We start from the raw sequence: 138,581 nt of genomic DNA, 5'->3' as shown, positions 1-138,581 counted from the left end.
GCAGAGCCTCTCAGGAGACAGTCATTTCTTCTTTCAGCAAGCACATTTTGGCATCCACAATAGTGTCTGGGTTTGGTGATTGAATATGGGATGGATCCCTAGGTGGGGCAGTCAGCAGCAATCTTCCTAATAACTTAGTTTGGATATATAAATGGCTTATTGCAATATTTTATTGAATGAAAGGGAGCTATTTTCAAGAGATAAATTTATGGAAAAGAGGATTTTTTCACTAAAATAGCAATACATTCAATTAACTATATTAAATTTAATGTAGGTTAGGTAAAACTGGCATCCTTAAATTCCAACACTAAATATATGGTAAGTGACAGATAATGATAATTAGGAGGTTCCCTAGTTGTGCTTTGTCATGTTAAATATTAGCATGGGCAAGGGTACTTATCATATGAAAATTAGTCCTTAAATTAAAAATCTAGGTATAACTACAACTAATCATTTTAATTAGATGATTGTTTAATCTGACAGGGTGCTTGCTAGAGCCATAATATGGTAGCTTTCAAGAGCAAAATAATTCCTGAACTTTGCAATATTCCCTAATAGATCTATTTAGCAATCAAAGTAAAGGTAACATCGGTATATGTAATTATATTCAAAGACTAGTTCAGAGACTGTAATTGCTCTGAAAAAAAAACCCTGGCTGGCAAAATGGCTGTTAAAGAGAACTAAATAAGATGATTTTGCCTCTCATGTGTAATATTCCATCTCTTCATAGTCGTGATATTAAGTCAGTCAATTGGTCTTCAAGATCTTCAACATAGATGTTGCTTCTTTAGACAGCTTCAGGTCAAAGCTAAATGTCACTGAACACTCATCCCTCCAGCTAGATGTAGAAATAAGCCCATGGAAAGCACACACTATTTTCAAATTATCCTATGAGTGTTTATAGGGACAGTTGTTCAGTAGAGAGCTTCTCAAGGAGACTGAAGCCAAATCTAGGAAAGATCATAGAAAAAGCTGCTCCAAAACGAACAGAAAATCAGATCCACAAAAACAAGTTGTATCCTACAGGAGTCTTCTCCATCTTGTCCCTCACTGGCAATTTCCATGAAAGAAAACAAGGTCTGTATCCATGATTCTCAGGCATGAGTAGCTAGTGTAGAAAGCTGTTTATTATTCTCTCCTTGGATCTGGCATTCAAAGTCCATTATTTTCAGTTTGCATCTGCTTAAGTAAAAGAGGCTGAGGTTGGAGAGATGGCTCCGTTCTTAAGACTGCTCTTTCAGGGGTGCTGAATTAAATTCCATCAAGCACATGGTGGCTCACAACCATCTGTACTGCGATCTGGAACCCTCTTCTGCCATGCAGGTGTACATGCAAATAGAGTACTCATAACATTAAATAAATAAATATTTAAAAATATATAGAAGCTGTGCCTGAATTGAGATAGCCCAGAAGACATTCTACATTTCACAAACATTCATACACCTATTATCATTAGTTGATAGGTATCTTGGGAAATTAACAAAAGACTGTGGTCTTACATGGTCTGGTTCAGAATATGTTACCTAATATAAGCACCTACTAATTGTGTTAAGAAAAGGTCTGTCATAGTTAACACAGAAAATGAAAATAGCATGACAAAAGGTTACTTCTAGGTTGGCATAGTAACTTGTACTTGACGTCACTCAAATGCCTCCAGCTAAAGAGAAAATGAAGAAGGAAACACTGTAAACATCTCTGATCTACTCAACATCTAACCTCTCAATTACAAGGATTAGCAACAACTACAAAGAACAAAATGGTTGAGTAGGCGAAACTGCCTTTTACACAGGTTTTTTAAAAAAATCATCTTAATTGGGTAAGTGCAACTTCTTTTCTCATGTGTTAATATTAACTACCACACCACATTCTGTGGCAGCCATTTCTTAAAGAATAAATACATATACAAGAATAAAATTACAATGATTACATGCATAATACAACTGCAGTAGTAATTATGCTCAATTTATTGGAGAATATGAAAAGCAATTGTGGAAGAAAATATTTTTAAACACTCCAATTCATTTCTGGTGAATAAATAAAATGAATAAAGACATTTAATTGAGCAAAAAAGATGAAGGGACTCCAACTTAGTGGCATTCACTAACAGTCTTTTTTTAACCGACTGAGGGTTTAGATCTTAGGGTTTCACTTAATCTCATCTGTTATTTAAATAGTTACCTGTGCTCACTGCCAGCTTCATGAGATATTCTTCTCAGTTTTTAAAATCCTTTTCAATTTCAAACATGTATAGCAGCCACAGCTACTGGGAGTTTACAAGTACAACGACCATGTTACCAGAAGACAGCATTTCATAGCATTCCTCCACATCGTCTGGCTCTTACATTACTCCTGTCCCTCCTCTCCAGTGTTCCCTGGGCTGTAGAGGAGGGTGATACAGATGTTCTGTTTAGAACTAGGCACCCAAATAGTCACTTATTGTTTTCACTTTGACTGCAGAGACCAGTGGTCTCTATATTAACTGTTACCATCTACAAAGAGAATTTCCCCTGACCAAGGCTAAGAATAGCTCTAATCTGATTCTCTTCTCTATTCCTTCTTAACTGGAATGTCCTCTCTAATGAGAGGTCCCTTTTTTCTCTCTGGATCATCCTTTTCTGATCACAACACTAGTGCTGTGGTGGTGCATAGGCAGTGATTCACAAGTAAATTCTTAAATCCCCTCACACCTTTGAAAATTCCTGTGTTTTCCTCTTATTTCTTCAACATGAATTTATAATTTAGCCAAGACATGTACTTATCAACAAATTAACTGTAATAGAATATGCTTTAAAGGGACAATTATTGCATATATATATATATATATATATATATATATATACATATATAGCGGAGGATGGCCTAGTAGACCATCAATGGGGAGGAGATGCCCTTGGTCTTGCGAAGATTATATGCCCCAATACAGGGGAATGCCAGGGCCAGAAAGTGGGAGTGGGTGAGTTGGGGAGCAGGGTGGGGGTAAGGTATAGGGGACTTTCTGGATAGCATTTGAAATGTAAGTGAAGAAAATATCTAATAAAAATACTACCATAAAAATTCTTTTTAGATTTAAAAAAAAGGACAGTTCAGTAAAAGAGTTAACAAAGATACCTTAATTTACCTTGCAAGTTAACATTGCATACAATTCTAAATGAAATTTTAAAAGGTAATAAAGTATAATGTGTTTGGATAAATTATGAGGCCATAATACTCACCACAAGTTCTAGAAATCTCCCTTTAAGGCTAACATACATTGGATGCTGAAGCAGTTATCCTGTAATTATTAAATGACTTTTAATATTTTAATTATGTATATACTGTCTGTTGCATGTAAGTGCCAGTATTCCTAAGGCCAGAAAAAGTGTTAGATCCTCCTATATCTGGAATTACATGTGGTTTTGAGCTGTCCTATATGGATGGTTAGAATGGAATTTGAGTCCTTTGGAAGAGTAGTATGAGCTACTGTTAAGCCATCTCTCCAGCCCCATTGCTTAGTAATCATATGAAAGCATATATCCTAAGTTAATTTCCAACTTTCTTAACCTACTCCATATAGTACACCTCCTTCCATTGAAGACTATGGACTGTTAAAGATATTCATTCAATGCTTACTGTTAATAGGTTAAAAATTATACTGCTCTACTATAAACATTTATATATAATTATTTTTACTTGGAGATTTAAATACATGACACATAAGAAGTTCGAAGGTCATAACCATACATCTTTAATTGTGTTGTTTCTATAATTTTTCTAAAGTATATTTGACAGAAACGTGTAAATTAGGGTTTCATAGTCAGCGATTTGAAGCTCATGGAGGTTTTAACTTCAGTCAAATTGTCATGGTTATCATTTCTAAAAATTACCTTTAATGACTCAAGCTTCCAAAATTGCTATTTTTAAGTCTCTTGTGAGACTATGCCGGGGCCTAGCAAACACAGAAGTGGATGACCACAGTCAGCTATTGGATGGGTCACACGGCCCCCAATGGAGGAGCTAGAGAAAGTACCCAAGGAGCTAAAGGGAACTGCAACCCTATAGGTGGAACAACAACATGAACTAACCAGTATCCCAGAGCTCTTGTCTCTAGCTGCATATGTATCAAAAGATGGCCTAGTCGGCCATCACTGGAAAGAGAGGCCCATTGGACTTGAAAACTTTATATGCCCCAGTACAGGGGAACGCCAGGGCCAAAAAGGGGGAGTGGGTGGGTAGGGGATTATGGGGGTGGGTATGGGGGACTTTTGGGATAGCATTGGAAATGTAAATGAGGAAAATACCTAATTAAAAAAAAAGAATATATATTCTGGGGCTGGAGAGATGGCTCGGCCCTTAAAGGTGAGGCTCACAACCAAAAATATAAGAATGTGTATATTCCCATATACATATACATATAGACGCAAACACACACACACACACACACACACACACACACACACACACACACACAAGGAACAACCAAATAACAGGGGAGATAAAACCCCAACTAGACATCTATTGCCACCAAATGAAATATTCAGTGTCAAGAATAGGTTATTGAGTTCTTGGCCAAATACATCCTGTAGACACCTCCAAACCACCTAGGTTATTGACAAAGCTATCATTTGCTTTCCACAAACTGATGGAGAAATCCTATTGTTGAATACAAAATCCCACATCACTCACTGAACATAAGAAGTCTAGCTGGTTCCTACCTACAGCCTTTATCCCCACTCACTTGGGTTCATGCTACTAGAAGGTACTCTGCTCACTACTAGAGGAGAATGGTAAATTTTAACCCAGCTACAAACCCTGTGACCTACAATGGTGACTTGCTCTCAAGATATATTAGTGTAATAGTGGCACAATAGTTGTAGAAGCAACCAACCATATGATTGGATTTAATGCCCACTCCATGAGATAGATACTGCTTGGGTGGCCAAGAATTTAAAACTAAATAGACAAGGGACCTAGGGGAAAACTAAATACTACTGTTCTGCTTAAATAGAACAATAGGAATGGAGCAATAAAATGACCTATCAACATTCTGCTACATTCATAGATCAGTACTTTGCTCAGCCGTCATCAGAGAAGCTTCCTCCTGAAACAGACAGGAACAAGTACAGAGACCCATAACTGGACAGTGTGCAAAGAATGAAAGATCTTGGAGCACTCAGTCCTACCAGGAATATCTCTGTCAAATCCCCCTGAGTATGTCTGTGTGTGCTTGTCTGAATGTGTTTCTTGTACTTTTTCTTTGGCTCCCTTTTCCTACTTATTTGTTTGATTTGTCCTGTTCTGTTTCGCTTTTATTTGTTTTTTGGGGGTTGTTTGTTTTTGTTTGTTGTTTGTTGTTGGTGTGTGTGTGTGTGTGTGTGTGTGTGTTAGTTGCTGTTTTGTTTTCTAATGATAGAAAGAAAGGGTATGGATTGGTTTGGGTGGAAGGATCTAGGAGATGGTGATGGAGGGGAAACCTTGATTAGAATATATTATATGAAAAAATCTACTTTCAATTAGAAAAAGGAAAATATTTACATTTTTAAGGCAGATATTGGGGTATATGTGGAAACATTTTAAATTTTTCCTCAAATTCTAAACTTTATGCTACTTAACACTTAAATTTCCAGGGTTTCTTTTCTCACATGTTTTCTTTACAAGTTCATGCAATATTAGGAAAGTAACAGACCACAGTCACTCTTCAGGTAGGATGCAGATTCTACCTATCTGGATCTCATTAACTTGCCACAGTAGTTACCAATACACAATTTTAATTTCATGGAAAAAAGATTAAAAGGTGCATTTAGCATTGGAACTGCAAAAAGAAACCTACAGTAGTAGATTAAAGTTTCATTCTTTATTTTGCAAAGTTATTTACTAACTCTAAAAGGCCAATGATGTGAGTTTTCTAGACCAGAAAGTAGGGATCTAGTTAATCCCTAGAAACATGCATAGGAGAAGCATGAGTCCCTCCTTCTGTGAGACTGCATACCTTAAATGGCCCTCAAATATATATGTCACCGAACAACCAAGAGACCCCAAACCCAAATGCATGCCCAATTTTTTGTTACCAAAATATCAGTCCATTTTCTATATCAAAAGCATCCCTGGCCTTGTCCTTCCCCTACTTGTTCATGGTGAGATTCTAAGCATAGATTTTGGAGCAAGTCTTGAGGTCTGGGCCTTCATCTCATAATTGTGGACCTCTTAGAATGACCATATTCTACCTTAGCTAAATCCACCTGCCACCTAAATTTCCCCCAAATGTTCTGCCAGCATGTTGTATTTGGCAGTTCAAGACCATGGGAGGTTTAAAGCAAACACTGTCTACTAGGTGACATTAGGTAACTATACCATCTCAATTTAAACAGTCCTTCCTGGGGGAGAGAAGGAAGTGCACAAAACTCAAGAAGTGAAGAAAATAAAAAAATACTCTGGGAGCTCCTGAAAGTTCAAAGAATCACAACACCCTTTTCAAAGTTATATAAGCAGTAGCAAGGGTGGAGGTAGTGAGGGAGAGAGAGGGACAGAGGATTTTTCTACAACCCACAGAGCTTCCTGCAAGCCATGAATTCTGGGGGAAGGTTGTTGGTCTGTATTATTCAGCTGTCTTTGAGTCACCACGCTCCTATAAGTAGCCCCTCACTCTAAGCAAGATTTGAATAAATTCTTTGGCCTGCCTATGGCATCATATTTGGAATAAGTAGGTATTTGTTCATGTTAACCTATGGAAAAATCCCAGAATACAAGTGGTTCTCAGACATAGACTGACAGAAAGAAAGATGAGTTCAAGAGGAGTATCTGCATGGTCCTTGAAATGGATACTGAAACATGTAAGTAAGGCTGAAATGTGACTGGGAATGTCCACAGGGGGGGAAAAATCTCAATAGGGTTTCTTTTCACTATGTGGTTTGGGATATTGTGCCTTCTTGCTGTAGTGGTGGTGTCCCCCTTGAAGAGTGATGAGATATGCAAGTAAAACCATCTACACTGGAGAGTTCTTGGGAGGAATCCTTGGTATTAATGGCAGGCCTTTTGATAACCAGGCCTAAGAGAAGGAAAAGGAGGATATGAAGGAAATCATTGACTACTAGGAGGCTTACTTGAAGGAAGTTTCTTTTGTGTGACTACCAATCACCAGCTATTATTTACATCATATTGTCTCAGAAGGTGATTCCAAGAGTTCTCTTCCACTAGGCTTTCTCAACAGTATCCTACCTGCTCACACCCACCCAATGCATCCAGATACATCCAGATATATCCAATGTATGTGGAGTTTTACTGTGAAAACTGTATTCTAGCTGATGCTGAAATCTAGGCAGAGAGCTAGCCTAGGGATGCCTCCATGGAAACAGAAAGTCTTCTACTGGGAAGATAAGTGGATGGCTCACACTGAACAGAAAGAAGAGAAGGTAGCCTCAATAAAGTCTGATTTTTCACTGCAACTAGAGTTGAATACACCTTTGTTCATCTGCCTCTGAGTAACTTTGCATTGATTAAGCACAAATTTCTAAATGAGAATGCCTTTCCAGGAGCTGCCTTATTTCTGAGGCCATTTTGATTGGAACTAATGCAGTTATTTGAGCCCTGTAGTGTTTTCCAAATGCATGGGACCCAGGAACTCAGGTGCTAGAAACTCACTGAGATGGCAGCTCTTGAGTTCATCACTTTATGCTGGTGATAAATAGAGATGTGGACAGGAGTAAGCAAAATACAGGAGTAAGCAAAGCAAAAGCAGGCATTGTTGAAGAGAACTGAAGAGAAAAAAAAGATAGAAAATTAAGGAAAAGCTTAAGAAATTGTTGAGAGTTGAGAGCAGCCCTCAGAGAGGGAAATCATTGAGCTGTTTGAATAGCTACTTTTATAGAATTTGTGGCATGAGCAAAACTAAGGAGTTCCTACTGAAGTTAATGAATTCTCTGAGCATATCACAAGCCAAGCCTAATGGAGCCTGCATGATGATGAAGTGCCAGGCCAGTGTCCAGTTAGCTAGACAGCTTCAACAGAGGATGTCACTGTCCTCAATGACAATGAGAACCATGGCAAAAAGCTCCCATAAATGAACCATAAATTACCACATCCAGCTTCTTGTCAGGAGTATTTCTCCTAAACTGCAGTTCTCACAACCTTTATGATGCCGTTCCTGAAGAGCCAGCATGCTCTCAGTTCCCCTAATTACACCAGCCAACACCAGGCCCCACAGTTAGCCAGTTCATATGCTGTCCAGACTCATGGTTCTCCCAGACAACTGTTCTTACTGAAATTTCTTCTTAGACAAGCTCTCACTAGTCTTCACAAAAAAGACTGTAGGGATGCTAGAAAATCATTCAGTGAAGAAGGAAGATGCTATCCAACCTGGCTCATCCAGTGTCCTTCCTCATAAAAACTGAATATTCTCCTCTAGGCCAAGAATAATGACATTGCACTGAGAGTGGACTTTGCCTGCCTTAGGGATTCTGTATTCTTTTGTGATCCCATCACTCCATTGAATTTGCTAGAAAGAGGCAGGCTTGAATCCACAGCCAACATTCAGTTTGTATCCTCACAGGACTCACAGTTCTTACTACCTTACCATTCTCTCTCTTTTATTATTTTTTTCTCTCTTTTATTATTAAAACAACAACAAAACAAAAAACATAACCAAAAAAAATCAGTATTTTGTTTCATTAAATTCTGTATGTGTCATGAACAACTAAAGTAACTTTAAATAAGACAGTATTAATAATTATTCAATTTAAATATTTTGTTCTTTCAAATATTTCAAAAGTACTAAGATTACTGAATCCAAATAACTCAAGTTGAATGAACAAGTAAAAATTTTATTCCATCTGTACCACCATTTCACTTTCCTCACTGATCCCTAAAAGTTTACTTATCCGTATATCTTATAAGGGTCAGGGTACAGAAGAATTCTTTCCATTTATGATATATGACAGTAATCTGACATGCTAGCTGATACATGCTTCTATCAATGTTAAATTACTATAATGAAAGATTTATTGTTTTGCTAATGAATGCTTTGAAACTAATAGACATGGAACCTTGAAGTTAAAGTACAGATTGATATTTAAAATGTTTTTTCCAGAAATTCACAGATCCCCATAGGCTATAATAAAGCCACTCAAAGAATAAACCAATTATTTGGACCATCACTTAAACTATTATCTGTTATTGAATATGGACGATATATCACAAAGAATCTGCCTGTCCCTATCTAGATCACATGAGCCTGCTCTAATTCCATTGGCCTTCCATGATTCCATATATCTTATAGAGAATTCCTTAGAATGATGTTAATTTTTATTTGTTGTCAAGCATCACTCTCTATCACTTAACACACAGGAAGCTATGATGCCATGAAAAGATACAAAAAATAAAATCTTGGCAGGCTGGGTGCTATGATTTGGATAGAAAATGGACTCTGGAGCTGGAAAGATTATGGAGAGAAGAGTGCATGAGGATGCAAACCATGCCAGGTGGAATTTGGACCACACTGAAAAAGTACCTCACCGAGGACATGTCTATATCCCTCTGTTTCCCATCTGCCAAGAGATGAGCATCTCTGTTCTACTACATACTCCCTGCCATGACATTCTGCCTCACCACGAACAACCCTAGAAGCAACAGAAACCAAGTGACTCTATGTACTGAGCCTCTCAAAGTGCAAGGGGAAAATAAGTCCTTCTTCCCTGCTTTTCACAGCAAAGAAAAGTGACTAACACTTTGTGACTCTTTTCAACATGAAAACTAAGACAGCTCAAGTTGTTCATTCCCATACTTAGAATAAAACATGTTCTTTGTCCTGGTTTGCTCATCTACTTGCTCAGGTTTGTTTCTGGCTGTTACTCTATGAGCAATGCTGTGTTTACATGTCCCAAACCCTGGCCCATTTTATACTTCCTTATAAAAGCTGGGCTATTCTGCAGAAAAAAAGCTGGGCAGAATTCTTAACCTCAGGCGAGTCCCACGTTTCTAGAGTCTAAAATGACTATGTCCAGAGAAACTAATTTTCACCAGTGCCTCACACTTAGAACCATACAGGCCCTGTTAGTGTTGGCATTTCTTCTAAGCTCCACCCCATAGTCACCTGGCAACAGCTAGGTGTGCCTGACTCACTATAACAGAGGCTCTTTGCTCCCTCCTAACTCCCTTCTCTTGCTCTCTTACCTTCTTCCCCCTCTGTCCCCTCTCTCCTCATTTCCCTGTCTCCTCTCTCTGTACATGCTCATGGCTGGTTTCCTCTACTCCTCTACCCTTCCCCCCACCTCCACCTTTCTCTGTCTCCACTACCCCCTCAACTCCCCTCCCCATGCTCTAAATAAACTCTATTCTGTACTATTTATTCCCCTATTCTATACTTTACTATTCACCTCAGGGGGAAGGGAGGCTTCAGCATGGTCCTGCAGAGGTGCCCCCTTTCCCAAGGCCACACTGTGCCTCCACTAAACACATCCCTGGCTTCGTTTTCTTTTTTATACAGCACAACAGCTAGATTCTTGGTTTATGGGTTAATTGACCATAGGGTGTTATGTTTAGCTCTTTCTGTTGGTTAGCCCCTCCAAACTGCTTAGAAATACTGTAACTACCACTGTTTTGGATCCCCTGTTGCCAAGAATGAACTGTCTTTAGGAGAAGTACTAAAAATCCTGATTGTGTTTCAACTTGAGCACAACTATGTCAAGGAATTTTCTTGTGCTTAAAATTATTCCTTACCAAGCTGGGAAGGTGGCTCCGTTGGTAAAGATCTTCTTGTGCAAGCATGAAAACCTGAGTTTGGATCCCCCCTTCATTTACACAAGATGAGCATAGTGGTTCACGTCTGTGATCTTAGTAGCATGACTGCTCTAGGGTAACCAACCACTTTCTGATTGGATTTGATGCTTGTTTCACAGGATGGAATTTATACCTGGTACAGTAAATACTAGACTTGATTTAAAAAAACAAAACAAAACAAAACCCATGGCCAGGGTTACAGGCACTAGATGGAACTCCCTAATGTTATTTTGTTAAATGGTATTGTTAGCATGGACACAGTAAAGAAACAGCCAAGATGGCAAGTCTGTGATTAGGAGAAAGATTTTTATTGTGGCAGAGAGAGAGAGAGACAGGGAGATACACATATACACATACACACACACACACACATGCAGAGAGAGAGAGAGAAAGGGGGAGGGAGGAAGGGGGATCGGGACGGAGGGAGAGAGAGAGAGAAGTTATCAAGCATCCAGAGGCATCTAGAAGAGTTCAGAACCAAGAGAACATGACAAATATCGAGAATGGCCACGGTTAGGAAGTGGGGGCACGGAACGGAACAATCATGCAGATTGTAAGGAGGATGAGTAGCTGAAGGGAGGGAATTCCGCCAGCTAACTGAACCAGCCTGGGAGTTTAAAGTAGAGGAGGAGCAGAGAAGGACCAGAATGCTTTGAGACATATAACAAGCAGGAGCTGAAGGAGCCTGGAGGCCAGCATAGGCTGTAATAGGCTCATAGGTGCCACAGGTGTAGTCAATAGAGTCTTTGTCCCTTCTGCCAGAGGCAAAGAAAAAACAACTTCTTTGGGGGCATGCGAACTTGTTTTACAAGTTCCAAAAGAATGCTGTCTTTGATCTAAATGCCAGAAATTCTTCTACAGTTCAGCTTTAGCTGAGCCTAGATGCAATTTAGGATGAAGTTAGTGGGCCCTTTGAACATGACAGTTATGTTATTAAAGTACTTTCTAAATATTTATGTTTGTACCCACACACTAGTGTTACTCTCAAGTTTGGTCAGAGGTTTCTTTTGCAGCAGGTAATAGTTAAAAGAGAAAATTCTTAACTGTTAAAAGAGCTAAGAATCAACGCATCAGGAGTGCTCTGTCATAGACATCTATATCAAACTCACTCACACACACAGGTACCATTAAGCCTCAGGAAACACTTCAAAAGAGGTGACAGAAAGAATGTAGGAGCTGGAGGATTGGGAGGAATGGTGTGAACGACCTGGACATGGCATACCTATTTACCTATCATGCACAGGAACTCACAGCAGCTGTGACTACTTACCCAAAGCCTACACAAGCTCAAGCAAGTTAAAAATTTCAGCATTACCTGGTGGGGGGTCCAGAGACTCCACCTCTAGTTGAGGAGCTATTAACAACTGACTGGTGCTGGGGAGGGAAGAAGGCTCACTTTTCTCTAGGAATGCAGCCACTAGTAAGTTTCCCATGCCCCAGTGGGTGGCGCTACACCCATATGCATATGGGCAGTTCTAATTGGCTACAGTACGTGTTGGATCTATGCGACAGGATCCATAAAATCATGCCATGCAACAGGTCTCACGTGAGAGGTTTATTGAGGGAGGGGGAGGGGATACAGAGGCTGCCTCTGGTGAAGGTGGAGAAAAAGGGGGAAGGGGAGAGGAGTTTGGGGCCAGTTTGTGGTCACTGATCCCTGGATCAGAGCAAGTTTCAGGACAGGACTACTCAGAGAAACTCTGTCTTGAAAAAAACAAAGTATATATATATATATATGTACATGTGTGTGTGTGTGTGTATTATTCCACTCAGAGTACTATACAAAATGCCATCAACAGTGTAGTTTTAAGCCACAAAAACTTACTTGAGTAGTCATGAGAGCTGGGAAGTTCCAGATCACACCACTGGATCATTCACCATCTGCTAGAGATCTCCTTCCTGCCATGCTGTGGATTAGAGTGAGTGCTGTACCTGCTGCGGATTTGTGTGTTGCTGTTTGTTTGCACTTTTGGTTTTGTTTTTTTGTTTTTGTTTTTGTTTTATGGTGGCAGTAAATTTTATCATTAGTTCTGTCTCCTTGCAAGATGAGAAGTGCAAGGGAATTCTACTGGTCTCTTTTAAGGTCGCTGATCCCATTCATAAAGCTTTTGTAACTTAATCATGGCCCATAACTTTAAGCACTAATATTTCAACATATGATTTCAAGGAATACAAACATATAGACACTAGTATTATATGTGGCAAATACATGCACAATGGAAGAAACTTGTATGTGATCACTTAACACCATGGTGTCACTGCAAGGTAAAGAGAGGAACCACAGTGCCATTAAGAGAGGAACATGGAAACCAGATAGACTCTGCTCAGGAGCTGGCCTTCTCCCTAAAGACATTACTTCCCTTAAATAAAAACAGAAAAAGAGAAAAAGGAGCAAACATTTTTTGTCACACCGTTAGTCAACTTTCTATGACTGCAATAAAATGTCTGACACAATCAATTTAAGAAGAAGGAAGCGTTATCTTGCTCAGAGCTTATGGGGTATAGTCTGTGGCTGCTAGCCTCAGTTACTCTTTGGCTTGTAGAGAAGCAGCAAACCATGTGGAGAGCACAGAGCAGAATAAAGATGTTTATCTTAAGACCAGGAAGAAACAAAAAAAGACATGAAGAACCCAGAGTCTGTTTAGAAGGCATTCTCCGCTCCGAAGAGACTCCAGTAGTCACAACTCTTAAATGCTAATTCCTTTCAGTAATTTTTGAGCTAGGAACCAACCCTTTAGTAAATATCCCATTAAGGGATATTTATTCAAACTGTAGTATACTCTACCAATAAATTAAACTATTTTATGCTATGTGTTTAACATATTTACTAGACTGGTTATCCTAGTTAAATATTTAACATCTGTTAAATTAGGTTCCCTTGTGATGTCGATCATGTAGCCAATGGTGTGAAGATCAGAATTATAGATGGTAAGACTAAAGTCTCCTACAGAAGTCAAATTAAGGAAATAAAATTGGACTAAACAGGAAGAGAAAAGAATGAGAAAAGATTAAAATTAGGATGGACATAACTTGGAACCAACAGGCTAAAGATTATTAGAAGAAAGAAGCACAGCTTTCTATGTTTCTAAATTATATTCTAAATTAACTGAAGGGTTTTTTTTTTTGTCATAGTTAAGATTTTCTATTGCTAATGATAAAACACCATAACCCAAAGTAACTTGGTGAGAAAGGGCTTATTTTATCTTGCACTGCTAGGCAACAGTCAGGGAAGGAACTCAAGCAGGGCAGGAAGCAGTAGGCTTGAAGCAGAGGCCACGGAGGAGCGGAACGTACTGGCTTGCTCCTCATTGCTTGCTCAGGCTGGTTTCTTCAACACCTTAGGGCTACTAAAGAAAATACCCCACCAGCTTGCCCACATGCCAATCTTGTGGAGACATTTTCTCTGCTGAGGTTCCCTCTTCACACATGACTTTGGCTTGCTTCATTTTGACAGAGAGCTAATCAGGAAAATTAACCCCTAGTTAGTTTCACTCACAAATACATTAGTATGAAGCCATAACCTTTTGCTTCTTATTTATCTTTAAGATCTCATATTATTAATACCAGTTTATCAATATAAAACACATTCCAAACTTTAGAATCTTCACAGTCTTTGGAAATTAAAACACGTTAGAAGTTCAGTCTCTTTCAAACATCCAAAGACTCTTTCCAAATTTTAAAGGAAGTCTAAAATATCCAAAGTTTCTCTAAAACATCCAAAGTTTCTTTTAAAATTCACAAATCTATTCTCTCTCTCTCTCTCTCTCTCTCTCTCCAAAATTGCAAAATCTCTTAACTCTTGTAAAATCAAAACTAGGTTAAACAGTTTCTTATTTCAGAAAGGAAGAGCCAAGGCTCAGTTATAATCAGATCAAAGCAGAATCAAAGCCCAACAGTGTGGAAAGCTCGGGGTCTGAGATCTGGAACTGACTATCTTGTGCTCCAAGGAGCCACATTTCTACAGCTCTGCTCTCCACAGCACAAAGCCTGTTTCATCAATTCAAGGGGACTCAAATGCACAGCTGCTCCTCTCCTTGGTGGTTGATCCATAGTGCTGGTACCCCCAACATGCTGGGGTGGCCACTGAAACTGAAGTCGACCCTTGCCAATGTGTCCCTTGAGGCCTTTCTTCAGGGACCCCAGCCCTGCCATACAGTGCCAAGTCTCAGTTGTTCTCCATGACCCCTCCATGCCTTCAAAACCAGTAGTACCTGGGTGACCTTTACACATTCAACTGCCAGCATAAGATGCAGTCTTAGCCCCCTCTAGACCACAGCTTTCTGTGTGCCTAGTCTGAGGAAAGACTCTCAGAATATTTCACCCCAATGATGCTGGTCTCTTAATCATCATTAATATCTCAGCTTCCTAAAACCCGTATCCACTATCCTTTTTTTTTTTTTTTTTGAGAATCATTCTTTTTTTTTTTAAGATTTGTTTATTTATTTATTTATTATATGTAAGTACACTGTAGCTGTCCTCAGACACTCCAGAAGAGGGAGTCAGATCTCGTTATGGATGGTTGTGAGCCACCATGCAGTTGCTGGGATTTGAACTCCTGACCTTCGGAAGAACAGTCGGGTGCTCTTACCCACTGAGCCATCTCACCAGCCCCCGTATCCACTATCCTAATAGAGCAAAGATTTCACTTTAATGGTTCCAGTGTTTTCTTAATGACTGCTGACTCCGTCCCTGTTGACTAGAATCACTGAGTCTTACTACAAAATGGCACATGAGAGAGCCAGATAGAATCTTCATTTCCCTCTGAAACTTCACAAGCCAGACCTACACTGCTTTTTACAATTTTATCTTCAGAGCACCCACCAAACTCTAAGCATCCACTGAGCTCTGAGCACTCAACAGCTTTTCTAGCCCAAAATTCAAATACAATCCTCACATAACAACAAAGCCCTATCTGTCACAGCATATCTTGTAAACCTGGTACAAAGTTATCTTAGGCCTTCTATTGCTGTGATAAAACACCATGACTAAATGCAATACAGGCAGGAAAGAATTTATTTCACATAGACTCATCACTGACGGAAGTCGGGGCAGGAACTTACCCAAGCAGGGCAGGAACCTGAAGGCAGGAACCTGAAGGCAGCAGGAACTAAACCAGGACTTGGAGGAATTCTGCTTACTGGCTTGCTCTTTGTGGCTTCCTCAGCCTGCTTTCTTATATACAGCTCGGGGGTAGCACCACCCGCAGTGGGCTGGGGCCTCCTACATTAATCATTAATCGACGAAATGTCCCACAGGCTTGCTGAGAGGCCAAACTGCGGAGGCATTTTCTTAATTGCAGTGCCCTCTTCACAAATGATTATTGCTGTGACAAGTTGGAAGAAAAAAAAAAGGCAAACTAATTAGGACAACACACAAATTGAAATGGGAAATAAGTGCAAAATGGAGGCTTGCATTAATGTGGGAGCTGGGTACGTGTAAAAGTTAAGGATGATGACTGATTTCTTTTTTAATGTAATCCAAATGAAGATCTAGTACGCCATAGTGTTCTGTGCTACAGTTGTGCATATATACAGAGGTGGGCATTATTTATCAGCATATTTGTGAGAGTTAAGGCTAAAGACTGGAATGAAATGCTAAACTATGAAGGGAAGAGGTTTCTCATACAATTTCCAGAAAAAAGAAAAAGAAAAAAAAGAAGAATCTCTCCGAATGTGGTGACACACGCCTTTAATCCCAGCACTCGGGAGGTAGAAGCAGGCGGATTTCTGAGTTCGAGGCCAGCCTGGTCTACAAAGTGAGTTCCAGGACAGCCAGGGCTATACAGAGAAACCCTGTCTCGAAAAACAAAACAAAAACAAAAAAAGAAGCTCTGCCTGCCAACACCTTTATTTTCACCCAATGAGAACCCATTTCAGACTTCTACCATTCAGAACTGTGACATAAAATTTGTCTTGGAGCCAGGCGTGGTGGTACACACCTTTAATCCCAGCACTTGGGAGGCAGAGGCAGGCAGATTTCTGAGTTCGAGGCCAGCCTGGTCTACAAAGTGAGTTCCAGGACAGCCAGGGCTACACAGAGAAACCCTGTCTCGAAAAACCGAAAAAAACAAATATCTTGGGAGCCGGGGAGATGGCCTGTTGAAAGCATTCTTGTTCTTCCAAGGGATCTGAGTTCAGTTCCTAACACACACATTAGATGATTTAAAACCACCTCTAACTCCAGCTTCAGAGGATCTAGTGCCCTCTTCTGGCCTCTTTGGGAACATGTAGAATACATTCTTAAACACAGAGAGAGAGAGAGAGAGAGAGAGAGAGAGAGAGAGAGAGAGAGAGACAGAGAGAGAGAGACAGAGACAGAGACACAGAGAGACAGAGAGACAGAGAGAGACAGAGAGACAGAGAGAGAGACAGAGAGTCAGAGAGAGAGACAGAGAGACAGACAGAGAGACAGAGGTAAAAAGTAAAGGTAAATATTTTTTAAAATTGTTTAGTGTTAAGCCACCAAGTTAGTGGTTATCTGTTGTACCTTTATCAAGGTTTAAAAACTACACCAAAGAAAAGTCATCCAGAGTCAAGGAAAATGCGACCCAAGGAGATTGGTAAATACTGAAGAGGAGCTAGTGGCCTCAAAGACAGAACAGAGCCTGCACCTATGAAGAGGAAGGAGACACTAGCGCATGCTGAAGATGAGTCAAGGGAAGAGCTGACGCTCTCTGCTGCAGTTAGCAGCTCTCAAAATAGCTCACAGTCACCGTTTTAGAAGGTTTGGTGGCAAATGAAGTAGAATCCAGATATGTAAGAGTTGAGAGATATCTAGAAAGTATATATAGTGAAAATCAAAATTGTCTTTCCAGAAATTTGGCACTGATTGGTATGAGAAAAGTAGTCATTGGATAATAAATATGTAAACAAATGTACATGCACGTGCACACACGTGTGTGCACACACACGCATTTACTGAATACTGCCAAGAATTTAGGTTTTATGAAAAAATGAAGCGCATATAGTTGGAAAAGAAGTATAATCTTTATTTAGAAGATTAATCTTTAAGAAAAATATCAAGATATTAAAAATTAGGATAAGGTACAGAATTAATATTGTTTGGGAAAGAAAACATCACAATATATTGTTTTGCAAACCCCATCCCTCAATCTTAAAAGTAAACATTCAAATTTAAGATATTAAGTAATACCTGACAGCTCTATAATACTTTTCATGTATGTATGCGTGTGTGTGTGTGTGTGTGTGTGTGTGTGTGTGTGTGTGTGTGTGTGGTATATTTGCTGGTTATTTCTTTGGATGATAAAAATGATCTAACTTTCTATAAAACATAACACAAATTAATTCAGTCATTCTTTGAATATGATTGGCCAAATTTTATTTACCATTAATGGCCAGAATTGTGAAGCATTAGACTTCAGTGCATAGAGAGACACTGCGAACATAAGAACTCAGATAAGCTCTAATTTCCCTTATTTTTATTCAGAAGAAACAAACATGAGCTGAATTTATTATTGTTGAGAATGTTCCAGAGCAAGAAGTTCTAAGTTCACTAGACTTCAATGAGAATTGAAATGCTCTACTTAGGATTTTTCTCATTAAAACTGAAACAAATTCCCACATATTGGTTTATAGCTCGAAACTCTTTTAAACATTGTGTTTTCATTTCTACCCTTATGGGACCTTCATGACACAAGGTCCAGTGAGTTTGCCTGATGAGTAATGAGAATGTTCTGGAACCATTCCTACACTGAGCTTGTTAGCTGTAACTTAATAATGTATGAATGCCATTAAACGAAATTAAACAATGTTCCCAATTCAATTAGGATGCCCCAATGTCTGCAAACTCCTAGGCACAAAGGAAACAGGTTCCAAGCACAGAGAAAAGAGACTGTGCTTCCAGAATGAGTGAGAAAATCCTGGGACTTAAATAAGCTTCATTAGCTTCACATCTATCAAGCCCTGGCTGTGGAAGAAATTCTGATAAAGAGAAAGGCATGCAAATAGAGGAAAGAGATGGATCAGTGAAAACTGAGGGCCCCTCTAATAGAGGGAAAGCTTGGGATCAGGACGCAGATGCTGGAAAGGAAATAAAGTGGTTTCAACCAAAGATTCACGGAGCCCCAAAATAGCCCATCTCAAAACAGATAGGAAGGGCAATTATGGCTGTAGTATTGGAGATTATGTCTGACTGTAGCCTTCAACCTGAGGTAAAATGCAATCAGTGAGTGGGAAAGCGGCAAATGTGATGTCAAAGAAAATGCATGCCAGAGGGGGCAGAAGGAACCTTACCAGAAATGAAAGCAGGCTGTGTTCTCCTTTTCAGTCTGTTATAGACACCCAAACACACAAAGAGAATAACCAGCTGAGGAGAGGCCTGACTGGAGACTTTTGCCGTAGACTGGGGTTGATTCAACTCCTCAGAAGCCACTTAGTTGATGGTCTAGGGCTCTATCAGGGAGTGTTCTCATCACAGTGACTTGACATAATTATTTCAGAGGATTGAGTACTGATTACTTGGTCCCAGGCCCTTAGACACAATATCACTGTGGCGGCAGCATGGGAGGAGAGTCACATGGTAGACCAACAAACGAGAGCCTGGAAGAGTCAGGGACAAAATACCTGTACCCCAAGACACCTACTTACTCCTGCTAGATCCCACCTCCTATGGCTTTCAGGACCTCCCAAAATAGTGCACCATCTGGCAACCAAATGTTTATCACATGAACCAGTGGGGCACACTTTATACTAAAACCATAACAAGGTCCAACTACATGAGCCAATGTCTGAGGCAGGGCCAGCTGTTAAGAGGTTGAAATCCTAAGGACCTGTTTGACAATTCAAAGCTTTTTCTTAACTTAATGCCTAACATTTCTTCCTAGCCCTTGAGCCTCAAAGAACTGTGGATCAGAACCCTTACAAATTGCTAAGGAATTTGCTCTGAGTTCTAACCCATGGCCCATGATCCTGAAACTTTATTAACTTAAAAGTAAGAAGAAAGGATGGACTATCCAGAGACTGCCGCACCCGTGGATCCATCCCATAATCAGTCTCCAAACGCAGACACAACTGCATACGCCAGCAAGATTTTGCCGAAAGGACCCTGTTATAGCTGTCTCTTGTGAGGCTATGCCAGTGCCTGGCAAACACAGAAGTGGATGCTCACAGTCAGCTATTGGATGGAACACAGGGCCCCCAATGGAGGAGCTAGAGAAAGTACCCAAAGGAGCTGAGGGGTCTGCAACCCTATAGGAGGAACAACAATATGAACTAACCAGTACCCCCAGAACTCGTGTCTCTAGCTGCATATGTAGCAGAAGATGGCCTAGTCGGCCATCATTGGGAAGAGAGGCCCCTTGGTCTTGCAAACTTCATATGCCTCAGAACAGGGGAATGCCAGGGCCAAGAAATGGGAGTGGGTGGGTAGGGGAGCAGGGGGTTGGGTGGGGGGAGGGTATGGGGGGCTTTGAGGATAGCATTTGAAATGTAAATGAAGAAAATATCTAATAAAAATTTGGAGAAAAAAAGTAAACCTGCTAATACATGAAACTCTCATTCTTCCTAAGACCCATCTGAAACAAGCCATGGACAGCAACAGACAAGAAAGCGCATTTAGGAGACACAACAGGAGTCAGCCAAGGAATTTCTTAGACGTTATGATTCCATAAGGCTTTGTTAAAGCTCTTATTTTTAGTAAGTTAAATGATCTGATAAATATAAGAGAGGCAGAAAGACAGACAGAATAGGATGACAGACAACTTAGGGGCCATTCACTGAGCCCAATCTACTTAAGTAGTTTCTTCTGGTTAGCCACATTTCCTGTGGCTCAAGAAGTCTTTGTGGGAGCTGTTGATTAAAGCATGAATGCTCTATAGGACTGTGGAGAAGTACCGAATCAAGTCTAAGACTTCCTTAGGAAGCCTGCAGCAAGGTAGTGCGGCATAATTTGGATAACGGCAGAAAATACAATAAGAATTTAGAACTAGGCATCTGTTCATGGGAATAAAGTGAGTATATAAATGTAATAATAATTAAGAAATGAATTCATGGGCTGGAGAGATGGCTCAGCAGTTAAAAGCAATGCCTGCTCTCCCAGAGGTCCTCAGCTCAATTCCCAGCAACCACATGGTGGCTCACAACCATCTGTAATGAGTATCCAATGCCTTCTTCTGGTGTGTCTGAAGTCAGAGACAGTGTACTCACATACACGAAAGAAAGAAAGAAAGAAAGAAAGAAAGAAAGAAAGAAAGAAAGAAAGAAAGAAAGAAAGAAAGGAAGGAAGGAAGGAAGGAAGGAAGGAAGGAAGGAAGGAAGGAAGGAAGGAAGGAAGAAAGAAAGAAAGAAAGAAAGAAAGAAAGAAAGAAAGAAAGAAAGAAAGAAAGAAAGAAAGAAAGAAAGAAAGAAATGAAGTCAAAAGGTGAGAAAATATTGTCCATGATTCATCACTAATGCAAGGGCCATGAGACAGGAGCAGTGTTCTTTTACATGGGATGCCTGTTTTCAGTTGATCTATATGATCAGTTCTGTAGGACCCTCCACTCGGACATCATGAATCATAATCTCCACCTAGTGTTCATACATCAGAGGTGATTAGTAATATTTATTCAGATTTGAACAAAGTTGGTTCAGGTTAATAGTTGGCTTCCACATACTAGGGAGAGGCAGGCAGGGTTGTCTACAGTTACCATTCTTTAGGGTCATATTTAGCTCATCTCAGTCCTGTAAGCTCCTAGATAGAATACATAGAAGAGGATGTGGGAAAGGGGGAAGTACAGAGCTAGAAGAAAAGAGAAGGAAAAAAACTAAGCCCCCCCTTCAAAAAAAAAAACTCTAGCAGTCACATTGTGGAGTCATCAGATAAGAGGGTATTGTGAACAGGTGGAGAACAATGTTTAAAAACTTGCTGAGTTCCTTGGCCCTGTAAGTGTAATGTACCCACCAATTGCACTTTCATATGGCAACCCATTTCCTCCACTTATATTGCTTATCTCCAGTCCCAGCAATGAGAGTTTTGCTAGCTTCACAGTTAGCACTCTCTGCATACACAATTGTCTTTGTGAGCTAGAGTAATACATCAAATAGATCATAAATGTATCCAGAAAGCCTTGATGTGTTAGATACCCCAACTCTCTTTACCCTGGAACACAACCTTCTCTAGCATCCAGACTTAAGGACACAGACACACATGAGCCAATACTCAGAACACAGGGCAGGTGGTGACAGAAAATTCCTTGTCAGGTCAGAATGATCTAATAGGGCCTGAAATAATTCCATAATTCCTCCTGGATGCTTAGTTGTTTTGAGTCATCAGCTTATTTGACCACTTTGTCCTCTGTTGCTGACACCGTTTTGAGGATGCTGTTGAACCTTGACAAGGGTCTTAACAAAGGAAGTGTTTTGCTCTGGGAGCTGGGTATTCTTGGTTATTGCCTGGTCCTAGTCCAAGTCCACCTCAACACATCCATTTATTCATGTTCCTGCTGTAGGCCGCTCCAGCTCCATAGCATCCAGACCCCTGTGGTAGCCTGTATCCCCTGAACAGTGAGCCAGCACATCAAAACCTTCCTCCCTGAAGCTGCTTTACCACGTGTTCTGGCACAGTAGGGAGAAAGGAAATCAACACTGCGCCTGGTGAAGGGTTTGGCTGGTCCTGAGGGGAAGTTGGTTGATGTGTTCTACAACTCAGCCAGGATACAATGACTGCCGCTCATATTTTACAGTCTGGAATACTGAGTAAATAATAGTGATTGATGAGTGCGCTGAAGAGACGACTCTGTACCTAAAGTGTTTACTGCATAAGCATGCACATCTGAATCCAGATACCCAACAGTCACATGAAAGTGCTGCATGGAGACATGCCACACAGGAAGGTACAGACCTGACACTCAGTGCTGGGTAAGTGGAAAAGGAGCCATGTGGGTTTTGCTAGCTAGCCAGTCTAGCTGACACTGTGAGCCCCAGGTTCATTGGGAGAAGCAGCCTCAAATTAATAATAATAGTATTAGTAATAATAATAATAATAATAATAATGTGAAAAGTAATAGATAACAACATTGACCTCTGGCCTCTACACAGAATGCACTGACAAGCAAATACACAACATCTATACACTTGAGCAAATAAACACACACACACACACACACACACACACACACACACCAACCTGAAGGACTAGACTGCACATAGAATAGCTCTTCAGAGTTACTAGTACACAGAAAGGAAAGGAAGCCCATTGTCCCAGGTGAAAATTTTCTTCTCTTGAGAAAATGGCCAGAACTTGATCAAACAAACAAACACTAATTTAACCAGGACTCATTTCTTTTTCACAAGGACATCAAAGTAAGAAGGGCCTTGTTAGGAAGAAGGGTTTGATCAGGAAACTGGGACACAAAGCTACAATGTTATTAGTCATCATTTCAGGAAAATACACGTACATGGCCAAATTCTATCCACATAATAAGGATGTTAGTCACAAATGTAACTTCTAGGTATGGTCCATAAAGACCTCCCAGATGTTTTCACCCGCTCTTTCATACACTTTCTGTGTATTAGCACATTGGGATTTGTATGGGGATGGTAGAAAGAGGCTCATCATCCTCTGACCATCTTTTAAATTTGCTACAATGGATATCACTGCTGACATCAGAAGGAAAAAAGACTAGAACATGGCTGAATTAAGTTGAGGAATGAGTATCATAAGCACTCAGGACCAGTATGTGTTCCTGGTTTCAAAAAATATCTGGAGCGATGGGCCAATTGGTAATGTGCTTCCTGCTCAACCATGAAGACTTGAGGTTTGGGACCTCATAAAAGCTAGGCACTAGAGAGAAGACAAGAGATTATTGTCTAGTTAATTGAGTGAGCTCTGGGTTCTTTGAGAAACTATGTCTCAAAAAAATAAGTTAGGGAGCAACTGAGGAAGACAGCTGATGTCAACCTCTGGCCTATAAATGGGTACATGCACACGCGCACGCACACACACACACACACACACACACACACACACACACACACGCATACGCACACACACATTTAGGCAAGCAACTTTTGTTAAACTCATTTAGATAAAAGACAATGATATCAAAGTAAGAAGGGCCTTATTAGGATGAAGGGTTTGAACAGGAAATTAAGAACACGCAGGTAGAGAGACAATTGTAATGATATTATATTAAATGAAAAATAGAGCAGAGCTAACTCTCAGAGAGGCAAGTCCCAACATCTAAGGGAACAGAGGAAGTTATTCAAAAGAGAGGAGTGGGTAAAAAGTTTTAAGTCTGAAGGCCCATAGTAGATTGAGACAATCAGATCAATTGGGCATAGAGACAATCAGATCAATTGGGCAGATAGGGCAGCAAAGATCTCCTCCCTTGGGTGAAAATGGATAGAGTTCAAAAGGCATAAAGAAAACATACAACTCCAGGCAATGTCTACCTTCAAGCAGGTCAGGAAGCAGGAGCTGATGCAGAGCCATGGAGGGATGTTATTTACTGGCTTGCTTGAGTTCCAGTCCTGACTTCCTTTGGTGATGAAGAGCAGTATGGAAATGTAAGCTGAATAAACCCTTCCCCCCCACCCCCAACTTGCTTCTTGGTCATGATGTTTGTGCAGGAATAGAAACCCTGACTAAGACAAATTATTACAAGCATAGTGGGGTATTCCTGTGAAAACCTTACCATGTTTTGGGGAGGACTGTGGAAGGACTTTGGAACTTTGGGCTTGAAGATCCATTCATTGTTAAGAGCTCTGTCAGTTGTTGTGTAGGAGCTTGGAAGATAATGTTGAGAACAGTGCAGAAGATGGAGGTCTGGCTTGTGAAATTTCAGAGGGAAAATTAAAGACTCTTTTCAGGGCCATTGCTATTTTGATTGGGAAGATTCTGTAGTTCTGGTTAGCTGGGACTGAAGAATCAGCTGTGATTAAGAAGATACCAGAACTACTAAAGTGAAACTTTTGCATTACTGGGACCATTGATGCTGGTTAGCTGGAGCTAAGAAATTAGCGGTGATTAAGAAGAGACCAGCATCACTGAGGTGACATCTTCTGGGAAGTGTTTTCTGAGAGCACAGAGGCTGTGTTCCAGAGATAGCCAAGGTTGTACCTTGTGTTGTGGCTGGACTTGGTAATGTGTAAGGTCACCCAGGTAGTACTGGTTTTGAAGGCATGAAGGGGTTATGCCGAGCAGCTGAAGCTCAGCACTGTGAGAGGCCATGGAAGGCCATTGGTGAAGGTACAGCCTCAGTTGCAATTGATGGCCCGGGACTAAAGGGGTCATGCAGTGTTTTAGAGATGCCAGGACCATGAATGATCACCAAGAACAGCAGCAGCAGTGGAGTACAGGCATATGGAGCCTAGAGAAAAAGCTGTGTGCTACAATGGACAGGGCTGGGGAAGTGACCCAAGCCCTTGGAGGAGCCCAGAAGATCATGAGTTAAATCCTAGGCATTGGACAGTTGGAGTTTAATTTTTGCTTTTGATTGTGACTGTGCCCTGATATTTTTCCCTCTTGAAGGAAGAAAGTATTTTAGTGAAGCCCACAGTTAAGAGACTTTGCATTTTAAAAAACTTTGGATTTTAAAAGAGATGGATATTTTAAGAATATGTAAAGACTGTGGGACATTTAAAGTTATTTAGATCTTGGGGATGAATAAGAATGTAAGGTCAAGGCTTACTAGTGATGTGTTTGTGTGTCAAGTTGACAAGGAGTCAAGTGTACTGGCTAGTTTTGTGTCAACTTGACACAGCTGGAGTTATCACAGAGAAAGGAGCTTCAGTTAAGGAAATGCCTCCATGAGATCCTACTGTAAGGCATTTTCTCAATTAGTGATCAAGGGGGAAAGGCCCCTTGTGGGTGGGACCATCTCTGGGCTGGTAGTCTTGGGTTCTATAAAAGAGCAGGCTGAGCAAGCCAGAGGAAGCAAGCCAGTAAGGAACATCCCTCCATGGCCTCTGCATCAGCTCCTGCTTTCTGATCTGCTTGAGTTCCAGTCCTGACTTCCTTGGTGATGAACAGCAGTATGGAATTATAAGCCTAATAAACCCTTTCCTCCCCAATTTTCTTCTTGGTCATGATGTTTGTCAGGAATAGAAACCCCAACTAAGACACATGGCTAAATAGGTAGAAGGCCTTAAACAGGAAACACAAAAATCCTTTAAAGAATTACAGGAAAACACTGCTAAACAGGTAGAAGTCCATAAAAAAGAAGAAACACAAAAATCCCTTAAAGAATTACAGGAAAACACAACCAAACAGGTGGAGGAATTGAACAAAACCATTCATGATCTAAAAATGGAAGTAGAAACAATAATGAAAACCCAAAGGGAGACAACTCTGGAGATAGAAATTCAAGGAAAGAAATCAGGAACCATAGACATAAGCATCAGCAACAGAATACAAGAAATGCAAGAGAAAATCTCAGGTTCAGAAGATTTCATAGAAAACATGGACACAACAATCAAAGAAAATACAAAAGGATCCTAACTCAAAATATCCAGAAACTCCAAGACACAATGAGAAGACCAAACCTAAGGAAAATAAGTATAGATGAGAATGAAGATTTTCAACTTAAAGGGCCAGTAAATATCTTCACCAAAATTATAGAAGAAAACTTCGCTAACCCAAAGAAAGAGATGACCATGAACATAATAAAGCCTACAGAACTCCAAATAGACTGGACCAGAAACGAAATTCCTCCCGACACATAATAATCAGAACAACAAATGCACTAAATAAAGATAGAATATTAAAAGCAGTAAGGGAAAAAGGTCAAGTAACATATAAAGGCAGACTTATTAGAATTACTCCAGACTTCTCACCAGAGACTATGAAAGCCAGAAGACCCTGGACAGATGTTATACAGACCTTAAGAGAACACAAATGCCAGCTGAGGCCATTATAACCAGCCAAACTCTCAATTACCATAGATGGAGAAACCAAAGTATTCCATGTCAAAACTAAATTCACACAATGTCTTTTCATGAATCCAGCCCTTCAAAGGATAATAAAGGGAAAACTCCAAAAAAGGAGGGAAACTACACCCTAGAAATAGCAAGAAAATGATCCTTCAACAAACCTAAAAGAAGATAGCCACAAGAACAGAATCCCAACTCTAACAACAAAAATAAAAGGAAGCAACAATTACTTTTCCTTAACATCTCTTAATATCAATGGACTCAATTTTCCAATAAAAAGAAAAAGACTAACACACTGGCTACATAAATAGGACCCAACATTTTGCTGCATACAGGAAACCCACCTCAGGGAAAAAGACAGACACTACCTCAGAATAAAAGGCTGAAAAACAATTTTCCAAGCAAACAGTCCGAAGAAACAAGCTGGAGTACCCATTCTACTATTGAATAAAATAAACTTCCAACCAAAAGTTATCAAAAAGTTCAAGGAGGGGTACTTCATACTCATCAAAGGTAAAATCTATCAAGATGAACTCTCAAGTCTGAACATCTATGCTCCAAATTCAAGAGCATCTACATTCATTAAAGAAACAATAATAAAGCTTAAAGCACACTTTGCATTGCACACAATAATAGTGGGAGACTTCAACACCGCATTCTCATCATTGGACAGATCCTGGAAACAGAAACTAAACAGAGATACATTGAAACTAACAGAAATTATGAAACAAATGGATTTAACAAATATTTACAGAACATTTTATCCTAAAACAAAAGGATATTCCTTCTTCTCAGAACCTCATGGTACCTTCTCCAAAACTGGCCATATAATTGGTCACAAAACAGGTCTCAACAGATACAAAAATATTGAAATTATCCCATGCATCCTATCAGAACACCATGGATTAAGGCTGACTTTAATAGCAACATAAATAATAGAAAGCCAACGTTGATGTGGAAGCTGAACAAAACTCCACTCAATAATAACTTTGCCAAGCAAGAAATAAAGAAATTAAACACTTTTTAGAGTTTAATGAAAATGAAGCCACAACATATCCAAACTTGGGACACAATGAAAGCAGTCCTAAGAGGAAAACTCATAGCTCTGAGGGCCTCCAAAAAGAAACTAGAGAGAGCATACACTAGCAGCTTGAGAGCAGACCTAAAATCTCTAGAACAAAAGGAAGCAAATTCAACCAAGAGGAATAGACTACAGGAAATAATCAAACTCAGGACTGAAATCAACCAAGTGGAACCAAAAAAAAAAAAAAAAAAAAACTGTACAAAGAATCAACCAAACAAGGAGATGGTCTTTTGAGAAAAATCAACAAGATAGATAAACCCTTAGCCAGAATAACTAGAGGGCACAGGGACAGTATCCTAATTAATAAAATCAGAAATGAAAACGGAGAAATAACAACAGAACCTGAGGAAATTCAAAACATCATCAGATCCTACTATAAAAGGCTATACTCAACAAAACTGGAAAACCTGGATGAAATGGACAATTTTCTAGACAGTTACCAGGTGCCAAAGTTAAATCATGATCAGATTAATGATCTAAACAGTCCCATGTGCCCTAAAGAAATAGAAGCAGTCATTAGTAGTCTCCGAACCAAAAAAAGCCCAGGACCAGATGGGTTTAGTGCAGAGTTCTATCAGACCTTCAAAGAAAACCTAATTCCAATTCTCCTCAAACTATTCCACAAAATAGAAACAGAAGGTACTCTACCCAATCCATTCTATGAAGCCACAATTACTCTGACACCTAAACCACATAAAGACCCAACAATGAAAGAGAACTTCAGACCAATTTCTCTTATGAATATCAATGCAAAAATACTCAATAAAATTCTTGCTAACCGAATCAAAGAACACATCAAAACAATCATCCATCCTGACCAAGTAGGTTTCATCGCAGGAATGCAGGGATGCTTTAATATCCAGAAATCCATCAAAATAATCCACTATATAAACAAAATCAAAGACAAAAAACCAAACAAACAAACAAAAAATCACCACAAGATCATCACCACAGGATGCTGAGAAAGCATTTGACAAAATACGACACCCATTCATAGTAAAAATCTTGGAAAGAACAGAAATTCAAGGCCCATAGCTAAACATAATAAGTGCAATATACAGCAAACCACTAGCCAACATCAAACTAAATGGAGAGAAACTTGAAGCAATCCCACTAATATCAGGGACTAGACAAGGCTGCCCATTTTCTTCCTATGTATTCAGTATAGTACTTGAAGTCCTAGCAAGAGCAATTTGACAACAAAAGGAGATCAAGGGGATACAAATTGGAAAGGAAGAAGTCAAAATATCACTATTTGCAGATGATATAATAATATATTTAAGTGACCCTAAAAATTCTACCAGAGAACTCCTAAACCTGATAAACAGCTTCAGTGCAGTAGCTGGATGTAAAATCAACTCAAACAAATCAGTGGCCTTTTTCTACACAAAGGATAAACAGGCTGAGAAAGAAATTAGGGAAACAACACCCTTCACAATAGTCACAAATAATATAAAATACCTTGGTGTGACTCTAACTAAGGAAGTGAAAGATCTGTATGATAAGAATTTCAAGTCTCTGAAGAGAGAAATCAAAGATCTCAGAAGATGGAAAGATCTCCCATGCTCATGGATTGGCAGGATTAATATAGCAAACATGGCTATCTTGCCCGAAGCAATCTACAGATTCAATGCAATCCCCATCAAATTTCCAACTCAATTCTTCACTGAGTTAGAAAGGGCAATTTGCAAATTCATCTGGAATAACAAAAAACCTAAGATAGCAAAAACTATTCTCAACAATAAAAGAACCTCTGGTGGAATCACCATGCCTGACGTAAAGCTGTACTACAGAGAAATTGTGATAAAAACTGCATGATACTGGTACAGCGACAGAGAGGTAGATCAATGGAATAGAATTGAAGACCCAGAAATGAACCCACATACCTATGGTACTTGATTTTTGACAAGGGAGCTAAAACCATCCAGTGGAAAAAAGACAGCATTTTCAACAAATGGTGCTGGCTCAACTGGAGGTTATCATGTAGAAGAATTCGAATTGATCCATTCTTATCTCCTTGTACAAAGCTCAAGTCTAAGTGGATCAAGGAACTCCATATGAAACCAGAGACATGGAAACTTATAGAAGAGAAAGTGGGAAAATGCCTCAAGATATGGGCACAGGGGAAAAATTCCTGAACAAAACAGCAATGGCTTACGCTGTGCTGTAACATCAAGAATTGTCAAGTGGGACCTCATAAAATCGCAAAGTTTCTGTAAGGCAGAGGACACTGTCAATAAGACAAAAAGTCCACGAACAGATTGGGAAAAATTCTTTACCATTCCTAAACCTGATAGGGAACTAATATCCAATATATACAAAGAAGTCAAGAAGCTGTAATCCAGAAAACCAAATAACCCTATTAAAAAATGGGGTAGAGAGCTAAACAAAGAATTCTCAACTGAGGAATACCAAATGGCTGACAAGCACCTGAAACAATGTTTAACATCCTTAATCATCAGGGAAATGCAAATCAAAACAACCCTGAGATTCTACCTCACACCAGTCAGAATGGCTAAGATAAAAAATTCAGGTGACAGAAGATGCTGGTGAGGATGTGGAGAAAAAGGAACACTCCTCTATTGCTGGTGGGATTACAAGCTGGTACAACCATTCTGGAAATCAGTTTGTTGGTTCCTCAGACAATTGGACATAGTACTTATGGAAGATCCAGCAATACCTCTCTGCGCATATACCCAGAAGATGTTCCAACTTGTAATAAGGACACATGCTCCATTATGTTCATAGCAGTCTTATTCATAATAGCCAGGAGCGGGAAAGAACCTAGATGCCCCTCACCAGAAACATGGATACAGAAAATGTGGTACATTTACACAATGGAGTACTACTCAGCTATTAAAAACAATGAATTTATGAAATTCTTAGGCAAATGGATGAATCTGGAGAATATCATCCTGAGTGAGGTAACCCAAAGCCAAAAGAATACCCAGGATATGTACTTACTGATAAGTGGATATTAGTCCAGAAACTTAAACTACCCAAGATACAATTTGCAAAACACAAAACTCAAGAAGAAGGAAGACCAAAATGTGGATACTTTGTTCCTTCTTAGAATGAGGAACAAATAAGTTACAGACACAAAGTGTGGAGGTGAGACAGAGGGAAGGACCATCCAGAGACTGCCCTACCCAGGGATCCATCATATAAACCACCACCAAACCCAGACACCAATGCAGATGCCAACAAGAAGTTGCTGACAGGACCCTGATATAGCTATCTATTATGAGGCTATGCTAGCACCTGGCAAATACAGAAGTGGATGCTCACAATCATCTATTGGATGGAACACAGGGCTCCCAATGAAGGAGCTAGAGAAAGTACCCAAGGAGCTGAAGGGGTCTGCAACCCTATAGGAGGATCAACCAGTACTCCCAGAGCTCGTGTCTCTAGCTGTATATGTAGCAGAGGATGGCCTAGTCGACCATCAATGGGAGAAGAGCCCTTGGTCTTGGGAAAATTATATGCTCCAATACAGCGGAATGCCAGGGCCAGGAAGTGGGAGTGGGTTGGTTGGGGAGCAGGGCAGGGGGAGGATATAGGGAACTTTTGGAGAGGAAACTAGGAAAGGGGATAGCATTTGAAATGCAAATAAAGAAAATATCTAATTAAAAAAATGAAAGATTCATTATAAAAAAAAAAGGTAGTATAGTATCTGCATCACCTATCAGACCTCAAAATAATGATGGCTGCCTTGATGTGACTTGATGTGGATGTTTTATGTTTTTAAAGTGCAGTAACAGCCTTAGCCAGGAGTTGACAAATCTAACTACTACTTATAACCTTTACTTAGCTTTAGCCAGTACTACTTCTTTATTTAGTATTTAAATCCTTTAGTATTTGCTTATTCATGGAACAGAGACAGAAGTCACCTTGGTCAAACAGACTTTTGAGCTTATTTCAAAAAGTACAGCATGAGCCCTGTGTCCACCCCATGTGTCTTCTCCAACTCTGCTCTTAAGGGACCAGCCACCTTTGTTTTACAGATTGGTTGGGGTGTGTAAGTTCTCTGGACATCTGCAAGACTCAGGTCTGATTTGGCTGTTTTCTTTTCTTTTTCTATGCTTTTTTTTTTAAGAAAAAAACTAAGGCAGCTTATTGTTCTGATGGGATTCGAATGTACCTCTGTGTCTATTCATCCATGTGTCACATCTTGGATTGACTCTTTATTCCCAGTGTCTTCCTGGCAAAGACAATGAGCACAGTGAGCATATTAATAAATGTTACATAATAACAACTATTAAATGTTCCTTTGAAATCTCAAGCAGCTTTTTATCTTTAGCTCCTACTTTGAGATAATTATACACTTCCCTAAAGCTATTAATAGCTCCAATCAGGAAGAACAGCTGAAAAGAAATGTGTAGAGTCCTGCCAAATCTGGGATGCCAGTGATTTCAAATCCACAGAGCTGTGGGAAGTGTTTTAAAAAGTGGTATTTGACATATAGATGTCAAAAAACATCAATAGAAAGCTTTCCCAGGCACATTTTCAAGATACCATAGTTTCCTAGCTGTAGTACACAGTTGCCCATATCGCCAGCATCATTCATTTACAAAGACACTTAGACCACACAGAAGAGTTGCAGCACAGCTTTCAGGCTGGCACACAGTCCCTGGCACACGGTTCCTCAGAATGAGCATCACAAATCATGTACTCCCTCTGTCTTTTGAAAAGTAGAGGTCCTACACATTTAAGCAAGACCACAAGACAAAGTCACAGACTAGCCTTAAAGGAATGTGGCAGATGGATTCCTCCATCTTGTGCACTAGAAATCACAAACACTTATAGACCATTCTTCAGGTTTTTAAGTCCACAAAATAAAGTTACCAACCATCTTTCTTGGGCATACTCATTCCTCATCTTACTTGACACATCAGAGAGAAAAATCAAAATAAAACCAGTGACCAGGATTACTTTCTCCCATTAAGGAAATGATTAGTGGAGTAAGTATGTCATTGGACTGCAAGACTCAAGACCTGGGCCCTGACTCAGCTCTTGTGGCTTACAGTCTATGATTTTGCCAAGACTCTGTTATCAGGTTCATTTTCTGTACTTTTGGGGACACTACTCTGTGTGAGCAGCCATGATAAAAGGCAGAAACAGTGAACAAGCACAGCACTTCTGCCCCCAGGAATGGTAGTTTTCAGGAAGCTGTGAACCTGGGGGAAGGAACGGAGAGAAATGGCTGAGAGGCCACTCCTTTGTTGCTATCACTATACCTCTGAGATGCTCTTCCGTAGTTCATTTTTCTGCCTCCATTTGGTTTTACAGTGTTTTGTTTTGTTTTGTTTTTTGGAAGCCATTTGTCTCTAGATTACATAGAACCGTTTATTGCTCAGCAATAGTAGTCTTCACACAAAGTAACCTAAAATATTGTGGTTTCTTACAATCTAAAATAATCACAGCTTTTGAGACTATAGGTAAAGTTGCACAAGAAAAGTCCGTCTTTCTCTCTGTCATGGAAAAAAATGTTTTCTATATGATTCATAGATGCTATGCTAATAAGAACAGCCCAAGAGATATCAAAGCAGAAAGAAATGTCTGCCAACAACCAACTTCCCAAAGAGGTTTCAATCAAGGGAACAAAGGTAATAGCAATGAATTCCAGAACAGGTGGAGGGTAGCGTCAGCTCCAGGATCTCAGGGCACCCAGGCTCAGATCGTATTGCAAGTCCAACCACTGAAATGTAGCAATTCTCTACCTCACCACATTGGCCTATTGGTTCTCTATAAAATACATCCTTTTTCTTACTGGTTAGGCTTGTGTGATAAAAATATTAAAATCATAAGTAACTAAACATTTCATTACTGTCCACTATACTAACAAAAATGAAATTATTAGGGCTACAGAAATAGGTCAGTTGGTAAAGTTGGTAAAGTCTAAGGACCTGAGTTTGATTCCCAGAACTCACATGGAGGAGGAAGAGGAAGAGGAGGAGGAGGAGGAGGAAGAGGAGGGAAGGAAGGAAGGAAGGAAGGAAGGAAGGAAGGAAGGAAGGAAGGAAGGAAGGAAGGAAGGAAGGGAGGGGAGTATTAGGAGGAGGAGAAAGGAAGGAAGAGAAAGGAGAAGGAGGAATGGGAGGAAGAAGAGGAGGAGGAAGTGAAGGACCCAAGCTTAATGGCACATATTCTTGTCATCCTAGCAATGGGGTGAGGAGCAGGTAGATCGCTTTGAGTTAACTAAAATCTTTAAAAAACAGAGCTAATTTTTCTCCAAAGAAGAAATTCCAGCCATGGACATCTCCCATTTGAATCTGCCTCTCTGTCCATTCATCCATGTGGTTTTGCTAACTGTACAACCATGCTAACTTTTTCAATAAATGTCATAATTTCCTACCAGAGTTCTCTTTCTGGTTACATATGATTTCACACAGCCATGGAAGTTGTTTTCATTCTACAGCAAAGCCAACTGCTTTCATTTTTATGTTTTAAGGTAGATGCTGCTGTGCTCTGGCCCTAATAGAGATGGATCCATTCTTTTCACAGGTATGAGTAGCGTCAAATGCAGCATGGTGTTCTATTTTGCTAAATTGCTCTTACCTTTTGTTTCAGAAGAAAACAATGACTATATATATTCAGTGCAACCTTTCTTTATAAGTTTCAGCTGCACATGAAAGACAGGAAATCAGGTCCTCACATCTAATGGGCACAGAGCCACAACTCTTGTATTCACATAAATACTCCCTGTATTTATCTAAAGGGACTCTGGAATTGGAGTTGCAGCATGAATCCTATCATCTACATAGCAGCAGTCTCTGCCTCACAAATGCTAATAATTTTAAGTGACTCAGCAGTACATTTTCAAAACTCTCCTAGACAGAATTTCCTCACTGTTTCTTAACACCCATCATCTTCTGTCAAATTTCATTTCAGCCAGAGCTACTCCAAGAACTTCTAAAACTAGAACACGGTCACATGCAAACAGATTGGACAGCTAATTTAAAACCAAGAACCCAAATCGAGCAGAACTTGAAATGAAACTCGGATTTCAATTATTTGTAACACAATTTTCTAGGATGAAATGAAGTCTTTAAAAAATACAAAACAATAACAACTCTGCTTTAGAAATAGTAAACATTTATTCATTTTTTTATTGATAGCTCTTTTCTTGGTTGTAATAAGAATATTAACAAATAAACATACTTTCGATATTTAAATTTACAGCCCCAAATTAAGCTTTTCATTCATTTAAGGGCTTGGTGCCATCTTAAAATAAATTAATTTTAATTACAAATGACAAGTACCTATAGATAGCTAAGAAATGTACTAACATTTATTTGCAAGAACAAACATGTGCTTTTGTATTTTTATTATTATAAAAGTTGTATCTTCAATGAAGTTGAAGTTCAGTTCATCAAAATTATGGTTATGGAAATAAATTTGAATCTACTAGTAATTAAAAGTCAAATAAAAATCATGACAGGAGAAAATAGCAAGCATGTGGAAATGTTTGTGGTCTATACCGACACATTCTCATGTAAACAAAGCAAATATCAAAGAAATCAAATCTCTTTGTCACCAACAAGAGTATGAAGACTGAAAGGTTATTTTATTTTATTCCACGCTCCAGATGAACACCCGGTCTGAGCAGAGAACTAGGAGTTAGATGAACCTTTACATTTTCCTCACTCTCTCCAGGAAATTACATATAATGAAGAGATGCCCTACAGAGACATCTGCAGGAAAAAAAAAAATACTATACTAATTAGCCTTGTGGAAGTCATGACTTACAATTAGTGAGTCATTTGTTGACCCCTACTGTGAAACCACATGGTTCATCAGACTTCGCCAGTGCAAAGAAAGGAAAGCTGGTGCTGGCCAAATCTGTGCCAGCACACGTGGCAACCGGACAGGCACACACCGTGTAGACTGCCTTTCGTTGACTATCACCACTGGCTCCCAACACACAACTACTCTAAGATAAAACAGATAGTATTTCAATGAAATTCTTATTTTCTACAGGAGTGTTTCTTGTAATTGTGCTCTGGGGACCATCTGAACCAGAATCAGGCAAAATACTCAACAGAAAGAAAATAAACATTCCTGCATCCAACCTTTGACCCAGAGGCCCAGGAATTTATATTGTTAGCCTTCCTGCGGATATTCAAACCTGTATTAAATTTAAATATCACTACTGCAAACTATTTGAAATGTCTCTTTACTCTTTTTTGTTCTTTAACAACAAATATTTTCTTATTTCTTTCATGCATATTAACTAGGAGGAAATATAAGTAATTTCTGCTTATGTCAGTCAGCAGTGGTTTGTAGTGGTATTTTCCCCATCAAGAAAACATGGAATAATAGGCAACGTGCAATTTTATACCTAAATTCCTTAATGGTGCACCACAGTATTTTTTCCTAAAACTTTCAAAATGTATATATAATTAAAATATCTAAAGTGATCTGTAAACTGTAGTCTGACCAGATTATCCAGTGTAAGAGAGCTACTGTTCTATGTCTGCTTCCCCATGGTTGCTTCTGTTAGCTCTGCAGTCTCCCCAGAGCACTTACCTATAAACCAGAAGAGAGTACCTTCAACTGCACATAAGCAAGAATACAAAATGAGAAACCCAGTTCAAGTATGGTCACAAAAGAAGTCTCAGAAGCTACCAAGCTATCAATATTCACAGTGCTGTCTTTCCCTACAGTTGAACTTTTAACATCTGTATTAATATCTGCCTAAAATCCGGTTTAGATTGGCAATGAAAAACATATTGCTAATATCTACTACTGTCCTATGTGATGTCAATGGACAAGGACATATCTACCTTTGATAAATATAAATTAGAAATTAAAGAGGTAGGTGGCTATCATACGCAGTGACCTCAACATGATGTGGCAAATAAGTGTCCCTAGAGCTATTTAGGCAGACGTGAATTACAACACCATTGCAATTGCCTCAAATCGCCTCAAGAGCAGAATTTCCCAGGTGTTTGGTGTTGTAAAAAATTTCCAACATCCCGATTTCTGATTATGATGCCAGAGATCTTCAGACCCCCATTTTAAGAAAGAGCTAGCAAAGCAGATGTAAAGTAACCCTGGAGACCAGACAATAGTTATACTATTGGCTGGGCTCTTATAACTACACTGGCATATGGGGGCAGTGGAGGGGGCCAACAAAAAGCCCTCAGAGTTGGGTAAAACGTGAGCAATTCTTGCATCTACCTTGGGTTTTTGTAACTGAAGAAATGCAGGCTTGTTTTTCCCAATGGCTCAGAAAGCAGTAAAATTCTGAAAAGGTGCTATACATCTGAGTTAGCCCAGGACACAGCCAGAAGGTCATGCCTTCAGCCCTTTTGGCTTCAGTCTGCAGTTCCACTCTGGCTGGCTGCTCTGTCTGTACCACTGGTAACAAAGAGAAGCTGACCAAGGTTCTGGGTGCACCAGAACAGGCAGACTACTAAAAAAAAAAAAAAAAAAAAAAAAGGAATGAGAAACCCAAAACCCGATCTAAGCTCAGACCAGGGTTTAGCTTCCCTTCTCTGTGGAAGACCTACCTGAGTTTGTTCACAACTTCAGCTCTGCTAAGGCAAGCACTGAGACAAAAGGCCCTACTACGCTAGATTGCTGGAAACTTCCAAAGCTGCCAGGGTAAGACCTGCACACAGGTGAGCTGAGCACTCGGCAACTGTCAGTCACTTGCTTTATAGATTCAAGTTTATATTCATCATCAGATCTTTGAGTTCCGTTTGAAAGGCTGGGTCTGCTGTGTCTTTTAGAGAGTCTAAGTCTTTCCCAGACACATAGCAACTTCAAGGCATACTTGAGCTTCATGCAATGCTGTCTCAGAAAGGAGAAGACAGGAGAGGGGAGGGAGGGAGGGAGGAAGGGAGGGAGGGAGGGAGAGAGGGAGGGAGGGAGGGAGGGAGAGAGAGAGAGAGGGAGGGAGAGAGAGAGAGAAGGAGGGAGAGAGAGAGAGGGGGAGAGAGAGAGAGAGAGAGAGAGAGAGAGAGAATTTGAAGTTCCCCTTGACTATGGCAGGTTTACGATGAGTGAGGAGCCTAGGTGGTACAATGGAAGAGCTGTGTCTGCATCTCAGATGTCTGTCTGGAGCCCAGTTCATCCAAAGTCCCTGGGCAGGATTGTTGTCCCTGTGAAATTTGGCTTTCTTCACCCTTAAAAAGGAAATAAAGCCACGAGGACACAATTGCACAACGTCTTACATACTGCACCACTGCAGAGTGGGACACAGTTGCACAACGCCTTGCATACTGCAACACTGCAGAGTGGGACACAGTTGCACAACGCCTTGCATACTGCACCACTGCAGAGTGGGACACAGTTGCACAACGCCTTGCATACTGCACCACTGCAGAGTGGGACACAGTTGCACAACGCCTTGCATACTGCACCACTGCAGACTGGTTCTTCCTCCACTCTAAATTGGTGACGATTTTTGAATCAGCAGGACGGCCTCAGGCTGGACCAGCCACCCTCTCCTACTCCTCCCTGAAGTTCACAATAGCGCTGGGTCTCCTCAGTGTTTCCCAGGTGCTCTGAAGACTCACCATTGTGCTTAGAAACATCCCTACACGTTTATGTTCCTTTTTGAAATTGTACATGCAGATAAAACATTTTTTAATAAAAGCCGTCTATCTAGACATCATCAGCGCATATCTCCCACGACACAACATGTCATGTATTAAAAACGATTCTAAGAAATACAACTGAATGAATCTGTACATTGTCTCTTAAAGTGCTCCAAAGTAAACTGTAATAACCATTACAACGCCACTAACCTCCCTGGGTTTTGTTTTTAAATAAAACTTAACATCTACCAACTGAGAGGCAGAGGGATTTGACTCTGATAAGATAGCAATGAGCAGCAGTGGCTTGTGGGAGAGGAAAAGGGAACTGATCAACTCAACTAAGCTTACCTCACTCAGCAGCATAAAAACCACCTACAATTCAAGTTAGCTGCAGGTTCAATGAAGCGCAATCCCGATTCATGCTACAAAAATAAAACCAGTCAACTGAACTAGCAAAATCCACTCCCGACACACACTCAAAACATTTCTTAACCTAGAGGTAAACATATGTGACCACTTTCTTACAATATATCCTTGGTTTCAAAGTATTTACCATTCCTTTTACACACCCACCCACCCCCACACACACGTACACACACACTATAAAAACCAATAAAACTTTAGAAGCCATATGAAAAAAAAAAAAACTCAGTCAATCAAAAACCATAATCGCTCGATATGTTTCAAGAGTTCGGGTATTCACAACACCGTCCGATGTTCCCCACACACGTAGACGGCACTAGGGCGAATCCGTCGCCTTGTGTGACCAGGGAGCCGTGGCAAGAACTTGAAAGACTTGGGCATCATATCTAAGCAGGCATCGTGGAACTTCTTAATCCTCCAGTAGTATATCAGTGGGTTCAATGCAGACTTGAGGTAGCAGAGCCAGAGTAGCCAGGTGCTAATCTCAAAGAAGTTGTGCTGATAGTAGAAGTGCTTACTGAAGGTAGCCACAAGGCTGTAGGTGGTGAATGGGGCCCAGCAGACAATGAAAACGGCAAAGAGGATCAGAATGGTGGTAAAGGCACGTGTTTTAAAGCCCATGTCGATGCTCATTTGGAAGGGTCTCTGTAGACTCATGAGACCGAGTTTGCTGGCCTGGCTGAGGCATATCCCTTCGGGGTAGCTATGAATCCTCAAGGCATTATGCCGAAGGGTATTGAGGATGCCCATAAATGAATATAATATGACCAGGAAAGGTATAAAGAAGGAAATGAGTGAAATCAAAATCACATAAGCCTGGTATCCAGAATTGGTTGTGTATCCAAACACGCACTGTGGGGCTCTGGAAGGTATCTGCAGATCAGGGTTTCCCACGGCCAAAGGAAAAGCTACAGAAAAAGCAGTTGCCCAGGAGACTGCAATGAGGACCTTAGCCCTATAGGGATTTAGCTTATCTTGCCTCTGAACTATAATCAGAAACCTATCGATACTAATAATGAGCAGGATGGCTACTCCCTCTATCACAAACAACCAGAAAAACATAGCCGACAACCGGCAGAAGAATTTCCCAAATATCCATCTGGTAGTAAGAATAGTTACCAGAGCAAAGGGCATGTTCAGTACTGCAAGCAGCATGTCTGCAAACGCCAGGCTGGCAAGGAGGATGTTAATTGCAGAACGCATGGCAGCTTTTTGGTACACCATGAGGCAAACAACCAAGTTTCCAAGGAAAGACACAAAGAGAATAAATATCATTATGGCTGAAAGGATAATCTGAACCGCTAAGTTTAGGCTCTTAAAAACTGCTGGTGCTGGAGTCACAGCTGTGCTGTTCACTGCCAAGGAGCTAAATCCAGGGCTAGTCATGGTTTCAAGGCTGTATCTAAGCAGCGGACCAGCGCTAGGATGCTGAAATGGTAGCGGAGCCGTAATATTCACGTGGGAGTTTTCAAAGACTACAAACGTCGTGTTGGATGTTCCAGAATGGGGCGCAGTCAACACTGCCGGAGCAGTCAACACTCCTGAGACAACCATGTTTTTAGGAGGATGGCAGGTTGAGGCAGAAAGGTGGGTCCTCTTCGGGCATTTCCATACAGCGCTGTCAGGTCAGGTTCCACTGATGGGCTCGGATACACATTCTGGAAAATGGACACAGCTCCATCTTCCACAAGAATCCTTTTGCCTGAAAATAAGCGCAGACAAAGACCATGAGATCAGATTAGTAAATATCCTTTACTTTGTTGCATTGCTCATCCAAATACTAGCAAGGGCTGTGCATCCCTATTTAGTTCCTGAGATAAGACAAGACTGTCTTCAGGATAGTGTGGCTGCAGATACATTTGACTCGATCTTTTATCATGTAGGATCATTCTTTTTCTTTCTAATCCTCTAAAACTCTGTTCTGTAACCTAGTCATCACTAAAATAGCACTGTTATAATGTTTTAACTAAACATGACGGATCTTGAAATGCATTAATAAAGCAAGGATAGAAATCAAAACCTTAACGGATGATGCTTTTCAAAAGATTGCAACAGCCCTCTCTAAGGCTCAGACCACTGAGGAAGGAAGAGCAGAAAGACTGTAAGGATTGGAGTTTGGCGAGGGCCTGAGGAAAACTTGTCCTTTTGGAATTGACAAGCCCACTGTACTCATGAACTCATAGCAGCCAAGGTTGGCTGCACAAGAGAAAACCCAGTCAGCATTCTGGTAGGGAGGAGGAGGGGGATCACGGGACCCCATTCCTAACTGAGGTGCCACAGATAACTGGTAGCTTTCACTGGAGGGAGAGGGTTTTCTTTAAAGGTCTAGCTCCTGGTAGACTGATCATTTAATACATGGCCCTACATCCAGAAGTGAATGGACAGCACAAATTGAACTCAATGGGTTATTGAATTAAATAGGAAGACACAAAGTTGGGGTGTGGGGAAGGGTGGTAGATCTTAGAGGACTGAGGAGTAGGAATGAAGAGAATCAAAACAGATTGTATGAAAATCTCCAAGAATTAATAAAAACATTTAAAAAAAACAAACTTCAAAAGTTTCTAGTAACACAGCTTTCCAGCAGTCACTACTGATGCACATTTCACTAATTCTCTTAGGAGAACGAATTTTAATAGTTCTTCTCGACGGGTTCTTGTTCCTTCTTTACATTAGCATAAAGTTGGATGTCAAAAATAACCTAAGCTCAATTTCCAGCTTAACGTGGTGGTACTAACACACTTTAGGTCTGACAGCTCTTAGAGGTAGGAATGGGGATCTTTTCAATTCAGCTCTGAAATTTTCTTGGTCTTTCTTCCTTCTTTTTTCTATTCCTTCTGCCTCTTTCCTATCCCCTCTTCCTCCTACATCCACCTTTCCTCTCTATTTCTTCCTTTCCCCTCCTTAAGATCTTTCCTCATATCCACCCCACTCCCAGAAGGCCATTCAGGGAAAGTAGTCACTTTTTCTAAGCTCTTCCTCTTATTCCCTCTTTTCTTCTAAGCCTGTCCATCATTTTCATCATTTTCTCTGAGCTGCAAACTTCTATTTCTTCTCCCATAGACTGAACTGATACTATTAGCAATATGACAGGAAATGCTACTCAATTAATAAAAGACAAGGGTACTTATGAAGATGGGTAGAAAAGTACCTGAATATCCAGCAAATATTCAGAAACTTACAAAGATATTTGACTATCTTTTCTGAAAGAGTTGCTTACCTTTTATTTAGTGTTAACTCCCAAGCTCTCACCAATTTATAGAGCCTTCACTCTTACATAAGGGAATTCCTTCCTTAATCTATGATCCTATCAACCCACGTTCTGACATGGTTTCCTCTTTCTGTTGGCCTTACTGGGGCGTAATCTTTTTAGTTACAAAGCACTGGATTTCTGGATCAATTCCTTCAACAAATCCTTAAAAGAATAGTAACACACAGACGATTATAACAAAACTACAATTAACACATTATACAGCCTTACACTTAGTCACTGATTTTTAAATGTCAACATTGTCATCCATTTCGTGGGGTGTCAAGAGAATAGATAGGATTTCATTTGTGAGATCCAAGACCCAGCATCCATAGCTAGATCATGGTCTTTCTAACAACTTGGCATCTATAATCCACTATCTGACGTAGGACAGCTTTTATGAATAAGGAAAACACGGGTCTGTTTGCATAAAATACTGATTTTACTATTTCCTCTCATTTTGCAGCTTACTTTCTTATTCCTACTAGATTTTATCTGTCCTTGCATATTCACTCTAAAATGCTAGCACATCTTGACAAAATGCTACATTAAATTAGTGACTATCAGAATCTATGATCACAATGAGGCAGTGGGAAAGGAACAAAGATTATTATAGCTTCTCATCATAATGTCAGTCTACTCAGAAGACCTCACATACATATATGTTAAGATAGTACATAAATCAGTGTTGCTACATACTACCTCCAGAGAAAACTCTGTGTCGACAAATTGGTATTTTAATCCTAAAGTAACAGCTTAAATCATTTTTGGCCAGCTGTGTTTTAATAAAGTGCTTAAAATTGTGGCAAAGTAGCTCAGGAAGTAAAGGTGCTTGCCACCAAGGCTGACAGTGTGAATGTGATCTTTGGGACCCATGTGGTAGAAGGAGAAAATTGATTCCTCTAAGTTGTCCACTGACCTCCATAGGTCATACGGAATATACATTCTCCTGCTCATGAGCACACACACACACAAGAGTAAGTTTGTGTGTGTGCGTGTGTGCGTGAGTGTGTGTAATATATACATACAAGTAAATTAATAATCAAATGTAAAATTAATTTTAAATTGTATTTCAACAAACATCTATTGAACCTACAGTAGTCAGTTTGAAATACCTAATGTCCTTGTTGCTAGAGGTATAGAGAGGTAGAGGCCTTGCCTAGCATTCGAGGGGCCCTGGATCTGGATTCAACTCCCTAAAGGGCAAAATTAAAATCAGCTGATTAAAAATAATTAAATTAGATCTAACTTTTTTGATCGTGAGGAGCAACAATTAAAAATGGAAAGAAACAAAAGGAAAATTTTAACCTAAAGTGTGTTTTTTAACTTTTCTAGTTCCATAGACAACCAAAGTGTCTTTCTCTTTTGCCAAGCCTCTCATTACTACATACACAAACTTCTAACTCAATTTATTCACTTAGTACTCAGCCTTCAGATATTTACTGAAGGCATGCTATGTTCCAGTTACTAAAAGGAAAACTATTAACAAGTGGTCCTGGATTTCGGGTTAAAGAGAGCCAAGTGACCAAGGATACCGTATCTTGAAATTCACTTTGAATAGATTTACTATCAATATAAAAAGGACAGAATTTATAAATTTGAAGTCCATTAGTAAAGAATTTTTTGTTGTTGTTTTTTTAGGCAAACAAACAAATTAGATGGTGTTATAATAACGTGCCAGACAAAACAGAAGAGACAGCAGTTCATCTCCAAACTTCCAGAAAATTTTGATTTGAAGACAATAAAATACATACAGACCTCCAGAGAAAGTCTGATTGGCAAGGACCTCAGGACGCTCAGGTGAGACTGCAAAAAAGTGATTGAAAACTAAGACATTGGAAGGTCCCATCAGACTGATATTTCCTCCAGTGTGCAATCAGAAGCAAGCACACACCTCTACTCAAGTAGCTCCAGTCTGGTAAAGGGCAGTATCCAGGCTGCAGACAGGATCAAACAAATGCCAAGCCTGCCTAGGAATGAGAGTTCTTTTCACCTTCTTCCCTAACTGCTGGAATCTAGACCAGGCTACCCACACAGGCAGGTGGCCCCATCCCAGAGCAGCCAACTGTTGTGATCACCAGTTCAGCCCACAAAGTAAGAACTCACAGCCACAAGGCAGCACAACCCATTCCAGGGACAGATCCCCTGAATATGAAAGGCCTATTAAAAGTTCCACCACTTCCCAACAGTGCTATCCTGGGGACCAACCCTTAGCATGAATTTTGGTGGGAGCAATCCACAGTGAGACCATAACATTACCCAAAAACTTTTCATATGGAACAAAGGTAAAAACAACTTTGTTATAGCACACCTAAGGAAGAATAAGATCTTATTGTGTTTGGTACTTCTCATCTCCTCTCTTTCATTTTCTCTCATTGTTATCTAAACACAGGTAAGTGTTTCTATGGCCCAAACCAAGTTTCTGAGTTCTAGCCTTATGCGTCTATGTGTGTATCTATGCAGAGCATGTAGGCAGGAGTGCAGGGCCCACAGAGGGTCCTGATCTCTGCATAAGCCAAACCCTTCTTTCATTCCATCACCATGCTGCTGTCTGTACTTCTGAGTGACAGGACTTGGCGAGCAGTCACTGTACTGTTTAGATTTTGTTAACTGGACATAAACCTAGGCTTATCCTGGAAAACGGAGCCTCAACTGAGGAACGGTCTCCATAGGACTGTCCTGTGGGCAGTGCCATTCTGGGCAGGTCACCCTGGATAGTTTAAGCTAGTAGACTGACCAAGCCATGTAAGCAGCATTTCTTCAGGGGTCTGCTTCAGTTTCAACCTCTAGATTCCTGCCTTGGGCACCTGCCCTGGCTTCCTTTCCTGAGAGATGGTAACAGTAAGTTAAAATGAACTCTTTGCTCCTCAGGGAGCTTTTTGGCTGTGTTTTATCACAACAGAAAGCAAACTAGGGCAGTCAGGTTACACTTTCTCATGCCATCCCTTCCTTCATGTTCATGCAGGGCACTTAAGAAACTCACTCCTGATGATTCTCCAAGTATTCATAGGGAAATGATTTGGGGTTGGGGGTGAGGAAGAAGATGAGGCAGACACGTTTTTCTTAACCTAGTTAAAAGTCATTTAGTATCTACTTAGCAAAAATCCATGGAGATAGTCATTTCTGTCCTTACATTGAGTTTTTTTTTTTTTTAACTTCCTATTAGGAAATCCTTAAAAGCAGAGTTGTTTTTATAGTATTGATTTTGGAGAATCTACTTTTCTGATTCCCTTTTGCTTTTCAACAGTTCCTTAATGAAGTAGTAGGTGTGCATTATCTGTTTGGAAAGTAAGCTGCTGACAACAGTTCACTAATATTGACTGACTAGATGAAATAAAGTGAAATCTTTCTCCCTAAAAACTGAGCCAAAGAAGTAATTTTAAAAAATGCAGTGATATTAAATGACTCTACAACTTATGTTAAATGGAAGTATAAGGTTCATATACACTAGAAATGTGGAGCTAAGACAAAATCTGACCAGTAACAAAAAGTAAATAGTAGAATAAAAATCCGGGCATTATAAACTTATAGAAATGGGAAACTAGGAACGAGACTAAGGTTAAAGAAAGTGGGCTACTGCTTTGACACAAGTAACTGCTCCTGTGTTCACAATTCTCTATGTTCCTCTTGGACTCCAAAAATCCTCTGGGGCTAAGATCCTTGCCTGAATCTTTCCTTTAGAACCCACAGTGTCCCCTTCACTCACTTCTCAACTGTGACTGTCACACCCATTGTAGGGGGCAGGATCGCTTTTCACCTCCTGCCCAGAGTGCAGAGTGTCTTCATAATCCAGTCCAGGACTTAAGGGTTAAGCAGCTCTCCACTGGAAACACACAGGAGCCAAAAATCTTGTGATATCATCCCTTGACTGGCCACCAGGGCCAAGGAATGAATGTGTGTGTGTGTGTGTGTGTGTGTGTGTGTGTGTGTGTGTGTGTGTGTGTGTGTGTGTATACATGCATACATGCATACATACATACATCTATACATACATACATCTATACATACATCTGGAAGGAAACAAATCACACAATGAACACTCTGGCCAGACAGGAACACGTGCCAGACTTGAACATGTGCCTTTCCCCTGAGCCTCACTTCCCTTTCTTCTCACTCCTGTTCCTCTGGGACTGCAAGCCCTAGGATAGCTCTCTGCTTAACTGCTTTTTCCTAGAGAAGTAAGGTTCTAGGAAACTGGGAAAATAGACCCACTTGTCAACTGCACTGCTCACATTCACTTAGCCGACCTGTGACCTAAGAGTTAACGAGCATTCATTTGAACAGTTCTTTTCACCCTTTCGACAGTACCCAAGATCAGTAACTGCCCTATCACTTCCCTCTCAGGGATGTCACCAGCCTTCCTCTCTTTACCACTGTGGCCATGTCACCTCCATGGCCTGACGTCCTCACCCTTGCCCTCTTCTTTTAAATCCAGCAAACTACAACTACAGGAAAATGTATTTTATTTTATGAGACGGGCTATCGCTATATAGCTCTGGCTGTCCCAGAACTCACCATGTAGAGACCAAGCTGGTTTGAATCATAAGAGATCCGCCACCTCTGCTTCTTGAGTGCTGAGATTAAAGCTCTGCACCACCACACTCAGATGCTTAAAGAACTTTAAGTTATTTCTTTTTTTAAGATTATACAATTTCCCCTTCTATTTCCTCTCTCCAAACCTTCTCATATGGCCTCCTTGCTCTCTCCTATTCATAACATATATATGAGTGTGTGTGTATACACACATATATACACATACATATACATACACATACACAAATATATATATATATATATCTTTTACAATCTTGTTACTTGTATATATGTTTTCAGGAATGAACTTTTAAATTACAATCTTAATCTTTTAAACACTTTATAAATCCCAACCAAGTATAGAAATGTTAGTAAATATCACTTCAATCATAATCTTAAGCAATCCAATAAACTCACAGTTGATAAAGTGTTTTAAGGACTGGAGAACCCAGAAGGAGGGTCATCTACAAATCACTTGTCACAGTACATGAGGGACAAGCATTCAGCTGGGTCCTTCCTCCCTCTTTCTTCTCTCCCAGATTATGGTAAGTTCTGTTGCTTCCTAATGTCACCCTTCTTCCAATTATCATGTGACTAAGGTCACATGACTGAGAAGCACTCCATGTCCAGGAAGCAACTTGTCTGATGACAGGCCAATTGACTTTCTGCTCTCTTTCTCCAAAGATCTCCATTTTTCCTTAGATAAGTCCTATTATTTCACTTCCTGTAGAACATCACTCTCTCCAGACATCTTTCTCAAGGGTGCAACCTGGAGCTCCACACTTTCTGCTCCAAGACCACTGCAGATACAGCTGCAGCTGTGTGCTGTGCTTCAGTGACAGAGATTCCCCAGAGACAAGGCGCCAGCTAGGAATTTTCGTCAAGACTGCAGCTAAGACCATGAAATGACTGGGTTTGTTTTGCTTTGTTTTGTTTTTTTGTTGATTTTTTTTAACTCAGCAATTTGGAATTTCTTAAATATATTCTGTAAATATAACTACCCATCACTAAAATACTATTTCAGTATGAAGCTCTTTAAATATCAGAAATCGTTCACACATTTTCAAGATTTAGATGTAACCATAAACTTAACAAGAAATACTTCCAAATAGAAAGAATATTTTCTTTTCCTGATCAACTATTTCTGCTTCCCACTTAGCTGTATATATTGTAACTAAAGAACCATGTTTAGGTACCACATTAAGTCAATAAGACACAGTTAAGTAGCTTGAAGCCACAGACCTGCAATACATAGAGGAATGCTTATAATGTAATGCTCTTTGAATAGGCAGTAACACCACATGTATACCACAAGTATTTCAGGAGAGAGAGAGAGAGAGAGAGAGAGAGAGAGAGAGAGAGAGAGAGAGAGAGAGAGAGAGAGAGAGAGAAATAATTACCCAGATGTCAAACTTGAATGTTAATGGTGGGTATATATATATATATATATATATATATATATATATATATATAATGGGCTTTTCTGTTTTCTATTTCACGAATTATATTATGCTTTGATTACTCTTAAAAGAGAAATAATTGAGCCCAATCTCCATAAATACGTTCAATGCATTTAAAAGAAAGCATTAACACGAGGCCTCAAGACTATAATTTAGTAAAGCCTGAATCTAGGGTTCAGGTAGAAAAGTGCCTGCTAAGCCTGAGGACCTGAGTTTGTGGCCCCAGCACTTACTCATACAAAAGTGGAGCGTCGTGGCACACACCTGTAAGCTCACAGTTAGGGAGATGAAGACAGGAGGATACCCAGGGCTTGCTGGCTAGTTAGTCTAGCTAAATTAGTGAGATCCAGGTTCAAAAAAAGAGATCATTCTCAAATCTAAAGTTGAGGATGATAGAGAGACACCTGATATCAACTTATAGCCTCTACATGCATTCACTTGTATGTGCACTTGGACACATACCCAAACAAACACATGAACATGTATACACACACATACATATATGTTCACTGAAAGAAAAAAAAGAGTCCTAAATCTAAAACTGAAAGTGGAAACTCAGGCTTAAAAATCTTAGCACACTCCTTTGAAAGAACAACATAGGCTGGCCTGAAAACCTAGTTCTCCCAGAGACTAGACCACCAAATAAATAGTGTACATCCATGGCTCTAGATACATATGTAGCAGAGGATGGCCTTGCCTGACAGCAAAGGGAGGAGAGTCCCTTAGGCCTGGGGAGGTTTCATGCCCCAGCATAGGAGGATGCTGGATTGGTGGGTGGGTGGAATGGGTGGGTGGGGGAGCACATTCATACAGGCAAAGGGGAAGGCAGGTGTGGGATGGGGGTTGAGGGGTAACCAGAAAGTAGGATATCATTTGAGATGTAAGTGAATGCAATGATTAATTTAAAAAAAAAAAATCCTAGCACTCTGGAGCATGAGGCAGAAGTATTGACTTGAGTATGAGGCTGACCTGGGATACCTAATAAGTTCCATGGCAACCTGGGCTACCCAGGAAGACTATCGCAATACAAACATGCAAAAGACCTAAGTCTGAGAACCCCTCACATAGCTGAGTGATCCAGCTGACACTGAGGTTAGTACAGGAACATAATCACCTCTCTAACAAACAAACTCTGACAAGTATGGCTCTCTCCCACTATGCCGCAATGCCATTGAAGACAGAGATCAGATCTGAGGTGGGGAGGAATGACCTGGCTTCATGACACGTCTGCTGAACATCTTCAGAGACTACAGAAACAGGTTCTAAATGTTCTGCTTCGCTCAGTGGTGGAGGTGTGTCTGGGAAGGCGAGCACCACAGGAAGCCAAGGCAGAGCATGGACCCCAGGCAGTTCCTAATCCTAATCCTTTCAGGGGGAGGCTGTTGGGAGGGCTGGGGTTTGGTGAAGGAAGTGTGCCAGAAACAAGCTTCCAATGGCTCCTCTGGCTCTCAGTGACTTCAGCACATTCCCCACCCTCTATATCCTGCAACATAGGTTGCTGATTCTCGTGGAAGGACTTCATGGCCATCAATAGCTGTCTCCTCTCCTTGAATGTTTTTCTGTCTCTTATAATTGCACCCACCTCTTTTTTTAATGTTAAAATATTTGTTTATTAAAATATGCTACATATTGCTCAGGATATAATTTTTTATGTCTATTTTTTCATTAATTATTTTACTTATTTAAATCTGAAATGTTGCCCCCCTCGGGGCATCAGAGGGCATAAAATTTTAAGAGATAATTACTTTACTCTAGAATATGAATTATTCTTTTTGGACAATTGTTCTTCCTTGAAATACTAAACTCTGTATTCCAAAGGATAACTTATACCTGAGCTTCTTGATATATATATATCTATCAAGAACACACACACACATGCACACACACACACACACACACACATATATATATATATATATATGTATATATATTAAACAATCAGGAAGCTCAGATATGTTATCCTTTGGAATAAAGAGTTTAGTATCTCAAGGAGAAACAACTGTATATATTACATATGTGTGTATATATGTGTGTGTATATGTCCATATATATATTTTAATGATTTTAGGCATATTTTGGCTACTAATGCCTCTTTAAAAGCAAACAAATAAGGTTTTCAAACTCTGTATCTTAGCCAGGCCTACATGAGAAAATACTCTAATTTTTTTAACTGTCAATTTTAAAAGCTACTTTGAGGCTTATACAGACATCTTAGAGTTTACATATCTTAATATACTAAACTATAACGATAGATATTTTTAAATTTATTTTGTGATTATAATACAGTTACAACATTTCTTCCTTCCAAATTTCCCCATTTACCCCTCCATGTTCTCCTTCAAATTCATGACCTATTTTTCACTATTATTGTATATATAAGTATATGTACTGGGGAGAGTTCTTTAATGTGAAGCCAGAAGGTATCTTTGTTTCTTCTCCATATTACTTCTCCCTTACAAAAAAAAAAAAAAAACGCATAAGAAAGAGCAAGCCTGCAGAAATTTGCTATTAAAGGTCATTTCAACAGACAGACAGCAACCACCTGCATGGAGGCTCGCCAGAAACAAATACCGCGATCCATAGCTACCGAACTGGAACTGCCTTTTTCAGGACTGACGTGATGTCTATGCACACTAAACAGAACAGATCCAAGGGGTTTTTGGCTAAGTTGTTTCAGTCACCAAGCCTTTTTAGCACCACTTACAAAACTAAAACTGTTCTGACTTCAGGAATGGCGACAGACTACCCGTTCCACCTTCACTTTGCCAGTAGAGCAGGGAGGACATCCTTGTTGGTGTCTTGGGGTGGAAACAGCATCCATAAAAATGGGCAGCTGCCCATATCTATACTTCAAAAATGGGTTTAATCTTTAAAAACACTACTGCAAAAAAAAAAAACAAAAAAAAAAAACAGAGAAATTTACACAAAACACAGTTGGAGGAAGAGGACCCAACCCCATTCTTTTTACTGTCTTTCACATTAGTTTTTAGGGAATACAAACACTAAAGAAATGCACACAAAACACAAATAACTCTAGCCCATGCTTTCATATGAATTGATTCCTGAGAAATTCATAGATGAACACAGTAACTTAACTTTAAACCAATTGCTAAATCCTTTAGCTCTAACTTAAACATCTTCTCCAGGTTTTAAAATAGTATCTGGGTGCTGGAATCTCAACTACACACCAAGTGAAGAAATGAGCACTCTTTTTCCAGTGGAAATTTTTGTTTTCAGATAAGCTCACATGCAGTTAAAAGAAATAAGGCAGAGATCCCACTTGCCCTGCTTCCCCAGGGCTTTGTGACACTAGGCAGTTTTACAACCCAGATGTTAACAGTGATACAGTCCAGATCACAACGGTTTTCTCACCAACACTGTCTTCCAAGCACACATCCCCATCAGCCCTACACTTCTACTATAACTGGATGGAGACAAACATTTCTCTACCCTTAGTCTATATTGTTATTCTAAGAGTGTGATACTATTGAGGGACTTGAAGTTAGACAGATCCTGACAGACAGGAAGGAAAGCCATAGACAGAGAGGAATAATGGCAAACTTCTGGCTTCTTCTCACCTTCCTGACTTGAATCAAAATTCAGCTTAAAATACTGTCCTAGTAGACTTTTCTCCCACCGACAGGAAAGAGAGCAATGCACTGAAAGGCAAATGGGAGCTAGGTCATGTTACTTCTCTCTAGAAGCATTAAGGATCTGTTCTTCACAGAGATTAATCTGATTTGAAAGCTGTCTCAACCCATTTTGCTAGTTTCTCATAACTCTTTAAACCAATGAGCCATTATGGAGACCTCTCCAGCATAATAAAAGCTTCCATTATATATGTGACTTTTCTAGTTTCCTGTCTGTTGCTGTGATAAAACACAGGCTAAAAACCAGGTTTGGAAAAGAAAGGGTTTATTTGGCTTTTAGGACACGAGGGAAGCCAAGGCAGGAACTAAGACTCCAACGAGGAAAGCTGCTTCCTGCTTGCTCTCCAGACGTACATCCAGCTCTTTCTTACATCTCCCAGGACTGCCAGCCCACAAAATAACAACATCCATAGTGCACCAGACTCTCCCACCCCAATCAACGGTCAAGAAACACTGCACAGCCCTGCTTACCAGACAGTCGGATGGAGGCAATTCCTCAGTGGAGGTTCCTTCCTCCATGAGGACTCTAGTTTGTATCATTGACAAAAATTAAAAAAAAACAAAAACAAAACTGCACAGTGAGGTTCTAATTCTTTATATTTTTATGTCTTTAATAGTTTCAAGTATTTCAATATCAGGCCAACTTGATTGAAGAGAAACTTGGCACTTTTTCTGATTTTCTTTTCCATTCTATGTTCTGAGGATTTCTCCCCTTCCCCCCCCCCGCATCCCCCCCCTTCAAATTGGACATTTTTAATTCACTATTTAAAATGTGAATTAGCACAAGATTTATTTTTAGATAGTGGTTCATAATCTGTCTTAGTTCCTGTTCTCCCGCTACCACAAACAAGGCAACTTATAAAAGAAATCATTTAATTGGGGCTGGCTTACAGTTTCAGAAGTTATTCCACTATCATCGTGGCAGGGAGCATCATGGCAGGCAGGCGCGCTGCTGGAGCAGTAGCTAAGAGCTCCTATTTGATCTACATGCAGGAGGCAGAGAAGAGTGGGACTTGGCCTGGCATGGGTTTCTGAAGCTTTAACACCCATCCTCAGGGACGTACCACCTTCAACAAGGCTACCCCTCCTAGTTCTTCTTATCCAGTCCAACCAACTGGAAATCAAGCATTCAAAAATTCCAAAATGGAATGAAAAGTGCATGGTGAGGAAATACTGGACTAAAGTAAGACCAAAACCCAGCAGGGCAAACTCCAAATCCTATAACCCCATGCCCAAAGTCAATGGACACTTCAGATTTTCCACTCCTTCCAGCTTTGTTGACTATAACAACATACTTCTCTCTCTCCGTCTGTTTCCATCCCTGTATGCAGGTCTCCACCATGCCAGGACTCGGGCATCTCCTACATCTTGATGTTTCCAATGCAACCCAGGCTTCACCCAGGCAGCATCATGCAATGGCTTCTCTGAGCTTCCATGCAAGGACTCTACCGGCAACTGCCTAGTCTCAGCTACTTTCCTCAATGGCAGAGGACAATTCCATAACCCTTTACACCTATACCCCTCTTGATAAAGTAGGAACCAGGTACCCAACGCTGCCAAGTTCTGCTGTCTACTGTGGGTAGAACCAGGCCCATCTTGGAATTACATAAGCTTTGACTTCTTGATGTATTTTAGGTGGAGGAAATCTCTTGGGCCTTTTCCTTTTACAGGTTGCAGAATTAGCTGGCTGGGGTGGGGGTGAGGTATCTCCCTAAGGCACCACTACTCCTTATATTCCATTTAGCATCAGCCCTTTCTTAAACTTCTCATTTCCTTGACCACAGGTCTTAGCTCCAACATTAAATTTCCTGGTGCTCTGTTTTTCCTCAGACTTTACATTTTGTATTTCTTTTTGCCCAATTTGTTCTTTTTCATTGTGGATTTGCATAAGAGTGATTATTAACATCCACACAACTGTGAAAATTAAGTTGTCTTGAAATCTCTTCTACTAATAAAATGAGTCTCAAACTTGAATTTAGCCTCAGGCAGATTCAGAGGAAAAAAACACTCAGGTTGTTTGTCAAAATATCCTAAGAATGCTCTCTAGCCCAGCTAACCTCTTGTTCTCAGAAGTACTGTCTCCCAGACTCCTTCTAGACTCACCCATTAAGACGTACTTAAAGCACACAACCATTTTCCTAATACAAAAACCACATTGTCAGGCCTGTCAGCCATAACCAGGGCTGGGTACCAACTTCTGTCTTGCTGATGTCTTGCTGTGAAGAGATGTCACAAAGGCTAGTTATAGAAGAAATCATTTAATCAGGGCTTGCTTACAGCTTCAGAGGGTGAGACAATTATCACCACGTCTAGAGACTAATAGCAAGCAGGCAGGCATGGTGCTGAAGCAACAAGTAAGAGCTTATATTTGAATTATAAGCAGGAACAGAAAGAGTGATACTGAGCCTGCGAGGGACTTCAAAGCCCAGTGACACACTTCCTTCAAGAATGCCACACCCCCTAATCCTTCCTAAATGCTTCCAGGAACTGTTAACCAAATATTCAAATATACAAGCCTATAGGGAACCAGTCCCATTCAAATCACCAAAATATCCACCCACTGAAATATCAACTTATTCAACGTTAGCACTTTATTTCATCACCAGTAGCTCTTCCAGAACTATTGTCTGCATCACAGAGTTCTAAGAGCTCTTCCATTTCAAATATAAGTTTGTTTACCATTTTTATTATTCTAACACATTTTGAAGAAGATAAAAGAAATGGCAGGTTCTTTTTATGTCTTTCCCAATGCTGTCTGGAATCACCTTATCATCTACTCCTATCACATCCCCCGGGGTATCCCCCAATCCCACCCTGGCTCATTAAGTCTCTGCAGGGAGTGCACCCCCTCCCACTGAGGCCAGGCAAGGTGATCTGGTTAGGGGAACAGGATCCACAGACAGTCAACAGATTTAGGGACAGTCTGTACTCCAGTTGTTGGGGAGACCCACATCTGCTATATATGTATGGGGGAATAGGGGGCTAAATTCAGGCCATGTATGCTCTTTTATTGGTGGTTCAGTTTCTGAGAACCCCAAGGGTCCAGGTTAGTGGGTCTTTCTGTGGAGTTCCTATCCCCTCTCTGGGGTCCTTGATCTTTTCCCTAATTCTTCCATTAGAGTCCCTGAGCTCAGTCCACTGTTTGGCTGTGGGTCTCTGCATCTGTTTTAGTCAGCTGCTGGATGGAGCCTCTCAGAGGACAGTTAGGCTAGGCTCCTGTCTGCAAGCAAAGCACAGGACCATTAATAGTGTCAGGGATTAGTCCTTGGGATGCCACATGACCCTTACAGACATCAAATGCAATTTTGGTTCCTTGACTCCTTGTAACTCTTGCTTCTAATATTGAACATAGCTTATGCTTTCACATTGTACCAATCTTTCTTAGAAAATGAATCATCTGCTTTCTTCTTGGCTACGACCTTCTTGACACTTTTTCTGAGGTGCTTGTTCCTGCTGACCACCAATGGTTGCTGCTCAGAGCCAGATAGGATTTGGATATTTCTACAGTCATTGTGATTTGAATGTAAAATACTCCTCACAGCCTCATGCATTGGAACACTTGGTCCCCAGATCGTAGTACTGTTAGGGAAGGTTGGAGAACCTTTAACAGGTGAAACCTTGCAAGTCTGTATTACTTGGGGACAGGTTGACGTTTTGTAGACCAGCTTCTCTTCCCGTCCCTCTCTCCTTTCAGGCTGCTGATGCAGTGTGAAGTCAGCCCACGCTTGGCCTTCCACATCTTCCTTGCTGGGATGCACTGTATCCCTTCTGAAGCCCCTTCTCCTCTGAATTACTTTTAACAGGATATGACAGAAACCGAACTAAGCAAGTCATCTTTCTGGCTCCCGGAGAAGCTGTTTTGCTTTCATGGGGTGTCTTGCTCACCCTCTGATTGTTCCCACTTTATGAATGTCTCGTCTTTCATATGCTACTTTATTGAAACTCCCCAGAAGATTTCATTTCTAGTCCTCCTGTCCTTGACTAGTCTCTCTTCCCTTCCAAGTACTAACCAGATTGAACCTACTTAGCTTCTGAAATCAGACATGTTAAGCCTGCTCATGGTGGTGCAGATGTAGAAAACTTCTTTTCCCAAGCATATTAATTTTGTTTATTTTTCCCATTTTTCATGGCACCTTTTTTTTCTATTATAGCTGTGTCTATTTCTGAACAGTAAATACAGATTTTTTTTTCTTTGCTTGAGGCTGTGGCTTTCCTCCGCCAACTGATACACAGCTGGGGCTTTCTGTGGGTTTCTTGTGAACAGCTGGCAGGAACAGTTGTGCAGAGACACTAGAACTGCCAGAAGACAGGCTTCACTTTGGGGTGAGTGGAAGTTCTTAGGGAGCACCGGCACATCTTTGCCTGCCCTAATATCCCCCATACATGTTTTGTGTCTTCTTGGGAAAGCAGAGCCTTAAATTTTTAACTTGGGAATAACATGCTGGGCTTCCCAATTCTATCCATTACATCACAGGAAGAAGGAACACAGTGCTTATAGGGCAAGCATATTCACCCGACACATCCACTACTGAAATTACTAATGAGAACCTTCCTCTAGACTTAAAATACTTCCTAGAACCACTAGAAGTCTGGCAGGGGTTGGGGTGCAGAGGGGGTTGTAGTAAACATTTTTAAAAAGATTATCAGTTTTAGAAGTATTTTCAAAATTAATGCTAAGAAATTGTTGGCAATTCTGCCAGGATCCACCCAGCAGCCACCTAGCAACGACTTGTATAGCCACCTGCCAGGTGTGAGTTAATCTGGCATGCAAGGACTGCATGGTCTCTCTCTCTCTCTCTCTCTCTCTCTCTCTCTCCTCTCTCTCTCTCTCTCTCTCTCTCTCTCTCTCTCTCTCTCTCTCTCTCTCTCTCTGGCAAGTTTATTCTTCCACTGTCATTAGAATATCTTCTTTGGAATTTTGTCATATACTGAAGACCAGCTAAGACTTTCAGCCTCACAGACTGAACAACTACTGAATTCTCTGACCTACTGTTGGTAGACAGCTATTATCAGACTAGCTGGACTACAGCCTGTAAGCAATCCCTACATATATGTAGGATTACACACACACACTCACACACACACACACACACACACACACACACACACACACACACATGCATATAGCCGTGTGTGTGTGTGTGTGTGTGTGTGTCTGTGTGTGTGTGTGTGTATGAAATTGTGAAAGTGAAGCCTAGATTGTACTGGATACCCCAAGATGTCTGAGATGCCCAAATTGTTAGGTGTGTGCCAAGGAGAGTTGCTCACAGAGAGTGGAATCGGCACACGAGAAAGGACTGTCTGCAGGGAGCAAAGCTGAAAGGATGGAGCTATCTAAGCTCTTCCACACTAGATATAGAGCTACAACATTTAGAGTTTGCTTTGCTGGGTTTTGGTCTTGGCTTTGCTCCAATATTTCCTCACTATGCCCCATTCCTCCCTTTTAGAATGGAAACATATTTTATGTTGTTCTTGTGTTAGAAGTGAGTTTTGCTTTTACGTGAGGTTACAATTAAGAGGTGGCTTTGAGTCTCAGAAGAGACTTTGAACTTTTTAAACAACTTGAGACTTTGAAAGTCTTTGGAAACTTCTGAAGTTGGATTAAGTAAATTTTATATTATGACATGACCACCACTCCAAGGTGGACAGGGAGTAGAATGTGGTAGTTTCAATGAGAATGGCTCCCATAGTCTTATATATTTGGATGCTTGATCTCCAGTCAGTGGAACTGTTTGAGAAGGATAAGGAGGTCTGGCCTTGTTGGAGGAGGTATGTCACTGGATGAAGGATTTGAGGTTTCTCTGTCTTTACTTGCAGATGAAGATCCGAGTTCTCAACTACTGCTCTAGTGCCATGCCTGCATTCCTGCTGCCATTCCTCATGCCACAATGTTTATATGAAAACTCTGCTAACTAAAGCTGAAGTCCACCATGACTGAATAGCCTTTGGGCTCAGTGCAATTGGGGAGACTCCATTAGCAGAGCTTCTCCTTATCTGATCTTGTCTGGAGAATTCTAAGCACCCACATATGCCTCTACCTGAGGATTATCTTGCAGCCTCAATTTGATTACAGTATCAATTTCCTCTCTCCTAATAAAAACCTGTTCAGCCAGGCTTTAAGATTGCTGAAATGCTTCTGCTGAGGTTTGGTCTTTTGCTATATATTGTAACGTGAAATGATGGCCCCCCACAGCCTGGTTACTCCCAGGAATGAGAGAATCTGCATGGACAATGTGACCTTGCTCCTTAATTTAAAACTATTGGTTAAATAAAGATGTCTATATCCCAGAGCCACACTGAACTAAGTAAGACAGGCAGAGTTTGGTGTTCCCAAGCTTGCAGTAGGAGAAAAACCATGAAGAGATAAGGTGGAAAGAGGAGGAAGCCACCATGGGGTAGGTGAGTCATAAAAATATGGTCATGAGGGCTAGCTAAATGAAACATGTGTGTTTCATTTAGGTAGTTCATTTAGTTCATATAGCTTCATTTGGGTAGAAAATTATAAAATGGGGTTATCAATGGGGAAAATAGATTCTAATAGCATATGTAAATACCTAGTACTGATCTAGTGCTGATTAAGGCCTAATATAAACATAAAAGTTGTGTATCTTTTTATCTGGGAACTGAATGATCAAAGTCAGGATAAAAGGCAACAGCTACTGTCCCAGTTTGAAGAAAAGTAGACAGTTTTGAAGATAAGTAGACAGAGGCTCAGCAAGAGGTATGTCTGTAACCACAGCACTGGTGAGAGAGTTGGAAAAGAACCCAGGGTTGCCTGGCTCCACATTCCATTCCCTTTCAAAACTTGCTGCCTCTCTCATCATCTAAGGAGCAAGTGGCTTCTATGTCATCACCATAGCAATCTGCAATGTCAGAAAACGCTGTCCCTACACCTGCCCTACCATCCCTGGTCCAGCACCTTGAGGTTTTATTTTTAGATAGGACTTCCCTAGAGACTTCACTTTTCTTCAGAACATTATCCTCTGAGGGTTTAGGGCAGCATGAGAGCAGACAGTGTTTTGTGCAGTTAATGAAATGACCAGAAAGACAAAAAGTAGGACAATAGCTAAGCAAGGACATCTCTGTGAATACAGATTCACTTCAAATTTAAAATACCTCCATCATACTCTTGCCATAACTGCACCCATGGAAATATCTTGCCAGGCATTTTTTTTTTTTTAGGTCACAAGGGCTCATTGCTAGGTAAGACAGTTGATAAATTTCTTTCCCCTAGAAGCCTGCATAGCACCTTTCAACTATGAAAGCTAACCAGAAGGTAGGCAGTTTCCAGGTCAGCACCAATTTGATTCCTCTGTGACCTAAGACCAAAGTGTGTAGTGTCTTCAGCAATAGGGTCATACCATCAAGTTATGATGAGCAATTAAGAAAAGTGACAAGAACCTGTGTTTGATGGTGTCTGGACAACACCTGATCAACAACTCAAGAGGAAGTATGTGACACCTGACATTTTGGCTTTTTATTTGGTAACCTATGGCTTCTGAGAGAAACAAACATTATGCCCTGTATATAGGTTAACTCCCATTAAACTTGTGTGTGTCTGCATAAAAACTAAGCTGTAAAACAACAGGCATGGAGGGCTGGGAAAATAACTTAGCTGTTAAGAACACAGACTGATCTTTCAAAGGACCCGGGTTCAGTCCCAGCAACCACATGGAAGCTTACTAACATATGTAATTCTAGTCCCAGGACATCTGACACCCTCTTCTAGCCTCCACAGATATCAGATATCTATGTTACACAAATATACATCCAGACAAAATACTCACATATATAAACATTATTTTTTTAAATGGGTTTCCATATGGCTTTTTTCTTATGTACTAATATCCTTAGTATTAGTTATCCCTTCATGAACCCTTCCCCCAACCTACCCTTTCTCTTTCTGATTGAATGTAAGGCCTGCTCCACCAAAGGAAATAGATGGCTGGCTAATATAAACCCAATCAAGAAAGAACTCATGGTCAGAAAGTTTCCAGGCCCCAGGAGTGAACTTACTACTAGTCTTTTGTTAAATGGACATTGTATCTATATTCATATCTCTCTACCACAGATGAGTGCAGCTCTCAGAGTTCATCAGAGAAGTTTCTTTGTGCAGTAGAAGGTGGTTAGCACACAAACCTACATCTGGGAATGCCAGTAAAGAGCTCAGCCCCAGTTTCTCTATCATACACTCCTGCCTGCTGAGGCTCAAGAGCCATCTCTCATACGAAGTTACGGGAAGACCATAGGAACCAGAAGTTAGGAACACTCAGAAAGAAACAGTGTCTTCTGGTTATGACAGGACTAATAAACTCGTAGAAGCTGTGGCTGCCTGTGCAAGACTACAGAGATCAATGCAGCCATGTTCCAGCTAGGCCAATGGAGGGACTCAGGAGCCCCAACCCACAGTTGAGGAGCTATTGACAGTAGATGGTTTCTGGGATAATGAGTAATTTTCTCTTATGAATGTGGCCTCTGGTAGGTAGATCATGTTCCAGATGTGGTCCCAGACCCATGATTACAAGGAAGTACAAACTGGACTTGCTGGGTCATTTTTAAAAGAAAAAGAAAGTGAAGTTGGGACAGGGTTGTGGGGTAGGGCTGTAGGGTGGATCTGGGAGTTTTTTGGGGGAAAATAGGGGATGAATATAATCAAAACATACTACATGCATATATGAAAAATCTCAGAGAGTTAATAAAATGTATACTTTATAAAGTTAAATCAAAGTATGCCTAACCTTAGGAAAAATCATGTTATACTTCATCAAATACAGTATTTTCATAAAGTTAACTAAAACTAAATTGTCTAAATGAGTTCTTGAAATCCAAACACAAGGTTAGAGTTAGATAAACTTTGTGACTGAAGAATGTTTTAACCTCCTCAACATTTTATATATACCCTTTAGAATTGTGAACTCAGTCTAAAACTGTCTTATTCATAACCACCTTGAAGCTTCAACTGGTAGGGTTACCACTCAATGTTAATATTATCCTTCTGGTAATGAGACAAGCTTCACTTCATATAAGGAAATAAGGCATAATAATTTGCTTTTCACATTGGAAATAAGGCACATCTTAGTGAACGTAATATATGACAAAGAAGAATTTGACCTTAAATTAGTAACTTCTGTAGGTGTGAGAAATAAGGGATGCCGAAAATGGGAGGCCTCCGATCCAATCATAGTAGCACCTAAAATAGTTGCACTTGTAGAAAAGAGAACAGAATGTGGGCTTCTAGGGGTTGAGTGAGGCTCTGAAAATCAGCAATCATTTCTCTATGGATATAAAGTTTGATGTGCAAGTTAAAATATTCACAACTCTTGCCACCCATTCTTAAAATTGTATAAGGATGAATGGGAAAACCAATTATTTTGAAGTTCGTTCATTTGTTTATTTGATATTTTTTTTAGAGACAGGGTTTCTCTGTGTAGCCCTGCCCTGGAACTCACTTTGCAGACCAGGCTGGCCTTGAATTCAAAAATCCCCCAGATTGCTGAGATTAAAGGCATGTGTCAACATGCCTGGCTAGTTTGAAGTTATTACTGTAGTAACTCATCACTCTTAATAATTAAAACAAAGTTTCACATTTAAAGTTCCTTAAAATTCTTGAAAAATACTGTTATGAGTAAAAAAAAATCATGAACAGAAAATGAAAAATAATAATTTCAAAGAGCATTTGGCCCCACTAGAATAAAAATTTTAATGAAAGCAAATGTGAATTTCTGTTCAGCAAATATTCAAAGTTTTTTTTTTTTTTTGCTTTAAATCAAGATAACAGAAATTAAAATAGATAGTCCACCAATGGAATTTCACATAAGCCGTAATTCAGAAAGCTGCATCAACTGCCTTGTCTGACAAAGACAAACCAACACTCCAGCAAACACAGGGCCATACACAATGGATAACTGCTGAGAACCTCCTTGAAGATATCTAAGAACTACCAGAGCAAGGGAACTTGAGGAATTCAGATTTCAGAGATTAAAATATGGGAGACAGCGAGGTGGTGATTCTGTAGTCAATCCCACTTCTTCACTATGCATAAGCCAATTCCAAAATGCCAGCTCAGACGTATAAGACAGCTGAGAAGCTGAAATCTTTAGAGTGGCAGCTGAAAGGCTTACAAGTGGCTGTGAAACTGTGAAGTTGAGTAAAAGAGGCAGCTGGGTGGCTGGGAAGCAGCAGGGCAGGTCTGACTGGAAGAATTCAGGCTCCTGAGAGCACATGGGAGAGGACCTGGGAATACCATGCTATTCTAGGAGCACAGAGATACCAAAGCGCCCAAAGAATGACCACGCACTAGTCTCGGTTGAGTGCTTTCCCTTAATTACATTTCCTAATCAAAGCTATTTTTAAGACCCAAGCCAAAAGTCAAAACACTCAGTATACTATGAAGAGGTTGACCAGTAGTCTGAAGGCACAGAGCGTGAGGCTCCTGAAGGCATGTCTACTACAGATTTGCTAGCGTCTGGATCTTGATTGACTCCCAAGGGTCCAAGTGTTGAAGGTTGCATCTCCACAGTCTGTGGCTCAGTTGGGAAGAAGCAGAACTGTTAGAGGAGGCAGGGCCTGGTGAACAGAAGGTAGGGTACTGTGTATGCCCATGAAGAGGATACTAGGATCCCAGCACCTTCTTTTCCTTTGTCTCATTTTCTGGCTACTGTGAAGTGAACAGTGTTGCTCTACCATGAGCTCTCGCCCTACATGTCATATCACAGACTCCAAAACAACAGAGCCTAAACCATGGATCAAAATAAAACTTTCCTACCATATAGACTGGATGGCATGCATCTTTTGTCATAGTGACAGAAAGCTAACATGTGACTCATAATTTGAAATATGTATGTGTGTGTATGTGTGTGTGTGTGTGTGTGTGTTAACAAGAAAGACACAAGAAACCAATTTGAAAGATAAGCAAAAGAGCATCCACTAAAACATCCAAATAGGGCAAAACAAAAATCCGTTGCATCAATAATAGTGTTGTCTCTCACCAATCAGCAGTGAAATACAAACACATATCACACAAACCTAAGATGTCTAAAGCTTAAAAAGAAACAGCAAAAGAAAATAGTTTTCAGAATGGCATGGAGATGAGACTTGCACAAATTGCTGTTGGGAGTAAAAATTACTGTGTTTTGCTACCTACTCAAACATGCCATTCTCTCACCTCTGTCACACAGCAACCCCACAAAGTACTGACTGAACAGAAATGCTCTCATCCTTCTCTTCAGTGGCACACATGTTTTATTAGCAGTACTGTTTGAGATAACCAGGTATCAGAATAACAAGTATCCATAAGCAGCAGAATTAATAATAAAAAAAAATCTATTCATATAATAAAGTGTACCACAAAAAATGAGCAAACTAAACAGAACAACACCTAGACGAATCTAACAAGAATAAGACTGAGCATAAGGCACAGACATAAAAACATAGCATAGCATCCATGCAAAGCAGGGTCAACATGATGCTAGTCGTTGGTCGTTGGATGGTTCCTCTAGGAGAGGGGTGACTCAAAGACAAAGAAGGGAGTTTGGGGATATTGGAACCCCTGAAATGATGTAACATGTCCTTAATCTCTGGAATGGTTGTACATATGGACTCCTCTTTCAGCTTTTACTAAATTATCCTTTATGATTTTTATATCTTTCTGCCTATATGTGAAACTTATATTTAGAAAAGTCATTAAAGCACTGGAGTGTTAGGGCATAGCAGTAATCTAAGACCTCAGGAGGCAGAGGCAGCAGGTAGGCTTGAGGTCAGTCTGAACTATATAATGAAACTGTCACAAAAACACCAGGGCTTGGGCATGCAGCTCAGTGGCAAAGTGATTGCCTTGAACATGCAAGGACCTGGGTGCCAGCCTCGGCAATGAAAATAAATGAATGTATTAAAAGTTCAGATATTCAGCATCTCAGAAGTTACCTTAAAAGTTAATACAATTAAAATATCTATAAAACAGCTTGAGAACTTAAGTCAAAGAATTCATAACTGACAGGAAAACAACTGTTCATTAAAGAAAAAATTGATAAAAAAAATTGATCTCATCAAAATTCTAAATTCTTGTGTTTTTAGAAGACATTAAGATAATGAAAATTCAAGTAACAGACTGAACATATTTTCAAATCATGTATCTAACAGACTTGTGCCCAAATCTTACAAAGAACACTTGTGTCTTACTTAAGGTTTCTACTTCTGTAACAAAATACCATGACCTAAAAGTTGAGGAGAAAGGGTCTCTTTGGCTTACATTTCCACAAAGTAGCTCATCACTGATGGAAGCCAGAACAGGAACTCAAAACAGGGCAGGAACCTGGAGCCAGGATGCAGACGCTATGGAGGGGTACTGCTTAGTTGCTTGCTCTCATGGCTTGCTCAGTCTGCTTTCTTATACAGCCCAGGATCACCAGGGATGACACCACCCACAGTAGGCTTAGCCCTCCCCCACCAACCACTAATTAAGAAGAAGATGCCTTACAAACAGATCTTTAGAAGGCATTTTCTTAAGATTCCTGGCTTTCAGAAACTCTAGCTTGTGTCAAGTTGGCGTAGTCGGCACAGTTGACCCCTTGTCAAGTTGACATACAAATATATCACTGTTAAGCAATAATCTCTTTGCTCATCTCCAAGATTACACATTAATAAAGACATCATACTGCAAAACATTTTACCAACTTAAAATGTCTACAACCTTACAAATTCAAACACTTCTTAAAAGTTGTCTCTTTAAAAATATCCAGTCTCTTAAAATCCAAATTTTCTGTAAACCTCCAAATCACCGCCCCTGCCCCCAAATTCAAAATCTCTCAACTGTGGGCTCATATAAAATCTGAAATAGGTTAAGTACCTCAGTGAGACTGGTCTCTTCTTAATCACCAGTTATTTCTCAGCTCTAGCCACCAGCAATGAGTATTTCAGAAAGGCAATGGTTTCAATTTAGTAGTTTTAGTATCCTATAAATGATATCTGATTCTTCAGCCCAGAACCATATTTTCCAGCTAACCAGAACCACAGACTCTTAATTCGGAATAACAAATTGTCCCGATATAACCTTAATCTTCCCTCTGAAACTTTGCAAGTCAAACCTCCATCTTCTACATTTAACTCAGCATTCCCATCTCACAAGCTCCAAAGTCCTTCCATAATCCTCCCCCAAAACACACAGTCAGGTCTTTTACAGCGATAGCTAACAATCCAGGTACCAACTTGTTTTAGTTAAGTTTTCTATTGCTATGACAAAACACCATGGCCAAAAGCAAGTTGGGAAGGAAAGACTGCTTGGTTTATACTTCCATATTGCAGCTCATCACTGAAGGAAGCCAGAACAGGAACTCAAACAGGGCAGGAACCTGGAGGCAAGAGCTGATGCAAAGCCCACAAAGGGGTGCTGCTTACTGGCTCGTTCTATGTGCCCTGCTCAATCTGCTTCCTTATAAGAACCCAGGACCCAGGGGTAGCACTACCCACAATGGGCTGGGCCCTCCCCCATCAATCATTGCATTGATTAAGAAAATACCTTACAGCCAGATCTTATGGTCCATCAACTGATGGATGGATAAACAACAGGCATTGCAGTTACAGCTATACAGTGGAAAGCTGTTAACAACAAAAAGAAATTAAGTGCACGTGTGCTACGCTATACACAAACCTCAAATATACTCAAAAATACTATAAGCAAAGACACTGGGCCACAAGAAATCACGTTCTGTTTATTTGAATGCTCACATGGGCTTCCATACTGCACTGTGATTGTGACACTTTTCATTCCCTAACCTCCTATATGCCATAAATAGAAACTCTCAGTAATTCCTTTCCAAATATAAAGTCCGGTAGACGCCCTATCCTTTCATCCGTCCTCACCACCATTGAAAGGTGCATCTATTGCATGGTGTAACAGAAACTCTGCAGCACGTTCTCCAGCAATCTTCACACCACCATCATCCAGGTAGCTCGTTCTTTGTCTTTTAATTGCTTCAAAATAAGCCTCTCTGTGCCCTACCAGGTTTTCTAGAAACATCCTACAACAAAGGTACCTAGTTTGTTCTAGATCTCCCCAGGAGACTACAAAATAACTTACTTGTTTTTTATAACATCGCATTCCTGAGAGCTCCAATCAAGCCAACAAATATGTCCCAGGCATCAATCAGATTGAGGCACTGTACCAGGAGATTGACAACTGACACCAATATACGGCATGCTATATGCTATATGCAAATAGGGCTGACGAGGTGGTCCAGCTTCTAAAGTACTTGCTGTACAAGCAATAGGAACTGAGTTAGACCTGCAGCAACCATATCAAAAGCCAATAAAGGAGGTGCATTCTGTAGCCACGGTGCTGGAGGTGTGAGTGAAGACAAGCACACTCCTGGAGTTCAAGGCTCAGCTACATGTACACACGTCCACCTGCACACATATCTACACAAACATACACACAGAGAAAGAGAAAGGCAAAACAAGAAGATCCGGAAATATTGCACACCCCATGGGTGTCTCTTTCCTACCTCAAACCCAGACAATACCCCTGCGACAGTTCAAGCATAGCCTCCTGATAAAGCAGAGAGTTAGGTAGACCCCTCCACGTACAGCTTCACCACCCCACCTCACCCTAATCAGGCACAGCTTCTCACCCTGTATAATAGGAACTTCATGGCAGGCACTCTGAAGACCTTCACATCATCAGAGACCTCAAATAACCTCAAATCTTATATATAACAGTTGGGCATTTAAAAAAAAAATGGATCCCCTTCCCTGAGATGGACTACCTGGTCTGGTCAGCCTCAGTGGAAGAGGATGTGCTTAGACTTGCTTCGACTTGACATTCCAGGGCGAGGTGGGTAACCAAGAGGGGCTTCCCCTTCTTCTCTAAGGAGAAGGGGGGTGGGGGGGTTAATGCGAGGAAAGATTTGTGAGGGTAGGACTCAGAAGGGAAGGGGGGAGCTTTGATAGGGATGTAAAGTGAATAAATAAATAATGAAAAAAAAAATACTGAAGCCAAAGGTAATTCAATTAAATATATGCAGATCATAAGAAAAAGGGAGGAAAAAAGTATATGCCATTAGCTCCTGGTCCAACACTGTGTAAAAATAATTCAGTATCACGGCAACTTTCATGATGGACACAGAGGGAAATATGGAATTAACAGTCTTTTTTTCCTGCACAGGAAGCTAGAAAAGTCATGCAGAAAGAGAAGCACAGAACTAAAGATCGCAGGGCTCGCAGTGTGTCACTGCAGCACAGGGCTGGGGCCCAGCAGTGGCTCATCACAGAACGGGAGGCTCTGATCTGACCTCCAGTCACTGCCACTCGTCAAAACAACTCCAGCAAGCTCAGGAAGATTCAAACGGTCTAAGGTCATATTTAAAATACTCAAAGCTCAAAATTTACAAAAGATGACTTTGGCTTTAGGATTTGAAGTAGTTATGAGACAAAAACACAAATGTCCACAATGTTACTATATACCAATTAAAATTGCCTTTACTCACTTACTGTGCCCCAATACCCAATCTTATGACTAAGACACAGCCATTCCACACACACTTCTCAATTTACTTACTTCCCTAAGAGCCCTTCCCCCCTGCTTGCTCCCTCTCTTCCTTCCTTCTCTCTACATCAAAAGGATAGGTTATCATCTATTCAAAATGCTTAGGATCAAAAGGTTCCTTCCACATTTGGCAACGTTTTAGAATTTGGACTACTTTGAAATATGAAATTAGAAATGTTCTTCAGTCTAAAACTTTTGAGCATGAGAGAGCTTGAAAATATTAGACTGTGGAGCATTTGGGACTTGAGAGTTTCAGACTGTGACATCCAATTTGTGCACAGTGTCTGTTCTGAGTTTAAGAAGAAACCAAACAAGAATCTCCTGAGCTTACAGAACTGGAAGTCTTGTGAGGAAACTCACAAGAAACACCCAATAATCTCTGGGCTCCACCAGGCTTCACACACTACTAACACCAGGCTGTTCCAAGACTGCAAAACGAGGAAACATAATTCACCATTTACTCTGTCATGATACTTGGTAAATCTCATACTTCCAGGAAAAATTCACATAATGAACATGGGTATATTTTTGTTTCAAAGGTATAGATTATATATTCCTTTTGGTAGGGAAGGAATAGAAAAAGAGGGGGGGGTGCAAATAATAAAGAAAAAATAAAATAAAAACCACACTATACTTAAATAAAATTTTTTAAAAAATGAATATATGTCCTGACCAGAAGTTCTTTTTTATGTTTTATGTTTTCTTTTTTAAAAATGAATATGAGTATTCTATCTGCATGGTCACTTGTGTGCCAGAAGAGGGCAACAGATCCCATTATAGATGGTTGTAAGCCACTATGTGGATGCTGGGAATTGAACTCACTACCTCCTCTTAACCGCTGAGCCATCTCTCCAGCCTCCCCTTTTTATGTTTTCTAAAACTGAATTGTTAGCAAATAATTTTAAATACAAGAATATTTTGTGTTTCTTAGAATTTCACTAGCTGAAAGATTCTCTACACTAACTTCCGTCACAAGGTCAAATTCATTTATAAAATTATCTCCTCTAAAAACACAGTTCTACTATTTCTAAATTCTGCCATGCAATAAGGATTACTGTCCATAAAGTAACCCAGTAGGGCTGGTCCAATAAGGGTCACCATGACTTACAGGGTCACTGTAAACTCAAAGTGTTACATATGCTTTCTAACATATTCCAGAATCCATGAACCCTGCTCTCAATGCCAAGAAAAAGACCTTAGCAGAGAAGAAACCTGTTAAAAGAAAATCTGCAATAGCTATTTTCAACTTTAAAAAAAAAAAATCAAGCAGGACAGTGACATGCTTCAGCAGGTGGCAGGGGACACTAAACACCTAGGGCTGTCGTCTCACCTCCACACGTGCAGCAGGACAAAATAATTTTAAAACATTAAAGACATTTCAAATCTATTTTAAAATATAAAACACTTAGAAGCTAAATTCTAAACACCGAGGAAATATATCTCAAGAGTCACAAAACTCTCAAGAGAATAAAGTTTAAGGGGGCCCAGTACTTGCCTGTCACTGAGGTCTCCACCAGGAATGGGCATCAGGGATGTTGTCATTCGGTAAGGCCCCTGCTGCTCTCAGACAAAAGAACCAGCAGAGGCTGGGCACGTTCACAGAGTGCTGATGCAACTGGAGAGACTGAAGACCCAGTGCCCAGAGGGAATCCACTGGCCCTGTGTCAAGTGCACACAAATGGCCAGAACTGTGATGTCTTCTTAACTAAAGAAGAAGGAAAGGGCACAAAATAGCACTATAAACTCCACTCTGCTTGTGTGCAGTTTGTGCGGCTTTATTATATCTTACTCATGCCCCTTTTCAAATGATTCTTCCAGCAGAACAGCCTATAAGAGGAATTGATGCTAAGAAGTGCTGTATATGGGTTCATGCCCCCAGGTTATATTCAATACTGGCAAAATCCTTTGCAGCAGCGTGGCCCAAATGTTAGAATTTACCTAACAGCTAATAAAATAAGCCTGAAAACTACATTCATAGTTTCTATTGTGCAGGAAATTGGATAGAAAAAAGAAAAAAGAAATTGAATGGAGTTTTAGAAAAAGATATCATTTACTGAATGACCACATCTCCATTTAAATTAGATACAAAGGAGACTGACCCTTCCTTTGAGCTAAACTGATATAGAGTGCAGCTCTGGAGACAAGCACATTCCATTACCTGCCAGAGAGACCCATTTTCCTGGAACCCCAGTATAAGCCGAGTGAAATTATAATTTAAGATTAAATCTTAAACTAGAATCCAGTTTAACTAAACTAGTTTGAGATTAGAGAAGAATTTTTTGTGTGTAATGTAAAGAGAATTAAGATAAGAAAAATATTTTAACGCTAAGAATGCAGGAACAAATTATTCCCTCAAAGAGCACAGCAGAATCTATGAGAGTAACCCTAGCAAAGACTCCTAGTAACAGAGAACACATTGCCTGAATCTCCCATCTTTTGTGTCCTTGCAAGGCCTCAAGTGGAGGAATTGGGACACCAACCCAGCCATAAAACCTTCGACCGACCTATAGTTTATTCTGCCTGCAAAACCATCAAGGACACCAGAGAGACTTCATCCAGGAGCTGATAGGAGCAGATGCTGAGTGCCACAGTCAAGCACAAGGGGGGACCTAGGGGAGTCCTTGGGAGGAGAGGGAGGAAGGATCAGAAGCCAGGAAATCGGAGACAAACCAAGAGGACACGGTCCAGAGTCAACTGGCTGGGACTAATGCAAGCTTGCATAAACCAGGGAGTCTGTAGGAGCCTGGACAGATGTTATAGCTGAGTAGCTCCGTGTTCTTGTGGAAATCCTAACAGTGGGAGCAGGTGCCCTCTCTGACTCTTTTGCCTACTTGTGGGACCCTGTTCCTGCTACTGGGTTGCCTTGTCCATGACTTGAGGGTAGTGCCTGGTCTTACTGAAGCTTGTTAGGGCTTGCTTGGTTGATGTCCCTGGGAGGCCTGCTCTTTTCTGAGGGGAGCTGGAAGGGGTGTGGATGTGGGAGAGAGGGGAGTTTGTGGGGAGAGACTGAGGAGAGGGGAGGAAGGAGAAACTGTGGTTGGGATGTACTAAATGAGAGAATAAAAATCATAAAAAGGAAAAGGAAAAAAATAGAGCACAGCAAAGGAAAAGTTCAACTCTCCTTACCCAGTGGTGGGCAGCCAGTCTAATCACTGATGAATGGAACAGGGACCGAAAGGGAGCCAAGCCAATAGCCCACTTCGTATTACCTTAAACGAGTCACTGACATTATTTTCAAGTTATGTATCCTTGTAGAGGGATAAGTTCACACTGATGCGGCTACCAGAGGCGTTGGACACCCCAGAGTCAGAATAATAGGTGGATGTGAGCCTCCTGACATGTGTGCTGAAAGCCGGGTCCTCTACAAAAAGCAGTACATGGTCTTAGCTGCTGAGCCATCTCTCCAGCTCTAATGAACCATCTCTCTCTCACCACCGTGCTTGTTTTTTTTTTTTTTTTTTGCTATTTTATAGTAAATGTGTATTGGGTGACACAAAGGCTGAGGTCTTCAGCCTCTTTCTGTTTGTCTCTTCATAATAAAAGTGGTACCCACGTTGCTGTATTGGAAAAGGAAAAAGTAAATATGTTTGCCTTAGCCCATTTTGGTTTGATAGGATCGGATAGAATACCTGAGATTAATAATTTATGAAGAGAATTTACTTGGGTCACAGTTCTGGAAGTGATTAAAAGACTCTGGCATGTCAAATGACCCCCGTGTGCAGCACCACTTGGTACAGGAAAGAAAAGCATGATAGTTATGCCTGAGAGGCAGAGAGAGCAGGGACATATAAACCAGCTCCAGAAGGCCAAAGAAACCAGCGCGATGACCCAGCACTGAGGAGCACTGGCTGTTCTTCCCAAGGACTCCTAACACACAATGCCTTACAATTGTCTATAACCCCAGTCCTACAGGATTCAATGCCCTCTTCTGACCTCCAAAGGCACAGGACACACATGGTACACAGGTTCAGGTAAAACACCTTTACATGTAAAATACAACAATTTTAAAAACAGCAACTCTGAGAGAGCCCAACCCACACTTATGAAAACACAGATATTTCATTTATTTTGCATTTATATGTGCATCTTTATATGTGGGTATGCTCATGGGTTAGGTGCACATGTGTGCAGGAGCACATGTATGTGTGTGTGTTCACATGGAGACCCAAGCTGACCTCAGATGTCATCATCAACCAAAGCAATGAGCTCAGTTAAGAGCAAGCGCAAAGAAGGGACATGTCGTCCTGATTAACTTTATCTGTCAACTTGACAGAGCCTAGAGTCATCTGAGAGGAAGTTGTATCATATTGTCTTATGGAACTATCTGCAGGAGATGGTGGTCTTGATTACTAATTGATGTGGGATGTCATAGCCTATGGTGGGCATCTCCTTCCCTTGACAGGTGGTGCTGGACTACATAAAAGCCAGCTGAGCATGGACATAAAACACACACAAGCATGGCTCCACCTGAGTGCTGTTCAATCCCAGCTTGAGCCCCTTCCCTGACTCCTTCAGAGATGGGCTGTGACCGGGAAGCTAAGCAAATGAATTCCTTCCTGCCTGCCTGCCATTGACTGCTGTTGGAACAAGTGCTCTATCACAGAAACAGAAAGGAAGCTAAAACACAAACCATGAAGACCTCAGGAGCAGAAGCTATTCGACAAGGAATACATTAAACACTAAGGGATTGTATTAAGCAACTTTGGGAAAGTACCAAACACTCATGTAGAAATGAAATATGCCTGATATTAACGCTAAGTTAACAAAATGGCTTGTTACTGAAGTGAATTAAAATAAACTCTACCTGGGAATGGACAGTTCCCTGAATGTCATGAAAAGCTGTATAGGAGTGAGAAGTGAATGAGAAATGGTACAAGAGATGAGACAATGAAATATATAAAAGGACTAATAAACTTGCAACCAGAGGGTAAGATGATCATAAAATAATGTTTACAGGATAATCAATGGAAGGTTTCAGAAATACCAAAAATGCTAGTGTTCAGATAGAGTCAATCTGATGCCTAACAGGATGAGTGTTTAATTCCCACGCAGAAACAACAGGCTGAAATATGTAACAGACATGTGCACACACACAGACACACAAGTATCCACACAAGGAACTATCTTTGTGGAGAGACTATCTTTAAAAGATCTTAGAAGAACTATTTCCCTGACGAAGGGGGCAAACAAACTTGAGTGCTCAATTCTCCACGGCAATAGTAAAATGTAGAGGATAACGGAATCATATTTTGTGATATGCTATAAGTAATTATCTATCAAAAAGTAATTCGATACCCAGAGGATCTCTCTTCAAGAAGGAAGGTAATTAAAATCATGATTATAAACAAACTCTCCCCACACACTTGCTCAGCAAAGGACAAGTAAGGATATTTGTCAGACAAAGAAAATTCCCCAGACGGAAGACCTGCTACACAAGGCAGGTGAGAAAGTACAGTCATCATACACAATTACATATGCGTGCTGAATAAAACACCCCAAAGATCATTTTAGAAGAAAAAAAAAAAACTTACTAAAAGGCATTAGCAAGAAATAAACTGGAGGTAGGGTTATATGCCTTGCTCTTAAGTATTAATCATTTTAATAAGGAATGTTAGGCCTCATTAAAAATACAGCATCAGTGCATTAAAACAATAGGAAATGTTCTCACATGTCTTCACTCTGGAAGCTCAAGTCCAAGGTGAAAGTAACATCAGGATCATTTCCTTCCTAACTTGTTCAACTTCCATGTGGCCTTTCCTCTCAGCATGCAGAGAGGAAGGGAAATCTCTGTGTCTGCTGTTACCAGGTCAGGGCTACCAATACAGTTCATTTAGCCTGAATTAACCCATTATAGACACAATCTCCAGATACTGGGACTTAGGCCTTCCATATATATATATGTGTGTGTGTGTGTGTGTGTGTGTATGTATGTATATGTATATATATATATATATATATATATATATATATATATATATATATATTCCATATATACACTTGGAAGGATACAATTCAATTCTACAATAGAGGGCAAAGATACTAATAACCACAGATGCATAATATTTATAATAAAATTATTTAAATAAAAATATTTATAATAAAATTATCTGGGTCATCACTAAAAGGATACAAAGCATCCAGCCTTAAGCTCATTTAGTAAACAGAATACTACAAATAAAAGGGAGAATCAATCTATCCAAAAGCAGGTTAAGACAGGAAAGAAGATGCAGAAAAAGCAGAGGAAAAAAATACATGACTATAGATCATAATTAAATCTGAATTTAACAATCTTCACTCCAAATACAAAGGACTAAATTCTCCAGTGAAAAGCAGATTTGGCTATACCATATTAACTAGAGACACATCCAAAACTATAATGGCACACATCAAGTTTCAACTGCAGAAAGAAGAATAGTGCATAAAAGCAAACATGATCTATATGGAACAATGTAGTTTCATTACTATCAAAGGAAAAGATTTTTAAGTTAAATAACAGTATCAGAGATAAAGTCATCATATATGCCAAATGGTTTAACTTACCACAAATAAATTTTTAAAATTTAAACTTACATCTAGTAATAGTCTTCAAAAAGCAAAACAATAATTATCCACATGAAAATTATAAATCCATAATTAAAATCTCAGCTGTTGAATTTTTAAGCAGACAAAAACATTACTAAAGAGTTAAACAATGTGATTGGGAACCATGGAATACATACTGTTTCCAACTGACACGTGAAACCTTTATTAAAACAGAATTCCTGCTATAGCCCACAACACTAACAAGCATCAAAGACCGGGTATGATACAGAACAATTTGTCTCAGCATATCAAACAGAATTCAAGGAAAATAGCAATACATAACCAGAACCTCCCGTCTTAAGAACTAGAATCAAAATATAATACATAGGCTGAGAAGATGGCTCAACAGTTAAGAGCACTGGTTGATCACCCAGAGGACCCAGGTTCGATTCCCCGTACCCACATGGCAGCTCACAACCATCTGTAACTCTAGTCCAAAAGAGCTGATGGCCTCTTCTGGCTTCCACAGGCACTGCACACACGTGGTACACAGACACATGCAAGCAAAACACCCACACACATGACTAACTGGTTAAGAAAATAAAAAGAAATCAGAGAAAATACTTAGAGATGAACAATTTTTAAAAATTATTCTGACAAAGAGCTAAAATGGTGAAATGAGGGGAATCTCTATATAGTCCTCGAATAAGCAAGAGTGAGGCATGCAAGCTAAATGATCAGAATAGGGTGAAAGAAACCTGAAACCCATCAAAGAGAATATACACATAAGTTAGAAATACGCACATAAAAGAAATGGAAAACAGAAAGTACAGAGAAAGTATATACTACAATATTTAAAAGGGAAAGGGGTGAAGGAGAAGGACAGAGTAGCCACAATGAGAGGGAAATGACCAGACGTACTACAGCAGCCAGAAAGTCATTTTATGATATGATGGAACACTTTTAAAACACAGCAATAGTGACAAAAGTCTCTTCATAAAAGTATAATTAAATTGTGAAATTCATAGAAAACACACACACAAATAAACTTTAGCCCAAATGACTCTGATAAATTCCAAAATCTTAAAAGTGAGACCTAATATGTAGTTAAATTGGCAGAAAGTCCCTAAGTAGACAAAAATAAGAAATCAGCTATTTTAGGACAAGGCAGGAGCACTTTCCCATAAGGGCTCAGCCTCCTCATGAAAAGAAATCTACCTGTTCATCAGGTGCGTGTCTACTCCATCCATGCCAACATACAGAGACATCGTTCCCAACATCCATTCATTGCAGGTTTGTCACCAGCGAGTGGGTCACTCAGAGACCAGTGGATCTTAGTGATCTCAAGAGCTAGCATGGAATCAGTGGGAAAGGCCACTGATGCAGTCATACCTTTATGACTTTACTGGGGGTACTGAAAACTCTGTGGATGAGACCTAGTTGGGAGAAGTAGGGCGCTGGGACACTGTCCTTGGAGACTATAGCTTTCTGACTTTCACAAGGTGAATTGCACCTCTTCCTCCATAGGCTCATTACACCATGAGAACCTTCACTTTAGTCCCAGAGACATAGAGGCAGCTGACCTTAGACTACAACTCCTGAGACGATGAGCAAAAGAAAGCTTTCTAGCATGAGGCCATTTTTAGGAGGCCTTTGTCCCAGCAACAAAATACAGACTAATACAATATGGGGGTTTTTGCAATATTTAAGAAAGAGAGAAATGATATTCAGCTAAGCAAAACACTTGATTCCAAGTATAAAGTCAGAGTAAGACACCAGTTTGGAAGAAAACAGTGAACTAAGCTTAATCTAGACAAAAAAATAAGCTTCCATTCTGGGGGGGGGGGGGGGGGCTGGTCCCAAAAATGAGAGAGACAGAGACAGACAGAGACAGACAGACAGACAGACAGACAGACAGACAGAGGCAGTGCTCTGCACGGCTGAGGCTAAATTCTACAAATAAAGAATGGGCATGGAAACCGCAGCCATGATGCACTTGAGAGTCATGTTCGATGGTTAAAGATAACTTCAGTTCTGAGCACGAGGAGCCTCACACACATGTTCTTTTCCTGTCGATGCCCATTCTGCATCTCTTGTTCTGTTACTGAAATAACCACATTTTAAAGATACTCGGCATGACACATATCTGGTTTCAAAGATAATGTCTGGCTAATAAATCATTTTATACTATGGGCAGAGGAAAAAAAGACCAATACACGTATATGGATAAAATATGGACCCACATGTGCAGATGGAACTCAAAGTGAAGTTCTGTGCATTTAAACCTTACAAATTTATTATCAAGGTTAAGGGTATGAGAGCTGGTATCACAGGTAAGAAAAACATCTTTAAGTTTTAAACATGACTACATAATAAGCAATATGCATTAAATACCAGAGCATTTATGTATGCCTCAAAGTGTGTGGGCCAGAGGACAAGCATGAATAAAGGAGACTGAAATTGCAGAGAGAATAATACTCTCCCCACACCCTGTCATCTGCTGTATTTCCTTAAATGCAAATAGCATTTACAGCTGTGACTGAACACTAATGGACAGCCTGGGATTAAGGCTAAATCTTTGTGAACATCTGGGATTGTTTCATTTAGAGAAAATGAGAACAGTCTTGAAATTCTGACTTGGGGCTTCTCTATGAAGAAAAGCAGGACCTATAGAGGAAAAAGAAGGAGATGCTAATGGGTGACTAGACTTTTCCATTAGGAACAGTAAAGGACCTTCAGGTCAATGCCCTTATTTCTCTCACAAAACTCTGCAGTTGTGATGTTACTCAGTGTAAACAGCCTCAGATGAGTATAAAAATTGGGTTATAAAAAGATTCTCCCTGACCTACAGTAGCAGAGGAAGAGGAAAGAGAGGAGGAAGAGGAGGACGGAAAGCAGGAGGAGGAAGAATAAGGAAAAGGAGGAGGTAGAAGCTGGAGCAGCAGCAACAGTGACAGCACCCTGCCCTTTATTATCACATACATGCACTAAATCATAGTATAGAAAACAGTATTCAACACATCAATGTTGCATGTCATTTAATGACCTGGAAAGTGGCCACAGAGCAGTCTACATACATATGAAATATACAATAAAATGCTAACAGTAATCACCTCCTTTCTTTCTGCTTATCTGGATAGATTTCCTATACTAAACACATGTCATTTCTATGATGAGAAAAACTATTGCCATATGAGAATGAAGACTAGGGAACCAAAGCCTTAAACGCAAATAAATATGAAATAAAGAAACAGAGGGAAGACATCATCAACGGCATTTCAGCTTTAAGTGGGGGCAAAGTTACCCAACTCATAGAAAATGGGCAATCCTTGAATTGAAAATTGGTAATAAATATACCATGGAAGAAGTAGACAATGCAAAGAAAATAAGCAAGTACTGAGAGACAATGAACTGAGAAAAACTGGGAATGGACTCTTGCTAGTGTTTGACACTGAAACTTCAGATGGTCTGGGTTTGTGTGGGTTTAACCAAAATGGAGCAACTAGGACCCACCCCTTGCCACCTGGATGAAAAGCCAGCGAGTAGCAACAGTGTTAAGATAGTACTGAATAGGAAATGGACTGAAACACTTCCCTCTGGAAGGCAGGGGATCGATCACATGTCCTTTCCTGTCTCATTCCCCTTTGTACCCAGTATCCTTCTCCTTCGTAGACCAGCAGAGAACAATGAACTTGCAGCAGACACCTTCAGCCTAGAACCAAAAATCCAGCAAACAAGTTATTTGATTCTTAGGTAATTTCCAGTCAAAACGCTAATTCTCATCCAAACTTGGGCCTTTTAAAATCCCTACTATCGTTCTTTCTCTAAAAAAGTCTTCTAGGCTTTTTTTTTTTTCTTTAAGAAAGTAGGACAAGACAAGGTGTCTCCCTTTGGTAGGTAAGCACTACAATGCAGAATGATGTCCGTCTTTTCTGCACCAACCTCCTCAAGGATTCCTCCCAGTTCTTCCTACAGACTGAGCTCATCTGGTCAAATGAAGAAAGTTAACCAAGAAGCTTTGGCCAAAACTTTGCAAAAGGTATGTAAAATACATGAGTAAATTATGAGGGTTCCACCTAGAAATTACCTAAGAATCAGTCAGCATGTAGGTCAGGATCCGACTGGGTAATTTCTTAATCTTAGCTGGGCCTAGACGGGCATAATTTCTTTTGCATTATTTATGAAATGAATGCTGAAAACAATAATGTCACTATTAATTTCAATATGTGATCAATAGTGGACCCTCTTAACTGCAAATACACACATTTTTCTCCAAAACCTTTGAGCTGAGTTAAACTCCCACCTAGATGCTCCTTCCACTTACAGCGATCAGGAATGAACTTTGCAGGACACTAGAATTTCGTGCATTAAGTAACAAAACCTTCTGTCATACAAACAGAAATGCACACAAATTATACTTGCCAGTTTTGTCCATATCTACTGGTGTAGGGGCAAAAGGCATTGTATCCTATGTGCCAAGCTCAAAGACAGAAACAGCTTGTCGTCAACTTGAGAATCCATTTTTAACAAGCAGGGCCTGCTGCCTCAAGCCAGCTAAACACCAAAGCATGCTGGGCTGCCCACACTGCAAATTATGTGGAATGTTCTCCGTGTTTTGTGGTTGCGAGAGTACTGATTTTGTTCATCATCCAGTTCAAACTAAAAGACCATGTCTGACCTTACAGAAACTTCCCAAGTAATTCAAACTGACTGACAAAAATCCCATCAGCTTCAAAAAGAAAAAAAGACTATTGCCTAGTTCAACATTTCCAACGTGATTTTTCTTTTTAAGTTAAGAGACATAATGTAAATTTGAAGAAACTCCCTAATGTATTTCAAGAGAACAGTAAGAACTCACCCTAACCCTGGCTATCAAAAGCAGAGGGCGGGATGTTATGAGGAAGACCACTTGCAACAATGTAAAGAGCATTTATAGCAAAAGCAAATTGCGAACGCATTTCCCCAATAGCTAGCAAATTAAAGCAAAAATAAAAAACCACTCTAAGAGTTGCTAATTCCATCTGTAATGTTCATGTAGACACTGAAATCCCTCAGCATCAGCTGTGGAAAGCGACTGCTCCAAAGGAAGAGCATGGTACCCTTAATAGCCCTGGCAGCACTGTATTCTGAGTACTGTTTACTGAACCATCAGTGGGCCACTCTCAAATCAGACAGCAAAAGAGTTTTCACAGAGGGGAACATAGAACTTCCTCTAGGTTTGCTACTGAGGTCAACTTTCTAAGTTGTAAACTGGAGAATCACCCGAGGCCATTTTTGATGTGCTGAAAAATCTAAGTTTTACCTAGAGAATCACCTTCTAATGGTGAAATTGTTTTGATCCTGAGAAAAATGCCTGATTCAATCAACCCCAGTGGTGGGGTTGCTTTGATAGATATATGTGTGTTTAAGATCTTTGGTAATGGCATGCTAGTCCAAGCTTTATAAGAGTTGAAGTGTTTGTCAGGAAGCAGTATTCTTTAACTAAAATGTTCAAAGATAACCAACCCTAGCAAGAACAGTTTTTAGCTTCTAACCATATAGATCTGCTGTTCTTAGTGAGCATGCGCCATTGTGTCCCTGAATGATTTCCCTGTGACAGGTGACAGAGATACATGACAGACACAGGGCTTGTATGACATCATTATATCTACATAAATCCATATCCATGCACGTGAGTACAGAGAAAAGGTCTCAAAAAGAATCCTCATACAATATACGTCCCAAGTCAAGTATAGCGATATAATCTCAAAGAAGTCACACTGCCCAGGACTCAGTCACAGCCACCTTTAGAGCATCAAACCCTTACCAACCTGCCCAAAGTACAACCAACATAAGGGACAACTGCACCCAGAGTTAGGGGTTTAAGTATGAGACTTCTGAGCAAATACTTCTCCAAGAATGTTGACAAAAAATTACACACACACACACACACACATCAGAACTGATGATTAAAACAACTCTGTAAGCATTTTCTGGTAGTACATACACACATACACAGACACACACACATATAAATGTGCATGTACACATATATACATATATGTGTATATATACATACATATATGTAACAAAGTGACAAAATTATATTCCAAGACAAAAATCAATGTCCCATTTTTTTTTACAGTATTCGTGGCTATTTCTGTTATTGCAAAACTTCCATGGTACAGATAAGGCATTTCCTTAGCTATCCTTACTATTTTAGTAGCAAGTATCTTTCTTCCACATATATGAAACATATGCATAACTTACTCTGAAAAGTTCAGGATTTAAGGGCGAGAGTTTGATTATAATTGTTCCAAGTGAACTAGATGATACAATCAATTGTGTCACTAAAATGTGGGCTATGTGATACTGTGTAATACCGCACAGAACTCTTTATCAGCACTTTTGACTTCCAGCTGACATCAGATGACCACACTAACAGGAGAACGCAGAATGCAGGAACTGAAGCCCGAAAGGTAAGCATGTGGGGCTTCCTTCCCATGTGGGACCCGTGGAGAAAGACCGTCCGCAGGAGATGAACTTTCTATTAGCCTTTATCAAATAAATGATTGCTTACCTCCTTCCTGGGTAAAAGTGTCTGAAGTAAAGTCATATTATACAATAAACCAAGTATTGTTTACCATTTCTAGAAATATTACTTATAAAATCCTTAAGAAGTTAGAGCATTCTTAATCTAAGACATGATGAAAAGCAAACTTGTCGATAAACAAAGAAAATCCTTTTTTAAAAGGATGCCACTAAACCTCACCCTGCCTCACTGGGGTGGCGAAGGCGGGGGTGGGGGTGCATTCTAACGCAAAAGCCTGTATTTCCTAAGTATTTCAGACAATCCAAATATTTCATCAAAGATCACTTCTGAAAACTGGATCAGCCCTGGGGGTTAATTTCTCATAAAGCTACGTTGCTAAGTTTTTTTTTAAATACCCAGGCGAACATGCTGAGTCTCAGCCTAGAGTGGAGAGCCCAGGGCGGGAAAGTTCCCGAGGGTCACAGCCCTCCGCGAGGTCTGCTCGGCGGAGCCCCGGCTGGAGCACCGGGGATCAAGGAGGCCCGAAGCAGCGCAGGACATCGCGTGGCCCCGGGAAGCCGCGGCCGCGCCGGGAGCCTCTCCGGGTTGCCGGCTGCCGAGTCAGCCGCTTCCTGCCGCGGGGTCCGGAGAGAGCCGCGCTCCGCGCCACCAGCCAGCCCGTCCGACCGACCGCCCGCCCGCCCGCCCGCCCAGGATGCGCTCGCCTGCCAGGGAAGCGCTCACACCTCGCACAAAAGGCGCCGCGGCGGGACGGCGGGGAGTAGGCGACCGCTGCCTCCCGGAACTTTGCGGACATCGCACCGCAGCTCCACAGCTCCGAGCCCCCGGCGCAGGAGGAGGCCGAGGCGGCGGCGGAGAGTCGGGGCATCGCCCGGCAGTGCCTCCGCCTTGCCGGCTGCCGGCGGCTCCCGCCCCCGGTTAACCAGCGCTCGCTCTTAAAGGCGCCCGCTGCTGGTTAGGCCGCGAGGTAAGGAAGAGAGGAGTGGGGTGGAGGCAAGGAAAGGGGGAGGGGGCAGCTCAGACAGGCTCCCGGGAGTCTTCTGCAGTCTAAACTCAGACTCCTCTCGCTCCAGGTCCCCAGGTCACCCCACCCCCTAAAACGGGAGTTAAGTGCTCAGACCCTACACCAAAGATGTGTAGCCACTGCTGGCTAGCTCAGGAAACCTCACATTTGCTTGAACTGCCCACACCTCTGTTAAGATCTTTATCTTAACACCCCCCATCCCTGCCTGGGCCACACTTACCATAGAGCTAAAATCGGCGCCCAATGGGACCATGCTTCCCTCCGCTGATTGGGCAGCCTCCCGGGTGTTTCTTCATTTCCAACACTGTGAGGAGGGGCTCATCTGGAGCACTTCACATTGAAGACCAGCTTGGACCCTTACCTGGACCGCTGAAGGAGTCGTGAACTATAGTGGCAGACATGCCTTGCTTTGACCCATGCTCACCTGCCCGGTGGCTTCCACCTGGATTGCTAGAACCACTGGCATTCATGATCACCAAACTGGACTCAGGAAGAACCTGAAGGAAAGATACCACCATCAAATCTCAGTTATGGTGCTTTTGAAATGTTGCTTCCAAGTGATAAATGACACTTACTGTTTTCCTAACCATCGTCCACATTTATGGCAGAGTGGAGGGCCCAGGAGGCTCGGAGCACTAGCAGTTTTCCTGACTCCACAGCAGACCAGCATCCAAAGCTGCTGTTGTATCTGTTGGTTTCAATCCTTGCTTCGCAGTCCTGTGGGACCACTCTAACGGAAATGGAAAGGAAGATGTTAGGCAATTAGGGGGTATGATCCAGCCTGGGCTTCAAACATCAGTCCCAGCAAAGGACTCTGAAGGTATGAGTGACATTTTCTAATTCAAAGGAGCTTGCACCTTTTAGCCCTGGCTTCAACCAACTTGGTTCTTACCCTTAGGCCACTGTGGAGTACACGGCTGCTTGCAAGAGGTAGAAGCAATTTGTGTTACCAGATGGAGAGAAACTAAGCTCCAGGCTTTGGAGAAAAGAAAGCGGGAGGGAGGGCAAGGAAGGGGAGGAGAAGGGAGGAGAGAAGAGGGGAGGAGGAAAAGAAACAAGGAAGGCTCCGTCCTAGTGAAGAGAATCCATCATAAAGCAGTTGGGATGGCTGGATCTAATAACCAGGACTTAATCCAAAGGGACTTAAGAAAATCTGTAGTGAAGGCTGTGTAATTTATCGGCTCCTATTTATAAAGACTAGTAATGACGTAGTCACCCCCTACCCCCAAAAAAAAAAAAAATCTTTAAATTTCCTTTTTAAATTTTTTTCTGCTGGACTTAAAGACTCAGTTTCTCTCCACATTTGCCTGTGTTTCCCTTGTACGGATTCTGTTTTCTCTAAGCAGGAGCTAGAACTGTAACTTCGAATGCACTTCCATCCTCCTCAACATGTGATGTCTTCAGCAAGTGAGCAGGCCAAGGGGCATTGGACCAATGGAACCCTGTGCTTGACATTTTATTTAACTTTCCCCTTAACCTATGGCACCTTTGCCAGCAAATACACCAACCTGTACTCATTGTTGGGCCTTCTATTTTTAGGTCATCGATTCTCCTGCATAACAGTCTATAGGAATTCTTTCCAAGTGCGTAGTCATTAACTGGGGAAAATGGGGTTCACAAATAGTCACAATTTCAGTGTCCCAAGGACACAGGGCCTAACTTCTTTTTTATAACTTAATAACTATTCTGTCTTTTCAGAGCTAGAATGGAGAAGTTGATGTTTCCTACCCAAAGTACCAGCTTTCCCACTGGGAAGATAGCTCAGTGGGTAAAGCTGATTGCCACCCAAGTCCAATGACCTGAGTTTGAGTCCCCAGGATGATGGACAAACTAACTCCCCCAAATGGCTCTTTGACCACCACACAGCAGCCTCAACATGAATGAACCCCCCCACACACACACATACACACACACAGAGAATGTAATAAAATTAAAATATGTTAACTTCCGCTTGTTTCTTCCCACATAGGAAACTTTCTAATTGTCACAGATCTAAACCATTTCATATTTTTCTTTTCACTTGTAAGTGTTATAGGATTCCTGACATATCATATCTATAACTCTAGAAGAGACTTTAGAACAACCTAAAACTTCCCTTTCATTTAAGGAATAAAGAAATGAAATTTCAACATCTGACTTGCTGGGGCCACACAGCTGTTCTCAGCTTCAGTTGTGTGCCTGCTTCTAAATGTACAGGAGCAGTGATGGAGAATATGGCCACAGTCCCCATGAAAGTAGATTGAGCTGCGGAGAGATGACCCTCCAGTGGGGGGGCGGGGGGATCACAAAGCATCATGTGTCATATAATTTGGTGTAAAAACAAATGATGAGGGGAGATGGCTCTATCAGTAAAGCACCTGCCATGCATACATGAATTCCAATTCTTAGCCAGGCATGGCAGAACCAACCCAGAACTCAGCAATGGAGAGCAGAAATAGGAGGACCTCTGGAGCTTGTCAGTGAGACAGTCTAAAGGAATAGGTGAGCTCCAGGTTCCATAGGATAACCTATCTAAAAAATATGGTGGGGAATGATTAAGAGTCCTGATGTGACCTGGTCTCCTCATGCACACATGTGCACACACTCAGACATGTTCACACACATATGATAAGAATAGGCCTCAAAGTAAGTGCTAGAGATGGGAGTCATCTTGAAAGTGCTTTTGGTTTGGGGTTGTTTGTTTGTTTGTTTGTTTGTTTGTTTGTTTTGCTTGTGTGTTTGTTTGTTTTTAAAGAAAGTAAAGACATACAACGGCAAGAAACACTGAAGTATATACATAAATGGGAAAGCCTTGGTGGGGAAAAGGTATTGCCTTTTGTTGGAATAGAAAAGAGCCCTGGATTTTCATGGCTTAGAAAAAAGTCTCTAATAGCCCCAATATCATTTTGCTATATATAAATCTGTATCATTTTCTCTGTTTGTGTTAGAGGCAAAGTACAGATCAGGAGTCTCACCTCCTATATGCACTAAGCAAGTGCTCTACCACACGGCTAAATGCCTAGACTCTATCATTATTGTTTTAATTAGACAAAGTAAAAACCTGTGTACTCCTTTAAAACATTTATTCATTTTTAGATATCACTTGTCAGTACTTTCCATCATGTATGTTTGGAGTGATGTAATTGCTGTCTTACTTTCAGTCATGTTCAAAGTAAGTTCAAAAAGCCTTGTTTCCGAACCCAAATAGACTAGATACTAAACTACTTTTCTGGCAAGATATTAAGCAAATAGTGTCTTTCTAAAAATCAGTTTCTCGCTAGGTAAGTCGGCACATTGCTTTTGTGTGGGGGCTAATGGAGGAGGATCGTGAGTTCTAGGACAGCTGGAGCAACATGCCAAGTCCCTGTCTCAAAGGAAGGAAAAGAAACCAGTTTCTACGTGTACCCAAGGTTTACAGCATAGCGAGATACACATGGTAAGGCCTACAAATGGTTCTTCAAATTTGTAGATAAATTGAAATTTCTCAGCTCTGACTACACATTAGAATCACCATATAGCTTGCTAAAAGTAGCACCTGGGACCCACCCTCAGGGAAGCCAGACAGAAATGAAACGGAAGGTCCTCGGTGATTCTGATCGCCATGACTGGGAGCCCCGGGATGTCCACACAGCAGAGTTCGTGTAGACCTGGGTGGGAAGCATGATGGTATGTGTGCTCTTTCTTCCATACGCACAATGATCCTGACTGATCTTTCTGGATTCGCAGTGGTGCTATAGAGCATGGCAGGCAGGTGATAGACTTCTAACTGCTTTCTGCTCTGCCTTGCCCCTGAAACATTCCCAACTGTGGTGGAGACTGCATGTGGTTTATCTCAGTCGGCAGCACAGCCTGATTCCTAAGTCATACTCTCTCCTGTGCCTTTCTGCACGCGCAATGTATAGGCAGTCATCAGCACACGGCAGTCTCTGGACAAGTGAGAAGGGAAGAAAACACCACCGAAGAGTTCCTCAAGAAGAGGTCTAGAAGCAAGAAGCAAGTGGTTTTGGATCCCTGGATAATTAAAAAAAAAAAATCACTCATTAAATTTTAGCTATTTGGATTCTGACATTAGCATGGTGTGTGTGTGTGTGTGTGTGTGTGTGTGTGTATGTGTACTCATATTGCCCCTTCTAAATATAATAGTGATGTGCTTGTTGGAAATTGTATTAATATTAATTCCTCTTAAATGTGCATAACGGTATTAGTTACTTTTCTGCTGCTGTGCTAAAACACTTTAACCAGAAACAACTTAAGCAATTTTTGGTGGTGAGGAGGGGGCTATGGTTTCAGAGCGAGAGTCCATGTTGCAGCAGAAAGCTGAAAGTCCACAGTCCACTTCAGAACAAGAGCAGAGAGGGCAAACTGGAAGTGGGCTAGCGCTGTAAACTCTCAAATTCCACCCCTAGTGATGAACTTCCTCCAGGAAGGCTGCACCTCCTAAAATCCTATAACCCTCCCAAACAGTACTACTAACTGGAGACACATATTCAAATATATGAGCCTATGAGGGACTGTGGACTTGCCCCAGCCAGCTAGGCTCAGTCTCCACTGATCAAAGGGAAGGGCAAATATCTGAGTGAGGTACCCAGAGGACTCAAGATTTTTGTGCTCAAGACTAGCACAAAGCAGCCACTTCTTACTTTCATTATTACAGCAAGCAAAATATGAGGTGATGCTCATAGTGTAAGCAACTACAAGTATAGTTTGCAATACACCTAGTGTTACATCTTATCATCTCGGCCTTGTGAAGTCTTGCCCACAGAGATGATGAGGACGTGCCAGGAAATTCCCTTTATGCCCTTGCTTTCAAGTGAGCTTGTTTATCATAGTTTATGCATTTCTTTCTAAAAGGCCACCGTGTGAGAAGAACATCCTGCCCTTGGCCCATACATGGTTCACAGTAAGTTCACACTGTTCTGCCAATCACATTGTGCCTAATGGCTGCTGCTTTGAGAACTGTATAAAGGCTCACCAGACAGGCTATGAGTGGTTGTTCTTTCTCCATGTGCAGGGCAACCCAACATGTTGGAACAATAAATTCCTCTTGCTTTTTGCATTGATTCCCGGCTCTGTATCATTCACTCAGGGAGTCCCCAGTAAGCTAAGGCTCACCAGAGTTTTACAGAACCAGCCTGTGTCCATCTTAGGCTTGAAAACCGTTTTACAAAAAGACAAACTAGATTCATTCCTCTTTATGATTAGATGTCTGGTTTTCGGATTGGGCTACTATCTGTAACCTTAATTACAAATGTTTCCATACTGCCTGTTCCAGGAAACAGCAACAATGTCCTTGTTTCAGGAACTTGTTAGACCATTTTGCAACCATGACCATCTTACAACCCTACCTTTGTTTCAAAGGGTTATTAGGGCTACCTTGTAATGACTACCTTGTTATGTCCTGTTTCTGTAACACCACCCATTTGTGTGCCAAATTCTCTATTTGGAAACTCCCCACCCCTGAGCTATAAAAGCCTTTATCTTCCCCATGCCTGATTCTGACCTTTTGAACCCCACCTTAGTGGGAGATGGTCATGTAAATAAATAAAAAAGCTTGCTTTAATTAATTGCTTTCTTTAATTTGGCTATGATGATTTGGGTCAGTGTTCTTTCTCCTCAAAGCTTTGCAATTAATACAATAACAAGTTTTATGTATGTTGTAACTGACAAAATCAAAAGTCCATGTTGGGGGGGGGGTCTTACCAATTGAATCTGCATCTAATCAAGAAGTATAAGGGAGAGAAGGGGGGAGGGTCAAGTTCAAACAACGTCTACAAGTCAAGTGTAGGATGAAATGAAAGAAATGAAGAAAATTATTCTCCCACCAAATCAATGACATAAATAAAATAAATCAGACTGTAAAAGAATTAAAAGACATTTAAGAGTTATAATTAAATGCAACATTTAAAACTCAGTGTTCTCTTATGAGCAACCGGAGGGATTGGGAGTTAGACAGATTCCCTGGTAGTCAGACAGACAGGAAAAGAGGACAATTTGGGTAGTTTCTTCTTCCAGTAGACCCCATGGTGATGAAGTGACTCAACAAGTCTGAGGCTAGGTCTAGATGTGTTTGCAGGTGTGAGCCAATCAGCCATCCTATCTTTCTTCAAAGTGTAGAAATTAGAAGAAGAAGACTCTTCTGAGGCAAAACAAATGAAAAACCCAAAACAAAGCCAAACAAGTAAACAAAAGCAGCCTTGGATAGATGCGGTTTCAGCACAGGGTCTATTTCTCTGTGCGTAGCATGCATGCCTGGGTTTCCTCAATCAATGCTTCAGCGCTTCTTAGCAGGGGAAACTAAATTCTCACAGGAGGAAGTATGGAGAGAAAGTGTGGAGCAGAGACTGAAGGAAAAGCCATTCAGAGACTGCATCCCACATTCAGTCACCAAACCTGGATGCTATTGTGGATGCTGGGAAGTGCTTGCTGACAGGAGCCTGATATTGCTGTCTCCTGAGAGGCTCTGTTAGAGCCTAACAAATACAGAGGTGGATGCTCGAAGCCAACCACTGGATTGAGCACGGGGTACCCCATGGAGGAGTTGGAGATGGGACTGGAGGAGCTGAGGGGCTTTGCAGTCTTGTGGGGGGAGCAACTGACCAGATCCCCCAGAGCTCCGGGGACAGACCACCAACCAAAGAGTACACATGCAGGGACCCAGGGCTCCGGCAGGGCCGAGTATGTGGGAGGAGAGGCCCTTGTGCCTGAGGAGGTCCATTGCCTCAGTGTAGAAGAATGCCAGGGTGGGAAGAAGGGAGTGGGGGAGGGAGCACCCTCATAGAGGCAGGGTGAGGGAGGATGGGATAGGGGTCCTGGAGGGGAGAACTGGAAAGGGATAGCATTTGAAATGTAAATGAAGAAAATATCCAATAAAAGAAAAACAAAAGCCTTTCTTTTAACGGTAACCTCCCTTCATCTAACCCAAAGGTCAACTGCCTTGGGCAAGGGTATCTGGTGCCCTGAAAATCTTACCAGCCTGTACCATCTCAAAGACCCCCCACCCTGCTGAGTGTCATATGAGATTCACTTACTTTTTGTAATTTCCTTCTCTCTGTCTCCTGGAAAGATATAGGTTTGAAAGTTTGATCTTCAGTAACCTTCTTTTCTACTCGCGGCATGGTCTGGTTTGGTGGTTTCACTGTGCCCTCACTTACAGAAACCACCTGTGAAAGGAGTCTTTGAAACAATCAAAAAACTTAGACCATGGACAATGTATTAGATATGATAAGTGGATTATTGTGTTTGACATAATAATTTCATGTCAGTTATATCCTAAGCAAAAATGTCATCATAAGAGCATACTGGAGAATTTATAATTCTGAAAAATAGTGGAAAGAAAATAGATGAGAAAATAATTTTTAAGTTTTGAAGCTGGCATGCATGGGGGGTAAATAAATGGAAGGCTCTCATTCTGTACAACTTAAACACAACTATTTTTAAAATCTCCATTTCAGGGGTTAGTTGTGTAGTACAGTAATAAGAGTACTTGCTTCTGCAGAGAACCAGCGTTGGGATCTCAGCACCCACAGGTAGGCATTCAGTTTTTCCAGAACTATTTGTTAAAGGTAATATCCACAGGAAGAAAGTGGGTAGCTCATAACCACCTTGCCTCCATCTCAAGGGAGTTTATCACCCTCTTCTGGCCTCTTGAAGTGAAGCACTTTCACACACATGCACAGATACACATATGCAGATAAATAAATGATAAAATAACTTTTTAAATATCTATTTCATGTTGGCATAACCTTTTGTCAAACTTTTTATATGTGTTAATAGGACTGTGATAAACACATATTAGGCTAAGACTGGTTGTATAATACCTTTATAAGAAATTTTGAGGCTGTCTTAGGGTTTCTATTGCTATGAAGAAACACTAAGACCACAGCAACTCTTATAAAGAAAAGTATTTACTGGGGACTTGCTTTCAGTTACAAAGGGTAGTTGCCTTAGTTAGGATTTCATTACTGTGAAGAGATGCCATAACCAAGACAACTCTTATTAAAAAAAAACAAAACAAAAACAAAAACATTTCATTGGTGCTGGCTTACAGTTTGAGGTTTCATCCATTATAATCATGGTGGGAAGCATGGAAGCACCCAGGCAGACATGGTGCTAGAGAAGGAGATGAGAGTTCTACATCTTGATCTTCAGGCAGTGGAAGGTGATTATGTGCCACACTGTGTATATCTTGAGCATATATGACCTCAAAGCTTGTCTCCACAATGATATACTTCCTCCAACAATGCCATGCCTACCGAACAAGGCCATACCTCCTAATAATGCCACTCCCTATAGCCAAGCACTCAAATACATCAGTCTGTAGGAGCCGTTTCCATCAAACCACCACAGTAGGTCATTATTATCATGGCTAGAAGCATGGTAGCACACAAAGCAGGCATGGTCTCAGAAAAGAGCTGAGAGCTATATCCTGATCCACAGGTAAGAAAGCAAAGCAAAACTTGATCTCCTGAAAGAGTTATTAAAACCTCAAGTTCTACCCACAGTGGCATATATTCTAACCTTTCTAATCCTATCAAAAATTCTATTCCACGGTGACTAAGCATTCAAATATATGAGCCTAATCAAACCACCATATTCCACTCCCTGTTCACTATAGCATTAAGTCCAACTACAAAAGCCCCTATAGTCTATCACAGTCATAACACTGTTTAAAAGCCCAAAGTTTTCTGAGACTGAAGGCAATCTCTTAACTATAATCCCCTGTAAAATCAAAAATCCAAAAGCATATCATACACTTCTAACATACAATGGTGCAGAATATATATTACCATTTCAAAGGGGAGGAAAGAAATATAGTGAGGAAGTATTGACCAATGAAAAGATCAAAACTGAGCAAGGCAAATTCCAAATTCAGTATCTCTGTGTCTGATGTCACAGCACTCTTCAGATTTTCAATTCCTTTCAAATATGTTGACTGCAACCCATCTCTCTCTTTTGGACTGTTTCCACTCCCTGTTAGTAGGACTCCTTAACATGTATCCCACAGCTCTGGTATCTCCTTCATCTTGGAGTCTTCAAAGCAAACCAGGTTCCCTCTTCCCCACTTCACACAATGACCTCTCTGGGCTTTTATGCAGGGACATCCCTGTCATACTCCTAGCTTCACTGGCATTCTTCAACCACAGAGGAAGTTTCCATAACCCCTCTCCTGTATCCTTCTTGATGGTAAAGCCAAAACCATGTGACTGAAGCTGCCACTTTCTTCTGTTTGCTGGGGCTGGAACCTGGACCCTTTCTTGATTTGATTTGTGTTTCCATGAGCTTTTTATTGTTGATGGTTTCCTTTGAGCCTTCAATTCCTTGTCATAAGTTGGGAGTATATTTTTACCTTGAAGGTACCACTCCATTTTTCTCTTTAGGTTTAGCTTTCTTTAAGCCTTTTATCTCCCGGAGCACTAAAATTGGCTCAAATATTACATTTCCTAGTGATCCTTTTCTCCTTAAACTGTACATTTTTGTATTTCTTTTTGTGTGCTAACTCCTTTTCATTGTAGATCTGCATAGGACTAATTATTAATAACTTCACTGCAGAGTTAATATTAGGCTGTCTTAAAACTTCCTCTGCCAAAGAAATTATCCCCCAAAGTCTTCAGTTTAGCCAAGGCCAAAAGCCAGCCACATTCTTTGCCAAAGTGTAACAAGATATTTGGTCTCTAGACAAGCTGCTGTGTTCTTCTTCTCTCAGACCTCTTGAGCTGGGCTCCCATAGCTCATATTGACCTCTGCACTGCTATCCATGCTCCTATTACTATGGTCTGTGAAGGCCTGCCTAAAGTGTTCAAACATTTTTTTCTAATGCAGTCTCAGAATCTTCCACATTCCTCTGACAAGCAGTATGGTCAGACCCATCATAGCAATAACCTACTTCCTGGTACCAACTCCTATTTTTGTCAGTGTCTATTATTGTGAAGAGACAACATGACCGTGGCAACTCTTATAAGAAGACACATTAAACTGGGGACTTGCTTATGGTTTCAGGGGGTAGTCCATTATCATCATGGCTGGAAGCAGGTTGGCATGAGTAACAGGCATGGTGCTAGAGAAGTAGCTGAGAGCTATAGCCTAATCTCCAGGCAGACAAGTAGAGAGACAGAGACAGACAGATAAAGAGACTGAGCCTAGCTTGGGTTTTTGAAACCTCAAAGCTCACCAATAGTGAAAAACCTCTTTCAACAAGGCCACACCTCCTAATCCATTCTAATCCTCAAATAGGTCTACTCCTTAATGACTAAGCATTCAAACATATGAGCCTATGAGGACCATTTTTATTCAAATTACCTCAAAGTTTTAGAAGTCTTTTATATGCACATTCAAAGCCTATTATTATCTAAAGACAAAGCTGTATTATCAGTATTTGTGATTAGTGGTTCAGGATTGGCTAAGAACATCCTCGGTCTTTGTCCTGTAGCCTGGAAGTGTTGCTTTTATTTCCTTACATTATGGGGTGAGATGAGAGTTGTGCCCAAGCTGTGTTTTACATGGTTTCAGGTGAACCCAGACTATTTCTTTCTCTGTTCTAACTATCCCTAGGCCAAGAAGCTTCTAGCCTCCATACAATCTAATCTTCCAAGCTGACTGACTGATTCAATCTAGCTTCTTTTGACCTCTGTCTGCATTGCTCTGTTTGGCATCATACTAACTTTAGCAATATATTCTAATCCTCTGGCTCCTTCTTATTCTCTGGCTCATTCTGTCTTCACCTGTATCTAGTTTATTCTCTCTGCAACCTGTATTTATACAACTGTCTTGGTAAAAGACACACACCACCACCACCACCATCTGTGTCTAGCTTATTCTCTCTCCCTGCATTGTTCTCTTAAGTTGCCTCTCTTTCCTGTCTGTTCTCATGAGAGTTGGACATATCCTATCTCAGACTCATTCTGTCAAATCATTTTTCTGATTCACCACTTTGACTGCCCCTCACTTAGATGTCACTTTGAAACATGGTTGCTTCCTTATAACCTTACCTTCATTGTTAGGAATTAAAGTTGTGTACTAAGAGCATGCCTGCATTCCAGCCAGATCATTCTGTAATGATCAAGATGTGTCTGCATTCTTGCTGGATCAAATCTTAGGATGAGATTCCTGCAGAACAGCCATGTTGCTGGATTAAAATTCCTCTACTGCAGCCATTTCAGTGTTTCAGGGTAAGTTGAGCCATGTTTTGTTCAGGGTAAGAAAATAGGATCTAGTTTCATTCTCTTACATGGACACATCTTGTTTTCCATAACTATCTGTTAAGGTTCTCTGCACAGGCATAAATCTATGTCTATTACTGTAAACCTGATCAAAATTCCATCCAAAGACATTATAGGCCCTAAAGAGTAACTGAATACTGTTGCTTAGATAAATTAGCATGATGTCAAAAATTCCTTTGTAGGCAAGTGCTACACCCAACTTTAATCAGTGAAGCTTTCTTTTCACTGAACAATGGTGAATGCATAGACTCGTGGCTGTATAAGGTTCTCAAAGTACTGAGCCCTAACTGAGACATTTGTACCACCCCCTCTAAGGCTCAGAATACATTGTAAAATATGGAGCAAAAGGAATATAAGGACTGGACGATAGGATGAAGGTCAGGGAAGGATCATTTTCTGAGTATGAGCCAGCTAATGCACTCATGATCTCAAAGCTGCTGAGTGCCTTCAGCTTTCAATGGGCCTGCATAAGACTGGTCATCTTAGCTACTGGCTTATACTACAGTAGGGACAGAGTTTTTTATTTTTTTTTTTCAGCTATGTTCCAAACCCATGTTCATACAGATAGCCCTGGTTAAATTTAGTAAGTCATAGTACAAAGAAGAAGACATTAATGATGTTAACTATTATTATTCAATAAGATGTCCCACAGGCTAAGATGATGGCTGCATACTCTCAGATGAAATTTCCTCTTCTGAAATGATGTTAGCTTGTTTCAAGTTGACATAAAACTATCCAGTACATTTGAACTTTTATCTTCTTGACACATAAAGACATCACTATTAGATCATAACTTTTTCTTGCTTGTTATCTTTAAACTGTCATATCAATATCACAATATAAATCATATTCCAAAGTTTAAAATCCCCAGTAGTTAAAATTTTACTCTCTTTAATACATCTAAAATCTCTCAACTATGGACTCTAGTAAAATTTTTTAAAAAGTTAGTTTTTTTTTTAATGCAAGAAGAATTAGGACACAGTCACAATCTGAACAAACAAGACCAAATTCCATCATTATAAATAACTCAGTATCAAATGTTTGGGATTCACTCACCATCTTCTGGGTGCCACAGGGCCTTTGAACAGCTCCAAGTGGAGCTTTACCATCTGAAATACACACAGCTTATCTCACAGAGTCAGGCCAGCTCCACTCTACAGCTGCTTCTCTCCTTGGTGGTCATTTCATGGTGCTAGCATCTACAAAATGCCCAGATCTTCATAGCAACTGGGGTGCACCTTCACTAACAGTCTCTTCTGGGCCCTCTTTATGGTCTCTATCCCTGCCACATAGCACCAAGCCTCAGCTAGTCTTCTGATTCCTTTATGCCTTCAAAACAAGTTCCACCTGGGTGCCTCTTACACATTACCAAGTTCAGCTGCCTGTATGTGATGTGCCTTTGATCCACTCGACCATAGATAGCTTCTCTGTGCTGACCCTAAGGAAATATTCCAGAAAGAATTCAAGTCATTGATACTGGTCTCTTCTTAATCACTGCTGATTTCTCAGCCCTGGTTGGCCAGCCCTAATTGCCCTAATTGTTCTTCATGGAAATGGAAAAAATATGGGGATAATAAATAATAATAAATTTTGAGAGAATTTTTTAAAAAGAGAGTATTGGTGATTAGATGAACTAAATCCTCTATCAAGTTTATAAGTGTAGCATATAGTTTTAAGCTCTTCCTGCCTTTACTTCAAGAGGTGACTGTGCTACCAACCCCATCTCAGCTTCCCTTGAATTCTCATACAAAAGGTACATACACATAGTTTGTTCCTCTTCTACTTGCCTTCTTGGAACAATTGCAGGGTAGGTACTACTATCTCTCACCTGGAAAAGCCTGTCCCTATCAGTTTCTTATCTCAAGTCTCTCTCACCTGCCCTAAACTTCAGGTGTTAATGAGCAGCCTATGTGGCACTCTACATTTTGAGATCTCACATGGTTGCCCAGTTCTCCTCTTTCCAAAGCATGGTGAACTCTTGCATTTCCTTTTCCTCTAGGGACCTGGAAGTCCTGCCTGAATCTTCCACCCAGCAATTGGCCCATGGCTCTCTTTACTGACAGATCAAGAACCAATTAGAGAACAGGACCTGAGCATCAGAATTACCCCCTATACATAAGTAAGATGTAAAATCAAGAAATCAAGAAATAAGTATATCAGTATTTTATTTTATTTATCAGTATTTTATTTTATTTATTTATTTAAGATGCCCCAACTGGTAAGAAGGACACATGCTCCACTATGTTCATAGCAGCCTTATTTATAATAGCCAGAAGCTGGAAGGAACCCAGATGCCCCTCAACAGAGGAATGGATACAGAAAATGTGGTACATCTACACAATGGAGTACTACTCAGCTATTAAAAAGAATGAATTTATGAAATTCCTAGCCAAATGGATGGACCTGGAGGGCATCATCCTGAGTGAGGTAACACATTCACAAAGGAACTCACACAATATGTACTCACTGATAAGTGGATATTAGCCCAAAACCTAGGATATCCAAGATATAAGATACAATTTCCTAAACACATGAAACTCAAGAAAAATGAAGACTGAAGTGTGGACACTATGCCCCTCCTTAGAAGTGGGAACAAAACACCCTTGGAAGGAGGTACAGAGACAAAGTTTGGAGCTGAGATAAAAAGATGGACCATGTAGAGACTGCCATATCCGGGGATCCATCCCATAATCAGCTTCCAAATGCTGACACCATTGCATACACTAGCAAGATTATGCTGAAAGGACCCTGATATAGCTGTCTCTTGTCAGAGTATGCCTGGGCCTAGCAAACATAGAAGTGGATGCTCACAGTCGGCTATTGGATGGATCACATGGCCCCCAATGAAGGAGCTAGAGAAAGTACCCAAGAAGCTAAAGGGATCTGCAACCCTATAGGTGGAACAACATTATGAACTAACCAGTACCCCGGAGCTCTTGACTCTAGCTGCATATGTATCAAAAGATGGCCTAGGCGGCCATCACTGGAAAGAGAGGCCCATTGGACATGCAAACTTTATATGCCCCAGTACAGGGGAACGCCAGGGCCAAAAAAGGGGAGTGGGTGGGTAGGGGAGTGGGGGTGGGTGGCTATGGGGGACTTTTGGTATAGCATTGGAAATGTAAATGAGCTAAATACCTAATAAAAAATGGAAAAAAAAGAAATCAAGAAATAAGTATATCAGTATTTTATTTTTCAATAAAGATCAAAAGAAACAAAAGAAAGCACTCAAAAAGCTGGTGTGACTGAGTTTTCGGAGTGTGGCAGGGGCAGGAAAAACCTGGATGAGACTTGATGTTTTGCTTCCTGTAGATCCATAGCCTTTTCTTTGTTTCTTTCTTTCAATAATGTTGTGTATAACACCTTAATAAAATATTTTAATTACATAAATTTTTTAAAATATGTAACTAAAAGAAACACTTGTGATCAAAGCTTAGAGACAAGATCTTGGGTTGGTAGGAATTATTAGAGAGCAAGAAGATTACAGAAGAGAAGGCTCTGATGCTAATCTAATCTTGGCTCTGCCTTCGATGAACTGGGATGGTTTGACTAATTAAACTGCTGGGCCAGACTCCCACATTTGGAGTTTGAATAGAATACCAGAAAGGGCATTCCAGTGTTAATGTTTTTCTTTAAGTATCCTAGTGTAATATTTATGCTTTCATCATAATTATCCTCTTTTCATTAGCATACCCTTATGCCCAGGAGCCCTTTGCCACTATTTCTGTAAAACCTATCTTCCCCAGTGGATTGGATATTTGCTGGGGAAAGTGCCCTTTCCATTGACTTCTCCCCCAAATCAGGGGGAATTGTTCCACTTGTTTCCTGTTCTACCTGTCAAGAAAGAGTTTGCTTCTGAGAGTGAAGCCATCTGGTGAGACAGAACCTACCTGAACAGGCCCTACCTTATCCCTGACTCAAGGTAAGAAGTCTTTCATCATCTTGGCAGAACAAGGCCTCCTGATTCCAGACACCTTCTTTTTCCTGCTGAAGCTGTGCACTTTGAACTTCAAAGCTTAAAAATAGCACATCCTTCATAAAGGTGTCTTCTTTTTTGGCTTCGAAGTTTCAGAGGCTCTTCTTGCTCTGAAATCATTTTCCAAGGGTACCAGCCTCAGGGTGTGAATTCTGACAGCACTGATGAGTGACTACAACCATATACTCGGTGACTCCTTGTTAAACCAATGGAATCAGAAAACAAGTTATTCTACAACATATTAATCAACACCTACTAATACGATCAATCTCTACTTTTGTCTCAGCATTTAGAACTACATTCATATAAAATCTCTTTAAAAACAGTGTATTAGGGCTTTAGATATAGCCCAGTGGGTAGAGCATATGGCTGGGATATGCAAATCCCTGAGTGAAGGAGAATATCAACTCAACTCCTCAAAGAAAATCAGGAAGCCTGAGTTTTTTAATTGGAGCATGTTCTATCTGTATTCTTGGGCAGTAGTCAGCTATTTGACATGTCCTAGACAATTTATGGGTTGTGTTTATCTCTTTATTATGTATCCCTCAGGCACCCAGGGACCAATAAAACAAGCTTACTTCACTGAGATTCACTCCTGGTAAATTTAACTCAACGTTCCTGGATGTTTTGTTGTTTAGTTATTGTTTTCATATTTTCAATCCTATTAGAAGTTATGATTAAGAGGCCCTGTCTGGCTTATATTTCTCTTTCTTATAACTGTGTCACTTAAAGTGCTTTTTCTGATCTATTTCTTCCAGTAAAATTTAATTATATAGGCTCAAGGTTATAGCTTTGAAAAAGCTCATGAATGACTAACTTCAACCAAACTATTATATAAATCTCTACTGTCTATGGAAAAACAAAACAAAAAACAAAAGCAAAAAAAAAAAAACAAAGTACTTTGGTTATGAGGGGAAATTCATCATGAGTTTTTTTATTATTATTCCTGCAATGGGCAACTGATTTTGTCAGTTATTCCATGCTTGCCATTGCAAGGCAATAGGACTCTATCATCTTTGAAAATTCAATTACATTGAGTTTCATTTAATACAACAAACTTTCATTGGGCACCTGGTTTGTATAAAGCACTGCCCTGAGTATTACAGGAGAAAATCAAGGAAGGAAAAAAAGATGACTGCCTTCTAAAGAGGGAAGCTTTCATCTGCAGCCATGGTATCAAGTGCAGAAGATACGATTAAATGCAGAGTCGATGTGGCAGGGAGACACTTTGTGCCACTTCAAAGACCTATAAAGGCTTTAAAGTAATGAACACATGACTTTGCTCTTAAAGAATTAACAAGAATGTTACACAAGGACATGAAAATAGAATAAAATATACTTCATACAAGTACCATTTTGCATGCCTGAATTTTAAGCTACTTGAGAGGCTGAAGCAAATCTGGGAAAGATACAACTCCATTTCCACAAATATTACATACATACACACACACACACACACACACACACACAAAGACCTACATTCTTAGTTTAGAAATACATATGTATGTATCTTTAATAGAATGGACTATTAGAATATTGATGACAAAGTTATACAGTATGTTAAAGAAATACCAAAACCCCATAAGAAAAGGAAATAAAAGATATTTGTAGAAATGTGTGTCAAAACTTATTAGTATCCAAAGAAATGTAAATTTTAAAACTGGCAATTTAAAAAGTTTTTTTTATTATTTTAGTTATGCGTATGCATATGTCTCAGTGTATGCATATGTGCATGTGAGTACAGGTGTCCTGGGAGGTCAGAAGAAGGTATCAGATGCCCTGGAGATGGAGCTACAGGCAGTTGTGAACTGTCTGACATGGGTCCTGGGACCCAACTCATCCACTAGAACAGCATACACCCTTTACTGATGAACCATCTCTACAGACTCAGACAATGGCTATATTCAATCTTTTCAAACTACAAAGCATCTTAGAAGATACCACTCAGGAATCCTCATAATAAGAAAATGGACTTTTACCCATGAATTAGAACACATTTTCTAGGAAAAAAAAAGTTGGAATATATATTAAGAATCACAAAACAGTGTTCACATTTTGTCCTAAGTAATGCCATAGTTATAGATATGCTATAAGAATAGAAACTATGTACACCTAAGTACAGTGACTATCACCATTAAAATGATGCTCAAAAGAACAAATTAAAGTTCGGGATGGAGCTCAGTAGTTTGCCTAACATAGCCAACACCCTGAATTTAATATGGAATACTGCTAAATAAAAACTGAATTCAGTAAATAAATTCTAATATATTTTTCTGATCAGTTATGCAATTATCTTTAAATTTTATTTCTAACCAACTTCTAAAGACATTGGAAAGGCTAAAGATTCACTATTAAGTGAATAGGCTAAGACACTGTGTACAGTACACTTCAGCTTTCTGGTTTGATTTCTGTTGCTGTGATAAGGAGTTTACTGAAAGGAACTAGGGGAGGAAAGAGTTTATTTGGCTTATATGTTCTGATCATGGTTTCTCAGGGAAGGTTCAAACTCATGCAGTACAAGAACCTGGTTGTTGTAGGAACCAACGCAGAGATCATGGGAGAGTTCTGCATACTGAATTGCTCCTCATGGCTTTCTCAGCCAGCTTTTGAGACTCAGGACCTCTTTCTTGCCTTGGGATGGTGCCGTCCACTGTGGGCTGGACCCTCTCATACCAATGGAATCAAGAAAAGGCCGCACAAACTAGCCTACAGGCTAATCTTATGGAGGCATTTTCTCAATTAAATTTCCTCCTTTACAAATGATCGTTTCTTGAGTCAAGATAACTATGATCAGCATCCTGTAGTATCCAGTGTCTAGTGTCTTGATCTAGTGTACAGATATTTGGACACACATACACACACACACACACACACACAAATTTTGATGCATTTGTTCAATTCAGACGAACCTGTACATCACTTATATCATTAGCAAAACAGATTTCTTTAAATCAGCTTGGTTATTCTGTCTTTTCTCTTTCTATATCTTATCCAATCAATTACAGGAACAGAGACATTTATTTACAGCAGTGCTTTGTGTGCCCTGGGATTTGCGCTTGCTTTGCAAGCATTTAGCATTTTACATCACATGCCCGAATGAATCCAGAACTGCACTTTCCTGCTTCTGCTTCTGCACAAATTTTTATTCTCAAGCCAATACCCCTGGAACATCAGTACAGACTGAAGTCTTTGCCCATCAGTAAGTTAGGAAACTTATCTGAGAATTAGCCCAGAAAATTTTTCCATATCTACAGATCTGGTATGAGGAAATGTTCACCATATATCTAAAGTTTAAGTGCTGTGACTACCACATAACTTTACATAAAAACCCATTTGGGGGTTGGAGCAATGGCCCAACTGTTAAAAACACTTGCTTCTCTTGTGGAGAACCTGGGTCTGGTTCCCTGCACTTGCATGCCAGCTCACAAATGTCTGTAACTCAAGTTCTATGGGGTCCTTCTGGCTTCTGTGTACATTATGTATTTACATGTAGTTTGCATGTAAATGCATGGTACTCATATATACATACAGGCAAAACACTCATACACTTAAAGTAAAATATATTTTTTAAATATAATTTTGAGAGTTTAATAGACTCACCATGAATCACAAGTTCTACCAGAATTTCTTCATATCACAGTGAATTGTGACTTAAGTGGTATATGACACATTATATACAAGTTATCCATTAAAACAATTCACATCTCAAAGCTTTCTTCTCCAATTTACCTCCCTTCCCTTTTGTCAGTGTACTTTTTTTAAATTTATTTTTTAATTAGGTATTTTCTTCATTTACATTTCAAATGCTATCCCAAAAGTCTCCCAGACCCTCCCCCACCCACTCGCCTACCAACCCACTCCCACTTCTTGGCCCTGGCGTTCCCCTGTACTGAGGCATATAAAGTTTGCAAGATCAAGGGGCCTCTCTTCCCAATAATGGCCAACTAGGCCATCTTCTGCTACATATGCAGCTAGAGCCACGAGCTCGGGGGGAGGGGGGTACTGGTTAGTTCATATTGTTGTTCCACCTATAGGGTTGCAGACCCCTTCAGCTCCTTGGGTAATTACCCTAGCTCCTCCATTTGGGGCCCTGTGCTCCATCCAATAGCTAACTGTGAGCATCCACTTCTGTGTTTGCCAGGCCCTGGCATAGCCTCACAAGAGACAGCTATAACAGGGTCCTTTCAGCAAAACCCCACTGGTTTATGCAATGTTGTCAGCGTTTGGAGGCTGATTATGGGATGGATCCTCAGGTATGGCAGTCTCTAGATGGTCCATCTTTTCGTCACAGCTCCAAACTTTGTCTCTGTAACTCCTTCCATGGGTCTTTTGCTCCCAATTCTAAGAAGGGGCAAAGTGTCCACACTTTGGTCTCTGTTCTTCTTGAGTTTCATGTGTTTTGCAAATTGTATCTTGTATCTTGGGTATCCTAAGTTTCTGGGCTAGTACCCACTTATCAGTGAGTACATATCATGTGAGTTCTTTTGTGATTGAGTTACCTCACTCAGGATGATGCCCTCCAGGTCCATCCATTTGCCTAGGAATTTCATAAATTCATTCTTTTTAATAGCTGAGTAGTACTCCATTGTGTAAATGTACCACATTTTTTGTATCCATTCCTCTGTTGAGGGGCATCTGGGTTCTTTCCAGTTTCTGGCTATTATAAATAAGGCTGCTATGAACATAGTGGAGCATATGTTTTAAAAGGCTTCATCTAAAAATATTTCTCTGAAAATTTCAGACCTTTGGCTACAGACACTGAGTCAGTTATTTATATGGATCTGAGTTTTCTATATTCAAGTGATATAGAAAGATACCTAAAATGTGTGAACATGCTGATATTCGACTTTATGTGATAAATCCTCGCCATATGCACTAACATCTAACCACCTTCAAACAGAATTTAAAACATGACAAGTTGGAAGCATTTTCATCCATTTCAACAAGCATGGTGGCCTGGATGATCTCTTTCAATATTACTATTACTGCTAGGTTCCTCTAGGAAAAGGAAGATCAGAGGCTGAGTTACCCAGAAGAAAGCAAGGTGAGGCTTCCTTTTAAAAGAATGCACCTGAGTTGTATCCCTGTTCACAATGGTGGTGATGGCAGTGATGGCAGTGGTGGTGGTGGTGGTGGTGGTGGTGGTGGTGGTGGTGGCGGTGGTGGTGGTGGTGGTGGTGGCGGTGGTGGTGGTGGTGATGGCAGTGGTGGTGGTGGTGGTGGTGGTGGTGGCGGTGGTGGTGGTGGTGATGGCAGTGGCGGTGGTGGTGATGGCAGTGGTGGTGGTGGTGGTGGTAGTGGTGGTGTGGTGGTGATGGCAGTGGCGGTGGTGGTGATGGCAGTGGTGGTGGTGGTGGTGGTGGTGTGGTGGTGGTGATGGCAGTGGTGGTGGTGGTGGTGGTGGTGTGGTGGTGGTGATGGCAGTGGTGATGGCAGTGGTGGTGTGGTGGTGGTGATGGCAGTGGTGGTGGTGGTGGTGGTGGTGTGGTGGTGGTGATGGCAGTGGTGATGGCAGTGGTGGTGGTGGTGGTGGTGGTGTGGTGGTGGTGATGGCAGTGGTGGTGGTGGTGGTGGTGGTGTGGTGGTGGTGGTGGTGTGGTGGTGGTGGTGGTGGTGGTGGTGTGGTGGTGGTGGTGGCAGTGGTGGTGGTGGTGGTGGTGGTGGTGGTGGTGGTGGTGGTGGTGGTGAAGATGCTTCATTAGTGTTTGGCCAAAGTCAATACTGGATAAAACTGCAACAGATTAAAAAAATAGCCTACACATCATGCACTAAAGAAAATCCACTTCACCTTCATAACTCAGCCAGGTTCTTTCTTAAGCTTTGTGCCTTTGATAGGAAATACATTTTGATCATGATTAGGCCTCTTTTTTTCCATTTGAAACCTGCACTGAAATGGAAATGCACACTGGTGGTCCCAGTTTTGCTTTTGGCATGCATGTGACAACTCTTTTCACTTTGCCACCCTTTGACCTTACAAATCCTCTTCTGCAGGACACAGGAATGTTCCAGAGGATGACTTCAATTTTATTGTAATCTTAAAGTCTTTCCCGAAATCAGAGTTGTGTGCTTTGGGCTTCTTCTCTTTCCTCCACAAAGATCTCACTCAGGCTTGGGAAGTCCCCAGCTGAGCATTTCCACACACAGAGGCTGCGCTGCACAAACTCCACACCGCCTGACATTGCTTCACACTAGCCAGTGGGACCCATCGCACTGAGACAAAATCTTAAAACTCAGCTTCCTTCCCCTTCAGATTGGGAGGTTGGCCTTTGAAACTCAAGTTCCTATAGGGGGGCTTGAGAGATGGCTCAGCCGTTAAGAGCACTTTTCCAGAGGTACTGAGTTCAATTCCCAGCAAACACATGGTGGCTCATAGCCTTCTATAATGGGATCTGATGCCCTCTTCTGTCATGCAGGTGTACATGCAGATACAGCACTCATATACAATAAATATAAATAACTCTTAAACAGGTGTTTAAGGGAAAGCACATTCTGGGACTGGAGAGATGGCTCAGCTGTTAAGAGCACTGACTGCTCTTCCAGAGGTATTGAGTTCTATTCCCAGCAACCACATGGTGGCTCACAACCATCTGTAATGGGATCTGATGCCCTCTTCTGGTGTTTCTGAAGACAGGGACAGTGTACTTACATAAAGCAAATAAATAACTCTTTTTTTTTAAATCCTATATGGATTTTGTCCAGTTTTATTTCTAGTGTATAAAAGAGCTCGAAGTGTCTGAACAAGTCTAAACGTTTATAATCTGCCTCATCAGTTGAAGGACCTTAAGTCTCATATTTGTACACCCCCACCCCTAAGCATGTTAGTTCCACATGAACTTCATCCCCAGTCTTTTCTCTCCTTCAAGTCATCCAGGTACCTGGAGTATTCCTGCCTCTCTAACAGTTGATAAACTTTGAAAGGAGATTTTGTATTTTAGGCATGGAAATCCACCATACCTTCTTTTCTCTTTAATTCCTATCTTGTGTGTATGCTATGGAAATGTATATGCTCTTGTATGCGCATGAAGGTACACACCTACAGGTGCCTGGTGGAGGTCCGAGGTCATCCACCTTTCTCCATTGTTCCCAACTACAAATGCAGGCTAGCTGACCAATAAGACCCCAGGACTTCACTCTTCTCCACCTCCTGTAGGAATGCTGGCATTACAGACATAAGCTACTGTGCCCAGGTTTTACATGAATTCTAAGGATTCACTTTCTTGTTCTCATACTTACCCAGCAAGTGCCTATATGCACTGAGCCCTCTTCCCAGACCCATCAATATTTCTTATAACCTATCCCCAAATCTGGACTCTCCTCCTCTTCCATTTTACTTTTCTCTTTCTTTTTGTGATTCGTATATATGACCTATGCAGGTGTGTGTGTGTGTGTGTGTGTGTGTATAGGCATGAACCTAGAGCTCTATGTCAGGTCATGTTTTGAGAATCTTTCAGGGAGCCAGAGGCTCACAGATTCATCTAGACTGACTTGTCTACAAGCCCTAGTGATCTACCTGTTTCTACTTTCCTAGCATTGTGATTAAGGTGTGTATCTCAGCTTGGATTTTTATGTGGGTATTAGATATCTGAACCTTGAGTCTTCATTCACAATGGAGCCACCCCCAGCCCCTCCTTTCCCTTTTTTAAATGATGAATTTTTAGATAACAAGAACCGGATATGCTGATGGTGCACCATGTGATGTTTTCATATATGTATTGTTTCTGGTTCATCTTATAGAATTAGGAATAAGAGATGTAGTAGGCACAATATCCCCTTGTGAATACTTACAAAACTCTGATAATACTTATGGGCTCAAATCCCAGCATCTAAAGTAAGAGTAGTCACAGAGGTACTCTACTCTGAATCTCGCCCTGTAGATGCTTTGAGCACTCCTTTCCTGTTTGAGGATGTGGTAAAACTGAGAAATCCTGCAGCTAAGTAAGTCGCAGCTACTCTGTCCCTTGAGGGGACTCTACACTCAGCTCTGAAACACTAACCAATCTCCACATTTGTTAGCTTTCAATAGATTCCTGTCAGCAAAGGGACATGGCACAGATCACACGCTTAAGGCTTTGTGGCTTTTCATCTTATTTATAATCCTAGTTAAGACCATTTTAGCTGCAAGAAACAAAAAACAACTCCAGGGCAGAACCGAGTCCAGGAAGCAGCACCTGCTGAGGATTCTTTCCATCCTTGGTCTGTCTGCTGGCTTCTTGCCTCTCAAAGCTGGGGCGTTTCACTCTTCCATTCATAGAACAGCTTTCATAGGAGAGAGCTTTTTCTGTCTGAGCTGTTGCTTTTACTCACAGGAAGTGGCTGTTTTTACAGATTCTAACTTAAACCTTACTCTATTGAGAAATGTCTGTGCTATTAAACCAAGGCGAGCCTAAATTTAGAATCTCAAATAATTTGCAAATACATTTTGCAAGCACTGAACAAAGAAAACAAGCAAGTCCCTGAATACAGCAGCAGCAAGAAGTCTGGATTCTTTCTGTTACCGGTGTAGAATTCAAAGAAAACAACAGGATTGCTCTGGGAAGATTCCAGACTGGATTAGAGATCACCACTCATTTCACCATTGTAAAGGGCATAAAGAAGTGGAGAGATCCTAAGTGACTAGGAGAGTAGCTTTAATGGGAGCCTTCAAAGCTTCATGGAATCCACATTCTGACTCAAGAGTCCAACTCTCAGTAGCAAGCGTTCTTCCTCCCAGCTGTTGCCAAAGAAAGGAAAGAGATGCTCAGAGCCCACAACAGCGTCTATTTGGGCTCTTAGCAGAATGTTAGGGGAGATATATTTTTCTCCTCATATTCAACTACTTTGCTCACAGGCTTTTCCTTGTTTCTTTATACAACCACCACAGAATCTGAAATCTGTTTAGGAGTCTGAAATTTAAGCTTGCCTCCGAATGTCCTCTCAAGCTCTTCTTGGACTGAACTCTCATCAGCCTGCCAAAGCAAAGATGTTGGTGTAGCATGATGATGAAGCTGCCCATTCTCTCATCCTCATTACTGAAAGGAAAATGCAAGGTAAGGCAATCCGTGTTGATCAAAGAAGACATGCAGAGAGAATGGAGGCTCAGTAGAGTGTGCTGAGATCTAAGACAGGACACACAACATGACACTCAAATACAGCCTGAAAGGGCTGGGGTTCAAGGTCATGTTTCCACCAAAGGACAGTATCTAAGTGATGCCATTGTGTCCATACAAGATTACAAAAGTTTTTTAGTGCTACTTTTAGCCACTATATGACTTGTAATCAAATGCCTTTTCAAGCCTTCTAATTTAATATAGAGGGCATACTTATACCAATTCCTACTTCTTACTCATGGTTAAGGGTGCCGTAACCATTACTGAAGGACTTCCAGCATACAAACAGCTCTCTCATTACCCTGATACCGGTGAAGAGCCACTTGTCCAGTGGTAACCTTGTAGGTCCTGGAATAGGATGACACGTCTCGTTCTCCAAAATCTTCCACTTTGATAAAAAAAAAAAATCACCTGAATCTTCATCATGATAGTCTATTCATCTCAAAAGTGGGAATAAATACAGGGCCTAATTCATTGGAGGGCGCCATGAGCTAGGTTCCTTTAGCAGATGCCTGAAGCTGATAAGCACTAGATGATCTCAACTCTACCATTGTAAGAGCCTTGGGGCTTTGACATGCATAGGAAAATGTGGATGCACAAAAAATTTTAAATCCTTTTTTCTATTGAAAACTTTTTTCATGCAATATATTCTAATCATGGTATCCTCTCCCCCAACTCTTCCCAGATCTTCCTCACTGATACAACTCCAGGTCTTCTTTCTCTCTCTTTAGAAAACAAACAGGCAAACAAGCAAACAAGAACAGAAACAAACTAGAATACAAAATAAAAAGAATAAGATACACATACACAAGCCCAGTAAGAGTACCTGCTCAAAAACAAAAACAAACAAAAAAAAAAAAACAAACAAAAAAGGCATTAAAAAAGGAGGCAGGAAAACCTGCAGAGAATGTTGAGTTATTGTCTAAAGGGATCTCATATAAATATCCCAAAATTAAGGCTATAGCCAAGGCAATTGGTTTCCACAAATAGATGGTAAGCCTTATTACTGAAGACATTTTAAATATCTCATTGAACATGGAGAAGTCAAGCTGGTGCTTAACTAGAGCATGACACCTAGTAGTCATGCTACTATGAGGTGCTGTGCATGCTACCAAAAGAGATAGGTAACCACCAACCCAGTTATGAATCCTTCAGTCTATAATAGTGACCTGCCTACCTCCATGATAAGCTAGTACAATAGTGGTACAAAAGTTTTGGGAGTAACCAACCACTATCTAATTAGATTATGGCATCCTTCATTAGATGGAACCCATACCTCACATCGCTTGACTGGCCAAGTATGTGAGACTAGATAAGATTTAGCCCTAGAGGGAAAACAAATGCTATTGTTCTGCTAAGGAAATACAGCAATAAAATGACTCCTAATAATATTCTGTTATATCCATAGATCAGTGTTTTGCCCTTCCTTCCTCTTGCATAACCTTCCTCTTGTACAGGATAGGAACTAACACAAAGACTCACAACTGGATAATGTGCAGAGAGTGAGAGACTTTGAAATACTCAGTCCTAAATGGGATGTCTTCATCAAATCTCTCTCATCAGAGGTCAGGGAACTTTGTGGAAGAGAAGCCAGAAAGACTGTAAAGCCAGCCTACAAATTGGAAAAAGATCTTCACTAAGCCTATATCCACAGAGGTCTGATATCCAACATATACAAAGAAGGCAAGAAGTTAGATACCAACAATCCAAATAAACCAATTTTAAAAAATAGAGTATAGAGCTAAACAGAAATTCCTCAACAAAGAAATCTAGAATGGCCAAGAAGCACTTAAAGAAATGTTCAGCATCCTTAGTCATCAGGAACATCCAAATCAAAATTACCCTGAGATTTCACATTATACCAATCTGAATGTCTAAAATCAAAACCTCAAGCAACAGCACATGCTATTGTGGATGTGGAGAAAGAGGAACATTCCTCCACTGCTGGTGGAATTGCAAACATATACAACTACTTTGGAAATTAATCTGGTATTTTCTCAGACAACTGAAAATAGTCCTGACGACCCAGTGATACCACTCCCGAACATATAGCCAAAAGATGTTCCACTATACCACAAGGACACATATTCCATAATGTTCATAGCAGACTCATTTATAATAGCCAGAAACTGGAAACAACCCAGATGTCCCTCAACTGAAGAATAGATACAGAAGTTGTGGTTAATTTATATAATGGAATACTATTCAGTGATTAAAAACAAGAGCATCATAAGTTTTGCAGGCAAATGGATAGAACTAGAAAATGCAATCCTGAATGATATAACCCAGACCCAAAAGGAACACATGGTTTGTAATCACTGATAAGTGGATATTAGCCATAAAGTACAGAATATCCATGATACAACGCACAGATCCAAAGAAGTTAAACAAGAAGAAAGGCCCAAGTGAGGATGCTTAGATCTTATTTAGAAGGCGGGGGGGGGGGCAAAATAATCATAGGAGGCAGAGCCAGGGAGGGAGAGGCAGAGGTGTGGGAGGGAGAAAGGAGGGGTGGGGAATAGAGGAGTAGGATCAGATGTGGGAAGAGATAGGAGAGAAGCCCAGAGGGCAAGGAGACTGAATGGAAATCTGCTGCTGCCCTAAGTCAGGGGGTGGGGGAAATTTCTAGGCCGTCCCTGAGAGCTGGGATGGGGAAGGAATCAATGCAGGTGACTTAACCGAGATGCCTAACAGTGGGAACATGGAAGAGGACACCTCCTATAGCCAGGCAGGACACCAGTCCACCCACAAAACTTTTGACCCAAAATTTGTCCTGTCTAAAAGAAATGCAGGGACAAAGATGGAGTAGAGACTAAAGGAATAGCCAACCAATAACCAGCCCAACTTGATACCCATCCCATGGGCAAGCACCAATCCCCTGGCACTATTAATGATACTCTGTTATGATTACATACGGGAGTCTATCACAACTGTCCTCAGAGAGGCTCAACTCAGCAGCTGACTGAAACAGATATAGATACCCACAGCTTGAACAGAAGTCGAGGAAGTCTATGGAAGAGTTGGGCAAAGGACGGAAGGCCCTGAAGGGGATGGAAACCCCAGCAGAAGACCAAGAGATCCCAAGGTTTGTTCTCTCAGAGTCTGAGCCACCACCCAGGAGCATACACAGCCTGGACCTCGACCCCCAGTACATATGGCCAAAGGCTGCCTTGGCCAGCCTACTCCTGGGAAAGGATGTACCTACTACTGCAGAGACTTGATCTGCCAAATTAGGTGAATACCCAGGGTAGGGGCCACCCTCTCAGAGGTGAAGGGGAAGAGGAATGGAGGAGGGACTCTGTGAGGAGAAGACTGGGTAGAGGGGTAGCATTTGGGATGTAACTTAATTATTTAAAAAATTTGTAAGAGCCAGAGGGTATGGATGACACAAAGGGAAGAATGACTTTCACACATGACAAGAGTGATGAACTATGAACTCACAAAGACTGTGGCACCATGCCCCAAATCCTGCCCAGATTCAAGCCAGATAGGTTTCCAATGCTAAAAGGGGGAGTGTACAAAAGCTCTCTCTCAGCCCTAACCAAGAAGCTATCTCCAACTGAGATCTGCTAGCAAACGGAAAAAAAAAACATTTTTACTAATTTTATTTATTAATGATTTATTTATCTTTATTTTATGTACATTCGTTTTCCGTCTACTTATTGTGTGTGTGATGGTGCTAGATCCCCTGGAACTGTTCTTATAGACAGGTGTGAGCTGCCATGTAGGTACTGGGAACTGAACCTGTGTCCTTTAAGAAGAGTCGCCAGTGCTCTTAACTGCCAAGCCATCTCTTCAGTCAAGTTTGCTCCTGTTTTAAATCTTGATGTTTAAACTACAAAAGTAGTTTTTCACCAGTTATCCTATTGTTGTGTGATTCCATAGTTAGTCTCTATCACCAGCTAGCTCGAGTTAATGTTAAAGCACATTCAGGGCCAGCTCAAAGGGAGCACTCAGGTTTTTCTGTTTCTAAGGTTAGTATACTTTAGAGAAACAAGCATCCCTGCTTCATGCCTTTCCATCACAACTTCTTGTGACTGTGACAGAGAGCTGAGCATGCTGGTTGAGCAGCTGGCCTTTACCGTTGTTCTTCGCTTAGCTAAGGCAGATCTGCTGTGCTGACAGACAAAAAAAAAAAAAAGTTAATTTGTCAAATATTTTCAAATCGCAAAAATGTAAACATTACATTTTAAAAACAGAAACAAAACAAAATCTTCCCATTTCCAAAATATCCAACTACTCGTGGCTATTCATAAAAACTAACAGATTCCAAAAACATGAGCCTATGACAATTATGATATTTATTCCAAAATTTTCACCTTGATCATGAAGTGCAAAACATAATCCTTAATGTACTAATAAAAATTTCTCATTTTTCTATGCTACGGTATAGTTTTAAAATTATTTTGTTATTCAGTGATAATTCAAATATAATAAACAGAAACAGATTTATATATTGGGATATAAATTGAAAGGCTACTTTTCTGCCTTCATTTTTATTTTACCTGGTTTGGACACAAAATTTTAGAAAAATACTGTTTTCTCTTTATTAATGCTTAAGGCATTCTATTACAGAGAATTGGATTTAACTGTAACCACTAGCATTTATTAATGGTCCTGAAAGTCTTACTAATCGCAACCAGAACTGAAAACTTAAATGTTGCTGAAGAGTTCAAAAGGTGCCAGCTTCAGGCCAGCTCAGAATTTCAGTCGCTCTTTAGGCGGTCAAGTGAAGAGGAAAGAAAATTTCAAATCAGAAGAAAATTATCTGTGAGGCCCTGGGCAGAGGCATAGAAAGGCTTAGTGGAAGCTTATTATTTTGTCGATATTTTATAGGACTGTCAAAAGTAGAAGGGAAAGGCCAGGAAGACGGCTCAGTAGGAAAAGAGCCTGATGTTTGCATGGATTAAATGGATTGGTGATTAGCTCTGAGTCACCAGTAATGGATGAGTATACCTTTTTTTTTCCAATTTTTTATTAGATATTTTCTTCATTTATATTTCAAATGCTATCCTGAAAGTCCCCTATACCCTCCTACCCACCCTGCTCCCCTACCCACCCACTCCCACTTCTTGGTCCTGGTGTTCCCCTGTACTGGGACATATAAAGTTTGCAAGACCAAGGGCCTCTCCTACCATTGATGGCTGACTAGGCCATCTTCTGCTACATATGCAGCTAGAGACACGAGCTCTGAGGGTACTGGTTAGTTCATATTGTTGTTCCACCTATAGGGTTGCAGAACCCTTCAGCTCCTTGAGCCACCAAACGCAGACACTATTGCATATGCCAGCAAGATTTAGCCGAAAGGACCCTGATATAGCTGTCTCTTGTGAGGCTATGCCAGTGCCTGGCAAATACAGAAGTGGATGCTCACAGTCATCTATTGGATGGAACACAGGACCTCCAATGGAGGAGCTAGAGAGACTATAGCTTTAATGAAAGAAACAGAGCACTGCCCCTCTGAGCTGCTTAGATTTGAATTCCCTTCTTTATGCTCCTTGCGTCTTCTGTCTCCACCTGTGTATTGTGAGTCTGAGTCTCAGCTTGGCTGAAAGCTGTCTTGTGAATCTTTCCCTGTGCCTGTGTCTTCTGTCTCTGTGTGCATGCTGTGTGACTGTTTGTGTCTGTGCGTGCCTGATTGTCTGCATATGACTGTTGTGTGACTATTCCTAACAAAGGGCTATGCTCTCTGTTCTATTGAACAGCACAGAAACCATCAGATGGAGAAGTAAGGGGAAACTATGGAAATCTTGAATGGAGTTTTGCAAGGGTTTAAGCCACTGAGTCCAACTGATGCCAAATGGCCAGACAACAAGCACCTTTATCAACCAATCTCCATAAGTGTTATATTCAGTCTTTATGGTCGATGTTAGAAAGTTACTTTCAACATCCACATTTGCTGCTTTCAGCAAATGATACACATTCATTTTTTTTTCTGGGTCAGGGGCATGGAAGAGCACATAACTTAAGAGCAAAGCTAGGCATTAGATTGGGTTGGAAAAGTTCATTATATGGGAAGTGCAAGGCAAGTAAGGTTGACTATTACACCATTCTCTTAAAGACAGGTTAAACAAACAGGCTGAGCACATACTAGGATGGTACTCTTAAGTGACCTCAAGGTGTCTTATTAACTTTGGCTATGAGATTCAGCAAAAGTTGCAACCTCTTAGAATATAAGATATAGTTTCATAATACTGAAACACTATGGGTGACCTATTCTGATCCCCAGAACTTTGATTTTAAAAAAATCCCACTGCACCAAAGCATTCATCTATGATCTCAGCACTCGTACAGAAAGATTAAAAAGCAGAGACAGGAGAATAAGCAGGAAGCCAGGGAACCAGCTAGCCTGGAGCATATAACACTGCAGAAACAAGATTGGCCCTGAATCAATAAGGTGGACAATGACAAGTAACTCCCAAAAGTTCTGCTCTGACCTCCACATGCACACCATGGCATGCATGCACCCACACACATACAGTCATTAAATTAAAAGTAAAAAATAGAAGTATATATTAATTGTTTTTGTAAAAGATATAACTATAAAATTAACAGCTTTTGTTCCTGCCAAGTTAAGCACAAAACATCTATTCCAAATGCTTCCATGTCATCGGTCAAAGCAATCTTGTCCAGAAATAAGCACTGAGAATCAATACAATTCACCAACATGTAAAAATTACCAATAACACTGGGAAGTGTGGGACATAGTCTAGATACTCACACAGCAGAAGAAAGAGGTTGTATTGCTTCTACCTCCTGAATTAAAAGGTCTAGACTTCCTTCTCAAACACAGAGGGGGTTTTGCTGGAGTATCAAGCAATCCTCTCTCTTATAGACCATTTATTTGACTGTCATGGTTAAATGGGAAGATTATCCAAATTAGCTAAACCTGCACTAGCAGCTCTGTGATCTCAGCTACGCAAGAGGCTGAGGCAGGAAGACCTCAGGTTCAAGGAATATTTCAGTACTGAATGAGTACAAGGAAAAAGTGAACAAATCAGTAGGAACTGTAGGGGCGAAAGAGAGAGCGAGATAGAGCAAGAGAGCAAGAGCGAGAGCTAGAGAGTGAGAGTGAGGGAGAGAGAGAGAGAGAGTGAGTTGGGGATGTGACTTAGTTGTAGAGAGCTTGTATAGTATGTGCAAGGGCCTGGATTCAATCCCATATAATAGGGAAAGATGGAAATTTTTAGTATGTGCAAGGCCCTGGATTCAATCCCATATAATAGGGAAAGATGGAAATTTTAGTGAAATTATTTATCAAGTATATTAAAATGAATGCTATTGGCATGCTATTATACTACCCGCCACAATTTGTGTCACATTATTATTTGTTTTAATCTGTGTCACATTATTAAGACAAGGATCATCACTTTCCTGAACCTTGCATTAGACCTTCCAGCTGAGACAGAAATCCAGTTCCCAGCCAATAACCACAGATAGAGCTGTTGGAAGACTCCTGACATGTATTTACCTGCATGGAGACTGATGGAGGCCTCAGACATGGGCGATGGCATATGAAGTAAAGACAGGTGCGTGCACTGGTCTGATCTCTGTGCCTAGACTTCGGCTTCCCTGGATATATTAAGAGAGTAAGAGGACCCCAGGGCCAGGAAGTTCCACTGAGCAAAATCCTGCAGGAGAATTAGATGCATACACAGATGGTCTTTAGGTTAGTCATGACAGGGACCCAGGATCCAAATTGGCATTTGTATATTTTCTCCACTTGTCCTTTTTTTTTTTTTTTGGAAAAAAAATTTACTTTATTTTTGGTTTATGTATATTGGTGCATTGGCTTCATTTATATAGGTCTACTGTGTATGTACAGTGTTCCAGGAGGCCAGAAGAGGGCAATTGGATGGCACGAAACTGGAGTTACAGATACTTGTGAGCCGCCATCTTGGTGCTAGGAATCAAATCCAGGCTCTCTGGAAAAACAGCCAGTGCTCTTAACCACTGAGCTATCTCTTCATCCACATTGTTTCTAATAAAAGGAATGTTTACAGGTAAGGAAAAGCAAAAGTTCCCAAAACAGGAAGTCTCTCCATCTTGTCCAGCATGTATATACCCCCTAAAAATTCCAGTATTTTTAATCATGGTTTATATTACTCAGTCATGTGTAAGTATATAGTCATATGCTTTATATGCACAAGTGTACTTTTCTCTTACCTAATGTTTTTCAGGCAAAATATATTTTGGATAATTTTCCATGACAGCACATATGGATATTTTTTCAAATATAGAGTATTCTACTTTATGATTCGACCAATTTCTAATTTATGAATATGTTTACAGTTTCCTCACATTTGTACAGTTTTTCTGTTGTATGTGTGTGAGTACACAAAAGTGTGAACTTTGAACCTATACATCTTTTTAAGCTGTTTTCTTACCACATTCATCTTGTCAAATTGATAGCCCCTCCCACAGTATATACAATGTGAGAGACCTCTACACTCAACACTAGCGATACAGCAATATCATCAGATTGGCTTGCAACTGAAAGTATATATGTCACATATATGTTAGGTATGTATGTGGCTATTTAAAATTATAGTGCAAAGAAATAACCATAGAAAAGTTTAGTAATGATATGTTAAGAAAAAAAGCAAGATTCAAAGTGTAATACATAAAACAATGTTCTTTTAAAATATGTATTTTTAAAGATTTATTCATTTTAATACTTGTGGTGGGTGTTTTGTCTACAGGTATATCTTACAACCATGTTCAGACAGTGTCTGTCGAGGCCAGAGAAGGGCTTTGGGCCCCCTGTGACTGGGGTTACAGATAGTTGTGAGCTGCCATGTGGGTGCTGGGAATCAAACCCAGTTCTCTGGAAGAACAGTCAGTGATCTTAACCTCTGAGACATCTCTCCAGACTCACCATGCTCTTTCAATAAAACCTTTCTGAACTTTAGCTTCCTCGCTAATAAAATGAAGATGGTACTACCAACTCATCCTAAAACATCAGCAACAAAATAAATGAATAATTATGAATGATGAATAAACCATTGTTTCCAAAACTTCTCAGTTTGTAGTACAAGGCAGGATAGCCCATGGGACTTAGGCGCATAAAGCCAACCAGAGACAAGGTTAGCAGAGGACAGAGTTTATATGTGCACAATAATAAACAGGGAAATAACAGCCACACACAGCCATGCCTGGGGCAGCCCACACAGACCTGCCCACAGTGTGAGATTTCCAGCTCCCACTGTCAGTCTTCCAGTCACCAAGAGCTTACTCTTTCCATAGAACTTCCCGTGTGCCCAGACTGGGACGGCTTTTCCATTTCTTACCCTCCATACACCCAAACAGTGAGTCATTCCAAGCCTTGTAATGCCATATTTCATCTTAGAGGAAGAAATTCAGTCCAAATCTCTGTCCTACCTGGATCCCATATACCTTCCTGGGCCTTTGGTTTTCTCATCTCAAACTAGGAGGGACAATTCAATTTATCTTAGATTATGTACTGAAGACTCCTTTCACCATGCGTGACACAAAACAAGGTTGCAATAAGTATTAATTAACACTGTTAAGACTGCCATTCATGTTTCTACTGTCCCTTAAAGGCAGTCATGAGAACTTATTCCAACAAAATTTCAAACTCGATTCTTTTTTTCTAAACTAATTTATCTAGACTTTTATATATTTTTAAATAAAGGTGGCCCATTAGTCCTTTTTAGAGTCTTTTTATACATTCATTTTGCACATTTAGATATTTTTATACATTCATATTTAAATTCACAATATTAAAATAAGAAAGCACCAAAGGTTACAAGTCCTTTTATATATTAGTTTGGATAGAAGGTGAGAGAATTAAGAAAAATGAAGGCACACAATTCTCAAAGTCATGCTCTAGACTTAAAACATCATTAACCAGTTCTTAGAGCATAAGAAAAGGCAATAAGATGATGATGATGATGATGTGTGTGTGTGTGTGTATGTGTGTGTGTGTGCTTGTCTCTGTGTGAAAGATCTGTTTAGATCAGCAACATATATGTGCATTTTGTATAATCAAGTGTGTATCCATTTCTTTTTACAGAGACAATGTCCATGTGCAACCCTTGGACATTTTTGATGAACAGATGTTGCACTTCATTAACCAAGCAAGTGCCACTCGGTTTGCATCTGAACAAAATGTCTGCACTAAAACTTGACCTAATGATGTCAGGTAGCTCAAAGCAGTTTGCATTCAGTGAAGCAAAACATCAGCACTGGTCTCGTGGGTGAGCTCACTCGGAGGACAGGGACTTCGGTGTGCAGACACATTTGCACTGAGTGCTCTCACCTTTAAGGTGATTTTCAACAACCTGAAGGCCTACTTTGCTCTCTACAGCCTCACTTGCATGTTTTTAACACAACCGTAGAAGAAATGCAACGCTTGTTTTTTAACTTGTGCTTCTTATTTGTGGCTGGTAACAAGGTGTATCAGGGCAGAGCTGCTAATTGGCAATTTAAAACACACATGGGGCCAACAAGGTCTCCTAAGTGGTGATCAACAGGCCTGATAGGTAATGAGAGAGGGAACCCTGGGGATTCACAGTAAAATGTGTCCATTATTATATTTTAAAGAGATTTATTTTAAAGAATAAACCATATGAAGACCAACTCCATACTTGGAAAAAAACACTCAGTGTATTGCAGTGTTCTGTATCTAGTATTAAATAATAAATTTGAATATATTGAATAATGTTACACTAACCCCACTAAGTACTTTGCTGTGGAACTACTCAAGGAATTTAAACTCATTGTTGATCTAATTTGGAGGTTGACTTAGACTGGATTAAATGGAAAGTGTGGATGTAAGAATAAATTTGACAGACAGCACCATCTATAACAGAATCTCTGCACTATACTGGGCATTGACTCCGTTTTAACTTCGTTACTAGCTAATAAGCAATTGAGCATAATAAGGTGAAGGCTTCTGGATGTTTGCAGAAATGACAGCCTTCCACTAAGGGCAGATAAGTTTGCAGGGACCGGGAGCAGAAAGAAGGAAAGATGAATCTTTCTGTGTTGTGAGGCACTAGTAAGAATGCACAGGCATGGCACTCCTTACACCACTGTGGATCTGGATGTGGTTGCTCAGTAGCCCCACCGACAAAAAAATTCCGTGCTCTGAACATCACAATGCCTAGAAGAGTAACAGATCCGTAAGATTATAAAGCCTCTCTTCTAGATAACAAACTCTTGGGAAACAATTATAAGAGAAGAGGTACTTAACACCTGCTGTCCTCATTTACGTAAGAGGGTGGGGCGCTGGAATCAGGATACAATTTTTTTGCAATAAACTTGAGCAATTTAAAAATAAGCATATGATGAATCAGCCACATAGATTTGATTTTGTCATTAAAATTTTGAGGGTGATTTTAAAGATACTTTCAAAACAAAGCACTTATTCATAGCAACGTTATGGCTAAGTGGATCCAGACTCAAAGGAGAGGTCATGGTTCTTCGCATCTCTATTTCTTAAAGCTTTTCTCTACCGGTGAGATTTTATAAAATTGAATTTATTTTTAATATTGAAAACTATATGAGAGTAATTTTCAGGGCTACAACTCTATTATTCGGAATTCAAAGGAAAAAAATCTTTGTAAATTCAGAATACTATCTGGTGTTGTTCCCCTTTACCATTTAGATATGAGATGAAATTTGTTTTAAGGTTAAATAGAAAAGTTGAAGTTGGAAATTAAAGGACTCAAGCAAGGCTAAAGTGCTGATTAAATCTACCCATAATATACTGCTTGGAGGACTGAACTTACATTCAATAAAACATTTTGATAATATCTGTCTTAAGAAGCACATTGTAAATCTGTGGCTACCCTGATCCACTTAGCTATTTATCTGCTTGGATACATAGGAGTGAATAGGAAAATCTATAAGTATGTGTTTGACGTTATAAAACTTCAGGAATAGAAGAAAATCATGAATTTCTCACAATGACCTCAGACAGTTTCTCAGTGACCCATGTGTTCCTTACACAGAGCTAGCAACTTTCTAAAAGCTAATAAATATTAGTTAATTAACAACTAATAAATTCGCCTTTGATGAGTTACCTGCACATAGGCACTAGGGGCGGGACGACAGGCACAGTTGCCATGCAGACAAAGCTCAGGGTAGGAAAGACTATTAAGTGCCTATTTTCAGGTTTGCTGTAAAAAGCAAAGAGCTGTACAAGTGAAATGCAAAGTAAGGACCATTGTGTTTATGCAAGTATACATACAAGGAACGATACAGTCTCTCAGGAGAACATTGTTGAAAGTATAAAAATAAGTAGTGGTATATACCACACATATACGTGTACTTAAACACATATATGTATGCACATTTATACACATATAGGTATACATGTGTTTTCCCAACATTGATACAGATTGTTGCAACTAAAGTTGGATTTTTTTGTATAGTGTGTATTTCTGTATATTTTTAAAATATTCAAAATCAAGTGGCTATTACTCTTTTAATAAGAAAAAAATATTATTCAAATACAAAATAACCTTAAATTAGAGTTTTAAAATGTTTACATGTTTTTAAAAGCTTGCTTATCATCACAAGATTAGAAGGCTTATCTTATAGTTAAGGAATCTAATAACAACACAACTAGTAGAACTCATCCTGCATTTTAGACATCATGCCAAACCTGTCTTTTTACCAAACTGAAAGACTAATCGGTGACGTTTCAATTTGTGTTCTGCGCTTCCAGACACTATTATGGCAAATATTTCAATGGATGAGTGAATTAAAACAATATAAGCGAAAAATACTTCTCATAAATATGAGAGCTCTGCATAAAATATGTGCCTTCTTTATTTTTAAAAAGCCAGTGAATTCAAATGTATCATAGAAACCGATCGCTTCCATTTCACATGACTAGTAATATAGAAACATGTGCAAATAAAGCTGGCTTTGTTTACTCCATTTGTTTAATCCGACACTTGCTAATTACCAGCCACTACACTGATGATTAGTCATCCAAAAAAAGGAAAGTAATTAGGGAGCAAAGATAATCTAGTTTTTAAATCTATGACTCATAGAGATACTTTATAAAAGATATCTAAATGTCCAGTGACTGAATAGATGTTTGACATCATTCTGCTTCAAGAAAATACAAATTTAAACCATGTTCCACACCGCCACATGCCTGAAACTAGAAAACTGTCCACACCACCTATTGGTGCAGCAATAAGTCAACTCTGGGGCTCATCAGCTGTGACTGAGCAAGATGCTACAGCTACTTGGAAGAAATACTGATAGTCTCTAATAAAGGCAAATACACCCACCCTCAGACTCAGCAATTTCATCCCTACACACATACCCAAAGGGGATGAATGCATGCATCCCCAGAAAGACACAAGAATAATCACAGTACCTGAAAACTGGAAGCACCATGACTATTACTCAATAGGGAATTAAGAACAATGCAATATTAAACACAGTAAACAAAGCAATGAACTGGCACAGTGACAGATGACTCGCAAACACAGTCTGTACAGCGGAATACATTCTGAATGATTCACTTAGAGTTCAGGAACAGACAGAAACCAACTGTGTGATGGAGGCTAGGACAGTGGGCACTTGGAGTGAGGCCTGAGCACTTCTGACCACGGACTGAGACAGAGCAGAAGGGGACTCCGTGCTCTGGGTCTTGAGCCAGGTAGCATACATATGTATGAGGCGTAGTGCACATGAGCAGAAACTCACCCTTACAGTTTGCACATTCTCCTGCAGGTTATGAATAGCCTGATCTAAAAATAGGATAATTGAATCCTTGCTTCCAAGAAGCCATAATAGGTGAACTTCTGGTCACAGAGGATGGTAAGTGATAAACATCTGGAAGAGTATCCATGTTGCTCAGAGTGGGGCACCCAGTTCGGCCTGGGCAACCAATTCTGCCTGAGGAAGGCTCAAGGCCCAGGATTCTTTTGGTTGGTTGGTTGGTTGGTTTGGTTGATTGGTTGGGTTTGTTTTTGTTTTTGTTTTTGAATGTTAATTTATTTTTTCTACATTATACATTTATATCTTTAATACGTACAGATCTTTGCTGTAAATTATGACATAAGGAATATACTAAGCTTTTAAAACTCAGTCAATTGATCATACAGTGTGTGTGTGTGTGTGTGTGTGTGTGTGTGTAGTTAAAATAGCTGCATATGTATCAGAAGATGGCCTGGTCAGCCATCGTTGGGAGGAGTGGCCCCTTGGTCTTGCAAACTTTATATGCCTCAGTGCAGTGGTACGCCAGGGTCAAGAAGTGGGAGTGGGTGGGTTGGGGAGCAGGGGGGGGGGAGAGTATGGGGGATTTCTGGGGTAGCATTTGAAATGTAAATGAAGAAAATACTTAATTAAATAAAAAAATTAGATACAGAGCAAAAAAAAAGAATTCTCAACTGAGGAATATCAAATGGCTAATAAAAAATTTAATAAAGAAAAAAATGCAGGCAATGTGAAAAAAATCAAATAATGAACACTTTTTCAGTATTATAAGTGTACAGATGTTTGAAGACCTTTCTTAAAAACTTTTTTTCTTGGTTACTTTATTTATTTACATTTCAAATGTTATCCCCCTTCCTGGTTTCCTTCTGCAAACCCCCGACTCCATCCCTCCTTTTCCCAGCTTCTATGAGGGTGATCCCCTACCAGCTCCCTATTGCCCTGGCATTCCCCTACGCTGGGCATTGAACCTTCACAGGACGAAGGGCCTCCCCTTCCATTGTTGCCAGATAAATCCATCCTCTGCTACATAAGCATCTGAAGCCATGGGTCCCTCCATGTGTACTCTGTGGTTGATGGTTTAGTCCCTGAGAGCTCTGGTTGGTTGATATTGTTGTTTTGTCTTCAGCTCCTTCACTCCTTCCCCTAACTCCTCCATTGCAGTCTCCGTACTCAATCTAATGGTTGGCTGCAAGCATCAAAGACATTTTTAATAAACAAAAATTGAAATAATGTAGTAATGCCATAAGATTGAATATATGGGCCAGAAGAGGTCAAGAAGTTGATAATATTAAAGGCCCTGGATTCCTATGTGGAACTGGTGTATAATAATGACCATTTCTCAATGAAGTCTTAACATTTTCCTATCTACTAATATTTCAAGACCATTTTTTAAAATGTAACTAAATATTCATCCTACTCAACCCACAATGTACACTACAGGCAATTTTTTTTTTATAATTAGCTTCCAATTGTTATAGCCTGATACCCATACACACACACACACACACACACACACACACACACACACATACATAGAGGAGGTGAGAGAAAGAGACAGACAGACAGACAGACAGACAGACAGACAGACAGACAGAGATCCCTGATATTTAGGGGTGAAGGGCTAGAACACAGACAGAATTAGAATAATCCTTGCCTCCAAGAGTTATGCTTCAAAATATTTTTATATTCATCATAGGATTTGATGTTGTTTGTCTCTCACGGCTCATGAATTAGACTCTTGGTCCCCAAAGTGTAGGTATTGGGAGGTATACAGAGCTTTGAAGAGATAAGATCACAGGAAAAGTCAAGTGAGCTGTGTTTTGAAATGCACTTTCTTCTTACCCATGTGTTCTGGTCATGGCATCCTCGATGAGGAGAGCTGGTCAATCCTCCTCAAAGCCTTTGCATGCTATTTGAACTTTCATTTTCAATGTTTTATTAGCATGTACTAATTGTACGTAATAACTGGCTTCCTTATGACATTTCATGCATGCATACAATGTATTTCAACCATATATTCACCCCTCTGTAACCTTCTTGTGACCTTTCTTTTTTTATTAGATATTTTCTTCATTTACATTTCAAATGCTATACCCTCCCCCCCCCACCCCGCCCTGCTCCCCAACCCACCCACTCCTGCTTCCTGGTCCTGGCATTCCCCTGTACTGGGGCATATGATCTTCAAAAGACCAAGGCCCTCTCCTCCAATTGATGGCCGACTAGGCCATCTTCTGCTACATATGCAATTAGAGACACAGCTCTGGGGGGTACTGGTTAGTTTATATCGTTGTTCCTCCTATAGGGTTGCAGACCCCTTTAGCTCCTTGGGTACTTGCTCTAGCTCCTCCATTGGGGACCCTGTGTTCCACCCAATAGATGACTGTGAGCATCCACTTCTGTATTTGCCAGGCACTGGCATAACCTCACAAGAGAGAGCTATATCAGGGTCCTTTCTTTTTTTTAAAGATTATATATATGTGTGTGTGTATACACACACAGACACACACACTGTAGCTGTCTTCAGACACACCAGAAAAGGTCACTGGATCCCATTACAGATGATTGTGAGCCACCATGTTGTTGCTGAGAACTGGACTCAGAACCTCTGGAAGAGCAGTCAGTGCTCTTAACTGCTGAGTCATCTCTCCAGCCTTCTCTGTGTCCTTTCTAATAGTTCCTTTCCTTTTCCCCAACAACACAGCACCTATTTTCTTGTCCTTTTTTTAAACATGCGTGTGTGTGTGTGTGTGTGTGTGTGTGTGTGTGTCCCAATAAGCTTCATTTGGATTCCAAACTTGAAATCTTGACCTTGATAAGTCTTTTTATAAAGTTAGCCTGACAAGGGTATTTTGCTATAGTAATGAAAACAAACTAGTACAAACCCATTATTGCTACTAAAACCATTAATTAGCTGCAGTTCCCATTTCTATAGCAAGCACATGAAGAGTCTCGATACATTTCTACCTAGTCTCCACAGTCTCAACTGTCCCATATGCTGCTGTTTTTCTCAAGCATCTTTGGTATTTAAGGTCTTTGAGTAGCTCCTAGGACCCTATCAGAGCAAATGTAATCTCCTCATAGAATGATTCACCTAACTCCACACAAACCAAATTTCTCAATAATACTCCAGAAAAAGTATATCTATACAGTACCATGACTTGACATGAGACTTCCATTCAAAACTCTTCTGCTGCTGGACTGTTCTTTGGATATGGACGTCTTTCTCTATGCCCAGACTGATCTTGAATTTATGGGCTAAGGTGCCTTCTACCTCAACCTCCCAAGGAGCTAGGAGAATTGGTACCTGACTGCACTTGGCTTCTTTTCCTTCTTCCATCCTTTCCTCATTTCCTCCTCTCCTTTCTTCGTTTTAATGCAGTAGTTACTTTTTAAAAATATGTCCCATCTGTTTCATGTATCAGAGCAGATGGATCCTGCCTATGAAATCTGTCATGCTGTGAATATATTTCTTCATTCAAAAAATCATTTTCTGATCATTTCCCCCCTGCTCCATGTCAGAACAAACAAAAATTCTACAGTGCCAAAGACAGAAATGAGAGGACCTAAAGCATATATACATAGAGTGTCATGGATTTGTCTTTAAACCTTCATTACGTCCTCCTCCTCTATACTGACAAGCGCCACCAACACTGCTCTGTGTACGAAAGTTTTCTAAAGACAATACATAAGACAGGTTCTGCAAAGAGCCTCCAGTCTTTGCACATTCTAAAAACAAGGTTTTAAAGTTAATTTGTTGTATTTAGGCATATGTGTGTCTGTGTGTCTGCCACCTGTGTATGAGTGCCCATGGAGACCAGAAAGAGGACATGAGACATCCTGAAACAAAACTCATTTGTAAAGATGTTTGTATCTTTTAAAAATAATCTGTTTCATCTAAGGTCTCACTCTTTGAGTCCTGAAAGTCTCTCAACTCCCAGGTCTCTGGTATGTTCTGGAGGTCCTCCCCTACCTCCTGAGGTTGCCTGTTTCCATTCTTTCTCCTGGTCCTCAGCACTTCAGTCCTTTTCTCTCACCCAATACCAGATCAGGTTCCTCTATCCCTTCCCACTGTCCCCCCATCCACTCCCAGGTCCCTCCCTCCCTCCCCACTTGTGGTTGCTTTCTTCTCTCTCCCAAGTGGGATTGAGGCATCTTCACTTGGGCACTTCAGCTTGTTGAGCTTTTGAGTTCTGTGGACTGTATCTTGGGTATTCTGTACTTTTTTTTTTGGCTAATATCCACTTATTAGTGAGTACATATCATGCATGTCCTTTTGTGTCTGAGTTACCTCACTCAGGGTGGTATTTTCTAGTCCCATCTATCTGCCTGCAAAAGTCAGGTTGTCCTTGTTCTTAATAGCTGAGTAGTATTCCATTGTGTACATGAACCACATTTTCTGTATCTATTCTTCTGTCATGGAACATCTAGGTTGTTTACAGCTTCTGACTATCACAAATAAGGCTGCTATGAACATAGTGAAACACATGCCCTTGTGGCATTGGTGGGGCATCTTTTGGGTATATTCCCAAGAGTGGTATAGCTGGGTCCTCAATTAGATCTATTTCCAATGTTCTGAGGAACCTCCAGATTGATTTTCAGAGTGGTTGTACCAGTTTGCAATCTCACCAACAATGGAGGAGTGTTCCTCTTCCTCCACATTCTCTCCAACATGTCACCTAAGAACCTTAGATGAAATGCCGAACAATAGGGAGAGGGAACTTATAGAGCCCAACTCCAGTAGGAAGACAGGGCATCAAATGAGGGAGGGGGGCCACCCCACAGTCTTGACTTCAATACTAGCCCTTGAGAGACAGGCAGGAGAATTGCCACGGATCTAAGGTTATCCTGGGCTGTATAGTAAGTCTCAGGTCAGCAGGGAATCAGCTCAAGACAAGGTCATTTAAATAAGTGAGTAAAATAAAGCATATTAGTAGGTGTTCTGTCACAAAGGCTGGCCATTTCCAGACATTCGCCATCTCCAGCTCTTTCCTCTTCAGCACTCCAGATGCAGCCTCTGGCTGTGAGGTATGTGCAAGCATCAGCTTTTCTGTGGTGATTTATAATCTGCAATTTTAGAGAGATTCAGTTTCTTATCACTTTAATAAATTTCTGTGCTAGTATTCCCCTCAAGTTCTTGTGGAAGCAAAAGCCCTTGAAAATTTTCCAATCTCTGCTTGTGAGAAAATGGGTTTAAATTACAAATTCAGAACAATATCTTTGTTTATGCTAAGAATGCTGCACTGATGTTTTGAATGGTTTATAAGATCAACTAATATACACAAATGAAGCATAACTGTGCCTTCCACAGGATGGTGTACCTGCACAGGAATGTCTCTCAGAAGCCTGATAGGACACCAGATTCTGAGGAGAGCTGAATGCTGGCGAGGTTTCGTACTCTGTGCCTGTGTGTTAACTAGACATGCACAGACCCGTCCTGCTTGCTGTGGGAGCCTACTGTTCATGCTATCATGGATCCTACTGAGGCTTTTCAATCTGTGGACCCAAATGCCATTGAAACCAAATATATCATTTCAAACAGAGAGATATATTCCAGTACCAAGGCCAGGACCTTACACATGCATCTAGAAAGGTCAAACGTTGTAAACCAAATACTTTTGGCTCAAATATCAAATATTAAATATCCATTTCATTATTTGAAAAAAATGAATCTTATATTTAAAGATGATAAAAAGATACTGCAGGGTTTACCATCAGGCTGCCCTTAGGACATTTCCAGACAGTAAGACTAGGTGTTTCACAAAGGGTGTTCTGAATTCATGTGCTCTAGGAAGAAGGGAACCTCTACCCCAAGTGATACTCTTAAGGTTATCACACTCTTAAGCTTTAAAAGGAGGCACTGGTTAGGAGAATGCTCACTGCCTTGTTGGTTGGTTGCTTGGTTGGTTGGTTGCTTGGTTGGTTGGTTGCCTGCTTGCTTTCTTGCTTGCTTGCTTGCTTGCTTGCTTGCTTGCTTGTTTTTTTTTTTCCTATTTTCTGTTGCTACCACAAAGTAGCTGGGTCTAGGAAGTTTACCAAATAAAGGAGTTCATTTGGATTGCAGTTTCTAAGGCTGAAAAGCCAGTGTCACACAGTGTCAGGACTCCAGTGAGGGCTGCATCACATCACAATGGGAAAGCACAGGTACATGGTAGACTGCTTTTTTTTTTTAGGTATTTTCCTCATTTACATTTCCAATGCTATCCCAAAAGTCCCCCATGCCCTACCCCCCACTCCCCTACCCACCCACTCCCACTTTTTGGCCCTGGCGTTCCCCTGTACTGGGGCATATAAAGTTTGCATGTCCAATGGGCCTCTCTTTCCAGTGATGGCCGACTAGGCCATCTTCTGATACATATACAGCTAGAGTCAAGAGCTCCGGGATACTGGTTAGTTCATAATGTTGTTCCACCTATAGGGTTGCAGAGCCCTTTAGCTCCTTGGGTACTTTTTCGAGCTCCTCCATTGGGGGCCCTGTGATCCATCCAATAGCTAACTGTGAGCATCCACTTAATGTGTTTGCTAGGCCCGGCATAGTCTCACAAGAGACAGCTATATCAGGGTCCTTTCAGCAAAATCTTGCTAGTGTATGCAATGGTGTCAGCATTTGGAGGCTGATTATGGGATGGATCCCTGGATATGGCAGTCTCTAGATAGTCCATCCTTTTGTCTCAGCTCTAAACTTTGTCTCTGTAACTTCTTCCATGGGTATTTAGTTCCCAATTCTAAGAAGGGGCAAAGTGTCCACACTTTGGTCTTCGTTCTTCTTGAGTTTCATGTGTTTTGCAAATTGTAACTTATATCTTGGGTATTCTAAGTTTCTGGGCTAATATCCACTTATCAGTGAGTACATATCATTTGAGTTCTTTTGTGATTGGGTTACCTCACTCAGGATAATGCCCTCCAGGTCCAACCATTTGCCTAGGAATTTCATAAATTCATTCTTTTTAATAGCTGAGTAGTACTCCATTGTGTAAATGTACCACATTTTCTGTATCCATTCCTCTGTCGAGGGGCATCTGGGTTCTTTCCAGCTTCTGGCTATTATAAATAAGGCTGCTATGAACATAGTGGAGCATGTGTCTTTCTTACTAGTTGGGACATCTTCTGGATATATGCCCAGGAGAGGTATTGAGGGATCCTCCGGTAGTACCTTGTCCAATTTTCTGAGGAACCGCCAGACTGATTTCCAGAGTGGTTGTACAAGCTTGCAATCCCACCAACAATGGAGGAGTGTTCCTCTTTCTCCATATCCTCGCCAGCATCTGCTGTCACCTGAATTTTTGATCTTAGCCATTCTGACTGGTGTGAGGTGGAATCTCAGGGTTGTTTTGATTTGCATTTCCCTGATGATTAAGGATGCTGAACATTTTTTTGACAACCCATTTTATCACTAACAAACTCAGAGACCAGCAGTAATCCTTTCCAAGGACAGTGACTCCCTTGCCCAATTACCTTACGATGAGTGCCAGCTCTTAGAGGCTCGACCCTGACAACCCTACCATGAGCTCTTGGGTCACACACTTTAAATCATATCCCAAGCCAGACTCCTAGGTAGAGGAACATCTTTGTCAGGCTCTTTTCCTTACAGGCACACATTCCCATCTTCTTTTTGCTGGAGGATCCTGAGAAGCAGGACAGGATGAATTCTGTGGGGTCTTTTCTAAATTTAGGCTGGAGACTTGGGCCCCTGTGAGAACCCAACATCCTCTTCATGGAAGGTCTCTGATAATGAAACCCAGGGTCTGAATATGAGCAGGCACAGAGCCTTTGAGACAGAGAGTGTATCAAGGTAACACCCAAGATTCCTTCCCATCTTGAAAACCACAACCATCTATTTTTTTTCTTTTAATCCTCTCCCGGCCCATTACACATTTTTTGAAACAAGGTCTAGTGTAGGTCAGGCTGGTCTGGAAATCGCTGTGTAGCCAAGAGTGACCTTGACTTTGTGATCCTCCTCTCAAGTGCAAGGATGACAAGCTTTCCCAAGCCCCTTTTGCCTCACAGATTTTCATCTCTTCCACATTTGTTACAAACCTTAATGGGAGTGCAGTCCAAATGTAAATTAGTCTCTCTCTAATTGCATTTTCTTTATCAAATCCAACAATGACTCATTATATATTGAAATGTTTATGCAGAACAAGTGAGAAATTACAGCTGGTTGGATAGCCAGCGGGCTTTCTCGTTACAAGGAGAAATAAACACTGAATTCTGATGGTGACAAGCTGCATACTGCCTTGAAATAGGCATTGCATAAAATCTGATTCCATGAAAACCTGAAGCCCTTATTCAGGTTAAAGTGAACAAGAAATGTAACAGCTCAGGAATGTGTGCAATTTTTAGATTCGGTGTCCTCATTATAGAGTAAAAATAGAAAAATCTAGATAGTATTACTGTCTTATTCTGAAGCAAAACTCTGTGGCTTCAGTTTCTTTGAGAATCTTTCTGAGTACATGAAAGTCATGAAGCCTCAGATATACATGAAGATAAATTTCTCAAATTATATAATATATTAATAATAAATACATAGTTGGGATTTAGCAAAATAATAATCGAGCAACAATACTGCTAAAAAGTCCTAGGAAAGAGAATTTGAGTGCCATTGTGTGAACAACGTGAGCTCCTTTCTCTATCCTCTCTCTGAAAATAAGAATAAAACCCAACAGGATTGCTGCAAATATTTGAATAATTTGAAAACCTTTGTAGTGTCTTCTCTACTTAAGAATCATCAGCATTCTGTTATTTCTAGAACAAAATGAACATATTTAAACATACAAATATTGTTATTGAAAAATTTTAAATCCAGTTCCAACTTCAAATTCTCGGTTGCTACTCAAATCCCTGTTTTGTTCTGTTTTGTTTTGTTTTGTTTTGTTTGTTTATTTGTTTGTTTGTTTTTAATGAGGAAGGGACATTTTCAGGAAATATAGAGCAAATAGTTCTGGTGCCTCACCTTTATTTTTTCCACCAAAGATGTTTCTAAAACAGTGTGTCCATTTGCTTTGTCCCTGCCATTGATGTTTTGAATAAGCCAGGGTAAAATCTATATCAACCCTGCCCCTGACTACATATGCCAAAATCTAAGTTTATATATTAGACAATGTGGGGGCTTTTATTCATTTCATAAGCAATAATTATTTAGCAGGAATTTATATGACTCATAAGTGATAGAAATAGAGACGTTGCTCTGAAGCTATTAAATCCTAGCAATGAAGAGTGGACCAGGAGAATTCACGATGCTGCTTTTAGAGCATGACTATAAACATATGTGAAGGAAAATAAGCAAAAGAAGTTAGCCAGAGGTAAGAAGGCATAAGTGTCATATTTCTTTCCTTACTTTTTTTTTCTTTTCTTTTTTTTTTTTTGACACAGCATCTAGGTCTGTATTCCTCACTGGCCTGGAACTCACTATGTACACCAGATTGCCCTTGAACTGCCAAAAAACTACATGCCTTTGCATCCTGAGTGCTGGGAATTATGGCATGATAGCCAAGGTCATTTCATGAAAGTGAGTTTCAGAAGTATGCAGAGCCTTTATTGGCTTCCCCTCCATGAGAAGCCTTTCACCACCCCTCCCCATTCAGTTTCTTCTTCCTGTCACCATAGCAACCAAAATGCCATTGTAATCATAATAAGATCTATCAAGAGACGAAAGAGCTTCTGGTGCCTGTCTTTAGGTGGTATGTCGCATTTCAGGGTGCTGACCTTCCTTCTCTGAGCACTTGGTACGCCTGAGATGTAAATGTCTAATTACTCAACATTCAGTAACCTGTATCAACTGATCACCTAGGATACCACGGAGAAAACCATGAAGACAAACCTTAAAGGTCAGCACTGACTCATTAAAAATGAGGCAAAAAAAGGAAGAAGGAGAAGAAGAAGAAGAAGAAGAAGAAGAAGAAGAAGAAGAAGAAGAAGAAGAAGAAGAAGAAGAAGACAATGACCATGACCATGACCATGACCATGATTCTTCTTTTTATCAGTTGTATTGACATTTAGTCACTGAAAGAACCCCAGCCAAATGACTAGTATCCTCATGAAAGAGAACATTAGGTCACAAGAGGGCACTGCAGAAAGCTCATATGAAGACTCAAGGAGAAGACAGCCATCTCTATATCTACAAGCCAAGAAGAGCATTCTCAGTGGAAACCAATCTTGCTTGAACTTAGACTCCATTATTGAGAAGTATGAGAAAATAAGGTTCTACTGTGTAAATCACCTGGTCTGTGGTATTCTGGTTAGCTGGAGCATACAGCCCATAGTACAAACATAGTGGTGGTTAGCTAATCCAAAGAGCTCATCCATGACAGTCACATAGCCGAAGGACTCCAGTGCATAGAAATATAAACACTAGGTGTAAAAAGGCAGTATCAATCTAATGAAATGGGAATCTCAGAGTGAACTGGAGGTCACACCTTCTCCAAAGCATTAAAAAGTCTTTTCTCAGTATATCAGACTCAACCAAAACACCAACATGAACAAAGTCACATCAGCCACAACTATGTTCTGCAAAGATAAAATAAAAATGCCAAATAAAATAACACACACACACCAGGGATATGTTCCCAAGAATAGAAAAATGTTTATATTCAGTTAGTAAATAAGTAAAGAGAATTGGCTTGACAAAAAGCCAACTTCTTCAATGAACTAATTAAATTTATACAGTTTAACCTCTTAAGGAGAAGCCGCATTCTCCTTGAGACAATAATAACAGTAAAGACAAGTCTTGCTCAACAGGGCTCTCATCCTTCCTTTGACTCTGCATTACCTTTACATTGCTAAGAACACATCTTAAATTCTGCTCTGTAATGGGATCATTTGTATACATCTCTCATCCCAGTGAGTAAGGAGTCTCCTTAATCTCGTAACAAGTAACTAATCAGTAATATCCATGAACTGAAATCGAACTAAATTATTCTTCAATAAATTTCTGAAGTATTGTTTTGTATTTCAGGTTACATTAAACAACTACCACGTAAGTGTAAGTGTTAACAGCTTGAATGGAATGTTATCCTGGTGGTCCGGAGCCAAATAATACCATAAAGTCACACTGCACAAAAAATCACACAAGAGATTTATTGGATGGGAAAGCCCAGGGGAGTGACTGCCTTTGCTCAGGCAAGAAGCAGCAGAGAAGCCTGGCAGTGGTGGCACATGCCTTTAATCCTAGCAGTTGGGAGGCAAAGGCAGGAAGATTTCTGAGTTCCAGGCCAGCCTGGTCTACAGAGGGAGTTCCAGGACAGCCAAAGAAACCCTGTCTCGAAAACATAAAAAATAAAAAATAATAAAAGAAGAAGAAGCAGAGAACTGAACAAAAGACAAGATTTATAGGGGCGAGATCTCTGGGGCGTCCTGAGGTTGGAGGGACTATGTGGCCAGATCTTGGGCAAAGATCTAGGATTGGTAGAATGGCTTTTGGTTTGGTTTGGGGTTTTTGCTGTTGATGTTTTATGTAGGGTGGGGCCTGACAAGTCAACCATCCGAGGCTGGGAACAGTTGTTATAGCTGTTAGGGAGAAAGTCTGGGGGCAGGGCCTGGCTTTTGAGCTCCTCAGGAGTGAGGCCAGCCAGTGGAGTTCCTCCGGTGTGTGGGGTATTGGGTGGGGGGATGGGCACGGAGGTGGGGGTGGGGTAGCTGGTCACTCATAGGACAGATGCCAGGTAGGAGTGTGGCCACAGGAGTTCTTCAGGGGCTAGGCTTACAAGGAATCTGTGTGCAAGGTAGAGAAAGCCACCCTGATAATGAACAGCCAACAATAGGAGAAATAGTATTCCTACTGGAAAAGTCAGGAGAGATGATTTTGGAGAGATAAAATAGGCCTGGATTTTCTCATCATTTAAGGAATTTATAGCCCAATCAAAAAATGACTGGATGAATTTAAAGTAAGATGTATAGCCGTTTCACAGTCACAATTTTTTCGGCAATTCAGTCTGAGGATCATGTGAGAAATAGATTATAGTTAGACAGGTGTGATGAAGTTGAAGTTGGACGTTGAAGTGAATCAGAGGATGGCTGGAGGTGTGAACTTTAGTCCTGCCACTGGGAACTTAGAGGAACAACTGCCAAAGCATCCAAGCGACCATAGCAGATTGGCCATGGGGCTTCCATTCCAAGGCACAGAGGCTACACTGCTTTTTATTAAAGAGGATTTACTAGACTGGTTACATGATGGGGCTGTGAGTTTGATTTTTTTAATTATACTAAATTATTAAGTATACCATACCAATGATATAAGACAGCTTAATTTTAACCGTACAGATAGATGTTTGTACACTTGTATTAACTAATGGAATCATTGATCCAGTGTCCACCTGGATCAAGACATAACACTTCTAGAGCTTTTCATGTCCAATCCTAATCAATTAACCATTTAACTTAAAAGGGAGAAATTGTAGATTTATAGTGAATTCCTAGCAGGTGCCACCTTAACCTAGCTATTAAAGTTAGCATAATCCAAATGGTGTAACATGACCCAAAGAACCTTATACTTGCACTCTTTCTTACATGTTCCTTTGGAACGCTGCCAACCACTGGGATTTAGAGAGCCTGTGTCACATGCATATCCTATGTATAGAGGCTGGTCCATAGCAGATGAACTCCAGCCAACAAATAATTTGATTGCTGCCATGACAGTGCATTCCCTTAGATGCCCAGTCCAGATGCGCCTTCAGATGACAACATCCAAGCTTCCAATACACCTGAGATCTCAAAGGAAAGTCACTCAGGTGAGTTCCTGCTGCAGATCCATGAGAGAGAACAAGTAGCTCTTGTAAACTTTAAGGTCTTGGGATGCTTTCTTCTTGGAATAACTGGACAGCAACTACAGCCCCAACTCCAACATCCAAGCGACTGGGCCTTGGTTATTGTCTATACTATACAGCTTTAACATAAGTGTCTACAATGTAAGTGAACAAAAATAGTTATGATAAATGAATAATTGTTAGCAAGACTGACCTTAGGGAATGATTAGAAAAGCTATCTGTCTTAAAAAAAAAACTATTAAGCAAAGTTTAAAAGTTTCTCTCTTCTTTTACTTAACAACTTTCTTGAGCAAGCAGAAGAAAGCTTAAAACTTGACTATATTAATTTCACATCTACATTCAGAACTGGGTCATACATTTACCCTATCTAGAAGTGGGTCTCTTAAAAAATAGAATGTCATGACCTAAATATGTAAGGGCCTCATTAAGAATATTTTTTGAGGCTTCACTCATTTTAAATTGGGTCTCTAAAATTTTGATAACCTTAACTATTGCTAGTTTTCAAGAAGTATCAGAGCCAGGGATAAACAAAACAAAACAAAACAAAACAACACAACACAAAATAAAACAAAACAAAACAAAAACCCGAGGATGGACTGGTACGATTTGATTGTGATGATGTTATATTATTTCTGGCTACTTGTAAAATTCAACATAATACTCTCTTTCCTTCTCCCTCCCTTTCCATTCACAAGACATTTTAAATGTCTTTCCAGACTCCTGTCTGAATCAACCTCATCTGCCATGGTAGGCTATAAGAACAGGAAGACTAATACAGACATGACTGACTAATGAATACGAAGCCTGAGCTACAGCTCCATGCTAGATCTGAGTTCCAACCACAATGATGAACTGAAAACAGAATGCCATGAAGAGAACAATGAATGTGCTCTAAGGAGCAGTGAACAGTCCGGGTTGAATGCATGGTGAGTCTGCAAGCATCCCTGTACACTGATAATAATCTGAACTCCAATTGTAGCGCCCAGTATATGATATCTTATATGAGTAGCCACGAAAGAGCAAGTCTTTAAATATTTACAAGTCTGTAATAAAGAACTGCCATATCATAATGTCCTACATTCAAAACAAGTCAAATTTAAAGCAAATTAAAGTTATATAAAACATACTACTGTGCAATAAGCAGAACTGAAAAATGAAAGGCAATTATAGACAATTCTAAAGTAAAATTAGAGATCTTTATTTTGTAGTTCAGTTAAATTGTTGGATCATTTGTGTTATATTTACCTTGTGAGGCAATGAGATATTTAAGGAAAAATTGGCTGTATTTCCCATACAATGCAGTACAGAGCATACTGCTACAGAACAAAAATACTCAAACATCATTACCTCTAAATGGAATTTTTGCTACGAAGCATGTATTACTAAATTTAATCAATATTCATCCTTCTGGAAATAGAAAAAGGCCTGAGGCTTACTTTAGAAATTGTTGAGCTTGGGAAAGAATTCAGTCAGTAAAGTGCTTTTCCATGTGAGTACAAGGACTTGAGTTTGAGCCCAGAGCACACATTAAAAGATTGGTGTGAGGGTGTGTGCAAGGAAGATGGAGACACATAGTTCCCTGACGCTTTCTGACAGTCAGCTTGTCCTACTGAGCAAGGCCCAGACTATATAGATATCTAGACTCAAAAAGTCAGGGAGAGGACACCTGAGGAATGACATTCTAGGTTGACCAGCTGGCCGGAACACACACACACCATTTCCACCCATACAAGAAATAGTAACTCTCTCTATCAACCCATGCATTCTGATGTACATGGCAACAGTCAACCTTGTATGTAAATCCTTTCATCAGTTTGCTGTCTTTGGAGAAGTGAGCAGAGTTCCTTTTGGTTGGGTGACTTTGTTTCTTCAAGATTCAATCTTTTCCAAATGTTATACTTTCTCACACAACCAAGTAATATTCCTGTCCATAAAGACTGTACTCTGTTTCTTTTCCACTCAGGGATTGTGTCTCAAGATCTATACAGTTGCATACATACACACACACACACACAAACATATATATATATATATACATATATATATATATATACATATATCCCATCCTGATTAAATTCTTGTCACCAGATCAGATTTGAGGGCTAGTCATGATTATCCATTTGACACACATAATAAGAAGGAACCTCAATTGAAGACTTGCCTTTAATTCTGTAAGGAATTGTCTTGAGTACTGATTGATGAAAGTGAGCCAAAGCCACTCTGGGAGATATAATCCCTAGGCACATATCCTGGGCTGAATAAGAAAGAGAGCTGCAATAGTCACAAATAATATAAAATACCTTGGCGTGACTCTAACTAAGGAAGTGAAAGATCTGTATGATAAGAACTTCAAGTCTCTAAAGAAAGAAATTAAAGAAGATCTCAGAAGATGGAAAGATCTCCCATGCTCATGGATTGGCAGGATCAACATTGTAAAAATGGCTATCTTGCCAAAAGCAATCTACAGATTCAATGCAATCCCCATCAAAATTCCAACTCAATTCTTCAACGAATTAGAAAGGGCAATCAGCAGATTCATCTGGAATAACAAAAAACCGAGGATAGCAAAAACTCTTCTCAAGGATAAAAGAACCTCTGGTGGAATCACCATGCCTGACATAAAGCGGTACTACAGAGCAATTGTGATCAAAACTGCATGGTACTGGTATAGTGACAGACAAGTAGACCAATGGAACAGAATTGAAGACCCAGAGATGAATCCACACACCTATGGTCACTTGATCTTTGACAAGGGAGCTAAAACCATCCAGTGGAAAAAAGACAGCATTTTCAACAAATGGTGCTGGCACAACTGGCGGTTATTATGTAGAAGAATGCGAATTGATCCATTTCTATCTCCTTGTACTAAGGTCAAATCTAAGTGGATTAAGGAACTCCACATAAAACCAGAGACACTGAAACTTATAGAGGAGAAAGTAGGGAAAAGCCTTGAAGATATGGGTACAGGGGAAAAATTCCTGAATAGAACAGCAATGGCTTGTGCTGTAAGATCAAGAATCAATAAATGGGACCTCATAAAATTGCAAAGCTTCTGCAAAGCAAAAGACACCGTCAATAAGACAAAAAGGCCACCAACAGATTGGGAAAGGATCTTTACCTATCCCAAATCGGATAGGGGACTAATATCCAATATATATAAAGAACTCAAGAAGGTAGACTCCAGAAAAACAAATAACCCCATTAAAAAATGGGTCTCAGAGCTGAACAAAGAATTCTCACCTGAGGAATACCGAATGGCAGAGAAGCACCTGAAAAAATGTTCAACATCCTTAATCATCAGGGAAATGCAAACCAAAACTACACTGAGATTCCACTTCACTCCAGTCAGAATGGCTAAGATCAAAAACTCAGGTGACAGCAGATGCTGGCGAGGATGTGGAGAAAGGGGAACACTCCTCCATTGTTGGTGGGATTGCAAGCTTGTACAACCACTCTGGAAATCAGTCTGGCGGTTCCTCAGAAAATTGGACATAGTACTACCGGAGGATCCCACAATACCTCTCCTGGGCATATATCCAGAAGATGTCCTAACCGGTAAGAAGAACACATGCTCCACTATGTTCATAGCAGCCTTGTTTATAATAGCCAGAAGCTGGAAAGAACCCAGATTCCCCTCAACAGAGGAATGGATACAGAAAATGTGGTACATTTACACAATGGAATACTACTCAGCTATTAAAAAAATGAATTTATGAAATTCCCAGGCAAATGGGTGGACCTGGAGGGTATCATCCTGAGTGAAGTAACCCAATCACAAAGGAACTCGCACAATATGTACTCACTGATAAGTGGATTTTAGCCCAGAAACTTAGGATACCCAAGACATAAGATACAACTTGCCAAACGCATGAAATTCAAGAAGAACAAAGACCAAAGTGTGGACACTTTACCCTTTCTTAGAAATGGGAACAAAACACCCATGGAAGGAGTTACAGAGACAAAGTTTGGAGCTGAGATGAAAGGATGGACCATGTAGAGACTGCCATATCCAGGGATCCACCCCATAATCAGCCTCCAAACGCTGACACCATTGCATACACTAGCAAGATTTTATTGAAAGGACCCAGATGTAGCTGTCTCTTGTGAGACTATGCCGGGGCCTAGCAAACACAGAAGTGGATGCTCACAGTCAGCTAATGGATGGATCACAGGGCTCCCAATGGAGGAGCTAGAGAAAGTAGCCAAGGAGCTAAAGGGATCTGCAACCCTATAGGTGGAACAACATTATGAACTAACCAGTACCCTGGAGCTCTTGACTCTAGCTGCATATGTATCAAAAGATGGCCTAGTCGGCCATCACTGGAAAGAGAGGCCCATTGGACCCGCAAACTTTATATGCCCCAGTACAGGGGAACACCAGGGCCAAAAAGGGGGAGTGGGTGGGTAGGGGAGTGGGGGTGGGTGGGTATGGGGGACTTTTGGTATAGCATTGGAAATGTAAATGAGCTAAATACCTAATAAAAAATGGGAAGAAAAAAAAAGAAATGGGAACAAAACACCCATGGAAGGAGTTACAGAGACAAAATTTGGAGCTGTGACGAAAGGATGGACCATCTAGTGATTGCCATATGCAGGGATCCATCCCATAATCAGCTTCCAAATGCTGACACCATTGCATACACTAGCAAGATTTTGCTGAAAGGACCCAGATATAGCTGTCTCTTGTGAGACTATGCCGGGCCCTAGCAAACACAGAGGTGGATGATCACAGTCAGCTATTGGACGGGTCACACGGCCCCCAATGGAGGAGCTAGAGAAATTACCCAAGGAGCTAAAGGGAACTGCAACCCTATATGTGGAACAACAATATGAACTAACCAGTACCCGGGAGCTCTTGTCTTTAGCTGCATATGTATCAAAAGATGGCCTAGTAGGCCATCACTGCAAAAAGAGGCCCATTGGACTTGCAAACTTTATATGCCCCAGTACAGCGGAACGCCAGGGCCAAAAAGGGGGAGTGGGTGGGTAGGGGATTGGGGGGGTGGGTATGGGGGACCTTTGGGATAGCATTGAAAATGTAAACGAGGAAAATTTCTAATTAAAAAAAAAAGAAAGAAAGAAAGCAAAGTAAAAAAAAAAAAAAGAGGAAGGACTATTAAAAAGAAAAAGAAAAAGAAAGAGAGCTGAACATGAGCCTGAACGTGACCAAGTAGGCAGCATCCTTGATGCTTCCTGCTCAATTCCTGCATCCAGTTTGCCACTTGTGCTCTTGGCCTGCCTTCCCCTGACAATAGACTGCAATCTGGAATGTGTAATAAACTCTTTCCTCCTCACGTTGATTTGGGTCAGTGTTTTATCACAGCAACAGAGAAGCAAACTAGGATAGCAGCCTTGCCTTCTCTGTGCCTCTTATCCTCACAGGAAGCAGAGGAAGAACTTTGTCCCTACTTAATACATATTTCAGAATATCAATGCACTGAAAATGACAGAACTTTTGGGATTCTGTTCTAAAACTTGAGTTCTTCTACTATACTTCTGTTATATTCATGACATAGTTTGTTCCACAATAATTTGGTCCTAGTATATGAGAACTAGTTTTTAAAAATGGCAGATAAGCCGGGCGGTGGTGGCGCACGGCTTTAATCCCAGCACTTGGGAGGCAGAGGCAATCGGATTTCTGAGTTAGAGGCCAGCCTGGTCTACAGAGTGAGTTTCAGGACAGCCAGGGCTATACAGAGAAACTCTCTCGAAAAAAACTAAAAGAAAAAGAAAAAGGAAAAGAAAAAAGACAGATATTCAGGATTGCAAAGTTTGCAATTTTATTGGGCCTTAATATGCTGTTGGAAAATTGTGAACATTAAGAAAAAGTTGTCTCCAAATGCTCCATATGAGCATGATGTCCTTCATAATAGAGAATCACCATCCAGAGTTTAAAATTTAAAAATTAAAAAAAAAAAAAAAGAAAAATGGGCAGGCTCTTCCTAATCACCAAAGCCAGAAGGCACTTACCTTTTTGTTTGTTTGTTTGTTTGTTTATTTTTCGAGACAGGGTTTCTCTGGATGTCCTGGAACTCACTTTGTAGACCATGCTGGCCTTGAACTCAGACCTCCACCTGCCTCTGCTTCCCAAGTGCTGGGATTAAAGGCATGCGCCACCACTGCCCAGCAAAGGCACTTACCTTAAGCTAACCTCCAACAATCAAGTCTTTTCTAGGTACAGGGTCAAGGCCACAAATCTCCATAACACTCAAAGGATTTTTGACTTTAGTGTGCTGTGAAGTGACATGGAAAACCAGCCAGCAACACTCCCAGGAGGATCATAGGGCAATCATAGCCATCAAGACTGGAGGTGGCTGGACCCAGAAAAAGCTAAACCCATGCATAGCGTCTTCCTATCTGGCTTATGAACTCTCTCCTCTTCTACATTGCCCTAAACCCATTTGGGATTTTGGCACTGTCCCTGGAATACCACAAGGTCACAGGTCTGACTTGTAAGTCTGTGACAGCCATTTGACTAATACTTCTCCAAGAGCATCCACACAGCCCGCCAAAGTAGGTTTACTTAATGGGACCAGTGTTTGTTGCTTTAAGGTTTCAAAATGTTTTGTTTGTTTGTTTGTTTGTTTTTTCTCTTTCACTTCACTGGCTCATCTGCTTGGTTATACAGGGCAGAAAAAGAACCATAATACACCATGTTTTTGGGCCTGATCCTAAAGAGGATAT

General features: G+C 40.5%; 1 protein-coding gene and 1 long non-coding RNA gene across 8 annotated transcripts; one reads left to right on the top strand and one right to left on the bottom strand.

The window, feature by feature from the left end:
* Positions 1-38,262: 38,262 nt before the first annotated feature.
* On the bottom strand, positions 38,263-81,447 carry Gpr63 (G protein-coupled receptor 63). 4 transcript variants are annotated; one of them, NM_001379627.1, is made up of 2 exons: positions 81,396-81,447; positions 38,263-40,371 (listed from the first exon to the last, which is right to left on the bottom strand). In NM_001379627.1, exon 2 carries the CDS (start codon positions 40,221-40,223, stop codon positions 38,946-38,948), a length of 1,278 nt encoding a protein of 425 aa, NP_001366556.1. In that variant the 5' UTR covers positions 40,224-40,371; positions 81,396-81,447; the 3' UTR covers positions 38,263-38,945. The 4 variants fall into 4 exon arrangements, with proteins under 4 accessions (NP_001366556.1, NP_001366555.1, NP_109658.2 ...); NM_001379626.1 differs by lacking the exon at positions 81,396-81,447 and adding an exon at positions 80,877-81,061; NM_030733.4 differs by lacking the exon at positions 81,396-81,447 and adding an exon at positions 73,817-74,082.
* On the top strand, positions 80,026-86,214 carry C230012O17Rik. 4 transcript variants are annotated; one of them, XR_390448.3, is made up of 3 exons: positions 80,026-80,077; positions 80,551-82,758; positions 82,874-86,214. It is a non-coding gene; the product is annotated as an RIKEN cDNA C230012O17 gene (long non-coding RNA). The 4 variants fall into 4 exon arrangements; XR_881168.2 differs by having other exon boundaries at positions 80,551-84,590; positions 85,057-86,214; XR_881167.2 differs by having other exon boundaries at positions 80,551-84,590; positions 84,881-86,214.
* The last annotated feature ends 52,367 nt before the right edge of the window (positions 86,215-138,581 follow it).

This window comes from Mus musculus, chromosome 4 (assembly GCF_000001635.26).
Source record: "Mus musculus strain C57BL/6J chromosome 4, GRCm38.p6 C57BL/6J".
NCBI lineage: Eukaryota > Metazoa > Chordata > Mammalia > Rodentia > Muridae > Mus > Mus musculus.
The sequence above is the reverse complement of the archived record's forward strand: the minus strand, read 5'-3'. Positions and strand labels throughout refer to the sequence as shown.

Excerpts from the sequence above, each read along its gene's own strand:
- Gpr63 (NM_001379627.1), bottom strand. The coding sequence starts at position 40,223 with ATGGTTGTCTCAGGAGTGTTGACTGCTCCGGCAGTGTTGACTGCGCCC.